General features: G+C 33.4%; 4 protein-coding genes and 1 long non-coding RNA gene across 5 annotated transcripts; 3 read left to right on the top strand and 2 right to left on the bottom strand.

Moving 5' to 3' along the window:
- The first annotated feature begins 2106 nt into the window (after positions 1-2106).
- LOC127700985 (magnesium-dependent phosphatase 1-like) lies at positions 2107-44864 on the top strand. Its single transcript, XM_052204738.1, has 6 exons — positions 2107-2430; positions 33912-33978; positions 39612-39722; positions 41509-41616; positions 42997-43088; positions 44430-44864. Exons 1-6 carry the CDS (start codon positions 2388-2390, stop codon positions 44753-44755), a joined length of 747 nt encoding a protein of 248 aa, XP_052060698.1. The 5' UTR covers positions 2107-2387; the 3' UTR covers positions 44756-44864.
- A 17538-nt stretch (positions 44865-62402) lies between these two features.
- Positions 62403-69189, top strand: LOC127700866 (uncharacterized protein C20orf85-like). Its single transcript, XM_052204563.1, has 3 exons — positions 62403-62651; positions 63899-63980; positions 68368-69189. The coding sequence occupies exons 1-3, from the start codon at positions 62569-62571 to the stop codon at positions 68617-68619; spliced, it is 417 nt and encodes a 138-aa protein (XP_052060523.1). The 5' UTR covers positions 62403-62568; the 3' UTR covers positions 68620-69189.
- A 14280-nt stretch (positions 69190-83469) lies between these two features.
- Positions 83470-85121, top strand: LOC127700724 (transcription intermediary factor 1-alpha-like). Its single transcript, XM_052204333.1, has one exon. It carries the CDS (start codon positions 83472-83474, stop codon positions 85068-85070), a length of 1599 nt encoding a protein of 532 aa, XP_052060293.1. The 5' UTR covers positions 83470-83471; the 3' UTR covers positions 85071-85121.
- Positions 85122-88033: 2912 nt separating this feature from the next.
- Positions 88034-133402, bottom strand: LOC127700203 (adenine DNA glycosylase-like). Its single transcript, XM_052203610.1, has 16 exons — positions 133332-133402; positions 122411-122517; positions 120486-120522; positions 119165-119238; positions 114833-114874; positions 114237-114308; positions 101637-101750; positions 101109-101206; positions 96475-96619; positions 95025-95103; positions 92950-93001; positions 92006-92136; positions 91442-91581; positions 90638-90805; positions 88810-88836; positions 88034-88383 (listed from the first exon to the last, which is right to left on the bottom strand). The coding sequence occupies exons 1-16, from the start codon at positions 133366-133368 to the stop codon at positions 88297-88299; spliced, it is 1410 nt and encodes a 469-aa protein (XP_052059570.1). The 5' UTR covers positions 133369-133402; the 3' UTR covers positions 88034-88296.
- Positions 126550-129083, bottom strand: LOC127700204 (uncharacterized). The gene is made up of 2 exons (XR_007981489.1): positions 128302-129083; positions 126550-127731 (listed from the first exon to the last, which is right to left on the bottom strand). It is a non-coding gene; the product is annotated as an uncharacterized LOC127700204 (long non-coding RNA).
- Positions 133403-144179: the final 10777 nt, after the last annotated feature.

The following is a 144179-nucleotide window of genomic DNA, read 5'->3' as shown; positions in this document are numbered from 1 at the left end:
TTTCCATTCTCAATTTTATTTGAGTTTCCTTACTTTCTGTCTTTTAGCTTTTAAAATAATTGATCTTGGTTGTCGAGTGAATTGGTAACAAAATCCATATTCGCCTTTGTTTACCTGTGCTGGTATATCTGTCTCCTTGCTTTGGACTTGTCCAACTCGTATATAGTCCTTTGGATTTCCCGTTTACCTCATATAGTTTGCTATTATCTGCATGTTTTTTGTTGTATATTTATGATAGTAAAACCGGGGTATTTACTTATTAATTATCTGACGTACAAAATTTCAATCCTGGTATTTATGATGAGTTTATGTACAACCACTGTGTCTATGCCACTGCTGGTGGGTATCACCAGCCCAGTAGTCAACACTTCTGGTGTATACCTGAATTATCATTGATATGGTCACAATTATAAATTGACTATTTACAAAATTTAAATTTTCGGAATACTGAGGTTTTTCTACCTCAGGAATAGATTGCCTTGGCTGTATTTGGCTAAACTTTTAGGAATTTTTGGTACTCAATGCTCTTAAACTTAGAACTTTATTTGGCCTTTTTAATTTTTTATTCGAGCGTCACTGATGAGTCCTTTGTAGACGAAACGCGTGTCTGGCGTACAGAATTTCAATCCTGGTATCTATGATGAGTTTATTTAATTTTTTTCATACTATTTGTGAGAAATCTGGATTTTCTCTTACTTTATGGAACAAACATAATTGCACATGTGAATAAAACGTTTTAGACGTAAATGACTTCAAGGTATACCTAAATTATTCTTGTTCGTATATGCTAACTATCTTTTTGTTTGGGACATCACTTCAATCAATCTTTATGGGAACAATTGGGGATTGGCTGTCGAATTCCTGATTTTGTGGCACAGGTTCTTCCGAATGAAAGTGTAGTTTGACTTGTTATAATAATGAATTACGGCGTACCTACCACTTTTCTTTCATTTACAATGATGTATCTTTGAGTCAAAATGCACAAATGACCGTGCCTCTCTAGTCGCACAGCAATACAGATGTGGCTTTGTATTGGTATATTCCACTAGCAAACCGACACCCATAGCAAGAGAAGCTTAACAGGGTGCGTCCGTCCAGAGAGTCTAATATATTCTAAAAAAATGTTTTTGCCAATCAATTTTGAGTTGGTAGCAATTGTATCCATTTCAAGCAGCCAAATAACTTCCATTTGCAAGAGTTAATGTAGTTTTAAGAGTACATCACGCCAAACAAAGTAGGATCTCCTCTTAATAAATAGTAAATTACGTTTTCCAAACAATATATTTCAATAACTGATGTATTTCACAACAAATAGGTAAAAAGCTATGAAAAAAAGAATCAATTTAAATTGCCAATATAAGACTTTCAATAGTAATTATAACAATGATGAAAATAATAAACGCATTTCCAAACACATCATCTTTAATTGGTTATATTGTCAAAAGCCATCTGTGTAAGGAGGTATTTATATATGCATTGTGATTATAGGCAATATGTAACTTACAATTAAAAAAAAGCGATATTTGAACGATAAACGTTTTCAAATATAAAATTTCGTTTGACAGTACAGGTCGATATGCGCCATAAACGTGAACTTGAAAAAAAATTAATATCTCATGTTTCTCACGATTTATGTGATTTTTTAGTATAAAATCGTACAAAAATTGCATGACTCGCTCCGCTCGGCAGTATCAATTACGTGTTCTGGAATTACACACCCCTTTCAAAAAATACTAGATTAATGCCTTTTTAAAATTTTTATTCTTATTTGACGGGATATATCTATTATGTATTTCGTGTCCAATTTATGTATTTCTTGTATTGATACCTTGTCTGTGGTTGTTTGCTTTTCTGTCAGTTTCCTGTAAACATCAGACAGTTAAATCCGTTCATCTTATCTCCACAGTTCAATTAGTGTTGATAAGTAGAATTTATTCTTAGCCTACGTTTAAGATTTATTTAGTAATATGAACCACAGGTTTTTAACGGCGAAACAGAAATTATCAAATCAATGTCTTCGGGGTGATCAAAATATATGCACATTTAATCAACGAACCAGCGTTATTTTTCACCACGTGATAATAATATCGACTGCAACGTAACAAACGTTTTCGCGCCAAATTTTCTACATATACCAGATCGACTACCACTCAATATCCATTTTCGACAGTTAAACACTTTGGTTAATAAGACTTAAATGTGGAAGATTGAGCGCTTAACAAGCATCTGCCCTCTGTGTATAGTTGATTGTGTATAGTATTGCCAATCTTACAAATTGAATTGGCGAGCTGTCAATCCATCAATATCCAGGGATGTGCGTGTGACAAAAAAATAGAAAGAATTATTCATTTATTCTTAAATTGGGACACATTTTTTTTCAATTTAAAATGGAGAGTAAGCCGAAACCAAAACTTATAGTTTTCGACTTGGGTAAGTTATCAAATTTAAATATATAACAATCCAATAGCAGTTTTACATGATTTATTTCATTATTAAGGGGAGCATGTGATTTAATTCCTGGACACTTCTTTTCAATTATGATATCATTGTTTTATGTAATTACGAAAGATACTGATACATGTAGCTATTTTTAAGTAACAGAAAGTAAAAGAAACTGAAAAATAAAGATACGACACGAGGAATGTTTCCTGGCACCGAAAATAATGAACACGAACTTAAATTCTATTTTACATTTTTTATCATTAATTAAAAAAAAAACGAGAGTTTGAGAGGTTTTATTCTAGAAATATTAAGACATTTTATATATATCAGATGATATGAATTCTACCAGAGTTGGTTCTGATATTCACACCTGGTTTTACAAAAAGAAGGTATTCGTTCTCATTAGTATTATAAGACGTTACGCCCTGTGATGATAGACTATTGACTGTTACCTCATCAAACATTACACTACAAACCAGTAAAAGTCTGAAATGGCCTATATCTGTACTCGACTGTACTGATTTTTACTCGACCAGTCTGAATTGGTCTGAATTTTACTCGACATTACTCGACCCCAGTCTTAACCATACTCGACTGTACTGATTTGTACTTGACCCTTATCTTTGCCATTAAAATAGTCTGAACTATTACTCGACCAGTCTGAAACAGTCTTAACCCATTCTCGACCTGTACTCGACCTATTTTTTTCAGTCTAAACCATACTCGACCAAAGGTCTGAACAATACTCGACCAGTCTGAACCATACTGGACCAAATAACCTCTACTTTTTCTAAATTTAAATGTTAAAATAAATTTCTTTTTAACTGACATGACAACAGCCACAATAAAATAAAGATATATATTATAAAAACAGGTTTTTACATTCTTACATGATTCTCAGATTTATCGAATAGAGATAGTTAAATCAAATTATCTTATATAATAATTTAATTATATTAATTTTAAAGTTTTAGAGTTTTGTTAAAAAAAAAAATTCTTTTACCTAAAAACCACACCTATACTGAGGGTAATTAAACCTGGTAAACAGACAGAAAGTCACAGGACAAAAAGTCACAAGACATAAAGTCACAAATTTGATAGGACAAAAAGTCACAAATAATTTGTTGACAATTGTTTGAATATATATATGAGAAAGATCTTGAAATATATTAGGTGCTTCTTGTTTGGCATGTGTTTTTTTTTTAAATTAATTTTCCTAAATTCCTAAATAAAAACTACATAGGTTTCATGGTTACACACAAAAAATGTACAATAGTAATGAGGTAACAACAGCCAACAAAATCACTGAAATTGTTTAACCTTATTTTAGAAATATATCTATTATTATAATTTTGGATATATTATATACAATATATATCAAAAAGGGATAAAAAATAAAGAAATTAATAAAATTGTTCTTCTGATTAGTGGTGAAGTATAAAGTAATACCTCCTGCTTGGGGCAAACTCATGAAAAAGATCACACCTGGTCAGAGAGCATTAAATTCTAAATAACATTCATTCAAAATTGCAACATCCTGTGAAACTTAAATCGCAAGGCCTTTTGAATTCACTAGATAAGTAATACACGAGTTTAAGAAAAATAGGGCTTTCTTTTTACCTGTAAAACACACATGTACTGAGGTAATTAAACCTTATTAAAGTGCTTCTTGTATGCCATGTCTTTAATTTTGACAAAAATTATTTTAAATTTAATTGAAATAAATTTTTACTGTTACTTTGGAACACATTTCCTTTTTTAAAAGTTTATCACAGGATTACTATGGACGTTCTATTATCATGATTATATTAAATTCTTGGTTTAACAAAACAAAGGTGTCATTTTTTAAATTTATTAAGTTGCTTTATATGCTATTTTATATATATTTTAATAAAAAAAATGTTCACTGCATTACTAACTAAACTCAACTGACACCATAAATCTATACGAGGCTTAAGTTAATGGTGAAAATTGTCCAGTAACCATAAAATATATCTGAAACATTCAAAAAATTTTGAATAACATTGAAAATATTAGTCACAATTCAGTTTTGAGATTATTTGATCAGCTTGTTTTATTTTTATTTTAAAGGTGATATATATGTATGTATATAAGTGTTGATGAATATGGTGATGAAGTTATATTATGTATATTGTGAAATTTTGGTTTCAATGCTATATTGAATACATTTTTAATTACAAATTGCTGTTCAAATTTCGAGCCAGGGGAAATAGCTGTTGTTAAAAACAGTTCCTAAATTGATGAAATACAATAGATAGATACAAAAAATAGGTCTAGGTTGGTTAAGACTTGGTCGAGTATGGTTCAGACTAGGTCGAGTATGGTTCAGACTAGGTCGAGTATGGTTCAGACTAGGTCGAGCATGGTTCAGACTAGGTCGAGCATGGTTCAGACACGTATAAAATGGTTAAGTACTGGTCGAGTACAAGTTCAGACTGTTAAGTATGGTTCAGACTACAGTCGAGTATTATTAAGTAAATTTCAGACCAATTCAGACTGGTCGAGTAAAAATCAGTACAGTCGAGTACAGATATAGGCCATTTCAGACTTTTACTGGTTTGTAGTGTTAATCTGCCAAAGAATCTGTAACTATCACGACATACACATGACTGATGACAAAAACACATTAAGTATCTTCATGATAGACAAACATGTATCATATGTTTAATGGAGTCTGATGATTCCCAAGTGATTCCGGGTAATAATCATATGTTTAAAGGAGTCTGATAAGTCCCAAGTGTTTCCGGGACGGGGTAATATCAATAATATTTGCAGTTAAAAACTATCGAGTTCAGCAACCTTGTCATCTCCACAGACCCATTCTTAAATGTCCCTGGAACTTTAAACAAAAAGAGTGCTACTCTTATTAACAGAAGGGGTGCTACTCTTATTTAACAGAAGGGGTGCTACTCTTATTTAACAGAAGGTGTGCTACTCTTATTTAACAGAAGGGGTGCTACTCTTATTTAACAGAAGGGGTGCTGCTCTTATTTAACAGAAGGGGTGCTACTCTTATTTAACAGTAGTGGTGATATTCTTATTTAACAGAAGGGTTTGCGCTCTTATCTATCAGTAGGACTTGGACACTTATTTAACAATAGGGGTGGCACTCTAATTAATTACGATTTTTTTTTCAGATTTTCGCCTTCCCTTTCTGATTGGGTTTCGTTTAAGGTTTATCTAACGCTCGCATTTTGAATTAGGCATCCACAAAGCTAGGGAGGAAAACTTTATTATTAGTACCACAGAAAAATCGCAATGCGATTTTTTTCTGTTGTTGTGACCTGTAAGCGTAGTTGAAGTAAATTAATCAGAAACGAACGTAGAATAACACTGTTTGAAAACTAAATCAGTTTACATGGAAAGCTCCTGTCGGTTTTAACATATAATATTTCGGTATAAGTAATTCAAAACCTCGTAGAGTGTTTGTTCTTGTTTTTTTGCTATCTATTATCTAATAAATAATAAGGAGTTTATTATACTTGCTCTACTATATAACTATAATGTTCGAAGGCTCTCATGACAATGGCTCAATTTATATAGATATTAACACAAACTTCTTTTCCTTTTTCCAACGACTCATTTACTATTGTCTCACGAATATTTTAATATAATTCTAATTAAAATGATACTCTTTAGTCTGTCATGGTTGGAAATCATTTTAATATAATTCTAATTAAAAAGATACTCTTCAGTCTGTCATGGTTGGAAATCATTTTAATATAATTCTAATTAAAAAGATACTCTTCAGTCTGTCATGGTTGGAAATCATTTTAATATAATTCTAATTAAAAAGATACTCTTCAGTCTGTCATGGTTGGAAATCATTTTTATAAAATTATAATTAAAACGATACTCTTTAGTCTATCATGGTTGGAAATCAAAATGTTAATACATTCATGTGAAAGAAATCTCTGTATTACTGAAAAATTATTACACCAGGGTTTTCGATATCACAAACTAGTCAAAACATTTACTAAATTTTATCATCGGTACAAGGACATCATTCGTAAATATAAATCAATATGCAGACATCTTATACGTTCAGGTATTTCACATCCAATATTTTATGGTAATATTCTGTACAAAGCACAAAAATGTCGGCATTCACCTCAAAAGCTAACCAAACCTTTAAACAGACTTATTCGGAAAGGATATGGTTACGATACTGTTGTCACGTCATTTAGGATTGCATATTTTGGTATTAATATTGATTCACTCATAGGGTCTTTGAATCGGAAATAAACACATTTATTCTAAAACCAGTTGTTGGCATGATACGGGTTATGTTCTTCTCATATATTTTATGATGGTATGATACTAAACTCCTAACGGGAGGGATTGTACTTGATTTGCATATGATGAAGACAAGTCATAATCTTTCAATCAGTTTAATTGAGGTTTGGAGCTGGCATGTCAGTAACTGCTAGTAGTCCTTTGTTCATTTATGTATCATTGTCATTTTGCTTAGTTTCTTTTGTTACCTATTCTGACATCGGACTCGGACTTCTTTTAAACTGAGTTTTACTGTGCGTATTGCTAAATACAGATGATGTGTTTCTTTTTTCTTTGCGCCTGTCCCAGGTCAGGAGCCTCTGGCCTTTGTTAGTCTTGTGTGTTTTTTAATTTTAGTTCATTTATATGTTTTGGAGTTTAGAGTGACTTCCTTTTTGACTGAACTAGCACACAATTTTATTTAGGGGCAAGCTGATGACTACCTCCGGGTGCGGGATTTTCTCGTTGCATTGAAGACCCATTGGTGGCCTTCGGCTGTTGTCTGCTCTTTGGTCAGGTTGTTGTCTCTTTGACATATTCCCCATTTCCATTCTCAATTTTATGTTAATTTGTTAGCACACCTTCACATTTATACAACAGACTTCTCTTTTATCTCGTAATCTATTTTTAAGAGATGTTAATTGTTGGTTACTGTAACTCTGTGTCCATTGAGAGTTTTCACCTGGGATTTAGCTGACAAACAAAATATCTAAACAGCACGTGCGATCAAATATCAATGTATCTCAAATTCAAAAAATAATATAAAAAAAAACAAATTTCAATCTACGCAGCCCGGAATGTATATGATTAGTGTGAGATACCATCACGAAATACCGATGTATATCTATTCACATGTTAAATAGTTCAAAATATTTTCTTTTATTTTTAAGCCGCCGTATGATAGAAACCATTCCCGCTAAAACTCAAAGACATCGATAAAGCTAAAGATGTTGAAAAGTGATTTTTTTTATGTTTCCGCTGGCGAATCAGTTGACATAACACGTGCATTACTCAGTTAATATTGTCTCTCAGTCATGGCTTTCCTTAATTATTGCAAGACGTATCTATTGCAACATTTCAGTTATCTATGACGGCTGTTACAATTTTATAGTTCTGTCATAAGTTATAATAGGTCTATAACGTCCTGTGTACGTCGGTACTAACATTTTTTATCTGATTTCTTTGCGAAAAAAAAAATAAAAAAGTACATACTTATCTTAGTACATGGTATTTCATTAGAATATTGCATAAAAAGGATAACAAGAATTATCAAACATATCGAACACAGAAGCCACCACCACAAAACAAACAACACATTGTCAATGTAGTGGGCAGTTGTACGTTAACAGATCTCCACTTTTGCTTCGCTTGACCATATTTTTGCATTTTCTTGAGATCTTTTTTTTTTATGATACACTGTGTGAGTACATCCTTCTAGAAACATTTTGTGAGTTGGAATTGGTGATTTATATTGTTTTACATCGGATGTAACCTTGAGAGGTCATACCGGTGTTATGTTGCCGCAGAAATGTCTGCACACGTCCCTTGCGCTTTTGACTGATAACCGAACGTATTTCGTATAAATACGCGGATATTATCGAGTGCAAAATAACATTCTTTATGGCATGGTATAAATTCATTTCTTCAATGAAGACTCATGAAAATGTTTTTAAGTACATAAATAAATAATATGAAAATGTTTTGTCGTGAGAAATATATATATCAGTAACAAATCATGAATACCGAAAATTTGTGTTACGCATGCTGAAGAATATCTCGAGGACGTTTTGCAACAACAGCGTGAGAAATAGGAATGCCTACTCAAATCAAACCTATTAGAAAAACGAATTATTACAGAAGAGTGTCCACCATGCACTTGCACTGCACTATCATTAGAATAGTAGAATAGAATGATGGTATAAATGGATAAAAATTAGCTGGTAGAGTTATTAAGATGATCTGCTATATATTTAACTGTTATACAAATATTAATAAAATAAATAACAACAAACCAGATTATACAGATAACAAATGATTGTCCTATGATTATCTCACTACAATATAATAAATATTACGGTGAGGTTGAATTCCATGTCATATATTCATCATCCACACAGGAACTTGTCTCAGAAAAAAAAAATATATCTATGTACCTTAATCTAACATTCATGTATAGAGTAATGATTTTTTTTCTGAGACAAGTGCCTGTGACTATCCACCAGAACTTGCGGTCATCCGATGTTGAGTACTTCAGTACTTTGATTTTAATATTGAAGATTTACTCCTTTCCATAGATTAATTAAAACGTTTCGAAATTCTTCATCGATACAAAGATTTGGTTAGGAAGTTTGACTGTACCTGTAGAATCCTGATTTAAAACTGGATATCACATCCTAATTTTTACTTTACATTCATTCTTCACAATTAAGAGGCATCAAATCCTTCAATTGGTCGAGAGCACTTTGCTATATTCTAAGTAAAATGATATTGTTTATAGAGCTCGTAAATTTAGATACGATCCAAGTTAACTCGTTGATCCTTTGAATAAACTGTTCTTAAAGAATATCAATTTAACAAGGTAGTAAAACCTTTAGAAATTGTTTTATGAGTATTTACATTGATTATGGCATTACATAAGGTCATGCGTTTCTCAGACTGTAGGGGTTAGGGGAGGGTCAAGCGTTCACAAACGTTCGTTTAACACCGCCTCCACCAAGTCAGGAGTCTGTAATTCAGTGGTTGTCGTTTGTTTACGTTTGTCATACTTTTTGTTTTTCGTAAACTGTATTGTTACATGTACCAACTGAAGACAATTCGGTGACCTATAATAATTGCTTATATCTCCGTCATTTAAACTCGGATGGATAGTTGTCTCATTGTTAATCATACTACACCACCTTTTTTTTTTTTTTTTTTTTTAATTTTAAACAACTTTAATGAATTTGTTATTCTGTGTACTTAAAGTTTAAGATATATCAATTCTGTAATATTCAGTGAAAATAATAAATCAATCTGTAAGACAAATCTTATAAATCATTACAAAGCAAACACTGGCTACAATCAAAACTAAAATGCATAACTTCAAAGTACACGTATATTGTCTGATTGTCTACGAATAAATATATTGGCTTCGTTTAAGAGGAAACTTTCAGTGAAATTCCATGAGAGTTTTTTTTTCTCCTTGTTATGTAATTTTTTTATAAAATCTGGTCAATATTAATGACAATGTTAACTAACTCTTAATTCAAAGCATAAGTATAATTGCTGTAACCACATACTATACGATTGCAGAATAATGCATGAGCTACTTATGTAACTTATTCAAAACTCGCCTGTCTTTTCTTGTATTGGAAAGTAATCAACAAGTTATTGATGGTAGGTAGAAAGGATTGACGTTACTAACTATCTTACAAAATTTTGTGGTATTTTTTTTCTGCATGCATAGATTATGTTTTTTTGTTGTTTTTTTTTTTGTGGTTTCCGTTGTTTTGATCATATAGACGTGATGTCACGATCTGCATATAAAAGGCGAAAGATATATCGATCCACAGGAAGAATCAAAACTCATTAGTCGAACAGAGAGTGGCAAAATCTTGACAAAAACGAAAAACGATGAAAAGACAAAAACAGTCATCAAACATCACGTAAAAAAGACAGAGTCGCCTGAACCTCTCCAAACCCAGGGTCTACGGTTACACAACTTTACTCAGTGCTCGGAGTATAAAATGTGTGCTCTAAACACCAAATCCAGGGTTTATGGTAACACAACTTTACTCAGTGCTCGGAGTATAAAATGTGTGCTCTAAACACCAAATCCAGGGTCTATGGTAACACAACTTTACTCAGTGCTCGGAGTATAAAATGTGTTCTCTAAACACCAAATCCAGTATTTGGATTGGTTGATTTTTGAGTCTTAGTACGATAAATGTAATCATAATGTTTGTGCTGAGACCGCGAGATCAGAGGGAATATCAGGTGGCGTAAATGCGTATCTGTTTCATTAAAATATCTTTGCTTTTGAAAACAAGATCATAAAGAAGTTGACAATTAAGAGGACTGATTTGTACCGATTATTAGTTTAAGATATAGTTCAGCATGAAAAGATGAAGACCATGAAGGTATAACTAAAATAATTTGATATTTTAAAAAATAATAGAAAAAGCTAAATCAATAAAAAAAAAACTAAATTCTTATAAAACAAAATTATAATTGACAACAACCTTATAGTAATTTATAATCTTGTTATATTAGAATCGAGGGACCCCGTCTCGTTAGAAGTGAGGTGTTCCGTGTCGTTAAAAGTGAAGTGCTCCGTCTCGTTTAAAGTGAGGTCCTCTGTCTCGTCACAAACAAGCAGATCCTGTTGTAAAAATGCCATATGTTACAATATTAAGCTGTTAATGTCTATCAAAAATATCACATTCTGAATTCATACAGTTTTATAACTTTTAGTGTTATTTTCTTAATCTCCAGTTGAAATGTTTATAAATTGCTTTCATGATAAATTAAATCACAAAAGAATTTTGAATAAACTGGTGTCGAAAGGTTCCTATAGTGACCTTATTTAAGGGCTTATAAACTGACATTTAAACTGAGAAGTACACGAGTTTTAAGTTTGATGCATGTATAACTATTATTAATTATATAAAGAGATTCATTTGTAAACGTTCCCTTAAAGATTACATGTTATCTTTAAAATAGCTTCGATTACCTTGTTTTATTCAAATGTTTTCATGACATTTGTACATCAAAGGTTTTTACTGCATGGGATTATTGCTCAGAAACAAATGTTGTTTATGATTTTAAGTTGTTTCTGCAATAATTCATAGCGCCTAGTTGCTAATTTTATAATTGCAGTATTGGCATTTTTCTGTTTCGTAACTTTGATTATGTAAAATTACACGGTAATTTCATATTACAGAAAGTTCTGTTTGAAATTCACAGACGCGTGGCATTCTTTGAAAGATGCCTTGTGTAAACAATTGACGGAGAGTTAAAAGCACTGAGAAGATAGCGAATTACACAACGTGTTAATTTCATTATGTTGTATTTCGATTTGTATACTTAACGGAACATCACCAATAACGCATCCTTGTAAGTCGATATAGGTTGAACAATCATCATTCAAACACTTCGCGATTTGTCAGATCTGGAAAAAGTTCTCAATTGTAAATCATTCAACAGAAATTTCATTCATTGCATACCGAGAGAAATTATGTCATCATACATTAAGTATGTACGATTACATACCCTTTGCAGACGATGGTCACTAAACTATACTATTCGATTTAATCAGATCTACACTCGATATAATTATGCTATACGATTAGTCAAATCTGCACTTGATATAACTATGCTATACGAGTAGATCAAATCTACACTCGATATAACTGTGCTGAACGATTTGCACAAATGCAATCTGATTAAAATACAGATATTGTGTGTCTAAGCTTTGCTTATAAGGATCTGAAAACGCTCCATTCTACTTTCTGTTTTAAAGACCTTTCGGGAACCTCTGGTTTAGTCGGATTGATACACATCTTCAAAATTTGAAGGCTGAGATTTCATTGGCTGATGTAATAATTACCTGAACAGAAAGTAAAACGGAATGTTGGCGTATAACTGTTAGCAAATATTAATTCATAAGTCAAAGGTTTCCCATTTGTCCCTTCACGACCAAGAGTACCCTTATTGGAAAGACTTATTAGTCAATACAAATACCAAACACAAGGGAGATACGCCAAGTGGAAGACTGGTAAGTCTCTAGTAATGTCAAGCACAAGGGAGGTACGCTAAGTGGAAGACTATTAAGTCAATAGTACTTAATGTCAAGCACAACCGAGGTACGATAAGTGGAAGACTGTAAGTCAATTGTAATGTCAAGTCAATAGTAATGTCAAAGGACAAGTTCAGTACGATAAGTGAAAAAGTCTGATAAGTCAATAGTAATGTCAAAGGACAAGGTCAGTACGATAAGTGAAAAAGACCGATAAGTCAATAGTAATGTCAAAGGACAAGGTCAGTACGATAAGTGATAAAGTGGTAAGTGGAGTAGTTTTATCAAACACTAGGAAGGTGCGTTAAGTGAAAAAGACTGGTAAGTCAATAGTAATGTCAAAGGACATGGTCAGTACGATAAGTGAAAAAGACTTGTAAGTCAATAGAAATGTCAAAGGACAAGGTCAGTACGATAAGTGATAAAGTGGTAAGTGAAGTAGTTATGTCAAACACCAGGGAGGTGCGTTAAGTGAAAAAGACCGGTAAGTCAATAGTAATGTCAAAGGACAAGGTCAGTACGATAAGTGAAAAAGACTGGTAAGTCAATAGTAATGTCAAAGGACAAGGTCAGTACGATAAGTGATAAAGTGGTAAGTGGAGTAGTACGTTATGTAAAACACTAGGAAGGTGCGCTTAGTGAAAAACGCTGGTAAGTCAAAAGAAATGTCAAAGGACAAGGTCAGTACGATAAGTGATAAAGTGGCAAGTGAAGTAGTTATGTCAAACACCAGGGAGGTGCGTTAAGTGAAAAAGACTGGTAAGTCAATAGTAATGTCAAAGGACAAGGTCAGTATGATAAGTGAAAAAGACTGGTAAGTGTATGTGCCTGTCCCAAGTCAGGAGCCTGTAATTCAGTGGTTGTCGTTTGTTTATGTGTTACATATTTGTTTTTCGTTCATTTTTATTTGTACATAACTTAGGCCGTTAGTTTTCTCGTTTGAATTGTTTTACATTGTCATTTTGGGGCCTTTTATAGCTGACTGTGCGATATGGGCTTTCCTCATTGTTGAAGGCCGTATTGTGATCTATAGTTGTTAATTTCTGTGTCATTTGGTCTCTTGTGGAGAGTTGTCTCATTGGCAATCATACCACATCTTCTTTTTTATATGGTAAGTCAATAGTAATGTCAAAGGACAAGGTCAGTACGATAAGTGAAAAAGTGGTAAGTGAAGTAGTTATGTCAAACACTAGGAGATGCGTTAAGTGAAAAGACTGGTAAGTCAATATAAATTTCAAAGGATAAAAGAGACGCGCTAAGTGGAAAAGACTGGTAAGTCAATAGTTATGTTAAACACTAGAGAGGTGCGGTAAGTGAAAAGACTGATTATTCAATAGTTATGTCTTATCCTAAAACAACATCTTTCTAGAAGAGTTTATGTGATGATAATCGGGTTACCGTGATAATTTTATCACTACAAACAAGTGTTGAGAACAAAATCCTCATTAAAGCCTAGAATTCTGTCAGCAGCTCCTTTTTAAACAATTCTTAGGGAATCAGACAACAGAATCATGACATCTTCATTGAAAACAGGTGAGAAAATAATCACCCATAATCACTCTCTATCAAATTCGTCAGAAAAAAAACTTAATTACTGCCACCGTTAAATATTCATTATTTTAAAGATCGCCGGAATTAATAGACTTGTATTTGACTTCTTTGTTACGTGATTAGAAAGTCTAAATCAGGAAGACTTTGATCTATTTCTAGTGTAAGTCAAGGTCAGATTCTTGATATTTTCATTAAATATTTATTTTGATGATATTTGTGTTGTTTCATGCGTTTGATTTATATGCATATCTGTCGACCACATATTTTCACTCATAAGTACATGTGGTGTTTGTATGTCTCGAAACGGGAACATAACGAAAGAATTATAAATATTCAAAGAAATTTGAAATACTTATATACTTATACTTATATTTTTCAATACATTCATTTTGAAAATTCATTTGGAATTGACATTACGTAACAAAGAGCAATGGTAAAAAATTTTATACAAATCAACGAAAATGTGTGATTTCAATGACGATTGATGGTAAAATATTGCGACTAAAAATTGTAATATTAATAATAGAACTTTTCAAATATCATGTTAAAAAGGTGTAGGTATGCGTTGACAAGACATTAACCTTTAAACTCAATATTATCAGCTAGGCATTAGAGGTCAACATACAGTCTTAAAAGGTCAACATATATCTTCTTATTTTTACATTAAATTTATGTAAAATCAACCGTACCTATTTTACTGTACTAGATGGGCATTTCGACAATAAATGTCTCTTTAGTGTTGCTTGAGATCGAAATATTTGAAAATCCAAACCTAATACAAACGTTGAAGAGCTGGTCAAACCAAAAGGATCTAAAGTATAGCCTAATCCGGACAAGGAATCAGAAATCTGCTTTAGGGAATATATTTAAGTCTTTACAATTTGTCAGACTTACAATTATTACGAGTTTATTAGGTTGTATATAACAGAAATTATTTTTGCTCGATTTACTTTTATTAAGAACGCCCGAATCCAAAGCTTTGAAAGCCAAGGATATATAAATACCGAAACACGCGAAGAGCTGGATGATCAAAAGGGACCGAAAATCTTTCTTTTTGCGCCAATACTCATGGTTTTGAGTTAAATGACCTGATATCGCAATAAAACACATAAGTAACGAGGTGAATATTGAATAAACATGAGCATCAACTAATGTTTCTGAGTATCTGCTATTTAATAGATTAAAAGCATCATTATACTCTAAAATGACAGAAACGTACTGATGTAATATGAAAGTAACTCTGCATTCTCACCTGGAGTTGTTGTGGTCTGTATTGCCTGTCCGCTGAAGATGTTCTTGAACTTTTGACTTTACACGATTAAGGTGGAACCCTGCCATGTGAACATGCTAAAATCATTATTGGTTACCAGTCAAAAAATTCAATATTTCAATCAACCTTGAATGATATAAAAATGGATAATATTTGATGAATGGCCAACACTAATAAAATGTACTATTCTGTTGGAGTTGAACCAAGGCAATAATTTGATTTTAACGTCTTCTTATGTCCTCTGATAACTATTTATCAAAGTGTGAATGGTACATATAATATTAAAAGAAATGCTGTGAAACGTAGAAACTGTTTGTTTATCTGTAATATTATTCAAAATATAATTTTAACGAGCAAATACACAATGTAAAAGGTGACAACACAATGTATTAGGTGATAACTCATTAAAGGAGGGACAAAAATGAGACAAAACACCAGAAATTAATTTCCTAATATAAGGGCATACACAAGATGAATCGAGAAAATTCAGCCTAAACTGTTAAAATGTTTACTGCCACCGCATCTTACTCATTATAGTTGTTGTCCACCAAGTCATACGACAGTTTTAAAAAAGGGGAAAAGATAGCAAGGGGAACATAAAAATCGAAGTTGGACATCAACGAAATGATAAAAAATAGTCATTACAGATAAACAACAGTCAGCAATACACAACAATGAAAGACTGATCAACACGGTACCAACCAAGTGTCTGGTACAGTCAAGTACTTCAGACGGATAAACTACGGTACCAACCAAGTGTCTGGTACAGTCAAGTACTTTAGACGCGTAAACTACGGTACCAACCAAGTGTCTGGTACAGTCAAGTACTTCAGACGGGTAAAATACGGTACCAACATAGTGTCTGGTAAAGTCAGGTACTTCAGACGGGTAAACTACGGTACCAACCAAATGTCTGGTTCAGTCAGGTACTTCAGATGGGTAAACTACGGTACCAACCAAGTGTCTGGTACAGTCAAGTACTTCAGACGGGTAAACTACGGTACCAACCAAGTGTCTGGTACAGTCAGATACTTCAGACGGGTAAACTACGGTACCAACCAAGTGTCTGGTAAAGTCAAGTACTTCAGACGGGTAAACTACGGTACCAACCAAGTGTCTGGTACAGTCAGATACTTCAGACGGGTAAACTACGGTACCAACCAAGTGTCTGGTTCAGTCAGGTACTTCAGATGGTAAACTACGGTACCAACCAAGTGTCTGGTACAGTCAAGTACTTCAGACGGGTAAACTACGGTACCAACCAAGTGTCTGGTACAGTCAGGTACTTCAGACGGGTAAACTACGGTACCAACCAAGTGTCTGGTACAGTCAGGTACTTCAGACGGGTAAACTACGGTACCAACCAAGTGTCTGGTACAGTCAAGTACTTCTGACGGGTAAACTACGGTACCAACCAAGTGTCTGGTACAGTCAGGTACTTCAGACGGGTAAACTACGGTACCAACCAAGTGTCTGGTACAGTCAGGTACTTCAGACGGGTTAACTACGGTACCAACCAAGTGTCTTCAGAAGGGTAAACTGTGATGGAAATCATCACGGTACCAACCAAGTGTCTGGTTCAGAAGGGTAATCTGTGGTGGATATAGTTGTCTAATTGGTAATCACATCACATCACCTCATTTTTATTTTAAGAAGTTCAAGATGAAGTAGTGGCATGTAAAAATCTGCTGAGACATCGAAAATGGTGCTCTCTTTTTTCTTTAACTGACCTTGTCTTACAGTCAGTGGAGCAAACAATATAAGAAAGCTAATTAAACATCATATCTTGGGCACCCTGTAACGTTTTGATATGCACATGAAATACTACAATGCTTCATTTCTAATAGATATTTACTGCAAATGATCGAATAAAGTATTTACATTATTTTCACCAAAATTTAAATTCCTCATTTGATTCTCAACATATGACATATAGGTTGTTTAACTAATAGTATATTGATATTCATTGGTTAATCGTTCAGACATCTTGAAAACTGTAAACATCCTGTCGATAATTTAACAAAACCTTTTTACAGATTAAGAAAGGCGTCGATTAACGTATGTTTTTACAGTTGTCAATGAAAGACAGAGCTTAAACTGATCAAATATTAAAGCAGAACCCCGTAGAAAGCGTGAAATAAAATGCTGTTGTTTAGTCTGTTTTCCGTTGTCTAGATCTTGTATATGTTTTTTAAGAATTGTCGCTTCGGTAATGGTGTTGATAAATTTATATTTGATTACAAAAATTTACTTGGTATTGAGGGCTTGTCTACCTTAACAGCTAAAAGATAGATCGTGCTCTGCTTAGTGCACTGATCGAAGCATGATTGGATGGGACCTTAGGTTAAACACCTGATGTTTATAGGTATTTATTTACCCCCTCGCGACAAGGTGCGGTTGACCCCGATATAAGTTGAGGTTTGCCAGTTTTCCTGCCGAGGGTCGTAGGTTCACTCTGGGGACTCCAGATTCCTCCACGAATACAAACTGGTCGCCATGATAGAGGCAAGAGTATTGAAAGTGGTGTTTAACACCAACAATCAATCAATCAAGCTTTGTTGTTCCTGTTTTTGTTTTGGTCACCAATAATCAGTTTTACTGCTTTAATTTGAAAATCACTGGTTTTTTTAAAGAAAAGATATTTTAACATAAGTATTTTTCTAATAATTCGATATGCTATATAGAAATTAAAACTTAATACGAATTTATATATAATAGATAAAAATAAAACATGTCTGTGTGATTCAAAACAAAAGGTAAAATTTCCTTGAAGGTATTTAATTACATATTGTTGTGTATATGTTAGGTTTTCGTTCCCTTTCTGAGGCTTCATTCTGAAAGCAGTAATTTAAAATGATAATATAGCTGTCTTTTCCAGCAATTTATATTTAATGATAACGGTTATAAACTTTTGAACAGAAAACTCGTATATATAGAATACTACGTATACCATTAGCACAAAGTGAAGTTTGGTGAAGCTTCTGATTGAAACTATGGCAAATATAAAAGTCATTATTTACATTTTATACATGAAGTTTCTTGGGGAAATGTCAACCAAGCCTACCATTTCAAATAGCAATAAATGGTTAGCAATTTTCTGATTATTTTTTTTTTTTTTGCTCAATGAAAGAGTTGAAAATATCAGTTTTGTTTTTTGATTATACATAATTCCCTTTGTTTATCTTAGGAACGTGTACCGTATCTTACTGTTTGGAATTTGATACAAAAAAATATAAGCATTCTGAAAATTTTGTTTACTGCATTCTGCGATAAAAAAAAATACAGTATGTATGTTAACAATTGGTTAACAATTGGTGATATGACAACATCAATAATATGTTACATTATATCGTTTTGTTGATCACCTTGTCTGTCCAATTTGCTAGGAGATCAGTATTGTGAAAACTTCAAAGAATTTCAATATAGACATTCTTTTCTATCTCTCATGTATTCTACACTTTTCCTAACTGTATTAAAGTCTTGTGGTTTCTCAGCATTGATTAATTGTCTTTGACATAAGCGGTCTGCATATCGAAACAAAGATGTCTGCCTTCCGATGGAACCGTGCTAATTACTTATTATTACAGACATGATTGAAGATAAAACACGTGTAAACAATGTTTCAACAATTACTTTAACAGTTTTATCGACATCAGACGAAATACCAGTCAGGATAATTGGGTTGACCTTTACAATGTAAGGTCATGAACAATTCATGCAGTAGATATAGGTGTTGTAAAATTTGTTCTCATCCAAATGGGAGATTTACATCTTGGTAAAAAAAAAACCTTTAAAAGAGCAAAAATATTTCGTTCGTATCAGTTTTTTTACACGTTTATACTTTTCGAAATTGCACCACACAAACTTCAATTTTGCTTGTGTGTCAGGTTTATAATGTTTGTACTGTATCGAACATATAACTGTTATAAGCGGCTATGCTTTTCTTCCGGCATTGTATTAGGGGATCTAGATAGCCGAGACTTCAAAACAGCATTAAACGATTAGCCAATTATTAATGTAACCTTATAAATGAATTAAATGTTATTCTCAGTCATTCTTCTCCATTTCTTACGTTTCTAGGTGTCAATTCATAACCTTGGAGTAGTTTTAGGTTTGAACACAATTTTTTGGCATAAAGTACTATCCGAACCAAATTATCATCAATATTTCTAATATGATTGAAGTTGTTATGTGCATTCTGCTTCCTAAACTGCAAACTGGAACCAGTCGGGCGTAGGGGTGTAAACATACCTACCTATTGTTATATCGACAGTTTTGAAATAGAAATCCACACTATTAGAAACGAACATATTTTGACAATCAAGAAAGCATATTAATCTGCAGAGAAGACCAACACACCGTCCAGTATCTGCAGAGAAAACCAACACACATCGTCCAGCATCTGCAGAGAAGACCAACACACCGTCCAGCATCTGCAGAGAAGACCAACACACCGTCCAGCATCTGCAGAGAAGACCAACACACCGTCCAGCATCTGCAGAGAAGACCAACCCACACCGTCCAGCATCTGCAGAGAAGACCAACACACCATCCAGCATCTGCAGAGAAGACCAGCCCACACGGTCCAGCATCTGCAGAGAAGACCACCACACCGTTAAGCATCCGCAGACAAGACAAACACACCGTCCACCATCTGCAGAGAAGACCAACACACCATCCAGCATCTGAAGAGAAGACCAACACACCGTCCAGCATCTGCAGAGAAGACCAAAACACCGTCCAGCATTATCAGAGAAGACCGTAGAGATATAAAATTAAATTTAGTAGACATTTCGCTCAAATTTTGTTGTGTTGAAACTAACCCTTCTTTCCGTTACAAAATATGACTCTTTTAAAAATAATTATACGTTTTTGTAGCGAAAACTCCTTTATCTACTATTAGAAATAATTACTTCATACATGCATACACCCATTGTAATCTACCATTAGAAATAATTATTTCATAGATGTGTGCACACATTGTAATCTACCATAAGAAATAATTACTTCATACATATATGCACACATTGTAATCTACCATAAGAAATAATTACTTCATACATACATGCATGCACACATTGTAATCTACCATTAGACATAATTACTTCATACATACATGCATGCACACATTGTAATCTATCATAAGAAATAATTTCTTCATACATGTATGCACACATTGTAATCTACCATAAGAAATAATTACGTCATACATGTATGCACACATTGTAATCTACCATAAAAAATAATTACTTCATACATGTATGCACACATTGTAATCTACCATAAGAAATAATTACTTCATAAATGTATGCACACATTGTAATCTACCATTAGAAATAATTACTTCATACATGTATGCACACAAGAGATGATTTTTCATTTCCTATCGTTAATTTTCCATTTTTAGATGGTGACGTTCCCTTGTCACCATCTTACGGTGTTTATATATCTCAACTTGTACGATTCGCTCGTGTATGTAACAATGTTTTAGATTTTAACGAGAGAAATTTATGTATTACTGAAAAATTATTACACCAGGGTTTTCGATATCACAAACTAGTCAAAACATTTACTAAATTTTATCATCGGTATAAGGACATCATTCGTAAATATAGCTCAACATGCAGACTTCTTATACGTTCAGGTATTTCACATCCAATTTTTTATGGAAATATTCTTTATAAAGCACAAAAATGTCAGTATTCACCTCTGAAGCTAACAAAACCTTTAAATAGACTTATTTAGAAGGGATATAGTTACGATACTGTTGTCAGGTCATTAAAGATTGCATATTTTGGCGTTAATATTGATTCACTTATAGGGTCTTTGCATCGGCACTAAACACATTTATTTAAAAACCAGTTGTTGGCATGACACGGGTTATGTTCTTCTCATATATGTTATGATGGTATGATACTAAACCCCTAACGGGAAGGATTGTGCCTGATATTCATATGATGAAGACATAATCTTTCAATCAGTTTAATTGAAGTCTGGAGCTGGCATGTCAGTTAACTGCTAGTAGGTCTGTTGTTATTTATGTATTATTGTCATTTTGTTTATTTTCTTTGGTTACATCTTCTGACATCAGACTCGGACTTCTCTTGAACTGAATTTTAATGTGCGTATTGTTATGCGTTTACTTTTCTACATTGGCTAGAGGTATAGGGGGAGGGTTGAGATCTCATAAACATGTTTAACCCCGCCGCATTTTTGCGCCTGTCCCAAGTCAGGAGCCTCTAGCCTTTGTTAGTCTTGTATTAGATTAAATTTTAGTTTCTTGTGTACAATTTGGAGTTTAGTATGGCGTTCATTATCACTGAACTAGTATATATATTTGTTTAGGGGCCAGCTGAAGGACGCCTCCGGGTGCGGGAATTTCTCGTTGCATTGAAGACCTGTTGGTGACCTTCTGCTGTTGTCTGTTCTATGGTCGGGTTGTTGTCTCTTTGACACATTCCCCATTTCCATTCTCAATTTTACACATTGTAACCTACCATTAGAAATAATTGCTTCATACATGTATGCACACATTGTAATCTACCATAATAAATAATTACTTCATACATGTATGCACACATTGTAATGTACCATAAGAGATAAATACTTCATACATGTATGCACACATTGTTATACATAAAGTACAAATGTAAGGTATTTTCTGTTCACGATGGAGCAACCAATTCTAGTAGTACACAAATTGTTGTGGTAGGAGTACATTGACAAGTTCTACTTTACTTCAAACGATTATTATGTCTTTATGGTATTCTAATTGAGTCGTCATGACAAGATATAGGGTTTTATGATTACACATGTACACTTGAACACAGCTGATATCTTTGGTATGATGCCACACAAGTACTTATATGTACTTAGTAATAACAACATTTAAAGTTATCATTATTGAATACAAACTGAATTGACCAAATCAAAACAAAGTCAAAACGCAATTCAAAAAACGGCTGTTTACATTTAAAGTAGAGACTTAACCCGGTTAGGAAATGTGGAAGATCATCCACAATCTACAAACGAAAAAATACCATAGACGACATCGAAGTAATGAAAATAACAGTTCGCAAACAGAACAAAGAAACGCACATAAAACTAAATGAAAATGTCGGTTTTGTTTGTATATGAAAGAGAATTGTTGAGAGTAAGTGGATGAGACATGAGGTATTGAATAATATTAATGACATGTTTTTCCTGTTGAGAACACGGTTAGAACAAATGATTGCCATAAAGTAGATTCTTTAAATTATCTCAGAGATCTACAGAAACTAAGGCACCATTGTTTTACCTTGAAATCTTGATAGATGTTGCCGTTGAATGAATAGATTCTGAAAAAAAACACCCCAATAATAGCACGAGAATGCTTAAATATTTGTAATTGGAAGTTGTGTAAAATTGGTTATATATATCTTGATATTTATTCTCTCAAATAAAGGGTAAAAGAGAGGCGACAGATACCAAAGGGACATTCAAACTCATAAGTCGAAAAAATAAATCATACATGAAATGGTTCAAGTCGTCAAATCACATGTGTACAGATGGGTCATACTTTGTATAAAAATGAAGCTTATATAATAGTACGGAGTAATGTACACTTCTTTAAGATTAACCTTATGATACTGGATATAATCTCAAAAGACATTTGTAAAGTTTCAAGATATTTTGTTTTTAAACAGTATCGTTAGCACTAAGAAAGTATCAAACTGTGAAGAGCAAAATACACAAAATAAGACCAATGACGCCAAAAACAGATAAGGGTACTTGTGCATGCAGAGGGACCAGATAAGGGTACTTGTGCAGAGGGACCAGATAAGGGTACTTATGCAGAGGGATCATAATCTTAGAATTTAACTTAAGTTTTGATTTTCAAAAGATTGCTGAAAGGCTGCAATAAAGAATCGATAATTATCAGTAAAGAATAAAACTAATGAAGTGAAATAAACAATATCGAAAAGAAAATGACTATGTATAAATTTCGAGTATACTAAACTTCATAGATGTCGTTCGTCCGAAGCGCTGGATTTACCTTTACCAATGGAACGATTTGAAAACAACGTATTGTCACATGACAGCGGAATAATATGTAAAACAACGTATTCTCGCATGACAGCGAAATAATATGTAAAACAACCGTATTCTCACATGACAGCGAAATAATATGTAAAACAACGTATTCTCACATGACAGCGGAATAATATGTAAAACAACGTATTCTCACATGACAGCGGAATAATATGTAAAACAACGTATTCTCACATGACAGCGGAATAATATGTAAAACAACGTATTCTCACATGACAGCGGAATAATATGCATTTATTACTGGTGTACGTTTGTTTTTTCTACATTGGTTAGAGGTATAGGGGGAGGGTTGAGATCTCAAAACACATGTTTAACCCCGCCACATTTTTGCGCCTGTCCCAATTCAGGAGCCTCTGGCCTTTGTTAGTCTTGTATCATTTTTAATTTTAGTTTCTTGTGTATAATTTGGAGTTTAGTATGACGTCCATTATCACTGAACTAGTACTAGTATACATATTTGTTTAGGGGCCAGCTGAAGGACGCCTCCGGGTGCGGGAGTTTCTCGCTGCATTGAAGACCCATTGGTGGCCTTCGGCTGTTGTCTGTTCTATGGTCGGGTTGTTGTCTCTTTGACACATTCCCCATTTCCATTCTCAATTTTATTAATCGATGCAAACTATACTGTGTGTTTACACTATAGGTATTTGTAGGATTTCCTTGCCTGTATAATAGTCTGTAGTTCATATTTATAACCCACCACCCATGCTCTTCAAAGCACAGTTTAGCAATATCAATACTCAGCAAAGGATTCTACTCAAAACGGTGATAGGGGTCGCATAGAACCTGCAGTGGATTTCTCTCAGCATTGATTGAAGACCTGCTATTGACGCAAGTCTTAAAGACGACAAACAGCAATGTAATTGCTGTTCCTTTGAATTTGTGTTGTCAAGTGCGATAGGAATTTTATGTCATGAATCAAAATACCATATCAATTGTATTCGATTACAGAATAAGAAGAAAAAAGAAAACGTGATATTTTAAATGCAATAAAAGAGCACACGTGTATCATAAACTTGCACAAAAACAAACAACATAAATGGCATTGAATGTAAAGTAATACATTTTTTGAATGACAATACAAAAGCATAATGTGCACACATCTGTTTCTTATACTGACAACTATGATGATTAATACTAACAGTATAGAAATATGGAAGCAGAAAGAAAACAAATATGTGTTACGCAACAGTTATTAAATGTTCACTTACATCACATAAAACTTTCGGATTACTCATTATGTAAAGATATGAATAATGTTCTATCTGAAATTTGAATTACGTGATGTCAGTAATATTGATCAATGCTTTTTAGCAAACTTTGTACTTTTGTAAAAAAAAAAATTCAGTGATATGAGTTATTACCAGCTTTCATCAGAATACAACATCGATGTGAGCTTAATTCCTATTTTGATGATGTATTTTATTTTATTTAAAATATTACCCCTAAAAACCACCAGACGAGTTGAATTTGTGCAGACTACGGTGATATGTCACAATGACTCACTTCAGAGTGTTATAGTCTGCTTTAAGTGGTATATCATAACAAACGGTTTGAGGTAGTTGCTCTCACTATGAGTTGTTATTATAGAGTTTGTGCTTACACTTCTGGTCTAGCTAATATTCCTTCCGGTGTTAATAGGAGATCTAATAGTCATTTTCATATTACCGACTTTTCAATCCGGAATATAGAATTTATCTACTGTGAGGTAGGAAATTCTGGTACTCAGTGAAGTAAGAGCAATTGCAAGAAGTAAAATCAAGCTTACAATCGGTGTAATTTGAGATGATTTTGTCGTTTATAGAAAACATAAAACAGTGTTTTTCTCCAAATTGCACCGATTATACGCTAAAAACGCAAAAAATGGGTAAAAATCATCATTTCAGAATAATAAATTCTGTAAAGAGCTGCATGACGATTTCTGTCTAGTTGATTAATCTGAAGATCTTGTCTTCCTCCTCATTTCATATTGAACGTTTCTCTCTTCTCTATAGTAGTTTGCAAGATAATGTCCAAAAACTGCTAAATTTTCTAAAATGTAATCGTCTTTTCAGTGTCAATAACTTCAAAATGGGTTGTTTGCTTTTTCGGAAAAGTTCAGGGGAAGATAGAGTTTGAGCAACTGATTATTTTGACCTTGTGTCAGCATTGCTCTGACTGCTTTAGTTTGTTCTTTTTGCTTGATAAATTTTTACCTGTGGTAGCCATGTTGTTGAATAAGACAGGAACAACATGGGGATCGTTTGTAGATGAAACGGAAGACATCATCACTGCTAAGTTCAAAACATTTGGCTTTAAGGTTTTAGATGAGAAGATGACAGTACTGAAAAAGGTTTATAACGGACGATGACGAAGACGATGACAACCAACGCCAAGTGATGACATAAGGTCACATGGTTCTTATAATATGGTAACTTATCAAGAAAACTACGGCCAACGAAACATTTAAAAGAATGGAAAATATTGAGCAAAACGTTCCATACCTACCTGTTGTGTACAGGTGCTCCAGAAGGATTAGCAGTTTATGTACGACTAGTGATACCATTTGTCTGATCTGTTGATCGCTATGCTAGGTATTTTCGACTCGATCATTACGATTCTTAGCTTGATATATTGTATAGACACATGTCTATTGTTGACGACTGTAAATTGCCTTCTAGGTGTTTTATTGTTATTGTTGTGTAAAAAGTAAAAAAAAAAAAAAAAAAATACCGAACTCCAAGGAAGCTTCAAATCGTGTGTTGCATAACTGTCTCATTGACGTATTATACTCTATTTCGTTTTTATTTGAATCTTAGGAATGTCTATCTTTAAACAATAAAAAAAAACACATACATATACTATATAAATCAAAACAATAGTTTTAAGTTTAGTAAATGATATATAAATCAATACTAAAACAACTATCAAAAAGATAAAATATGAAAATCATACTAAAGAATGATAAATGACTTTGTACTTTACGTTGTTAAAAAGGAAAGCTGGAATTTAGATTTATTATATCATTAAAATTCATATTTTTTATCGAAATGATTGTTACTAGTTCATGGAGGGCGTTTGGATGTAAATAATTATCAGTCAAAATCCAAAAATAACATACAAGCCTCCTAAAATATAGAAGAAACCTATTTATCTGTTTTTTTAGTTAGATTGTGTCATGTAAGATGATATTCCATACGGTGATTAACAGTTTTATCTCAATCATACTATGTTATATCTAAATTCAAAGTTTATTCGAACCTTTATGATATTTGGGGATAAAGAAAAAGAAAATCTAGCATAGTAACCGAGAAACTGTATTTCAAATACTTTACCGAAAATAGTCTTTAACTGTGTGTAAGATAATGAGCATTACCATTGCATTTGCGCGTAAAAATCATTACGTTTGCGCGCATTCTTTTTAAAAGTAAACACAGGTAAATTTAGATAAAGACAGGTATATTACACTTATTTATTTATGGGCGCATTGCATTGGCACCAATTTTACAAAATCCAATCTTGCATTTGCGCCACTAGTTTATATTTCATTTACGCCAAAACAAATAATTAAAAACTACATTTTCGACATATAACGGAAAAGTTTAAATATTCATTGCTATATCGAGAATAAGATTTTTTAAAGAGTATTCCCCCTGGTTAAGCGAGTTCACATGACTCATTTGTAATGTAAAACTGAGAGTCACTGAGGTTTGAAATTATGTAGTGTTCACATGTTTGAGGTGTCAAGATGGACATTGCTACTTCTGAGACAAACAGGCCGTTTGTTTTCTCAATTGAATTGTTTCATATTTTTCATGACAGGGCCGTGTATAGCCGACTATACGGTATGGGTTTTTCTCGTTGTTGAAGGCCCTACGGTTGCCTATAATTGCTTGCATCCCCTTCATTTGAACGTTGGTGGATAGTTGTCTAATTGGTAACCTTAATTACCACATCTCCTGATTTTTATATAGAGAAAATAAGTCTGTATTTTTTATGACCACACATATTGGTTATCTAATGTACATTGTACATGAGTATATCCGGACCGTTGCTTAATTCTTGAGTCAGAACAGACTTTTAGTTTGACTTCAGTGTAAAGTGCTTAGAACAAACTCATAATTTTACTCTAGTGTAAAGTGCTTACTTTTAGGTTTAATGATCACGTTGATTTATAACAGAACTGTGTGTTTTGATATTATTATGAAAATTTTCTTTTTAAGAACTAATCAGTGCTTTCATTATAGTTTTGATGACTGATTTCCGGCGTTTTGCATTTGCGCCGATCTGCATTTCATTCGCTCCGATTTTTTCTTGCATTTGCGCCGATTGTGTACAGGTAAATTAGAGGTGAATGTTATTTTTTATTTATAATCAATATCAAACCAATAACTGTCATAACTGTTGTTCCCTGTTCATCATTGTAATGCAAATGAAACGATTTAGGACCGTTTTTCGGCCATTTACAATTTTCAACGGGTGCAGCTGCCCACAAATGAGCTCGAGGTGAATAACGCGAAGTTGATCATCTATAAGTACTCAGTACGTAGTTTAATAATGCATGACATTTGACATCAGAAGGAGCGTCAAACATTATGTCAAACGTAAAGCAGTTCTCGATTCTATCTGGAGGAAGGAATGGTAGACCGAAAAATTACGATAACCATTTACCAGTGTCACTTGATTTGTCTTTATACTCTGTACTTAGCCCAACATACTGGATTTTCCTCCACCAGTTCTGAGCCAGATGAAAACGGCAACAATCTATTAATATATACATGTTGGATGGAGAGTTATCTCATTGGCACTCATACCACATCTTCTTATATCTGTGTTATAATTGACAATTCATAACATATATAGAACTGGCTAAAGGAAGAGGTTTATAATGATAAATAAAAAAGTAACATTCACCTGTAATTTACCTGTACACAATCGGCGCAAATGAAAGAATCAAATCGGCGCAAATGAAAGATTGAAATTTTTTTTAAATCGGCGCAAATGTCATACGCCCCTGATTTCGGATGAATATGTTTTTATCATGCAAACAAATTCTGTTGTTTAAAGTTATTATTAAAAGTCTCTTTTGAATTAATCTATTGTTTTATACTATTTACCTGTATTATTGGCGCAAAAGCAAAGCACAGTTATATATGTGTTCAAGTATTTACCCCTTCCGTTAGTCTATGTCCCCTGCTTACCAATGAGAAGGTGGAAGTGGGTTTCGAGCAGGATAAGACCTTTCTACTATGGACACGCACTGAGTCCCGGAAATAAAGATAAAGATGTGAGTTGAAAACAAATAAAATCTGAAGAGTAAAAGTACCGATTTTACATGTCGATACTAGCCGAATAATTTTAATCCCAGTGCTTTAAGAGATTGAATTTTGTCAACTTCTTCATTCTGGTATTTTAGGAATAGTCTCTGGTTTCTCTTTTTTACTTTCACGTACAACTGTTGGTGTATGAAAGCCTTATTAGTTTGGAAACAAAATGCTATTCACTCTGCAAAATTCGCACTAATAAGTTACATTTAGGCCTGATAGAGCAATTGTGGAATTTTTAATGATCACTTACTATTTTTTTTAGAATAATTCAAAATGATATATATGTTCAAAATCAATAACTATCGACATAGTTATTACGAAATATCTTTACCTGTAAAACCTGTAATACCTGTAAAGTTAATGCGCGCAAATGTTATAAAAAGCTGCTCGTAAACGTAAAAATAAAATGATAGACAAATGCGCGAAAATGTAATGCGCCCATAAAAGGCCCATTATAAAAAAAAATTTAAAAAGGATAAAGACGAACAAATAAACAGACAAACATTTTGGTCTCTGGTGGAGATTTGTCTCAATTATACCACATTTTAAAAATTTTATATATAAACAACAATCTACAGAGCACTATACGTAAAATTGAAGATTTAGTAAAATGAAGTCCGCCACAATCCTTGGAGCCAACTCGAGTACTCATGAATGGTCATCAGTGCCCGCTCCACTAATATGTACCGATTATTAGGTTGTCTGAATATTGATAATGTAAAATATCAGCTGCGAGTCACAATATGAAGCTTTTTGTCGAGTGAGCGCGGCGAACGAGTTCTAAAGGCTTCATATTGTTTCGAGCAGCTGATATTTTACAATATAAGTGTGATAAAAATCTGATAATCGATTTATCGGATTGTAATATGTATTTTGCATGATAGAAACAAGTTTTTTTTTCTTTGTTTCACCAGCAAACCGTAAGATTACTTGATAAGTTCGGGTCAAACTTATCAACTTCGGTTCATTCATTATGACGTCGGTGATATGTCCTGGTCACAGTTATTAATGCCGGGTCAACGTATTTGACTTCACAAAGGCGTGATATGCAATTATATGAAGAGCCGAGCAGAGTGACATCGACAGTGGGAACACCGAAAAAATCTGTTATGTTGCTCGTGGCAAGTTCTCATCCGGTGGAAAGTTCAATCAAATTGTTTTTCTTTCGTATATATGATATGATTAACATATCATCGTCGTTGTAAAAGAAAAATGTCGAGGTTATGAAATATGCAAATATGTGGTATTATTTTGGTAAAATTGAAAAAAAACCAACAACAACATAGAAAGTCATGTCATAAAAGATATTAAAAAAGAGATCATGGTCATACCATCGGACTGATAAAAATAATTCCGGAAAATTGAGATGCAAATTTATAATTTCATTGTTATGATGTGTATGGCTATATCAAAAACATTCTGAAAATCAATAAACGGGAAATTAAAAAAGATTCTTTCTTTGTATGATTTTTTGCAATTCTTTTTGTATGATATGCAGCAAAAATTAACAGGCTGACAGGAAATCAGATTAAAAAGCTTCAAATTGATTTTTCTCGATGAGTGATACAAATAGGCGGACATACGCATTTGTGTGAATATATACTGTAATCGTTTAAAAAAAATGGAGGCATTGATAATGAGTGTGGTTTCTGAATAATTCTAAACAAGAAGTTTCCCGAAGTAAATAAACTATTGACAATTTGTTTCTTAAATCACAAGGAGAGCGTCTTTTCTATTGATTTACCAATAAGTGTTATCCTATTGGAATGATGATAAAAAAAAACACAACTGAAAATGACACAGTTTAGCTGTTTACGTGTTAACATCCTATAACCGGCCATCAGTTTAGCTGTTTACGTGTTAACATCCTATAACCGGCCATCAGTACTGCAGATGTAAAAAGTAATACAGCTCAAAATCTGTTGTACACGATTGTAAACCCCATTCTATTATATGTACAATGACAAATAGAAACGCAGACGAAAATCAGCTGTACACGATTGTAAACCCCATTCTATTACATGTACAATGACAAATAGAAACGCAGACGAAAATCTGCTGTACACGATTGTAAACCCCATTCTATTACATGTACAATGACAAATAGAAACGCAGACGAAAATCTGCTGTACAGGAATGTAAACCCCATTCTATTACATGTACAATGACAAATAGAAACGCAGACGAAAATCTGTTGTACAGGAATGTAAACCCCATTCTATTACATGTACAATGACAAATAGAAACGCAGACGAAAATCTGCTGTACACGATTGTAAACCCAATTCTATTACATTTACGATGGCAAACAATGACAAATAGAAACGCAGACGAAAATCTGTTGTACAGGAATGTAAACCCCATTCTATTACATGTACAATGACAAATAGAAACGCAGACGAAAATCTGCTGTACACGATTGCACACCCTATTCTATTACATGTACAATGACAAATAGAAACGCAGACGAAAATCTGCTGTACACGATTGTAAACCCCATTCTATTACATGTACAATGACAAATAGAAACGCAGACGAAAATCTGTTGTACAGGAATGTAAACCCCATTCTATTACATGTACAATGGCAAATAGAAACGCAGACAAAAATCTGTTATACAGGATTGTAAACCCAATTCTATTACATGTACAATGACAAACAGAAACGCAGACGAAAATCTGCTGTACACGATTGTAAACCCCATTCTATTACATGTACAATGACAAATAGAAACGCAGACGAAAATCTGCTGTACAGGATTGTAAACCCCATTCTATAACATGTACAATGACAAATAGAAACGCAGACGAAAATCTGCTGTACACGATTGTAAACCCCATTCTATTACACGTACAATGGCAAATAGAAACGCAGACGAAAATCTGTTGTACAGGATTGCAAACCCCCATTCTATTACATGTACAATGACAAATAGAAACGCAGACGAAAATCTGCTGTACACGATTGTAAACCCCATTCTATTACATGTACAATGGCAAATAGAAACGCAGACGAAACTCTGTTGTACAGGATTGCAAACCCCATTCTATTACATGTACAATGACAAATAGAAACGCAGACGAAAATCTGCTGTACACGATTGCAAACCCCATTCTATTACATGTACAATGACAAATAGAAACGCAGACGAAATTCTGCTTTATACGATTGCAAACCCCATTCTATTACATGTACAATGGCAAATAGAAACGCAGACGAAAATCTGCTGTACACTCTAGCCAAAACAATTGTTTAAAATTGTAATTTGGGAAAACATAGTTCAAGAGGCGGATCCAGCCATTTTAAAGGGGTCCAACACATGCAAGTCATATAAAAAGGAGGGGTTCCAATCATATGTCCCCATACAAAAGCAGTAGTTTTCACCATACTCTAGTGCATCAGATAGTCGAAAATAAGGAGTGGTGTTCGCATGTCTAAATTGTTATGGAAATAAATTAAACTAAATGTTCGTTAAAATTAAAAGTGAATATGCCCTTATCTTTGACAATAACTGTACCACGTAAGACACTCAAAAGAACGGTCAAGGATACTTCGGTAATTACCAGATATTTTGGGTATTTCATTAACCAAGAAGGAGAGACAGAGATCAGAACTAATTGTTGTTCATATTCAATTGCCAGATACCATGACTTGCCACTAAATTCCTCTGTTGATCTATATGCACAGGTAAACCATGTCGATTACATAACAAAAACTAATTAAAGTTCCACACAAAAACAATAATTAAAAGAAACAGATGAAAATTCAATCAGCGTCATACATGCTTCACAGCTGTTTGATCATGTGACATCAGTTTTAATTATCTTAATGATTATTACCTAACGAAAGGCATGATGTATTTGTTTGTCTGTAGAGTGATTTTATGAATGAAAAGAGATTTCTTTTGCCATGTAATTCAAATTACCGTTCCTGTAAATAAAAAAATGTAAGCTTGAAGGAGAAACCCATTTGGTCTATAAAAGATGATTACACTTGCATAACTTGGGATGAACTCTAGTTTACATATTGTTTATGTAAAGCAAATGTGTTGAGATAGTTTAAAGCTTTTGAAGGTTTGATTCTTAAAGAAGGCTGGATATCCTGTGTCTCGTTATATTAAGTTATAGCGGTAATTAGCTGATTTTATTAACAGATTATTTGTAGTATAGGTCTGCATCAGATTCCTATTTCACCAGACAATAATCGATCTACAATTAATCGTACTTTACAAAATGTCGAAAAGCCATACATTTCTGTAGGTCACGTATGGAAATCTTAAGCGTAGTTTGTGAACGTTGTTACCCAATTTAGATTATTATTTTGAGTTTTAAATAACTTTGTTTTAATTCTGTATACTGAAATGTATAAATATGCCCACAGTTACATTAATTTACGAATGGAACTGATAGTTTTCCTAAAAAATCTGCAATACTTGTGGTTCTAAACCTTTTAGTTGTAACCATCCTTCCAATCAGCAGCACTAATTATAAATTGCTAGTACCCTCTCCCGTGAACTATATTTTACTCTCGGCATAACTATAGCACTACGTCTACAGACAAGTTAAATTAATATCTGATACATTGAATCGTGTCGACCATTTATGTAGAAATTAAAACCTTTTTGTCAGTCGAATTAAATATGTTAGTGAGAAATACACACAAAATACGTCTTGTAAGGCATACCGTAAATGAACCATATATAAGATAAAGCAAATATATCTTGAGTCCCCTTTTTTAACTCGCAGTAAGGGCACTAGGTTATTGATAATAGAACTACGCTTCAACCTTCTTAGGCTATGTTTTAGCCATACGATTTCTGTTTGACTTTTTCTGAATTCATACAGTAATTCGAACGGACGTAAAGAACGAACATATTAGTTTGTGTAGAAACTATAGTATCGAATCGAGATATCGCGCTAGAGTCATGGACTAACTTATATATAAGCAACAATCCATTATTGACCGATCAAAAATTCGCCCGTAACTCGAGATTGTCCTCAAAGAAACTGTGTGTCCAGAACTAGATAGTTAGATAACAATACATTGTCCAGAACTAGATAGTTAGATAACAATACATTGTCCAGAACTAGATAGTTAGATAACAATACATTGAATCCTTGCAATTCTACATCTTTATTAACTGATATATCATCTTTACCTGACATAGATCCTTTCCATTTCAGATTACACATTGTGGCCATTTAGGGTAGACAGAAAAAATAATGTAGAGCCTCCATTCAACAGAACACCGTAAGTAATAACAGTCCCTTCTCAGTATTATCAAACACTGACCTCTAAAATAACAGCTATTATGAAACATTGACCTCTTAAATCACAGCTATTATGAAACACTGAACTTCAAAATCACAGCTATTATGAAACACTGACCTTCAAAATTACAGCTATTATGAAACACTGACCTCTAAAATCACAGCTATTATGAAACACTGACCTCTAAAATCACAGCTATTATGAAACACTGACCTCTAAAATAACAAACCAAATTGCAAAGGTTTAGATATAATTATACATATTACAATACAATTACATAAATAACGTACGAAAGTAGATGGAGACATTTACAATTATTCAACCAGAAGAGTTCAATCTGTTGTTGATCTCCTTAATGACAACATAACTATTTAGATTCGCTTGCATGGAAGTGATATATACCTATTCACAACTGTTGTATACTCTCTTCTGTTTCCGTTTTGTTAGAGGTTTTGACAATGATGAACTGTTAAAGGCTGTTCTGTTTCTTTCTTAATTTGAGTCCAAGCCTTTGAATTATTTGGTGTTAGCTGATTATATGAAGTATTTCATTATGGAAAAGTTCAATGCGTTTCGTATATCGTTACTAGAAACAAGTGTTAACATATCGAGAGTCTCGTTTTGTCGTACCAGTAAAGTGTTCCCTTTATTCCCTGACCATTGCTATTAGAGTGTTCTATACTATTTTCCTATTTCTTTAATAAAAAAATCTTTCTTTATTCACACATCGATAATAAGTTTTTTTTTCATTTCTATGATGGTAAAATGTTCTGTATTTCCATGTGTTTCGTTATAAATCGACAGCAACAGTTTGGTATCTCTCTTTCGCGAATGTATGGATTCCTAATGTTTCCTCTATTACACAAATAATATAGTTTGTTTTATGGATGGTTCTTTATTCCCCATTTTAAGGGACGATTAAGTGTAGTCTTTATTTAGGGTACAGTAAAGTAAAAATAAAATTGAGAATGGAAACGGGGAATGCGTCAAAGAGACAACAACCCGACCAAAGAGCAGAAAACAGTCCAAGGCCACCAATGGGTCTTCAACACAGCGAGAAAATCCCGCACCCGGAGGCGGGCTTCAGCTGACTCCTTAACAATAAGAGTTCAGCGAAAATGGACGTCACACAAAACTCCGAAACACATAAATGAAACAAAATTAAAAAAAACCATACAAGACTAACAAAGGCCAGAGGTTCCTGACTTGGGACAGGCGCAAAAATGCAGCGGGGTTAAACATGTTTTATGAGATCTCAACCCTCCCCCTATACCTCTATGTGGAATAAACAAACAGACAGTAAAACTCACAGCAAAATTCAGTTCAAAAGAAGTCCGAGTCCGATGTTAGAATAAAGCAAAATGACAAGTGTTTTATGGTTAAGCGTGTTCTCCAGTTCGAAGTTATTGTAGAGTGTTGTCTTAATTATAAAGATGGTAAAGTGTGTTCTCTAGTTAGAAAAGGAAGAAGTGTCTGTTTTACGAAGTTATTGTAGAGTGTTGTTGGTTTTTTTCCTTCAAATTTCAATGATATTATATATGTTCAATTTTTCAGTGACTATGTACTATTTCTATAGTTCAAGGGGGAATTTTTCCTCAGGAAAAGCGTTTTCCCTTTATCAGGGACAGTTAAGGAATTAATATTATTCATATATTCAGTGATTGAAAAGTGTTTTTTTTTTTAAACCATAAAATGTTTTCATTTAAAAATAATAACATTGTCGATACCAATTTTACTGCACAGTCTTAGGTCCGAGTACACAGTTATTTCGTAGTGCATTTCTTTTAGAGAATAAATGAAAATTAAAAAAATCCCACCTGCGCTTTCTCAATAATATTTTTACAGTGTGTTGTACTACTTTTGGGACAAATTATATCAAAATTATAGAAAACTTCATCGGCTCTAACTCAAAATATGGACAATTCTATGTTAAGGGGGTCTTGAAATCTTTTGACAGCTTCCGAAGTGCTAATTTTTAACCTTTTTCAGCTGGACCAAATCACTACTTTACTTTAAAATTCATGACCCAAATTTTTTTACAGTGTCATTTCACCCCACTACTTACTATTTGAGTCATAAAACATGGAGAAATAAATTTGGAAGGGGTATAAAAAAAATCGACAAGTAACACACTGTCCACACTAGGGACTATATTCGTGGACAACGAAAATCAAAGGACGATAACTGTGTACCCGGACCTATTAGGGTAAAAAAAGTTGACCAATCTTAATGAAACTTGGTATGACCAAAGCTTATTAAATTATAAGACTGCTTACAAAGTTTCATGGCAATAGGATATATATTATAGACAATATGACTAATTCTATATTCAACTTTGCGTGTTAAATTTAGACGTTAAAATTGAAAATTTTCAACTATCAACATTTGGGGCTTAAAAAAATAAAATATTGCAAAAAAATACTTTTGAAATGCCTTAATATATAATATATTATATATTAAAAGCAATAGAGTACTCATTTGATTTATCAGACTTATCATAATTATTAAAAAGTTAAATTTATAAGAGCCTGTGGCTAAAAATGGAGGTTTTCCAATGAAGGGGGGCCTTACTTGAAGATGTAATATTTTCCAGCAATTTTAAATTTGTAAAGCTTTTTGGTTATAAATAATCCTTACATATGTATTTAATGTACTATAAATGGAAAGAAAACTTACAAATAACATATCACATTAGTTTAAAAGGGTCTTAGGCCAAGTAAGACTGAAAATAATTTAGGGTCAATTTAGGCCGTATCACATATTTACATTTAAAAATGCATATTGAAGCTATAGGAAATAAAATTTTGTGTCTTTTCTATCATTTTTATACTCAGGTGACATGATACAATAAATCTGAGCACAAAAAGACTCTTGCATTCAACTTTTTTTGCAGACAGTATGGTCTGATACAAAGATTTTTCACTTTTTAGTGAAAAACATGCATGCAATTTTAGTCTCAACAGGCTTATATTTGAACCACTTGCTATCCTACAGAAGAAAAGAAAGATATTATGTGACATAAAACAGGTACAAAAGACATTGTTAAGTGCTTTTTATACAAATTTAGTGAGGTCTTTATAAAGGACTTCAACTTTTATGTTCCAAGCTCCTCACATTTAACATGATCCAAACAGGGCGTTAGACGAGGATCATATATACAACACATTTTGAACATATTGTCCGAGATAATCTTCTTTTCTGTAGATTCAGAGTTCACAAATGAGTAATACAACTGGATTGAAGCATAGAAACACAAATATTGACACATAAAAACCTGTCAGATAGAAAGTCAGAATGCCACTTATGCATCAAAATTGAAAAAGCTATGAAATGCTTATTTTGACCATAAAATGCCAAAATTGGTCATTTTTGCAGAAATTCTATCAAATAAAAGTTTAAATCCTTTAGTTTTATGCTATTTGATAAATTGACACCATCAAATCATTCAGGGAAGTTGCCAAAGTACAGATTCTATATTTCCTGATTTCACCTCTTAGGTCCGAGTACACAGTTATTTCGTAGTGCATTTCTTTTAGAGAATAAATGAAAATTAAAAAAATCCCACCTGCGCTTTCTCAATAATATTTTTACAGTGTGTTGTACTACTTTTGGGACAAATTATATCAAAATTATAGAAAACTTCATCGGCTCTAACTCAAAATATGGACAATTCTATGTTAAGGGGGTCTTGAAATCTTTTGACAGCTTCCGAAGTGCTAATTTTTAACCTTTTTCAGCTGGACCAAATCACTACTTTACTTTAAAATTCATGACCCAAATTTTTTTACAGTGTCATTTCACCCCACTACTTACTATTTGAGTCATAAAACATGGAGAAATAAATTTGGAAGGGGTATAAAAAAAATCGACAAGTAACACACTGTCCACACTAGGGACTATATTCGTGGACAACGAAAATCAAAGGACGATAACTGTGTACCCGGACCTATTATGTATTTCGACGTTTAATGTTTCTTCAGTGATAATCGGGGCCAAACTATTTGAAAATCCAAGATCTAAAACAAATGTTGAAATGCTGATAAAACTGAAAAAGACCCAAAGTTAAAAGTAAAATAACAAAAATACCGAACTCTAAGGAAAATTCAAAACGGAACTGAGTCCCTTATCAAATGGCAAAACCAAAAGCTCAAACACATCAAACGAAAGGAAAACAACTGTCATATTCCTGACTTGGTACAGGCACAGTAAAGTAATGTGTCTAATTTACAAACAATAAATTTCACTTTTCTACATTGGCTAGAGGTATAGGGGGAGGGTTGAGATCTCATAAACATGTTTAACCCCGCCGCATTTTTGCGCCTGTCCCAAGTCAGGAGTCTCTAGCCTTTGTTAGTCTTGTATTATTTTTAATTTTAGTTTCTTGTGTACAATTTGGAGTTTAGTATGGCGTTCATTATCACTGAACTAGTATATATATTTGTTTAGGGGCCAGCTGAAGGACGCCTCCGGGTGCGGGAATTTCTCGCTGCATTGAAGACCTGTTGGTGACCTTCTGCTGTTGTCTGTTCTATGGTCGGGTTGTTGTCTCTTTGACACATTCCCCATTTCCATTCTCAATTTTACATCCGAAAAATTGATTGGTTCTTATATTCTATTCCTAGAAATAAGTGTTATTGGCAATGAAGAGCTTTCTCCGTTTTTGTAGCGAAAATGGGTTTTTGTATTGCAGTGACGATAAAATATTTTCTCTAAGATGTAATTTTTCTCTTCACAAAAGTGTTTTCTCTATTTCATTGACGATAAAGTGTTTATTTTATTTCATTCTTTACTCTATGGATTTTTTTCTCTCTATTTCAGTGACGATAAGGCGTTGTTTTGTTTCAGTGTTTACTCTATGACAAGGGTATTATTTCTCTCTTTTCCAGTGACAATAAAGTGTTTGTTTACTCTATGACAAGGGTGTTTTCTCTCTATTTCAGCGACGATAAAGAGTTTTCAATAAGATAAAGTGTTTTCTCTCTATTTCAGCGACGATAAAGTGTTTTCAGTTTTCAGTAAGATCAAGTGTTTTCTCTACGAAATTCTTTCCTCTAAAATGTTTTTCTTCGCAAGTGTTTTCTGTATTTCAGTGAAAATAAGTGTTTATTTTATCTCAGTTTTCACGCTGTGAAAGTGTGTTTTCTCTATACATTTATATGTCAATAACGATACAGTATTTTCTCTACGACGACATTTTTCTCTGCGCTAAAGCGTTTATCTTCATTCAGTGTGTACCCTATAAAAGTGTTTTTACTATATTTCAGTGACGATTTATATTAATTGTTCTCTACGATAAACGTTTTTCTCTATTTCAGTGACAATAAAGCGTTTATCTAATTTCAGTGTTTACTTTATGAAAGTGTGTTTTCTCCTTATTTCAGTGACGGTTAAGTGTTTTCTCTACAATAAAGTGTTTTCTCTATTTTAGTGACGGTAAAGTGTTTATCTAATTTCAGTGTTTACTTTATGAAAGTGTGTTTTCTCCTTCAGTTATTTCAGTGACGGTTTAGTGTTTTCTCTACAATAAAGTGTTTTCTCTATTTTAGTGACGATAAAGTGTTTATTTAATTACAGTGTTTACTCTATGAAAGTGTGTTTTCTCTATATTTCAGTGACGGTAAAGTGTTTGACGCCAACAGTAGGGAGATCAAATCCTTTCCAGATATAGATCATATTATATTGAAATTACACGGTGATGGTTACAAATTAGCAATCGCCTCAGAGTAAGTTTTTAAGAAAAATAAAAAAAGCAAAACCAGAAATTTATTACAAAATAATCAAAAATATTACATAACTAATGTTATTTCAATAAAGACTTGACATAGGTAATTTTAAAATGATGTCGAACATTGATTAATTTCCGAGATTAATTTCCTGTTACTAGGATTTCAATGCTATAAATTATTGTTGAAAGTCATTTTAGAGCTAGGATACCAGTACAATCACATATTTTATCCCACTTTATTGCACAGCAATTTGGCAGGGCACGGTACATCAGCGTTATTTTATTGTCATATGCATTATTGTATTATGCAATGTGTTTGTCTAACATACCAAAAACATTAGGCTAAAATGGATTTTTGAATAAGAAACAGATTTGAGGTGCAAAAAAGATTCGATATAAAATCCCAGATTAATACATTTAAGTATATACTTATTTACAAAGGCATTTGAATTATCGCATACATCGAACATTAATACGTCATAGATACTTACAATATACCGTTAACAATGAAAGACATTGTACTAACGTTAAAACATTTAATAAAAACACTACTTTAACCCCGCCAAACCTCGTCAGTGGTTATCCTGTTTTTTTTTTTTTTTTTTTTTTTTTTTTTTTTTTTTTTTTTCTTGTACGTGTATGGTGATTTGTTTGTGTTTGTTTGTTTGTTGTTTATGGTGGGAAAAGGAGAAGGTGAACAGGGGATATGAAACGGATACTGTTTTTCGATGGAAAAACTTTTAGATTTTTCTGTTAATTTACTCGTTTTCGGACAATTTGCATTTATGTAAAAAACAAATCGGAAAACTAACTATGATACTGACTTTAAGTATAAGTTAAATATTTCATGTAACTTTAATAACTGACCATTTTATTGCCCGAAAAGTGAAATGGATTGTGTCTTATTTTAAGCTAAAACAAGTTTTGTACTGTATATCATGGTAGTTCAAATCCAGGGAATCAAATTTTCAGACAAATTGCTTTGTTTTAAATCTGACACTTATATAAAGTTGGCGCCTTAGGTTATATATTTGAATGCTTGGGGATTACTAGCATTATATTTAACATATTTAACATACAGATGGATTTAGATAAGACCACCTATTTTCATATATTCATGTTTTGACTAACATTCCTTTGATAAAATACTAAAACAACACATTAGTGTTTAAAGATGAAGTTTGTATTGATTTAATACTATAATATCTTTGAAAATGATCACTAGCCTTCCATTTTTTTACTGCAGATAAATCTTGATTGCGGATGATTTAGATTTTATTATGATAGAAAAAGATGCTCTCTTAACTTCTTTCATATAACTTTATCATTTTGACAGTTTCTTTTATATACAAATACGTTAGAACATGTTTGATTGCTTCTCTGAAGAATGCCCAGGTGTAGGTTTACATGGTAGATATCTGCTGATACTAAATAAACAATAACAAAGCGCTTCCTTTTTCATTTTTATTTTAACGAAGCTCAAGAAGAATAACATTGTTTTTCAAGAATATTTGTAGATTGTTTCTATATGATTTCTCATGTTTCGTAGATAAAAAGAGAATGGGAACAATTTGCCGTTCCTTGTATATTTCAAGTGTATAAGATTATGTTTTGAATTTGAATTCTTTCAAATCGATATGATTTTTTTAAGTAGCATTTATGAATTCTTTCAATTCGATATGATTTTTTTAAGTAGCATTTATGAATCTTTTCATGAAAATACAATATTCTTTAATGCCGTTATGATAAAAGTGTTTGTACATACAGGTATGTTACTTTTGTAGGGCTTTCTATAAAGACGAAACAAGACGACTTGTATCTTACTTTGGTTGGGATGAATATTTTGACTACATAGAAATCTACCCGGGATCAAAAATTACTCATTTCTTACAGTAAGTCAAATCTGATTTGATCAACAGTAATTTTGTTAATCTTAGTGTAATGAGATACATCTATATATCCTGTTTAAATCGTTTTAAATTGATTGATTGCTTGACTACTTGTTGCGTGCTTGCTTAACGTCCAATGACAAATATTTCATGCCTTTTCATGACGAGAACAAATTGATTAACTAATCCTGCAAAAGGAAGGTCCTACAAAGTAGAATGAAAGGCGGAAATTTGTACTGCGCGTGTTGTACTGCCACTGGAATATGAGAGTATGTTGGATAGGGACCGACATTTTGCATTGCCACAGGCTACCTATAGAAATACAGTTCCAGTTCCCAGTTTTCATGTTTTATTTGTGAAACTAAATATTATTTTGACTGCGAAGAATTTTAGGACAAATCGTACTATATTCTTTGCAATCGATGCTGAAGTGTAAATTATTGGAAAACGATGTTAGCCTACTTTGTAGGACCTTCCTTTTCCCGAGGGAGTTGCTACCTTATTTTTTTGAAAAATGTATCTGCTAAGAATCTTTAAGATGTATGTAATATTCAAATCCTTGCCAATGTCAAAACAGTGTTTATCGTATTTTGAGTGTTTGAAGTGACGATAAGCATATCTTCCACAATTGCACGAAAATTCATCTTTAAACAAAATAGGACACAGAGTAATACATTAGATGATTTCTAGTAAAAGTACGTATGTCATCAATAAAACTAAGATATTCTAAATCTAAACATTTAGAAGTAAAGATATATGGTCATAAATTACCTGTTTACACAACTTTGAATTTTTCGAAATACAAAGAATTTTCAACCCCTGGGATAGATAACCTAAGCTGTATTTGGAAAATCCTTTCGGAATTTTGGGTCCTCAATACTCTTCAACTTCTTGGATTATTTGGCCTTTTTAACTTTTTTGATCCGAGCGTCACTGACGAGTCTTTTGTGGACGAAACGAGGATGCCCGGTATCTATGATGAATGTATATAGAAAACTGTATATGAACTAAGTATTATGGTGCTTAATTGAAGACCTGTTCTGCATACAGATGTCTGATTTGACAAAGATCGGGACATGTCTTATTGCCAATGGTTCATCTCTCTTACTGAACACAGACATTTATATGGACGAGCGTTTGCCCATATTTTTTTTTAAATTGATGAAATCGGAAATAAACCTTTCTAACGGACATGAAAACCACAAGAAAAAATAAACAGAAAAGAATTTCAAGTTAATGAACCTACGTATTTTGATACACAATATACTGACCTTAAATCTAAACAACGTGTACATTAAGATAATAACTGATATAAGAAGATCTTACTGATTTGATAGTTATTACTTATTCTCTTTTAACGAACAGATTTAATGTTTTTTCCAGAATTAAAAAAGAAAGTGGGATTGAGTTTCCAGATATGATGTTCTTTGACGATGAGAGAGATCATCTCTCTGAAGTAGCACATACGTGTTTAGGTAACATATTTGTACTCATTTATTTCAAAAGAAGAATTTAATTTCAGTTTTCAGACCAACACAAAAAATAAAAATACTCTATTTTTCTGAACTTGTGGAGAGTTGATCTTTTACTAAATGGTTTCTAATATTTGGTATAAGTGTTTGCACAAGCTAAGTTTAACGACATCTGTCAAGTTTTCAACTGAAGCAGGTTAAGAAGGGGAATAGTAAAACATCATAAAGATCGCCATCGTGTAATAAGATAAAGCTTAACAAAACCAACGATTCACTTTGTCATAATTCTTCTTCAATGCATGTCAACGTTTGTACAAAATCAATACTACATAAAAAGGACAATAGACACACCCAAAATATTGTACAGTACAACCATACCATATCAACACCAATATCATGACAAAAAATATATACATACCAAAATATTGTACAGTACAACCAAAACATATCATGCAACACCTACATTCTAAAAAATATATACAAACCAAAATATTGTACAGTACAACCAAAACATATCATGCAACACCAACATTCTAAAAAAATACAAATAAACCAAAATATTGTACAGTACAACCAAACCATATCATGCAACACCAACATTCTAATAAAATATATACAAACCAAACTATTGTACAGTACAACCAAAACATATCATGCAACACCAACATTCTAAAAAAATATATACAAACCAAAATATTGTACAGTACAACCAAACCATATCATGCAACACCAACATTCTAAAAAATATATACACACCAACATATTGTACAGTACAACCAAAACATATCATGCAACACCAACATTCTAAAAAAATATATACAAACCAAAATATTGTACAGTACAACCAAACCATATCATGCAACACCAACATTCTAAAAAATATATACACACCAACATATTGTACAGTACAACCAAACCATATCAACACCAATATCCTAAAAAATATATACACACCAACATATTGTACAGTACAACCAAACCATATCAACACCAATATCCTAAAAAATATATACAAGCCAAAATATTGTACAGTACAACCAAACCATATCAACACCAACATTCTAAAAAACATATACAAACAAAGACAAACAACAACGGACAACACATGGTCCAGATACTAGCCTTACTTGGTACAGGCACACAATTTGGCGGGGATAACCATTTTTATCGTAAATAGATATTACAGAAAAAAAAAGAAATTCAAACATTGAAGCAAACCAAATTGTAGTTTTGTGCCAGTTTAAAAAAAAATGATTAGTGGTGCAAGATTTTCCGATTTTCCGTTTTCTAAGAAATTTAGATTTTGTTTTGCCGAAAATTTTGTAAAGTTTAAATCTATTTCAGGAGTGACCTGTATCTGGGCCAATCGTGGAGTGTCAGAAGAAATTCTAGATGAAGCTTTTCAAGCTTTCGTTAACAACCACACAGACAACATAAATACAAGTACTCTATCTATAAACAGTGTAGATTCTGATGAATCACAAAGTGAAACAACTGTGATTTACTGTCACAGACGCAGAGGATCACGTGCATCTATACAATATGATGTCCCTCCTGTCATCGACCGTGCTATACGACTGCGCGGACGAAGAATGTCAGCGCCTGCTTTAAGTATAAACTTGAAAAACGACAAGAAGATGTTCGCCTGTCCCGAAATTATTGAAAACTAAAGTTATTAATAAGAACAACACATAAGAAACTAGATTAGAAAAGTCTTGAAAAATAGTTGAAAAATAGTTGATGAAACCAGTGCTGACGACACTTTAGACGTCGACAATTGAATCTTTCAAGCGTTTTAAGTAATATTTGACGACTATATATTCATAGAAATCTGAGGTAACCTTGACTCCTTGAAGAATTGAGGAATGTGTTGATAAATATTGGTGCATTAATTGTTAGACTTGTTTGTCGATATTGATGTTAAACTTGGTGGATAGTATATCATTCTCTCATCTCTTCACTTAATGATCAAGGCAAACTAGAGAACATTCATACAACACCTAATTGAAATGACCATCTGTTTACTATCAAGACGCCATTAGATAATCACTTGGGAGATTGTCCAAATAAGAAAAGGACATCTAACTATTCAATCATTCATCTTCTATCCCATCCTTCGTTCATGATATGTTAGGTATCTGGTCATGTTGCCAACATATTCTTTTTCTGCTTTAAGTTTGGATTGTATATAAAATTCCGAGATGCTGTACAAAATGCAAGGAATCTATGTTTAAAAATTTAGTAAGCTGATAAAATTGTAATTGTCAACTCTCTAGAAACATGTATCATGACAAACATTTTTTTGTATAAATGTAAAGAAGCATGAACTGCTATCAGAAAGTTTTGATTCATACTTTAATAGTTACTTTTGTATTTTCAAATTACACATAAGTCCCATTTTACGTTTTTTTTTATATTTTTTATTAAATGTTTCGTTTTTGTACCGAAAGAGGCTGTCTTGCTCACTGGGAACAAATATCTTTATTATCTTATCTTTTTCGTGAAGAAAAGTAGTCGAGAATTTGAGATTTAAGTGAACCATGAATAGAAAAAAAAGAATATATATGAAAACCAAAAACCATTTGCGCCACCAAGAAACACCTACGGATATACAAATTGATTAAGACATTATCAGTGTATATATTAGAATGAATATAACGACCAGCTGAACATTATTTCTTGTTAATAGGTATTCATATAGAATAAATAATATATTAATTGTTTATAGTTTTAGTTAATCATTTCAAAACACCAGTTAACTAGTACATACAACATTATATGTAAGATACACAAACATAAGAAATAAGTTTTGGTTACATGTAGTAGCTTTATTGGTTTCTATCAGTTAAGTGATTCTGTCCTATACATGTATATACAAGTCACATGTACATGAAAACCGAAATAAATGAACAACAATCCTACGCAAACTTTTAAAAGTATATAATAGATAGGAGAGTACACTATATGGATCAATACAGCAAACAGTGTTGATCAGTCTTTAGCTTTCTCAGTAGTGTTTAGTGGAGCTTTGAACTAGCTTTTAGTAACTGCGAGTACTCTCATATCTGTGCTTTGTGTCTTTTATGTTTTGTTAGGGTTTTTATGTGTTTTGTATCGATCTGACGAGTCAAACCCTTTTCGACTGATTTTTATAGTTTGTTCTTATGTTGTACTGTTACACCACTGCCCCAGGTGATGAGGAGGGTTTGGCGCCAACAAACATGTTAAACCCCGCCACATTCTGTATGTGCCTGTCCCAAGTCGCGTGCCTGTAATTCAGCGTTTGTTTGTTGTTGTATATCACATTTGTTTTACGTATTGAAAACAGGGATTCAAGGAAATGCGAGCACTGCCTCAAATACATTAACACATCAAGCTAAAGCAGAAACGTCGTCTCGAGGTCAATTTACGGCCCTTAAAACAGACAAGTATGTATACCATAAATGCAAAAAACCTAATCAATCCAACTCTAGACTATAATTCTGTTTCATTTAAAGCAAAAGTATGTCTGGATGAATTTGTATTGCAGATTTAAGTAACGTGGTAGTGTTCTCCTGGATAACAGATACACAAGGACTATTATTATACAATTTAGATATAGTCCTTTCACATGAAGGGGTATTTAATATAGTTTAACGTAGGACTGTTACATTACTGAAGGTCAATTTTAACATGAATGACTTTTTTTAATTCATTTTAACGTTGTACTAGTGCTGTCATGTGCATTTTTTTTATATAATAGAACTTACACAAGATGGATTATTCTAATACAAATTGACATAGAACTTTCACATTAAGGACTTTTTTATTTAAATTTGACGGAGTATTTTCACACGAATGGCTAGTTGAATATATTCTGACGTAATACTTTCACATGAAATTTTTTTTTTATACAATTTGTTATATGACTTTTTCCATTCAAGCTGACATAGTGCGTTCACATCGAGGACTATTTTTTAACTAGTTTGACATACTTGTAATTATTTGGCATCTGGTGGAAAATAGTCTCATTCGCAATCATACCACATCTTCTTATTTTAGCTCAACTGGTCCAGAGGGCCAAATGAGCTTTTCCTATCACTTGACGTCCGTCGTCAGTCGTCGTTAGCTTTTACAAAGATCTTCTCCTCAGAAACTACTGGGCCAAATTCAACCAAACTTGGCCACAATCATCACTAGGGTATGTAGTTTAAATAACATGTGTCCAATGACCTTGCCTGCTAACCAACATGGCCGACATGGCTATAAATAGAACATAGGGATAAAAAAGTTTTGTCTGTTATCTTGAAAACTGACTTATTATAGTTGTTGTCCTTTATGAAGAGTTTTACCATTTTTTGTCCCATTTTTGCCTAGTATCCTGAAAATTGTAATAGATAGAAACTTCAATAAGCAAAAAATATCAGCAAGACAAGATCTATAAATAAGTGAACATGTCAATTTTTTGCCTTTTAGGCTTTTATTTGAAAAACTATAATAGATAGGTAGAAACTTAAATAAGCAAAAATTATCAGCAAGACAAAATCTATAAATAAGTTGGCATTGTTGAAATTGTCAGTGGACCCTTTATTGGAGTTACTGTCCTTTAGTGACGATTTTGACCATTTATTTTTTGCTTTTTTGCCTATTATCTGAAAGTCTATAATAGATAGAAAGATAAAAACCTTGAAAGGTAAAAATGATCCGCAAAACGGAATCTAAATATAAGTCTACCTGCCGACTGCCGAAATCGTCAATTCACTCCTTATTGGAGTTATTGCTCCTTTATGACAATTTCTATCCAATTCTAGTGTTCTGCCTCTTATCTTGAAAATTATTAAAGATAGATAGCCACTTTAAATATCAAAAATAATCAGCAAGACAATATCTACAAATAAGTCAAATGACTGAAATCGTCAGTCGACTTCTTATTGAAGCTATTGCTCTTTAATTACAATTTTTACCAATATTTTACGTGTTTGCCTATTATCTTGAAAACTATAAAAGAAAAATAGCAAAAATGATCAGCAAGACAAGATCTGCCGAAATCTTTAGTAGAATCTTTAGATTGGTTATTTTAGCCTTTTTTGTGTTTTGGGCAAACACTAAAGAAGCTAGAGAGAAAGTGTAAACATGACAAATAGAAAAATAATGATCAGCAATACAAGATCGACAAAAAAGATATTTTCGTCATGAACTTCATTCTAGTCCACAAAGTTGGAAGGTGTCCATTGTTTAATATGAATATATACCTAGGTAAGCGACACTGGCTCTTTAGAGCATGACACTTTTTATGCAGTTTGTCGTAGGTTATTTAAGCGCAATATTGTCAGTTTCTCTTTTACTCGTGTAAACATGTCATGAACGATAGATACTTCTACTTCTACCATTACACGGTCACCATCAATAAACTGATTATTCTGCTACTTTTGGATGCGCAGGTAAATAATTTATACGGAAAAAGAAAGGATTGTGGTATAATACATTCTATATACAGTGAGGTCAATAACATCATAGACGGTGGTCTAGATCGTCATGTAGGTGAGTCTTGAAACATTCAAGACTACCATGACTGGTGACGGCATGCGGTTTGGCGTTCCAGTCTCATATTGTTCTTGGATAAAAAGATTTTTCCTCACTTCTGTTCTCCACGATGGTACTTGGAAACCGCTGATGTTTATGTTACGGGATAGTATGTGTGGTAGTGTGAGAATGTTTTCGATGTCAACATTGACCATACCGTTGGCAAGTTTGTACATTGTGAGTCTGGATATTTTCCTTCGATCTTCAAGGGTTTTCGATACAAGTTGCTTAAGCATGTCACTAACAGATGAGGTGTTGTGATATCTGCTAGTGACATATCTTGCTGCTCTTTTTTGTACCATTTCCAGCCGGTGTTTGTTGGTATGCTGGAAAGTGTTCCAAGACTGTTATGCATACTCTAATGTTGGTCTAATTAGAGATTTGTGTGCAGTTTCCTTTATGGTGGTGTTGTTCACATTAAGACACCGTTTCAGAAATCCTATTGTCTTGTTTGCTTTTTTACATATGTTTTTGATATGTTCGTTTATTTTCCTATCTGAACTGATGGTACTACCTAGATATATAGAAGACTTTACAGACTGAAGGATGTGGCCATGCTGTGTTTAATCTCTCACAATAGGTTTGCGTTTTCTAGATATTGTTAGTACATTCCTTTATCGGAATAAAAGGCCATTTTCATGTTTGTTCCCCAGATTGCGAGTTTAATGAGATCCGCCCATTAGTGGTCACTGTCTGTGTCTGATAATATGGTACCGTCGAAAAATTGATATTAAAAAAAAATTCGTCCATTAATTTTGCACAATTAACAAAGATCGTTAATTTGAATGCAATAGAATATTATTGTGTAAGTCATATCGATATTGACAATGCTTGAAACAGTAATTAACAATCTGTAAGGTCATAAACGCCTCTACTTTCTACTTCTAACAGTACATTTAAATTCCCTGATAAGTGGTTTCGAGAGCAGAGATTACATCAATACTTAAATTACCCTCAAGATATGCATTTTCAATTTTGTTTAGGTTATCAGTCTAACTTAATATACGTTTGTCTCCAGAGAAGTCGGTATCCTTATTATGTAGATTAGTGCCATGTACTATATAGTTGTTTAAAGAATTATCCTGGCTCCATATAGATCATAGTAATATAATACCAGATACTTCACCGGTCATGAATTCACTGCTCATTTTATTTCAAAATAATGTTTAAATGGGATGTGGGTGACACAGCAACCCCAGCATTGCCATAAATTACACAAAACACATCCTGGATGTGGTTGACACAGCAACTCCAGCATTGTCATAAAGTACACAATACACATCCTGGATGTGGGTGACACAGCAACTCCAGCATTGCCATAAAATACACAATACAAATCCTTGATGTGAGTGACACAGCAACCCAAGCATTGCCATAAAGTACACAATACACATCCTGGATGTGGGTGACACAGCAACCCAGCATTGCCATAAAGTACACAATACACATCATGGATGTGGTTGACACAGCAACCCCAACATTGCCATAAAGTACACAATACACATCATGGATGTGGTTGACACAGCAACCCCAACATTGCCATAAAGTACAAAATACACATCCTTGATGTGGTCGACACTGCAACTCCAGCATAGACATAAAGTACACAATACACATCCTGGATGTGGGTGACACAGCAACTCCAGCATTGCCATAAAGTACACATTACACATCCTGATGTTGGTGAGACAGCAACTCATGCATTGCCATAAAGTACACAATACACATCCTTGATGTGGGTGACACAGCAACCCAGCATTGTCATAAAGTACACAATACACATCATGGATGCGGTTGACACAGCAACCCAAGAATTGCCATAAAGTATACAATACACATCCTGGATGTGGTTGACGCAGCAACCCCAGCATTGCCATAAAGTACACAATACACATCCTGGATGTGGTTGACACAGCAGCCCCACCATTGCCATAACGTACACAATACACATCCTGGATGTGGTTGACACAGCAACCCAAGCATTGCCATAAAGTACACAATACACATCCTGGATGTGGTTGACACAGCAACCCCAGCATTGCCATAAAGTACACAATACACATCCTGGATGTGGGTGATACAGCAACTCCAGCATTGCCATAAAGTACACAATACACATCCTGGATGCGGTTGACACAGCAACCCAAGAATTGCCATAAAGTATACAATACACATCCTGGATGTGGTTGACGCAGCAACCCCAGCATTGCCATAAAGTACACAATACACATCCTGGATGTGGTTGACACAGCAGCCCCAGCATTGCCATAACGTACACAATACACATCCTGGATGTGGTTGACACAGCAACCCCAGCATTGCCATAAAGTACACAATACACATCCTGGATGTGGGTGACACAGCAACTCCAGCATTGCCACAAAGTACACAATACACTTCCTGGATGTGGGTGACAAAGCAACCCCAGCATTGCCATAAAGTACACAATACACATCCTGGATGTGGGTGACACAGCAACCCCAGCACTGCCATAAAGTACACAATACACATCCTGGATGTGGGTGACACAGCAACTCCAGCATTGCCATAAAGTACACAATACACATCCTGATAACAATATACAGCTAGTCTTAAATCAAATACATACGTTCATACAACCAGCTTTATATCAATGTACCTGTCCCAAGTCGTTAAACCCGCTTTATATCAATGTACCTGTCCCTAGTCGTTAAACCCGCTTTATATCAATGTACCTGTCCCTAGTCGTTAAACCCGCTTTATATCAAAGTACCTGTCCCAAGTTGTTACCCTCAAGATATGCATTTTCAATTTTGTTTAGGTTATCAGTCTAACTTAATATACGTTTGTCTCCAGAGAAGTCGGTATTCTTATTATGTAGATTAGTGCCATGTACTATATTGTTATTTAAAGAATTATCCTGGCTCCATATAGATCATAGTAATATAATACCAGATACTTCACCGGTCATGAATTCACTGCTCATTTTATTTTAAAAATAATTTTTAAATGGGATGTGGTTGACACAGCACCTCCAGCATTGCCATAAAGTACACAATATACATCCTGGATGTGGGTGATACAGCAACTCCAGCATTGACACAAAGTACACGATACACATCCTGGATGTGGTTGACACAGCAACTCCAGTATTGCCATAAAGTACACAATACACTTCCTGGATGTGGGTGACAAAGCAACCCAAGCATTGCCATAAAGTACACAATACACATCCTGGATGTGGGTGACACAGCAACTTCAGCATTTCCATCAAGTACACAATACAAATCCTGGATGTGGTCGACACAGCAACCCCACCATGCCATAAAGTACACAATACACATCCTGGATGTGGGTGACACATCAGCTCCAGCATTGCCATAAAGTACACAATACACATCCTGATAACAATATACAGCTAGTCTTAAATCAAATACATAACGTTCATACAACCAGCTTTATATCAATGTACCTGTCCCAAGTCGTTAAACCCGCTTTATATCAAGGTACCTGTCCCTAGTCGTTAAACCCGCTTTATATCAAAGTACCTGTCCCAAGTTGTTACCCTCAAGATATGCATTTTCAATTTTGTTTAGGTTATCAGTCTAACTTAATATACGTTTGTCTCCAGAGTAGTCGGTATCCTTATTATGTAGATTAGTGCCATGTACTATATAGTTGTTTAAAGAATTATCCTGGCTCCATATAGATCATAGTAATATAATACCAGATACTTCACCGGTCATGAATTCACTGCTCATTTTATTTCAAAATAATTTTTAAATGGGATGTTGGTGACACAGCAAGCCCAGCATTGCCATAAAGTACACAATACACATACTGGATGTGGTTGACACAGCAACTCCAGCATTGCCATAAAGTACATAATACACATCCTGGATGTGGGTGACACAGCAACTCCAGCATTGCCATAAAATACACAATACAAATCCTTGATGTGAGTGACACAGCAACCCACGCATTGCCATAAAGTACACAATACACATCCTGGATGTGGGTGACACAGCAACTCCAGCATTGCCATAAAGAACACAATACACATCCTTGATTTGCCATAAAGTACACAATACACATCCTGGATGTGGGTGACACAGCAACTCCAGCATTGCCATAAAGTACAAAATACACATCCTGGATGTGGGTGACACAGCAACTCCAGCATTGCCTTAAAGTACACAATACACATCCTGGATGTGGGTGACACAGCAACTCCAGCATTGCCATAAAGTACACAATACACATCCTTGATGTGAGTCACACAGCAACTCCAGCATTGCCATAAAGTACACAATACACATCCTGGATGTGGGTGACACAGCAACTGCAGCATTGCCATAAAGTACACAATACACATCCTGGATGTGGGTGACACAGCAACTCCCGCATTGCCATAAAGTACACAATACACATCCTTGATGTGAGTGACACAGCAACTCCAGAATTGCCATAAAGTACACAATACTCATTCTTGATGTGAGTGACACAGCAACCCCAGCATTGCCATAAAGAACACAATACACATCCTTGATGTGAGTGACACAGCAACTCCAGCATTGCCATAAAGTACACAATACACATCCTTGATGTGAGTGACACAGCAACTCCAGCATTGCCATAAAGTACACAATACACATCCTTGATGTGAGTGACACAGCAACTCCAGCATTGCCTTAAAGTACACAATACACATCCTTGATGTGAGTGACACAGCAACTCCAGCATTGCCATAAAGTACACAATACACATCCTGGATGTGGGTGACACAACTTTATATCAAAGTACCTGTCCCAAGTTGTTAATCCAGCTTTATATCAAAGTACCTGTCCCAAGTCAGGAATTCATTCGATAATTGTTTTTATTTCATCCTAGTTTTATGTCCTTTACAGAAAATGAATGTTAAAGGCATATCTTTGGTTGTTCCTGTTTGATTTATATAGAACTTGGGCTTATAGTAGACAATTTCTGTTTTTACTATTTTATTATTATTATCATTGTCTATTTTTTAAACAGCATGTTGAACCATTAAAAGTCTTTTAAGTTTTGTTTTTTTGATGGCTTGGTGTCTCATTGACGTATACTTCAAATTTTATTTTGTACATATTTACTTTTGGGCTATAAAAACATCTTTAATACATAGCAAAATCTAAAGCGGTTTAACATTTCCGTTCTTTCAAAGAAAGACGATTGAAGTCAACTTTTATTTATACTAATGCATTCAATTAAGATCTAAATTTATTTACATACACCATTATAATTACATAAAGTGCATATCTTTACCACAATGTATTTTACATGTTGAAAGACATTATATGAAAAAATGCCAAAGATAAAAGTAAAGTGTTATCATCAATGTAAAAAATGTGTAACTCATGCACTTAATCTGAATAACTGTTTGTCTAATCAAAAGATTAAGATCTAGAAATAAGATCAAATATTGAATATTGCTTCTTTTGAGATGAAACTAATTGAATCTGCTTGTCTGTGTGTCTGTTTTTTCTTGTGTTTGTGTGTCTGTCAGTGTGTCTTTCTGTATGTTTGTGTTTCTGTTTGTCTGTCTGTGTACCTGTGTGTCTGCTTGTTTGTGAGTCTGTTTGTATTTATGTCTGTTTGTCTGTGTCTCTGCTAGTCTGTTCGTCTGTTTGATTGTTTGTATCTTTGTCTGTGTGTCAGTGGCTCTGTTTGTCTGCTTATCTGGTTGTCTGCTAGTCTGCTTGTCTGCTTGTCTGTGTGTCTGTTGGTCAGACAGTCCACCTGTCCCACATTTCTCTCTGATTTATTTTTCATTTCGCTACTTCATAACTTACAGGGAGATAGGAACTGCATACCTTACTATAGCATTTGAGCTTACAAAAAACGAAATTGGATTCGTGTTGATTTTCTGTGTATTGTTTTGTGGACTGTCGTTTATCTATTGGCGATGGTGTTGTCTTTTTTTCTTCAACTTATTGTTTTTGATTATCTCCTTGGTGCCTACTACCTCTTTTTTATGATTATTTTACATTTATGCTAGATTTTTTCCCCTTGTGTCTGTATTTCGTACTTTATAATTTATCAGCTAAAAGGTTTTAACTTTCATTCGATTAATGACTATAAATAAGGATAATTGTCATTGAGATAAATATTCACAAATGACATACAAAAGACGGTAAATTTCAGCACATTTACCGGGCCATCTTACGGCTTCTAGAAAAGGGTAAAGGCAGGGTTCCAGTTCATATGAGACATAACACGGGAAACGCATATTACAGAAAGTCAAAGACAATCAATGGACAACACGATTCTGCGCAAAAGACTATAGTTTAGAATGAGCGTGGGGTTAAATAATGTTATGATGCAACCTTGGACATAGGTTTGAACTAAGTCGAGGATGAAAATAGCACTTTATAATTTTTGCTGCGTTCTAGGCGCTTTCTTAATTAACCGTCATTAAGTAAGCTTTAAATCTATACATTCGAAAGCCAGGGATGTATGGATAATAGATGAGATATTGCTCTATATAGTCCTTAAATGAAAAACCAAAGCCCTGCAAGGTCAACTTTACCTGTGGGAGATTGAACCTTACTTTTTAATAATTTCCTATTTTATAACGGAAAATTTAAAATTAGATCAGTTATCACATAAAATGAAGTAACAAAAGATAAGAAATATATCGGCTTTAAAGTACAGAAAGGTTTACATTTATTGCGTCCTTAATTTCAGCTGTTCCTAAGATTACAGAAAGGGTAATTGTGCCCTTGCAGCTGCTCCTGAAAGTAGAAGACCGTTTGTCGGATTGGAACGTATATAGAAATGCGTTGCCACGTTTGATTCATTAGGAACGTTATATTATATGCATAAGTTAGAGTATGTCATGCTCTCTAGGCGCACGATTGACTTTCAGCATTTTCGTTTGGTTGTGCAGGCATACACAGCCAAGCCTAATTGGTACTGCGGTTACAAATGTGCCGTTGTGCCGTCGAAAGGTTTTAGTTCTCTCTGAATCCTGATCAAGTCTAGCACTTGTGTTTGAAGTTCTGTGCCGGATCTGGACTGTGATTTTCGATCGTCAACTTTTCACATGACGCTTTTAGAGATTTTCCAGGAGGTTGGCCAGTTTATAAGTATAGAGCGATTTTGTCTATGGAATATACTTTCAGGTTTGGTAAATAGTTATTTACTATTTACAGATTCCAGTGGTATTTCAAAACAAACATATTCCTAACCGTAAGACGGTGTGTTATGTTATACTGAAATAATATTCATCTTTGTACTTCTAACAGGATTTACATCGACCATTCATCGTTTGAAGCAGGGGGATGAGGCATCATTGTTGTTTTCATAAATTGTTCGATTCTAAATTTCTTGAAAACCTAAAAAAAAAAAAAAAAAAGAGCAAAAGAATGGGAATTACAAATGTAGTTTAAATATTGTTTAATTAAACAAATCAGAAAAAATAATAAACTTTGAGTTTCAAAAAGAGTGTGTACCTGTATTTTATGAAATTTTTGTTTTTAAAAAGTTTGAAAAAAAGTCTGTCCCGAAAGAAAAAAAACAATTACCCCTCCCCAAAAAATAAGAACAATCGTTGTCAAAGTTGGATAATAGAACACTATACAATATCCCTCCCAACAAAAGAGGAATGATCATTGCTAAAGTTGGATATATATGTAGGACTTTAAAGTGCGGTAGTACTCTAAAGTGCGATGGTGGCAAACGCTAAAGTGCGACGGTTGTTTGTTTTTTTTACGTGTGATTATATGACACGCTAAGGTGCAATGGTTGTTTGTTTTTTTGAAGTGCGATTATATGATACGCTAAAGTGCGATGGTGTAACGGAAATGGGGCTCAGGCAATGTTTTTTTGTTTTTTGCTGTGTTCCTGTTAGTTTTTCGTTTATCGTTTTGTGTTAGTAATCATGCCGTTGTCTTTCTCTTTTGAAATGTTTTACACTGGTCATTGTGTGGCCCTATATAACTGCATATGCGGCGTGGGCCATGACTCCACGTTGAAGCCCGTATTGTTATTAGTTTCAAACAACAACAGCATTTGGTGTTGGGTGGATAGTTGTCTCATTGACAATTATACTACATCTTCTTATTTTTATTTAATGTACGATATATATATATATATTCTAGTATATACTGTAGTTGTTTAAAAAGTGAAATGGTTACATTGCATTAGCTAGTATATACTTTAATAACCTGTTTCAAGCCAGGAACCTGTAATTCAGTGGTAGCCGGTAGTTGCTGTATTTCATATTTGTTTTTTGTTTATTGTTTTATATATAAATCAGGTCGTTAGTTTTCTCGTTTGAATTGTTTTACACTGGTCGTTTTGAGGCTCTTTTGTAAACATAAATTAGCCAAATCAAGTTAACCTCTTCCAGCACCAACCAAAAATGTTCCGGATTGGGATCATTTTCTTTTTCTTTTTCTTTAATAAAAACCCTGAACAAATATTCTGGTTATCCGGTATGTTCATTTTTGTTTGTACAAACGGCTTATAATGCCAGAATGCTGTTTCTTCCTTACTTTCGCGAACAAACGCACTTTCGCGGAAAAACGCACTTTCGCGGAAAAACGCACTTTAGTGTATTGAGGTATCGACTTTAGCGTGTTCCATTGAACAGCACAGACCATCGCACTTTAGCGTACCAAACCATCGCACGTTAGCGTAGACCATCGTACTTTAGCGTGACCATCGCGTTTTAGCGTCCCCGTCGCACTTTAGAGTCCTACATATATACAACACAACACATACAAAGGGAGGTAACTACAGCTGCTTTATTTCTTTATGTTACAAAATTCATTCCTAGCTTCGGTGTTAACAAAGTTATCGAATGCAATGCTCTGGTTCGGTGTCAACAAAGTTACCGAATAGAATGCTCAGGTTCGTGTTTGAAACTTATATCATCGAGAAAATCAGAAGGCATAAACACTCTCCAATCAACTTTCAAGGACCGATTCAGGATCCAAAAAATTAGTTAAAAGGTAAAATAACAAAAATACCGAACTCCAAGGGAAATCCAAAAATACCGAACTCCAAGGGAAATCTAAAAATACCGAACTCCAAGGGAAATCTAAAAATACCGAACTCCAAGGGAAATCTAAAAATACCGAACTCCAAGGGAAATCTAAAAATACCGAACTCCAAGGGAAATCCAAAAATACCGAACTCCAAGGAAAATCCAAAACGAAAAGTCCTTTATCAAATGTCAAAATAAAATGACCAAACACATCAAACGAATGGAAAACAATTGTCATTTTCCTGACTTGGTACATGCATTTCCTTATGTAGAAAATGGTGGATTAAACCTGGGTTTATAGCTAGCTAAACCTCTCACTTGTATGACAGTCGCATAGAATTCCATTTTATTGACAACAATGTGTGAGCAAGAAAAACAAACATAATAGGTAAAAATGTCAAAAAGTGGGGAACAGCAGTCAACATTGTGCTATAATCTTAATCACTATAAAAACAAATAACTATTTTAACAAAGGAAAACAGTTGCTAAAAAGAGGGTATCGGTCTAACATCTCTATCTCAATTTTACCGGTAATAGTCAAAACCTATCTTTGCTACATGCGAAACATAAAACCAGAACATCATTAAACCTACATGTATGTCTAACTCAGCAGCTAAATAATAAATTACAAAAACATAACATGGAATCGTTTGTTAAAATGACACTGGGCATGGCTGTTGATGTAGCTTCCCAATTATTGTTTAACCATTGTGAATGAACAGACAATTAAAGAATGCTTCGTTAATTACAGCACTCACATTTCAAAAGAAGACAGTTTACATCTAACCAAGTATGTTATTTATGTTCTAGGTAAACTATGGAATCTTAATTTTTCTCTTTCGTAAGATGTTTTTTAATTAAGCGTAAATAGTTAGAACATTTTGTAGCTTAAAATATCACTTCAAACTGATTTTGCCAGTACTGAATGCTAATTTAAGAATTTTGGGTGTAATTTGTAAATATGTACTTCACAGTACAAAAGTTTAGTATTCATAAATCAGTACATTCCGAGTCAATTATAGAGGTTATTTTTTCGCAGTATTTTTAAACACTAGGTTTGAAAAGATTACCTAAGTTCAATTATATTACAGCATCTATATCATCAGAAACAAATTGAATCATAAATACTCTTTAACTAAAACGTAAGTATTTAACACCACAGGAAGACGACATGGTTCACATGGGTGAATCCAGGACTTTCAGAAAAAGGGTGGAGGGGTCCATTTTAAAAACAGTGGGAGACGACACCATTTATAAATCCGAAAATGCACTAATACAAATTTTCGGCCAAAAAAGAAACTGGAAAATTCGCCTCCCCCTTGTGATCCGCCCGTGATGCCAAAAATTTTTAAAAGGGGAGATGATATAAAGAATACATTAACCGAGGGTTGTTTCATGTGACCAGAAAGAAAACAATAATGCGCTTCACAAGTGCCATTATTCTTATTGCCTAATGTTCAAAATGAATAATGAGTTAAATTCGCAAAGGGCAAAGTTGGTAAAAAAGGATCTAGAAAAAGGTATGATAGTTATTTGATGGCGATCGAAGAGTGGTTATAAATAAATGGAGTGGTACGCTCGAGACAAAATAATTGAACGCCAAATGTATTATACTACGTTCAGAAGCGTCAACTATCTAAAACAAATAACATGTCTTAACAGAAAAAAATAATCCCTTTATGGTCAACTTTGTTTCAAGAACACCATTAATACCATTCAAGAAATAAATGTTATCTGTTAAGCAGTGGCAGATGACAGGTCCACATGTGTAAATTCTAAATAATCATGCATTAAATTATTGATAATATCTTATTGTTACACTGTTAAAGATATTATTGAGAGACCATACCGATTAGTAAACATAACCTGTGGTATTAATATGTGCTGGATGTGCTTGTAATATTTGCCGCTGGATGTAAAACAGCCTTAAATCAATCTATACAAATATCAATTTATGTCAAAAGATAACCTAACGGATAAGATTATTTTCCAGATAAATACTTTTCAAAACATAATGCTTGATTTACAAATCAGTAGAACATATACCAATAGGGAAGACCAAAATCATTATTAAAAAAACATATAATACCATGGCTAAAAAAAACGGACAGACGTACAACATTCCACAAAACACTACATAGAAAACTAAAGATTGACCATCATAAACAAACATTGAAACACGGAGCTGATCTCAGGTGGTCAGAAAAGGTAACATTGAAACACGGAGCTGATCTCAGGTGGTCAGAAAAGGTAACATTGAAACACGGAGCTGATCTCAGGTGGTCAGAAAAGGTAAACATTGAAACACGGAGCTGATCTCAGGTGGTCAGAAAAGGTAAACATTGAAACACGGAGCTGATCTCAGGTGGTCAGAAAAGGTACACATTGAAATACGGAGATGATCTCAGGTGGTCAGAAAAGGTAAACATTGAAACATGGAACTGATCTCAGGTGTACAGAAAAGGTAAACATTGAAACACGGAGCTAAACTCAGGTGGTCAGAAAAGGTTAACATTGATACATGGAACTGATCTCGGGTGTTCAGAAAAAGTAAACATTGAAACACGGAACTGATCTCAGGTGGTCAGAAAAGGTACGCAGTTCTTGCTTCACTAGTGGTACCTTCGTTTGTCATGGCGGGAACAATCTTGTGATAAATAAGTCGCCGTGGTCTATTTGTTAACCGTCTTACTAAACGAGTATTAGATGCGACTTATCGCTGGATTCATGAGAATGATAAAATTGAGAATGGAAATGGAACATTGATAATGATATTTTAGATTTAGCTACATATTTTATTTATTAGTTGTTATTGGCTTTGAACTAGCTGTCAGTAACCGTGATTACTCTCATATCTGTCACTTTGTGTCTGTTTTGTTGTGGGGATGTATAAATTTCCTGCTACGTCCGGTCTGTGTATTTTTGGTTGTTTTTCTGCTTTGTATCGATCTGATGAGATAGCCCTTTTCAACTGATTTTTATAGTTCTTATGTTGTACTGTTACACCACTGCCCTAGTTAAGTGGGGGGGGGGGGGGGAGTTGGCGCCGGAAAAGATGTTTAACCCCGTCACATTCTGTATGTGTCTGTCCCAAGTCAGGAGCCTGTAATTCAGTGGTGGTCGTTTGTTGCTGTATATCATATTTGTTTTTAGTTTATTGTTTTGTACAGAAATCAGACCGTTTGTTTCTCGTTATAATTGTCTTACATTTGTCATTTCGGGCCTTTTATGATAGAGGATTGCTGCTCACAAGGAAGCTTTTAAACCAAGAGTTCCAAATGGTGAAGTTGAAATCATCCCTTCGTTAATTTTACGGACGCCATCACGAGTTGGTTGACCGTTATGGAATAACCGTTTCACAGATGATATCGGATATGTTCCTTATGTCGTAACTACAATACCCTCCCTTTTCACGAATGTGACTTACCGAATTAGACTATTTACCAGATTTGTAATAACATAAGCAACACGACGGATGCCACATGTGGAGCAGGATCTGCTTACCCTTCCGGAGCACCTGAGATCACCCCCAGTTTTTGGTGGGTTTCGTGTTGCTTAGTCTTTGGTTTTCTATGTTGTGTCATCTGTACTATTATTTGTCTGTTTGTCTTTTTATTTTTGGCTATGGCGTTGTCAATTTGTTTTCGATCTATGAGTTTGACTGTCCCTCTGGTATCTTTCGTCCCTCTTTTATAGCTTACTATGCAGTATGGATTGTTCTTATTGTTGAAGGTGTGACCTATAGTTGTTAACTTCTACGTCAATTGGTCTCTGGTGGGGAGTTGTCTCATTGCCAATCATACCATACCTTCCTATTTTGTATTATCTATCTATGTAAAGTGTCGTTCATAGTTTCTCTCTTTTTAATATTTTTTCATACATCAACTTATTTCTCCTATCTTTCTTTCTTTTTCTTTTTTCTCTCTCTCTTTTTCTTTCTTTCTTTCTTATCGTTACCAAAACAAATATTCTGTATCTTTAAAATTAGTGAATATAATAATAGCTTCACATGCATTACATAGATGTGATGTTTTTGTGAGATGGTTTGCGTAAAATGAAATTATTTTCGCATAGATATCTGTAGTGCACTGTTTTTCTGCAGAAATAATTCAATCATGTCTTGTTTATTTCTAACTAGACAAACACGATATATTAAAGAAGTATGTGCTGCAGAAAATGTCAAGTATTTCACGTGTTGAATGTTATTGTAGTGCACACCAGTTGTGTCTAAAAAAATGTCAATGTTATTCAATATTTGTTTTTTTTTTGTCATATAACGTTGTTTGACATAAAATTGGATGGAAATTGAATATCCTGACTTTTTTACCACAAGTTTGGACATATACTAGTATAATAGTCCCAGTTTGGACCTAGGAAAATTTAATATTTACTGTTCAAAATTCAAGTACTTAAAAGATAATTTTTACGCCAATTAATCATGATTCTTCTGGTTTTTAACTCAATTTTAAATATTCCAAAAATAAATCCGTTAGGATAGTTAATCGCCGATCTTTTTTCCATTACACCCAGTAAGAATTGTATAACTGTTTGTTCAACAGAGACAATGACGTCGATCAATGAATTTGATAAGCTGACACAAAGTCCTAATCAAACATTATTGAACGTACCAAGTACTGTTGTTTTATGCAAAGTAGATTATAGATTATTGGTGTAAAAAGCGAGAGTATTTAAACTGATAAAGACTTTTTATACCCAACCGGGTTTACTTATTTATCACACACCTGAATGACACGTCTCCAAGGTGCGATACACAATTACCATATAATATGCATTCAAGTCGTCATGGCGCTTCTCACTCAGCCGGAATGAAACATTACTTCCGTTAAAACGTATTGTCAAATATTATTTAATTCTAATATTTTAAAGGTTTATTTGTAGTAGTGGTTTAAAGGAATTATGGCCGCAGCGGCCAAGACTAACCAGCCACCCACGGGACGTGCGGTAGCTAATTGTAATTTTGTAGCACAAGATCAGATTTGGTGAGTAAATTGTTAATTGATTAATTTCTTTAATTAAAACGTTTTATGTTTGATTAAAACAATAAAACGTACACGAGTCTTTTCCTGCCTCCATTGATTTACGTAAGATTAGGTAATTTTATCTTTTAAAGATCTTAATTTGTAACGGATAATATTTCCTGAATAAGCAGAACGTGTGATAATTTGTATAAATGATGAATTTAAGAACCTGAGCGATCTGATAAGATACTTGTATCAGTTTACACACTACTAATTGTGTTATTTAAACGTATAAATAGTATAACTAGTGTGTTGTTAAAAAAAAAAATTTTGCATCACTGCGATATGAATTGTTTTTAACTGACATACAATCAAATTTCAGCTGCATGTAAAGTTTTAATCTTTTTTTGAATCTGAAAAATCTCAATCTGTATACATGTAAATTCAATTGTTTTTTTTTTTTTATCTACCAATTAACTTTTGATTTGATTATTATGATATAGATACAGGCATTCAATTCATAATTACGTGGGGTATCACCTAACGCTGTCTGAAACATTTATGATGATAAAAATTTCTTTGATTTTTCAACAAGTATTTGCAGCTGATAAATTCAATCTATATTGTTTAATAAAGATCTTTTGTGAAAAAGTACTTATAAACATGTATGTTATAAGATTATTGTACTCTATTTTTGCATTAAAGGATTATCTCGTAGCTAATCAATACAATATGCGTGTGGTATCTACCCAATTTTACATTGGAATAAATAAATGATATATTTTTCTCTCTGTAACTAGGTTGTAATAACCTTCTGTTCTATTGTATAACTTGAATGAGAAGATATTTTATGAACAAATTGAAGTCATTTAAAAAAAAGTCGGAATCCTGTCGTTAGATTTGTTTTCAGAATTTTCACTGATTTCAAGTTAAATCTTTATTATAGCAAAACGAAGGCTTTGACAAATCTATGAACCTGCTGCATTGGCTATACACGTTAGGGTTATATTAGTGCGTGGAGTCAATGTTATTTTATCAAATTTTGTTGGTTGTTTTAGTCTTTAGTTTGTATTTCTATTTTCTTTTGGAGTTGGTTGTTGGTTTTTGGTATGAGCTGTTGTATTGTCCAATATTTTTGGGTAATTCCTGTAATCTTGTTTATGAATTTTTGTAGATTATTTTAGTTCTATTTAAAAAGTTATTATCCAGAATTTAAGATCTCTATGACAATTCATTACTGTGTTTAATATAACTAATTTTTTTTACAGGAAAGACCATGTTCACCATGAAATGACAGCCTCCAAAACGTGGCCGAATAGCTGGGGTTTCTTAACGACACCATACGGAGAAGTGAGTTTGAACAATAGAGTTAATTGGTGTTAAATTAACAATTGACGTAATTAACTTAAGCATTGGTTTACTAGAAGTGTTACATACTATGTAACTGACACACAATGTTACTTATTGTTCTGGCTTACCCTACAAGATATGATTTCTTTTATGTAAACGAAGAGAATTTACGATGATAGATGAATCTTTAAGAGCTGTTGCTTGACTGTGGATCTTAGAGATCACCTATCAATGAGAATTGATATGATATGAGTTCGTTTGTTTTGACCATTATCAACTAACACTCAAGACCCCCCCCCCCACTCGAAGTTGCCTATAGGTTCATACAAATGTTTAAATGCCAAAATGTTCCGAATATTTTGCCTCTATTCTACTTGAGTACTATTAGAAATACTGCCTTGTCTGTGGAGGTACATATACGTTGGTAAAGTTCTAGTTTATCTATTTTTCGAGCCTTACAATGGCCAACATGACGGTTGTCACATGTAAAGCAGGATCTGCTTACCCTTCTGGAGCACCTAAGATCATCCCCGGTGTTATGATCGGTCTCCTATTGTTCAGCCTTTAGTTTTGTATGTAGTGTTTTTATAGGCTTTTGTTTGTACTTTCGTCGTTTTTCATGTTTTTACCATGATTTTGTCTCTCTCTCTTCAACAACTACTATGTTTTTTGTATCTTTGACTTTAAAGTGTAATTTCAATTTAATAGAATATACTTGTTTGAGACATAGTGACTACAATCATGTAGTTATAATATATAAAATAATTAAGACGTATAGCTACTTTTTGTGGGAATTTACATGAAAAAGAAAATAACATGGCTTTGACATTGTTAGAACACAGCATGATAAGGGATTAACCAAATTCACTAAACAGTTAAATCAAATGTAATACGAAACTGATTATTATTCTAGTAATCGGCTTAAAATATAACAAATCGAAATGAAACTGTGCAACACGGTGAAAGTGAAAACTAAAACTCGTTTGAATTGGAAAGAGACTTACATTTTAATATAGTTACAAAAAGGGGGAATGTGGGATAATTGGTTACCCAACGTGAGAAATGACATCCAATTTGATTTAAAATTTCATTTTGAAAATGTAATTGAGCTAGTTTTTTTTTTCATTTTTCTTTGTTAGTATATTTAATTTAAATCTATGTATGTAGGTTCGTCAGTGTTGATTTTATTGGGTATTTAAATATGAAAATTTCGAGTACTAATCTAACAATGTATGTACACAAATTAAAAGTTCTCCCACCTTTTATTCAAACAAAAGATTGAGAATATTTTGAAGTTAAACTACAATTTAGATCGTATGTTATTTATGACCGTCAATAAAATGTACTAAACAAATTTAAAGTGGGCGTTTAGGATATGTATATAAATATGGCTTTAATAATTTGAGTTTCGTAACTTCAATATCTTTTTTGATACACTATGTGTTTGTTTGTTTTCTTGTACTGTGAGTTGCTTTCTCAACGACGTGTAATATCTGTACCAAGTCAGGACTAGGACATGTTTTCCAGTCGTTCAGTTGGTTGATAAAATCGAGTGTTTGGTTCTGTTAAGTTTTATAGACTTCCCCCCGTTTTCAATTTACAATGGAGTTCAGTATTTTTGTTTATTCATGTTTTACCGTATATTTACTCTAGGTCATATAAGATTTGTAATATAAGCAACATTGAAAAATCTAACCATAATTATCATTCTCTTAGGGAGGAGAGACCAACTATACTACTATTTGAATACCTTATTTCACCTTTTACTGAACGTAACAAAATACCAGATGACATATTTGTTATCAATAAACAATCCCGTTTTTACTTTCTAAAACGATATTTTGGTCGGTATGTTTGGGTCGGTGTGTTTTTTGGGTTATTTTTGGGGTGGTATGTAGGGGTGGTATGTTTCGAAAAAAAATTATGCTAGTTGTTCATGAAACAATCCAAAGGAAACGCCAAAAATTCCAGTGGAATTGAATTAAAAATTCTTGAAAATATAATGATAGTATTCGGTTAGAAAATATTGATACTATACTGCAAATTTAAGGCGGCCATTAGCAACATTCATATCATCTTAAAATATTTGGTCAATAACGCAATGAATAAGAGCAAATCACAAATAGGAAAAGCACGTGATATTATTAATAACTGTTAACGCAGCCATTAATAACAGTTAGCGACACCATTAATAACTGTTAATGGTACCATTAATAACAGTTGACGACATCATTAATAACAGTTAACGACACCATTAATAACTGTTAACGGCACCAATAATAACAGTTGACGACACCATTAATAACTGTTATTTCATATCGGTTAAGAATTAGCTTCTCTTATTGGATAACAAGGGGCCACATGACATTCTTTATTCTTTAGTTAAAAGTTCCATCGGTCTTTAACAGAAAAAAACGGATCAGAAAACCGGCCTTTTACATGTTAATGACCAGTGGGGCGTGGTTTCTCTGTTTAGAGTGATGTCACTTTTAAATTGAAGTTGTTGAATTGTTTATCATATGTTTTCGTTAATTATAAAATTATAGAAAAGTTTATTTTTGTATTCATATTCTGAAAAATTCCACTTAAATGAATAGCAGTGACTTATAGTTATCACTATGACTGGTCTTCACCCTTTCCTATAGAAATCTTACAATAACTCGAGTTTGCTTTGAACAATTTGAATTTATGAGAACTTTAAAAAACATGGTTCCTCAATGAAATAAACATAATAGTTATTGAAGAACTGGTCATTATCGTGATACATGTACTGCCCGTATGACAGTCTATGTATCACGATAATGACCAGTTTTTCCATAACTATTATATAACGGTACTAATTGTACTGCATCAGATGCGCATTACGACAATTCCTTCTCTTAAAATTACTTTGATTCCCATTACGTGATGAGTTGAATGTTTTCGCTGCATTAACTGCAGACCGTCATATTTAAACAAAAAGTGAAATCCTGTTCAATATTTTTGTCAGCTTTATTATTATTCAGCCCATATTATTTATTATTCAATTTATTGTAACCCATATAATATAACATTCTTTAATAATATGAACTTGTAATATCTTTCAAGTAGCAATGTTTTTGTTGTCAATAAAACCATGTTCCTTCGTTTTTATTATACACACAATTTTAAAGAAGATTTTGATAAAAAGTCATTATCATGCGTATACAACACAATAATTCTATACTGGTAATTAACATTTATAGATATAGGTATGTCTGTTGAAATAAGTTATGGACCACTTCATTTCAAATTATTTTAGTCAGATTAAAGATAACTTTTAAAAATACTTTACCAGTTTATTGTCATTCAAATTTAAGATTCAATCAAAATACTGCGCCAAGTTAGAGACATTTATAAGTATATAAATGTACTAATCTAACTTTCCAATGTTCATTATGTACTATATATGACCCGGAACTCAGTTTGGCAAAGTGTAACGAAAGAAAATATATCGATTATCAGTTAACAAGTTACATAGTTCATACTTTGTATTATATTGCTATTTTCATTCATATTTTTAGATACGTGCACTCCTGGATTGAATAACATGTACTTGTTTGCCTTGCCAATACTTAACAGTACATGTACTATATAATTATATTTATTCATTTCCAGCTATATATAATTTCAACGTTTTAAGGTTAAACTTAATTATTCATAAACGCTCCTGAAACATTTCAGGAGAGGCTGTTAGTGTTGGCTTTCATTGAATAGAGCCATTTTACTCTCCGCTATCCAATCTTTTTTTTACACTGAATTATAAGCATTAGTGTGTCTCTTATCTTTGGCCATTATCGGTGTTATCTTTTTGTAGGCTCTCCGAAAATATTCAAGAGCATAACATTATAATGTAGTTTCTCCTTGCGTTTGTCAAAAGGTCAAATGTTAAGGTCAAGTTAGTAAAAATAGAAAAAAAAGTGAACAATGGTTTCCGGATGGTAACTAAGGTGTTCCTTTGCCTGATTATAATGAAACTCATACAGATGAAAGATATAAGGGAGTCGATGAGTCCTAGTGATTATGAGTCCAAAAGGTTAAAGGTCATGGTTACAGCAATTAAAAATAGAAAAAAATGAGCAATGGTTTCTGGATGTCAATCGTTGACAATATTTTCAAATGTTAACTAAATTGGGCAGCACAACAAAGACATTACACACGACTCATATAAAAAGCAAATATTTGCTTTGTCTGGCCAAGCGTACTATTTGCACCATTTAAATTTAGGTATATCCCAGTTTTCCCCTTTTCTATGAATACATGTGGTTTTCAACTTGTTATTTTGTTGTTGCTTTATTGGTTTGTTTGTTTACAGTGTAGGCATTTTTTTCAAGATTTTTTGTTACTGATTTTGTTTTTATTTTCACAGCTTGTAAAAGATGACATTCCCAAGAAAGAGAAAAGAGAACCAGTAGATGTTTTACAAATCCGACCTGTTACCCCTATAGAGGAATATATCAAGGTGGAACCATCACCACATCCGTTTCCCAAGACAACATCACAAACAGTTGGATGGCGATCCACATCTAAAATACATGCGCTAGAAAAATATGGCAAATATGCAAAACCGAAAGGAGGACTTGTTAGACAGCTCAACTGGCCAACAGAGGCAATTGATTAATTCTAAACGGTGCTATTTGTTAATTATTTTTATGTAAATTTTTATTCACAAGTCTTTTGAAAGAGTAATTTATGTTTAAAATCAGTATTACATGTCTGTTTTGAAGGCACTAGTCTGATTTTGTTTAAGACAGACGTGGTTGTAATTTTTTTTATTGAATCCTGTGCTTAATTGTTTTCAGTTTTACCACGTGGAATATTTTTCCTCGAAATCTGATACAAACCATCTAAGCAGACCAAGAAAAAGGTGCATAAATCTGAATTTCTGCTGTTATACCATGCAATTGCTAATTAACAGTTCGACATGTTGCTGTGAATATTGTTATACAATGTGCAATAATTTTGTAAACATGTAAGAAATGCATTTTTAGAATTATATTTTTGTAATTATTAATACTTTCTAATATATACTTATGTAAGGAGTAATATTACATAATTTCTGCTCAATATTTGTATATTTCCACTAACAGTATTGGATCTATAGTCAGTATTTTACTTTGTAAGGCATTTTAGATATGATGTTTCAGTTATGCACATTATTGATTCGTTGGTAATAAAGTATGATGATCAATATGCCTGTAATGTTCTTTATCAAACACAAAATGTACTACAACAAATTACCCAAACAAAAAAGAAATAATCGAAATTGAAAAACTAATGGAAATAAAATTCGTATTGAGGAAACAAATACTGGTAATTAATTAGAAAGAAAATCATACGTAATAACATGGTTGTTTGCTGTTCCTGTAATCAGATGAAACAGCGGAAGAATTAAATGGTGTAATTGTTCATGGTGCAGTGGTATTATTCCGATATTTGGTCTCGTTTATGATCATTATTATTATATGGGCTTTTGAAGCCGTTTAATGGTTCGGTATATTTTACATCATATTGCCATTAAATATATATCAAAAGACCAGATTTAAAAGACAAATATGGGAGTGAAAACAAATGGAATCGCTAAAACTACAGTTGCAGTGAGTCCAGGTGTGTCTTTTTATCCCCTACAGACAAAAATAACAGTTAAAAATGAAGGGAAAACCAACTGGATATTGTATAGTTTTCAACACTGAGAGCTCGCATGTGTCTTCCCCAAGTCAGGACCCTGTAATTCAGTGGCTGGCGTTGGTAGCTGGCAGTCATTGTGTTTTCTGGTTTTGTCATGTCGGGCCTTCTTTAGATACACCATCCTATATATACATATCCACAGATAAGACAATGATTTGACAGCAATGACAAAGAATATTAGTACATGTAACTTACAAATTAAGAAATGGTTAAGAAACGTTGGTTCCAACTCAGTCAGGTAAAGTTGACCTTGTGTGCATTTGGCCATACTTTTTTTATTTCCTTTATGGTCATATAGTACGAAAGCCTATTAGGGTCACAAAAAAAAATATTTATCGCGTAAAATTATCGCGTAATTACGAGATAATTATCGCGTAATTACGAGATAATTATCGCGTAATTACGAGAAAACTATCGCGTAATTACGAGATAATCATTTTTTTATCTCGTAATTACGAGATAATCATTTTTATACGCCCGTTTACGGGACGTATTATGGTATACCGTTGTCCGTCTGTCTGTCTGTCCGTCCGTCGTCAACATGTCGGACATTAACTCAAAAAACGCTTTAACTAATTTGCATAAAACTTTGGTGAATTGCTTATGTCTATTGGTGTGAGCTCCCTTTCGTTTTTTATAAATTTTAGATTTTACGTTTCCGAGTTATGGGGTTTTATTCATAAAAAGGGGGATTTTCGGACAAAAAATAAAAAAATGCTTTCAGCAGTTCTTATAAAACTTTGGTGAATTGTTTATATCTATTGATATAAGCTCTGTTTAGAATTTAAAAAAATTTTCATTTATCATTTCTGAGTTATTGGGTTTTATTCATTAAAAAAAGGGAGATTTTCCAGTTTTCGGACAATAACTCAAGAATGCTTTTACCAACTTGCAAGAAATTGTGGTGAATTGTTTATATCTATTGACATGAGCTCCCTTTCGATTTTTATATATTTTAGATTTTACGTTTCCGAGTTACAGGGTTTATTCATAAAAAAAGGGGGATTTTCCAGTTTTCGGACAATAACTCAAAAATGCTGTAAGGAATTCTCATGAAACTTTGGTGAATAGTTTATATCTATTGATGTAAGCTCCCTTTACATTTTCATAAATTTTCTAATATGACATTGAGAATTAATTGAACTTTATTTGTTTATAGTCTGACAACAGATTTACTAAGTATTGCGCAACAGCACAGTGTATTGCACAACAGCTTGAAATCTTTAATTGAATATAAATTCAATTCATATAACCAATTTCAAGTTCTTTGACTACATTTATTCAGAAACCTATAATATGTCAAATATTTAATTACAATCCAAATTCAGACCTGTATCAAGCTTGAATATTGTGTCCATTTTTGCCCCAACTGTTCAGGGTTGCACCTCTGCGGGCGTATCCAGCTGCGCTCAGCGAAGCAGTTTATTTTATCTCGTAATTACGCGATAGTTTTCTCGTAATTACGCGATACTTTTCTCGTAATAACGCGATGATTATCTCGTAATTACGAGTTAAAAATGATTATCCCGTAATTACGCGATAGTTTTCTCGTAATTACGCGATAATTATCTCGTAATTACGAGATAAAAAACTTCTTATCTCGTAATTACGCGATAGTTTTCTCGTAATTACGCGATGATTATGTCGTTTTCTCGTAATTACGCGATAATTATCTTAAAAAATGATTATTTCGTAATTACGCGATAGTTTTCTCATAATTACGCGATAATTATCTCGTAATTACGCGATAAATATTTTTTTTTTTGTGACCCTAATAGGCTTTCGTAATATAGCGCCCCAGATATTCATTTTTTTTTTCATCTTGTCGTTCAATATTATGAGTTTGAGCATTTTCAAAGAAGGCAAACACAGAAAAGCGATCGGTCGCATCAAATTCAAAAATTGTTATTTTCATATAACAAAGTATTGAAATCATTTACAGTATATACTCTTTCTGAGACGACATCGTTCAAGTAAACTATATGTTTAACTGTGTATAAACTGTATAGTGGCTATATAAACATAATATAATGTGGAATAATCTGAAGTGGCAGTTGTTCGTTAAGTTAAAATAGTATTATATTGTCATTATATATACATCACATGCATTGTGGGTATTAGTTTACCGAAGTAGATGTTTGTGTTTTGTATTGACAACCACTGAGCACTTGCCTTCATGATACTTTATCATCAAGTGTCTATATTATTTACCTTACTAGACGAGTATACCAGATCGAATATATGATTTGACATCCAAAATTTAACACGTTCAATAACTCTGAATATTAACAGACTTTCATCCTCCTACTTCTAGTTTTAAAATCTCGTAGGACTACTTGAAAGTAGACCAGAAACAAAGCTTAAGCAACACGTAACATCAAAGAGTAAAACTTTTTTTGAATAAAAAACACTAGCTGTTAACAAATTTTGACGACCGCTTATGATAGCAAATCGATCCCTAAATAACAATATTAATTCGTATCAACGTTTATAGTACGGATGTGACTTTTAACTCGTAGGATTCCCCTTTATTTTAGACGAACTGTCTGCGTTGGATAACATGTTACTGCGGACTGTCTGCGTTGGATAACATGTGTTACTGCAAACTGTCTGCGTTGGATAACGTGTGTTACTGCGAACTGTCTGCGTTAGATAAAATGTGTTACTGCGGACTGTTTGCGTTGGATAACATGTGTTACTGCGGACTGTCTGCGTTGGATATCACGTGTTACTGTGGACTGTCTGCTTTGGATAACATGTGTTACTGGTGACTGTTACATTGTAATTCCCACTGGAAATCACAGCTCATCGTTAAGTTCTATCTAGTAGAAAGCAGGGTCCTGTGGTTCATATCATAAATGGTTATTTTTCTGTTATGATCGAAATTTTACCCGCTACATGGACATAAAACATTAAATCATCCAGGGATCCAAACCGTTCCGTTATCATAGAAGTAACATGGATGTTTTGCAGTCATTAAAAGTAGAAAAAGCCAGGAGATACCACGGACACAATCATAATAACATTAACGATACCAATTCTACCGCACCAGATGCGCATTTCGACAATCAATGTCTCTTCAGTGATGCTCGAGGCCAAATTATTTTCTAAAGATAGATGGACAACACCATGACAAAAACTATTGAAAAACGAAAGCAAAGTTTTACAATAGCCAATGACCGAACCCCACATGTTTTCAACCATTTAAAAAATAAATGTCAGTGCTATCAGTAGACACAATCAAATAAGTCAACCTTTAGTTTGTCAAACAATTATCTTGTAATCAAGCAAAGACCACGAGACTATTGTTCAATCTACCCCAATAATCAAAAGATAACATTATATTCTATATACTAGAAGTATTCGCAAAATATTCGCACAATTAAAGGTACACCAAAAATAGTGTCTGTTAAATAATAAATCTCAATAATAATAACTGATAACATTATATATATACGGGTTGTTAAGTAGGTAATCTATTATCATATATTGAATTTTCTTATGACAATCTCTGAGGTAAATTTAAAAATGATTACTAAATTATTCGGTCAGCAAAATTGACAAATATCAGTTTTTTCAGTCCATACACTTATATTGGTCACATGTTCAGTATAGTAATATGTTGTGAATCATTGTCTAGTTTTAGCAACCGTGGTTATATTTTCACTGATAATTGAACGTCATTATTATATCGTCACTTCGTGCATTCAAAATGTATGCACAATTGTAGTGGTGCTCCGTAAATTTAAGTGAAAATTACTTCTATCAAATTCGGTTATTTTATGTATCAATTTGCAATTGGTACATCATAACAGTCTAATGATCATTCAATCGTAAAATCTGTCAAAATGAGTCGATCTTTATACTTTGGATTGAAATATGCCTGGGTGGCCCAAAATGTTCTCGCCTTCTAAAATGTGCACCCTCTCCAAAATACTCTAGGTACGGACGGCTTTACACCTTACTTTGCATATTAGTCTAAAATTATCAACTCAACACAATCACATACAGTTTTTTGTGAAACCACCAACGAACATAATTCAACATTTATGAAAGAGTAGTTATACTGTAAATAGAATATATCTGTAATTATATCAAGTGTCACGACTTTAAATAGGTACTCTAAAATGGATTATCACTGGTTAAATTGTTATCGACCAACACATATCAAATACTACCCTTTAACGACTTTGGCTAATGCGTTAAATCTAAAGTCTTTTACGACCTGTCCTTCAATAATTCTGTATAACAGTTGTGTATTTACCTATAGATATAGAAAAATGAATTGAATTGTTCCATTGAGTATGGGCACGTGATTGGTAGATTTTATTCTAACGAACGTTATATCTTTTACTGTGTTTCATTTTATTGAAAATATAGGAAGACTAGGTTGCATCTACAAAAACTCATGAAAGTTACCATGGAAAGGGGGGGAGGTTTAGCTAGCTATAAAACCAGGTTTTACCCTTCATTTTCTTCGGAAAATGCCTGAACCAAGTCAGAAATATGAGTTGTTTTTCATTCGTTCCTTTGGTTGATAACGTTTGATTTTTTTCAGTTTATGGACTTCCCCTTTTTGAATTTACCTTGGAATATTTTTGCTAAACTTTTTTTTTTATACCAGACTGATACTTTTGTACGCTAGACTAGCGTTTCTCCTACGAAAAACTTACCAGTGACGCTCGAATCAAAAACGTCAAAAAGCAAAATAAAGTGCGAAATTGAAAAGCCTTGAGGAAGTTAGAAAATGATCGACTTAAAACATAAGGGTATCTAAAAATCATACAACAGACAAAAAATATCACAAATAACTTACATAATGATATGTTGTAACAGACTAAAAGGAATACAAACTGATAGATTAATGCTACCTAACGAATTTCGTTTTTTTTCGGGTTATATTTTTACACAAGAATGTAGGCGTATAAAAGTATTTATTCCCTGTTACACTGTGTTAGCAGGTACAAATCAAATATACGCAATCATTAGCAAATTTTACAACAACAATTTTTTTCAATTATTAACATTTATCACTAGGCACAATCTCATGTTTTTTCTTCAATTCAACCTTCTTTATGTTAGAGCATTATCTTGTTATCCACTAAATACGACGCGAATATTGTTTGATATACCCTTCTGTTCAACAGATAATACACCAGGTCTCACACAATCCAACTATATACCAAGACTCGCACAATTAAACTACACAGACTCTTTGAATCTTTATATTCAAGTACTAATAATTATTCGGATATTATTTATATCTGGTGTAATAAGTCGATAATATATATTATCAGATATCAGTTAATTACCAGTTAAATATTAATTTAATAATATACTGTTCAGTGGGTACACTAGACGGATATATGGTTTTCATTCCTAGACCGAGTATAAGTACTTGTGGTAAAAACATTAACGGCACAAGATGCGCATGTCCACAATATATGTCTCTTCAGAGATGTTCGAGGCCAACATATTTGAAAGTCCTAACTTTATACAAACGTTGAAGGGGATTCTAAAACGAAACGAAATTCAAATGAAGCTGACATGTCATTATAATAATTTTTTTATCTAAAAGAAATGGAATAACACTTTTTACATTTTGTGCGTCAGAAGCTCTTTTCTGGACATTACTTTCATCAGGACGTCCAAAGCCAAACATTTGAAAACCTACGATTTATAAGTACCGACAAATGTGACCAAAAGGCACTTACACATAATAGCCAAATCCCTGTAAGGTCAAATTGGCATGAGGAATTTAGAACCTCTGTTAACTGTTTACCTTCAATGATCAAAGTAAACGCAAAATAATTTATTTGATGAACTTTTAACGAATTTCGTCACAACTCCGGCCGATTCCATACCCCCAGATGGAGAAAAGTGGAGTCACCCGAGGTAAGCCGATTGCTTTTAACGACATTCGGACAGAATATATGTATTTCATTTAAAGTGAGACATCAATAAATAGATCAATTTAACAAAACTTTAAATGGGTACAGTAAAGTGATTTATGGCTTGCTTAATTGTTATCGATCAACAAGTATGAAAATATTATCCTTGGATGACTTAAGGCTAATGGGTTTCAGTTCTATAGTTGATTCCATTACGACTTGCCCTTTAACTATCACATAATAGTTACACATTCAACTTAAAATGAAGGAATTCATAATTTAATCAATGCAATTGGCTTGGGACATTTTATTTCAAGGGAATCTAATGCATTCATGAATAGTTACTGATATTGGGAAACGGTTTGTGAGACAACAATTCAACAACACAGCTGGAAAAGGAATATATAGAACAAGATCTCAGAAGGGATGAAAAGTTTAGAACAAGAACGTTGTCTATAGGTTCTACTAAGTTAAAAAGATAACATTCGAACAGTAAACAAGAGCTTAGAGTTAGAATCTTCATGGAATGTACGAAAAGCCATAGATTCAACTCCCTTTTCTGGAAGTTGATATCAAAGACGGAACCAGAGTTCTCTGTCGTGATATGTTCTTACTGACATTCTGGAAAAAAATTAAAAAAAATAAACTTAAATGTTTGAAATCTTACCAACCAAAAGTACTTATAGTTCTTAAAATAGCTCCAAAACCTTTCGTGTGTCGCAGTCTTTTGTCTTTTTTGTGGACTTGTTTGTTTTTTCTTCGTTTTACGTTTTTTTTTGCTATAATGTTGTCAGTAATTCTTCGACTTATGAGATGTAAATGTCTCTTTGGTATTTTCCGCCTCTTCATGTATAGTAGACGTACAACACATTTAGACTAAATAAATTCATCAAATATACAAGGATTAAGATTTTGTACGCCAGACGCGCGTTACGTCTACACAAGACTCATCAGTGATGATCGAATCAAAAAAGTTGAAAAGGCAAAATGAAGTACAAAGTTGAAGAGCAACCAAAACTTTGAATATTATTAATCAAACTTCTAATGAATCAACATGGTCCCATTTTCGGTCAGTGCACAAGTCTGTTTAGCATTATAGCTGATATTCATGGGGTCTCGGTACTCATTCAGTCTGAAATATATCTCGGATCATTTAAACTATGCTTGCTTTGGCGAAACTGGGACATTTACTATGATCTTGCAGTTTTTTACTGTTACATTTAAAAAAAAGAGAAACATGAAAGAGTGAATAAGGGAATACGTATTCATATAACCCATCCAGTATATGCTCATTGCATCTTCTGCAATCATTGATGAATCCAAAGTTTTAGACAAAAACATTGGAAGTATGTAATTCAAACTGTTTGGAAACAAGACAATGCTTGTAAAACAATAACGTAGAATCGCTGCTACGAACACTGACTGATGCCCTTTACTCTGTCCAAAGCAAAGTTGAAAGTATCTGCCGGAAATGTGCATTAAAACTATTAGTACAGAAAGTTTTCCAGTGGGAGGGAAGCACTAGCACCAGAGAGGTGAGAAATGTTTTTCTTAAATAAAAATATTTTTTTTTAGAATGAATGATCTCTGATTTTTTCCAGGAAATGAGAAAACATAAGAACTGGTCCCCAGGAAGAGTTTTATGACCTATTGAGTCAAGGCTTTTGGGGTTTATATAGCATAACTTCTTTATAGGCAATCGCAGAATTGTAGAAAAAAAAAACAATTGGATGTTGAAAGCATGAGAATGAAAATGTTGGCAGGTCTAACACAAGTGCTTTGACTTGAAACACCGTGTTGTTAAAGATAAAACGAAGGTAGTTCCTGGTGGTGTGGGAAATAAGAATGTGTAAATAAACAAAGCATGCAAAGGGTCTGATGAATGTGGATGAATTATTATACATATATTAACTGAAATGAGAAAAGGAGGCTTCATGACTTGAGTTAACTTCGATCAAATTATTTACATCACCCTTCATTCGGTGTGTTTTCTTTTCATGTTTTAAAATTGATATATTCTTAACTAACATATAGTGTAGATTTGTAAGCGGTAGTTCAATTTAGACTGCTAATAACGACCTGTTTTCCCTGCAAGAAAAATGTTCATTTCACAAAAAAGAGGTAAGTGACCTCTAATCAATATGAATCTGAACGGCAAACTTTTTGGCAAAGGCAACCAAACAATGTTGTCAGTCAGATAGGACTTTTTAGGGAATTTTGAAATTCTAAAAATCTAGATTTCAATAACATATTCCATCGCTCAGAACCATGATAAAAATGAGAAGCAGATCTCAGCTTTAACTAAAACCTATGAAGTACTACGAAGAAGTCGCTTATGCCTAGCCCAAAACTGATGGAGAGAGCACAAGAACATCAAAAGATATAGATCCGAACAGATAAGAAATAGACTTATAACAGGTAGGGAATAACCTTTCAATCTTAAAAAATAAGATATCTTTAGTTTCAAAATGGATAAAAAAAAAGACTTGCTAGACTTATTCCTCAAGTACAGTTACTGATACCACGACAGAAGGATCAGTATTAATTTCAGGACCTCTCTAAGATCCGTTATAAAGACATTATTGAATTGAAGAAGGATCAGTGACTTCAGTTGTCGATGCCTTGAAAGTAGAAGGATCTTCAATTTCCTTGTGCAACAGAAAAGCATCTTCTCAACTCTCCGGAGGAACAGACACTCTTCTTTCTTCTCTTTCGTTTCATCCACAAAGCAAGTCATAGAAACAAAAAAAGTTGCCCTTTCTTCTAGGAGAGAAAAAAACAGCTAGATAGATAACTGAAATGTTAAAAAAGAGGTGCCAAAACTATTAGGATCACAGAAGAATAACCTTGTAACCGTTTATGTATATGAATTTAGAGCTTATGAAAAAAGATTGAAGATACCAAATGGACATTAAAAACACATACTAGTAATCCAAAGAGAAACTGACCACACCCTGGCAAAATACGTAAATCAACCAAAAGGAAAACAACAGTTACTTTTCACAAGATATATCCACAGCACACTTTAGGAGTTGTAAGTGTACTGTCAATATTTTGGGTCATATACATATTTAGGAACTTTTCCAAGAGGTCCGTGCAAATATATTTTGGATTTTGTTTTGCCAAAAGATCTGCGCATACATGTAGTTGAATAGTCTTCTAAAATGATGGCTACACATTCAAAGCGGTTGGACTTATTGTAAATGGATTTGACTCGAAAGTTTAGAATATAATATTGCATATATCTTAATCTCGGTTTACTCTTTGGTAGACGATGTCTTAAATGTTTGCCATGAATAGTCTGCAATAGCAATTTGAATCATTGAAATTTTACGTGATGTGCTTATGGACATATGGGGAAATTATTGCAAAAATTCCGTAAGCAATATTCCACTGGATTTCAAACATTTTCTGTATTTAATCCCGTGACTAGATGGAATAAATTCAGGAGCAATAGTCATGCCGTTTAATAATAAAACTCCTTGTTAAAAACAAGAATTGCCATAATGAAATTAAATGTTCACATGGTTTTCTTAACGAAAATACGGTGATCAATTCTGGGAATAACGACGATACAGCGGACTGGGTATCGTTAGGGACAAGCTTTTTCTGCTTTATTTATATGATGTTTTTGTTATTTTACTCTTATAGCTTGAGAACTGTTCGACATTGTTTTTCAAAATTCAATATTGGACAAATGGATTACCAATGTCAAATTTGAGTTTGACGATTTATCCGAGTTTGCTGTAGTTTGGCAGTCTCGTGGTTTAAAAGAATTGATAAAAAAATGTAATCATGAGTGATCATTGTTAAATTCCGTAAATCGAAGAAAAGTGAGAAAAAAATGTATGTTTTCAAACATATGTATGTTCGATTCATAATGTTTATTTTTAAATTATTTTATTTGAAGGTGACCGATGTTCAGAAAAGAGATTTAATCGAATGAATTTGTACATATGGCATATAACTTCGTCTTTTTTTTTCATTGAGAAGCGCTTTTGGCGAACTAATAACTTCCCGTACTGTAATTTCCAAAAAAAATGAAAGTTATTGTACGTTATGACGACACTGAATAGAAGCTGTAGTACATGCTGGCTCCTTAACACACATCTTTACAATTTTTAGAACAGATGCTGTCATAGGCAAACACATGAAACCATGGCACAACACACTACATATAAAACTAAAGACTGAGCAAAACGAAACATACTAAAATTCTGGGGAGATCCAGAAGAGCAATATTTGGGTCAAGTCAGATATGTACGTCCTTGGTCAGATATTTGGATCAGCAATGATTTGGTCTTTGTTCTCGGATTGTGGAAATTGTAGGTAATTACGGCCACTGAATCGATACCTCTGCTTGTGGACTGTAAGTCTCGAGGGTGTCATCAGCTCAGTAGTCAGTACTTTGCAATTTGCTGCCTTAAATTTTTTGAAATTATTTTAAATGAAAGGAATATATACCCTTCATTCAAAGCTCTGATTCCTTGTCCAGATCTGGTTATACCATTGGTCCTTTTTGAATGTGTCAACTCTTAAAATGTACCGTTCATGTTATATAAACAATTGATATGATATAATATGAATCTCCATTTTAGGGTCAAGTACAACAGATCAATGATAGAAATAATTACGGTTGACATACTTGGGGAGGCCTGCTACGAATGATTCTGACAACAAAGGTAGGCGTGTTATACACCATCGTGTAGATAAATCAATTTAGATTTACGACATAAACAAGTTTCAGTGGGATTTACAACCGTCAAATCGAAATATAACGAAAGTTCGCGACCGGGTGACATTTTAAAAAATGCGAGTTAAGTACCTTGTGTTATATTAAGGTTTATAGGGGAAAAAATTCTGAGACAAGTGCCTGTGGTCTTTGGCCAGATATTTAAATCCTCAATAATTCGGCCTTTGTTCTCCGATTGTAGAAATTATAAATTATTCATGTGAAAGCTATCTTCTCGATGAGCAACAACAAAAGGCCATACATTTACTTGGAGATGAATTTTACATTATTAATATATTATCTTCATTATTATCGTCATTCTGTAAAGCTTGGAGGAAAACGAATCGCTACAATGAAAACCAAAGATTAAGCAAAATCAACCAACAGCAAAAATCCTCAATAGGCTAAAAGATTAAAAAAGGATAAGAAGTTACTACGGTATTCCATTACATCAGATAAGGTGTTTCGGCTTACTTTCATTGCCTCTCCGAAATTATTATACTAGAAAACATTTTCTTAATGCATTATACATGTTACGGACTTCAGTAATTTCGATATAAATTAATCCAGTGCATTTCTTGGTTTTAATTTATTTTGTGGTTAACTGTATATAATTAAAGATTATAACATGTCCTTTTCCATATCGGCCCTAGTATCATCCCGAGACTCACATATCAGTCCAAGGCGCTAGCCGAGGGCTCATATGGGTCGAGGGATGATACCAAGGCTCATATGGAAAAGGACATGTTATAATCTATTTATCACATATTATACAAATGCTTAAATAAGTAGAATACATTTTTGTAATTCCAACTGGCAAGATAATACATTTTTGTCCGCCACTAAAATAAGTTTATTATCAAGAAGCTTAAAACTATTGTCCTTGAATATTATTATGCCAATGTCAGATTTTTTTTTTTATTTAATGTCTACAATTGTTTGGTGTGTTTGAGATTTTCATTTTGCCATTTGATAATGAGCTTTCCGTTTCCACATTACAGAGTGAAAATGTTCCATAAAAACCAAGCCAATACCAAAGCCCTTTGTAACACAGATCCTTACCTTTGTCATAATGATATATACGGGATTGAATAGAGAATGGAAATGGGGAATGTATCATAGAGACGACAACTCGACAAAAGAACAGAAAACAGCCCAAAACCACCAATAAGTCTTCAATGCAGCAAGAAAATCCCGCACCCGGAAGCGGGCTTCAGCTGGCCCCTTAGCAATGATGTCTACTAGTTCAGCGAAATGGACGCCACACTATCTTTGGTTAAATACAGGAATTAGGGAGGCAACATAATTGTTGTATAAAATAGGAAAAAGAGGCACAACAGACGGATCTGATTTATCAGATATGATACATCGAAAGTGGTAGAACCAGTTTCCTCTAAAAGAGGGACGAAAGATACCAGAGGGACAGTCAAACTCATAGATCGAAAACAAACTGACAACGCCATGGCCAAAAATAAAAAGACAAACAGACAAATAATAGTACAGATGACACAACATAGAAAACCAAAGACTAAGCAACACGAACACCACCAAAAACTGGGGGTGATCTCAGGTGCTCCGGAAGGGCTAACTTTATTTCAAACCAGGTCCATTTTTATTGTCCTTCATTCTTTACTATGATGAGTTAATTTGCTAAAGTTCACAGTATCAAATACTAGTATTCATTCGTTTAAAGGTATTCACAACATTTTGTACCTTTCAAACCATTTAAACAAATTATAAATTTCTAAAGATGTGAACTCTAATTTCTATATTTTTTTGCCAAATTAAAGAAATTATAAAATTTTCAAGAAGACATTATTACCAAAAGTAAATTTTTTTATATACTGTTTACATCTATATGTCTTAGTTATTTACGTCATTTTGATGCTGTCTCATTTACATGCATCCCATATCTAATTTAATTCAAATACAAATTATTTCATATTGGTGAAAGTACAATTGGCAATTTTGTGCACAATGGCAATACGTAGCCCTAAATAACATAGTTTTATGGAAATAATTGTAACATGAGACTTCAGTATGTTGTATCATATTCTGATTTTGACCTAGTGGCTTCAAAGGCCATATCACTCTGTGAACTCTCAAAGGGTTAACTAGGGAAAAGCTCTTGCAAGGACTGCAACACCTTAACCATATCAGGATAAAAATTATAGCAAATGTCATATACAGACAATATATACTATGTAATGGATGTTGCAATGACAAAACGGCTTCTAATTCAATACTACAATCTAGTAGCGACAACATTTTAGATAACTTGGAAGATTATATGATATTGCTTGCATAGTAAGTTTTATAAAATGCAAATGTTAGGTAGAATGGAAAAAAATCGGTTTCTAGACAATAAAGACACAGGAAAGCCAAAGGGACATAATTCGACTCAAATAGAAAAACACCAACATTATCATTGGAAATGGCTTTTTTTCATTACAATGACTGAGCAACTGACATATTGCTCACATTTAATAATCAAATGAGTAAAGAGACCCATTAGAAAGGGAAAAAAACTTATTCATAAATCTAATTACCATAGAACTTTAAATTATACACAAACTTTAACGGGCCAAATTTCAACATTTAAATGTGAATAACTGAACCACAGTCATGATGACAATGACCATTACAGAAAGTAATATAGAATCAAAGATCTTTATAGCTCTTAATGAGGAATGAAGATACACCAAAAGGATAACACGAATAGCGAAAAATATTTGACAGTCAACTTAATCACACCTACCTGGACTACTCCGATCAAGTAAATCGTGAAAACATACTTTAGTTATTTTGAGACATATAAAACTACATATATAAAATATTGCCTATAAATTTTGACAATTAAAAATTACATTACTCTGGAATAGCAAATATAAACATATTTGAAACTTATTCAGACCCCAAGACTACTATGACTTACAATTTGGTGAAGTTTGAATTAAATATATCGGTCACTTTAATAGGCAAACTTGATTATCGACATTTGAAATATTGTTTTCTTTTGAAGAAATGTCAAATGAAAAGTAAATCAAACAGTAGATATCAAGTTATAAATAAGTAAAGTTGGGTGCTTATCGATTAATACAAACAGTAATCTGTACACATGTACTGTATTCCTTCCTTGTATCACGTGTATAGGGGACGATGATGGCGTCATCCATTAAGAGTCATATCGTTGATATAACTACATGTGCTATCTGTCTAGAGAAACTTAACATTCCGAAGTATTTACCTTGTTTACACACATTTTGTGAAAGTTGTCTAAATACCTATATTTCTTCTGGAATTGAAAAAGGACAAAAACAAAGTATTGAATGTCCGGTTTGTAGGACAAGTGTAACTGCACCGATTGAAAATTGTTCACCAGCGGAATGGATAAGAGGACTGCCTCTAAATTTTCTCATTGTTGGACTTTTGGAAAAGGAAAAAGTACAAAATCCGCAAAAACAATGTATGGTATGTGAACGAATGGAAGCAAAATCAGACGCCAGTTTTGTTTGTATTGAGTGTTCTGATCTGCTATGCTCTAGCTGTGTAAAACACCATACAGCTAGTAAACTTTTATGTGATCACGAAATCAGACCTGTGGAAGAAGTCGTTTCTGACTTGAAATCCTTGAAAACATTCAAAAACAAGTGTACCGAACATAAAAGTAAAGAACTTGAGCTTTTTTGTATTGACCACGAAACTCCGTGTTGTTCCATGTGTGTAAGTATTTATCATCGTAAATGTGAGAAAGTCATAGCAATTGAAGATGCTGCCAAGAAATTTTTAACTTCAAATAAAGTCGAAAATTTGAGAAACGAGTTGAAAAAAGTTGATTGCGATGTGAAAGATATTATTTCAAATCTCGATATGCAAGTTGGAAAACTGCAATCACAGTTTAATAACAAACAAAAGGAACTTGAAGATAGTTTCAATAATCTTGTGACCATGATTTGTAACCTGAAAGATAAACGAAAATCAGAAATGTTAAAACATTATAATGAAGCAAAACAAGATATTGATTTTTTGAAATTGGGCTTCGAAAATATTGATAAAAAAATTGAAAACGAACAGCAGATACTTGAGACATGTGTGACAGAGGCTTCAGAGACCCAAATTATGCTAGAGGTACAAAAGGTATACAAAAATTTAAATGGACATAAATCTTTTATATCAAGTCAGTTGGCAGATATTAAGGAATACAATCTTTCTTTTAAGAAAATTCCAGACATCAGCCTAAATTTAGAGAAGGCATTTGAGGTAGTCTTTGAATACTCAAAATCAAAAATAACTGTGAAATCTTGTAATACCGATATTTTAGCTGTAAATCGATTTAGAACGATACATCCTTTTTGGGCATCAAAGGGAGTTGATGCAATATGCTTTTCCGTATCAAAAAACATACTACTACACGGATTACTATCTTATGGATGTGCAGATGGGAAGTCGATTTGCAAAGTTACCGCTACTTTGAAAGAAAATACGAGTGAACTTATTGTAGTTTCAAAGAATTTAGATAGTAAAGAAGCTGAAAATGGTTTGCTTAGAATTATTTTTCCTGATCCAGTAAAACTTTCAACCAATACAAAGTATCATGTAGTGGTAGATATGGAAGGACCTAAGTACCAATATGGCATGCAAGGAAAGTCAACAATAACTCAAAACGAAATTGTGTTCAACTTTGAGAATTCGCAATATTCGAACCTTGATACAAACACAACCAGAGGACAGATTCCAGGATTTTTATTTAGTGTTACATAGTGTGATGATCCGTACTTTCATTGAAATTTACACGTACACATACATTTCTAATTGTGGGTCCTTAATTATGATTTCGTTGCTTGTATATACATCTGTACCAGACTTATCAGTAAGATACATAAAACAAAAGATTAAGGAAACACACGTAGTCCTTGCTGAAAACATGCGTTTCCTAAATATTTTGGTTTTATGCATCTTAAAAAGTTTACTTACAAGTCTAGTAAACACTATCAAAAAACATATTTCATCATTTTGCATTGGTAATTTTGTACCAGTATTATCCAGATATGTTACGATTTGAATATCTTAATTATAAAAGGGTTATATTATTCCTTCAATCTTGTTGGCTTCTGTGAAAATATGACTGGTGATTGTTCATGTTAAGTGATGTTTTTTGGTAGGTTTGAGAGTTTCTGGTGAAGGTACTCTTCGGACGCAACAAATCTATAAAGTATCATTTTCATTCGTGAATAGCCCAGACTTGCTACATCGGTACAGGCATGACAACATGTGAATTTATCTAAATCAAGCAATATATCTCCCTCATGCAAAGCTCGGATTCTTTTACAAATTTTGTTATACTTAAGGTTCTTTTTGGTTTTATCAGCTCTTCACTGTTTGTATATTTTTTCATTTTTCAATTATTTTGGCCTTATGCATCACTGAAGAGACATTTATTGTCGGAATGCGCATCTAGTACAGTAAAATGGTACTGTTAGTGTTATTATTTTCATTTGTCAGACATTAATTTATTAGGGACTTGATTTTAATGAAGCTTTAAAAATAAAAATATTGAAAAATAAAGGATTTCCTGGCTTTACATGTACCTTCATGCCCATGAAAAACCCAAAAGTATTATATAGCTTTGTGCTCAGATTTACAAATAATTATTGTAAAAAATAAGAAGATGTGGTATGATTGGCAACTCTCCACCAGAGACCAAATGACGTATAAGTTAGCAACTACATGTCACTGTACGTCCTTCAACAATGAGCAACACCAATACTGCTTAGCCAGCTATAAAAGGCCCCGAAATAAGAAATATAAAAAAATTCAAACTAGATAACTAAAAGCCTGATTTTTGTACAAATCAATAAACAAAAACAAATATTATATACATCAACAAACGACAACCACTATGCTTGCAGTCAATTCAGTACTGTTCAGTAGTTTTTCAGGCAATTCAGTATGACGTTAATGTGAACAGGTAAATAACAAATATTGAACAGTGTGAAGATAGACTGAACAGATCTTAATTGACTGTAATGGAATTGTCTTAACAGTACTGACTTTACCACAGTGGATATGTTGGACATTTGAATGAAATACTGAAAATTACTTAAGGTTTTATTGTGCAGTCTTTCAAGAGTTGTTCAGACAAAAAAATACCATTTCAGATCAAAACATGTTTATAATAGTGATAATTTTACATTTGTTGCTGGAAAAACCCATTCAGAACAAATACCTGCAACGAATCATATGCACGATTTTGAGTACAATGAAATCAACTATTAATAGTTTATATACTCCATTAACAAGTACTAACTAAATGTTTTGATTCTTTTAAACACACAAAATAAAAATATAATTGTCAATGCAAGTAGAAAACGATGGGTGAAATCTGCCTATATTTTTTAAATTTTTTACATAAAAAACAACCCATTGGTTCCTTCTTTAATTTTTTGACAGAGGTATGCTGCAGTTGAAGAGGGTATGTACCAATCAGTTGTAAAATTGTTTTTTTGTCATTTCCATTTCAACAACCAATCAATAAAGTGGTTAATAGATATAATTGACTTGTCACAAACTCCATTCAAATGTTCCAAAGTTTTAGTATTGGATTTCATCGATTGCAATAAAATGAACATTACATGTCATGAACGCACATCATTTTCTGATCGAAGAGGTATTTGGTGTTGAATTTCTGTGTTATTAGAGGAAAACACACAAGTGACATAATAATATATGCATTGCATTAGAATTAAATTAGCATATAATGTACATGTAAGGAAATGCAATTTGTCTGTCCTACTCTTAGTCAAGGTATTGGTTGTTTCAAAGAACCATCAGGAATTGTGTTTTTAAAACTGAAGGAACACTGTATCTTAACTCCAATTGCTGCTGCCAATGTAAAAGTGTAATGTTCACTGCCAAAAGTCCATTCATCAATCCATCTAACAGTAAATTATGAAAAATGTGAAAAATAAAACTTTTTTCTTCAGTATGCTTCGAACTAAAAATAAAATTTTATAAATTTGGTGCACCTGAAGTAGTATTCTAGATTTATCTTGATCAGGAACTTTCAAATCTAATAATTTGAAAGCTAAGGGTGTATCAGTACTTGAAAGCGATAGGAGCTATAAGACCAAAAAGGGACCTAAAAATAAAACCATATCCATCCATGGTCAAATTTGCGTGAGGTTGTTGAAACATTAGTTCCTAGTAAATAAACTGAGATTTTAAGAAGTTTTGTTTAACTGAATGGAAATCACACACCTTTGAGATCCTATTGAAGTTGTGAAGAATTTTGACAATATACTAAATATACAGAGATGAATAGATTGGATTTTTATAATGTTCAGTGGCAAATATATCAAGCATTTTAGCATGAGAACATATTAATTTGATATCATTGTTGATCCTGCTTTGTAGAATGACTCTCTAAACCAGACTTTTAAGGTACTGATTAACAAGGTAAGTCACCCTGTACAAACACATTATTCAGAATCTGAGCTGATCAGTGATTGTTGTACTCCTACATGATATGTGAAGAGTGGCAATTACTAATTCTCAAGTCTTAATTATGACCTGGTTAGGGATCAAACCCACAACCTCCTGCAATTGAGGTGAGCATGCTACCAGAAGAACACCAAGGTGGTTAAAGTTATCGAAATACCACCATATCTTATATACTGTAAAATCAAAATGTTTGCAATGTTTTTACTACTTTAAATGGGTACAGGACAGGTTTCTCAAAAATAAAAACTCATTTTGAATTTGTATTGTATTATTGTACACAATACTTCCTGAAATTGCAATAATTAATCTCACATTTTTGTCAATTGTTCGACAATCATAATAATAACTGCATGCAAATATTTCAGAATTTACCTTAGCAAAAATGATTATATCAAATAAAAAATAGATCAAATATAGATTTAACATTGTTTTATATAAAAATATACAAAAAATATATATAAAAATGTACAATATATGGTATCTAGCATCAAGATTTTGATTTGGAGAAACTGTTGATAGCTGGTTGTTTTTTATCCACTTTCTGTTTCTTTGTCTTGGCTGGAGTTTTAGAGTTCTGAAAAAATATCCACATTTTCCATTAAATGTGAAAGGCAAAATATGTTTTGGAGTTCACAAGAAAGTACTTGCTAATTTACATTTAGATCTTAATGAATATGGGGTCTCTCACACATTGCCATTCTATACATACTACAGACCATAGCATTCCTTACATGCAAAAATAGAAACGGTGAACTTCTATATATTTTTTATCACATAATACCACAGAGCATGACCTATTTTAATTTTTGTAAATAACCAAAATAAAGCCCTTATTTTTTTTTTAAGGAGAAGAAAGTGCTCATGGGAAAGATATAATTAAAGTTTGAAACTTCTGCTCTGATCATCACTAATCTCATCTCATGCACTTTTTGTTGGAATCAAACTTACAATCTTAAAAAATATTAGTCTTAATGATTCTTACTTGTAGAAAAATACTAACCATCTTTTCTGTATATGCCTTGAAAACCTGAAATAGAAAAAATATATAAATAATTTGAATAGAATAAAATAATAAAATAATAAAATGCTCTGCTGGGCGCAGCTTGATACGACCGCAGAGGTCGAACCCTGAACAGTTGGGGCAAGTATGGACACAACATTCAAGCTTGATACAGCACTGAATTTGGATTGTAATTAAATATTTGACACAGCATAGGTTTCTGACACAGAATGAATGTGGTCTAAGAATTAAAAATTTTTAATTTACCTATTCAAACCATATCATTATCATTTGCTTTTATATATAAATCATAAATAACCAATTTAAAATGGAAAATTTTAAAGAAAAAAAAAGGAACCCCCCCCCCCCCCCCCCCCAAATTTTTTGAACCCTCTTATGATTTATCACCCCAAAACTCAATCCCAGCCTTCCCTTTGTGGTATGGTACCTTTCAGTACAATTTCAGAGAGATCCATACACTTGAACACAAGTTATTGTCTGGAAACAAGAAAAATGCTTGTTTTTTTCCCCCTTTTTGGCCCCAAATTCCTAAACGTTTAGGGCAATTACCCCCAAACTCAAACCCAGCTTTCCCTTTGTGATATGGAACCTTGAAGTACAATTTCATAAAGATCCATACACTTACACACAAGTTATTGTCATGAAACTAGAAAAATGCTTGTTTTTTGCCCCTTTTTTGCCCCTAATTCCTAAAATTTTGAGGCAATTACCCCAAAAATCAGTCCCAGCCTTCCCTTTGTGGTATGGTACCTTGCAGTACAATTTCAGAGAGATCCATACACTTGAACACAAGTTATTGTCTGGAAACTAGAAAAATGCTTATTTTTGGCCCCTTATTCCTAAACGTTTTGGGAAATTACCCCCAAACTCAATTCCAGCTTTCCCTTTGTGATATGGAAGCTTGTAGAACAATTTCAGAAGGATCCATACACGAAAACACAAGTTATTGTCATGAAACTAGAAAACTGCTTGTTTTTTGGCCCCTAATTCCTAAAATTTTGAGGCACTTACCCCCAAAATCAATCCCAGCATTCCCTTTGTGATATGGAACCTTGTGGTACAATGTCAGAGAGATCCATACACTAACACACAAGTTATGTCTGGAAGTTACAAAAATGCTTATTTTTGGCCCCTTATTCCTTAACTGTTGGTACCATAACCCCCAAAATCAATCCCAACCTTCCTTTTGTGGTATTGAACCTTATGGTAAAATTTTATAAAGATCCATTCACTTAAACTAAAGTTTGAGTGTGAAAACCAATGTGTCTTCGGACGACGATGACGACGCCAATGTCATACAAATATACGACAGCAAAAATTTTTTGCGGTCGTATAAAAATTATATATAATTAGAATAGAATAAAATAAAAATTATCTATAATTTGAATAAAATAAAATAAAAATTATATATAACTTGAAAGAAACATAATTTTCTCAGAATATGATATTTCTATTTTGAGTGCAAAAATGTAACTATCAAAGTTTGAAACATAATTTAAGTGTTGTTACAGTTTGTCAAAATCAACAATCTAAGTTTTTAAAATATATGTACCTGTGCAACTTTTTTTTTCTTTTCAATCAATTATATAGGTAAAAAAATTTCTGTTGGTAAGGTAATTTTATAAGGAATTAAAACCAACTTAATATTCAAAACCTAATATAAGGTAATTCTAAATTATCTCTTGGTTTTCAGGCCTTTTGTTTTTAGCTCAAGAAATTAATGGTAGAGGAATCATTATCTTTATCCATCATTTTAATGTTCTAATAGTAAATCAGAATAATCAATATGTAGCAATGCTTTTGAAACCTTTTTCATAGCTGTAGATACGGCTGATTCTTGTAGTTCTTCCTCCGTCACCCATCGTAGAGGTCTGGTACTAGAGGGATCTTTAACGACTGTGTCGCTGCCATCCTCCTCCACTGTAAGACTGTCTATTATGTAGGTCTGGTGGATGTGTGAGAACAAGTGGACTACCTTTAATCATATATGCTATTAAATCTTTTACAATGATATTGCCCTAAGTGCTAGTCTAGTCATCATTCTATAACACTGTCTTTTGTTTGGTGGATGGGTGTTGGAAAACAAATGGACAACTTAGAATTGTATAACTTTATCTTTAATTATGATATTCAGAACTAAATTGTAATTTTATTAAAATTGCTTTAGACCAAGACTGTGGTGTTTTTTAAAACAATATGTAGAAAAGATTTCAATAACTTAAGCTCAAGAATCAATTGTGGACAGGTAAAATTATTTTTAGCAATTCCTAGATGAATTTGAATCCTCAGATTTTCCATAAAAAAATCAGTAACAAGCAACAAAAGTCCTATTCTAGCAATTTTGTATGCAAAGATTTTTCTACATTACAGCAGTTCTGTAGTAATCTTGATAAATTGCTATACATGAATTGTAAATTTTTGGGAAAGCAACATACATTTTACTCTGAATATCTCAAATGAAGGTTTAGGATATAGTTTCATTTTCAATTTTCACAACTGAATGCCAATAAAAAACTAGAAAATATCTGGTATTAAGTGTAGACCCTAATGTCACCTACTTTCAACAATTGAACTGCTGTTATCAATTTTGACCTTTAAACAAGTGGATTACCTCTCCAACATGGCATGTGGATGCAACAGTATCCACATGTAATCCACAGCTGTCTACCAGTAACTGTTGAGGTGATGCTTCTTTAGGATGGTCTTTATCTATCTTTACTGATGGGAATTCCCATAGACCTGCTAACAATCCTACAAAATATATAAATAATGTTCAACACTACGTCTTAATCGATCAGTAAAGGGATGGACTGTTGCTGCAGAGAGAAAAAAAAATAAAATTGTTTTAAAACTTCCTTGTTCACTGTAACTTATATGCAAGTCTTTAATGAAGGGAAGTGTTGCCTGTACAGCTTATTTTTTCTTCCTTTCATGTGTACACATTGTAGAGTATTTCAATTCCATACATTGGTTTACGAGATAAGATACATATACATATAGGTAGAATTTAATATATTTTTACTGTAAATATTTGGGAACTTATTTGAAAGGTGAACTTTCAAATCAATTGATTTAATTTAATCATATTTTTGGCAAATCCCTGTATACCCAATAATAGGAAGTTAACCCCCCCCCCCCCCCCCCCCCCCCGCCCCCTCCCGTGGTTTTATCTCACCTTTTTGTGGTCTCTGTACAATACAATATAATGCCTCTGACTTATTCTTCTTACACAGTATACACACTTTAGTCTGTTCTTCTCTAGCTGCTTTCTTCTTCCCCTTTCTGGGATAGTTCTGTACACCTAAACTATCAACACACAAATACTGAAGAAATCAGCAATATTTTTTTGTTGTATTGTTTGAAATATGGTTGACATATACTACACCTCTTCTTAATTCATTTATCTAAATGAAGGATTGTACATTTCAAGATTTTGTAGAACTAACACATTTTAAGAATTTGTTCTTCAACAAATTCTAAAACACAGGAAGTTGTACTTTCTAACATGCTTCTTTTGTGGAAAAAACTCTTGTTCAGTTACATCAAATACAGGCCTTAAAGTTTGACCCTTTCCAAGCACCTGAGTGGACCCTTGGTTTATGGTGGTGTTCGTGTTGCTCAACCCTAATTTTCTGTGTATTGTTTTATTAATGTGATTTTGTCTAATCCTCAGTTTTCTTTTGGTCATGGTGGTGTCTGATTTTATTGGACTTAATTTTGTTAATGGTCCGCCTTGTATTTTCTCTTTTCATTATAACAAGGCCAAATTTCCCCCAAAGTCGAATGGACAAGAAAATGAATATTTATACTACACATCCATATGTATAATAAGAGCTGCTAAATTCGTTTATGTAAAAATATGCTAGCTTCTTCCATTAATCTTAAAACTACTTCATCTGCATGTTATGGTAAATGCCTAAGTTTTCTTATAAGACAATATCAGACAGGCCAAAATATCAATTCCAAAAAATATATACTTCTAAAAAATCAGTTTGTTGCCAAATTTTTTATTTAAAACACAAATAAAAGTATACAAATCAATCAAAATTAGAAAATAAACATTGAAATGACACTTATAAAAGTGTCTTAATTTCATTCAGACAATTACTGTGTATTTACCTGCTATCCCATACCTCATTACTCTGAATGCATAATGGACAACTGTCAACACCTGAAATATAATAAATATGTATAGATAGCAGACATCAAATATATTTAAAATTAATTTCTACAAAACGAAGATGAAATTGAATTAAATGGTTCAAGGAAATCTTTTTAAATCTATACTTGTAATAAAACATATTTACTTTCAATTTCAATGATATAGTAGATAAGTGTAAACTAATGTACATTTATGTGTAAAATACTTTTTTATTATTCTTTTTAAATCAAAAAGCTGATAGCTCTGAGGTTGAAGAAGATACATAAAAGGATAACTTGAATTACCATGAAAGCAGACCACACCAACCCAGCCTGCTCTGTGTCATTATTTCTTTAGATGTTTTTTTTTCTTCCAAAAATAATAGACTTTAATTAATACTCATGTCTCCACCAAATCAGACTACACTGAACATAATAATCTACAAATTCTGTTGATTCAAATTAAATTTTCTATAATTCCATACATTTGTCTCAGCATGGTCAACTTATGGAGTTGATTAGGATTTCCTTGAAAGTTTTTCTGTCAAAGGTAGATAGTTTACTTTTGGTATTCTGACTTCCTTCGTATAAAAAAAATGACAGAACACAAACAGTCGTCATCAATGGCATTTCTTCCACCTCAGAACCCGTAACATCTGGTGTACCCCAAGGAACAGTATTAGGCCAACTTGAAGCCTTGTTGAACCAAAGAAGAAGAAACCAGGGCTTCCAAAATAAAATTGAGCCAACCCGCAGAACTATTTTTTTTAAATCCTGTTCTTAATCTCTGAAAACTTTGTAATTTAAGGCACTTAAGGTACGTGATGGACCTGAAACAATTACACTCAATCGCAGAGTCTTTTTCGTAAACGAAAAGAAGAAGAAAGTAATCATTGGGGACATTCCGACAATGTCTGACATGAAAAACTTCGTACTTTCGATATGGATCCCGTGAACTGACATTAGTTCGTACATTGATAGTTCTGTCAACTGACAGTGCATTGTTTGAAGTGTAAAGCACCAGCAAATTTACATATGCACTTGACTCTTTATTATCGCAATAACACACTGAAATATTCTGACTTACGTTTTAAAACGCATGTTTTCAAAAACCAGATGTTGACTTGATAGCGGTAAAGATCAGAACACAGATGGAAAAACTAAATCCGTGTATTTTTGTCAAGCATAATTGAGTTGTAGTCATCGTCACAACTCGGCTGATTCCGTACCTTTATCCAACTAAATTAACACATGCGTTCTACCAAATCCATTTTAAAAACATCCGGTTACAAAGTAAATGAATAACTTTAGATTGAAGATTAGTAAGATGGAATCTAAAAATTAACATAAACTAGACATCATTGAGATTGGTTTTTTAAAGCCTAACTGTACAATTGATTTATAAAATGATGCAGACACTATTTTACAAACTTGTAACCGATCATGTGTACAAATCGGTGTCGAGATGAGGCATGGAAGTTATAAAATTGTATAGCACCTAAATGGATACATCAACACTTCTGGTAACGGTTCAATGATTTCAGATTTTGAAACAGCCGGCAGTATAGGATTTCAGAAGACTTCAAAGTCTTCTTCCACCAAAAACTAACTAGAGAGACATTTATTGTCCTTTTTAAAAAACTAACCAAAGAGACATTTATCGTTCGAAATGCACATCTGGTGGAGAAAAATTGGTACAGTTTATGTTATAAAAGCAACCAAATATTTCATGATCAAAACACTGCAGATGGGATAGCTTTTCATAGTATGCATGTTTACGTTCTCTTTGCATATGGTAATTTCGGGTTGTCTGACTTAATGTTATGTGAATCTAGCACCATCGAAAAACACACATCAAGGAAAAAACACGTCGATAGTTCACTGAGAAAAATATTTAAGTTTTAGCGTGTATTTGTCTTTGCTGACTTAAAAAAAATGAATTATTATTATGTAATAGTATAGTCATAAAACTTATAGTAAGACAACATTAATTAATAGTGTGCATTATGAATTATCATGAGAGAGAACATGTTTATTAATGATATCAAACTTACAACATTCTATATCAGTGATGATAGGCTTGGTCCTATCCTTTGTCAGTTCTTTTGTTTTCTCCTGTTTATCAAATTCTACCTGAAATCAAATAATAGAACACTAGACTGTATAAAATGTTTTAATTTGAAATATTCAACTATATTTCATAATTTAGTGTTACAAAAAAAATCTTCTGGAAAAATATTCAAAGCATACATACATGGGTCAATTTTTTTGTTTATCTTTTTCCATGACAATATATATAGAATACTCATTTCAAAACATAAACATTGTACATAGATCTAAGGTATATGAACATATATAAAGAATCAATCCTTCAACTCTAATGTTACTTTTAAAAATATTAACTTCCCATTTTTGCCAATACAAGGAAATAAAGATGATACCAAGAGGCAATCAAAGTCAAAGGCAACACCAGGGAAAAAAAATAACTCGACAAAACATCACACAGAAAACTTAACATTGAGCAACGTGATTGATTGATTGGTGTTTAATGCCACTTTCAGCACGATTGGCTATTCAGTGGGGGTCAGTTTTTATTGATGGAGGAAGCTGGAGTGCCCAGGAAGAACCACGGCCTATGGTAGGAAAGCTGACAATCCTAAGTCAATTAAGACTGGAGTCGAATGCACCTGCAATGTGCAGTGTCCGAACTCACAACCTCAGTGTTGACATGCTAGTGATAAAGTAGTTGAACTAATTGGACCACTCTTCAACCGAGACCCTTTGAGCAACAAGAACACCACCAAAAATCAGGTGCTCTAGAATGTTAAGTAGTTCCTACTGAATTAAATTGCATCAGTTTTTATTGTTCATTGAAAATAATATACAATTATTGTCTTTTGATGAGGTAAATGTGTGGTTTTATTGACTTTTGAAAAACTGATATTCACTGAGGCCAACGGCCGAATTGAATGTCACTAGGTTTTTCAAAAGTCAATTAAACCACATATTTACCGAAACAAAAGACAGTAATTGTTTTATTCAATGTTCCGAGAGAGAAAAATATGTTGGAAATAACAGTTATTTACCAAAACCAACTAAACTTCAAACATTGTATCGTTATTATACACGTAAAAGCACGCGACGTTTTGCGTGGTGAATATACTTTTTCCGCAGGTGAATATGCTTATTTATTCAAAATCCCATTCATATAGAAAAACCTACTAAAGTTCTTTCAATATGGAATAAAATACTATTATTTGTTCCATTCTATTATGTCATTAATACCATCTAAGAGATGACACTTTAACATCACAATTTAAACCCTAGGTTAAATACCTTCCTTGTTAGCAGGAAATCATGATAGGAAACACAAGCCAAAGAATATACTATCAACTAGGAGGTATCTGCTAGATAAACTACTGCTGCTGGACAAAAAATAAAGACATATTAAAAAGACCTAAAATTTCATGATTTTAGAATCTGGAAATGTGACAATATTATTACCTCTTTGTTTGCTAAACATAAGCTTCTCACAGGACATGTGTTACAACTTGGTGTCTTTGGTGTACAAATAGTAGCTCCTAACTCCATCATTCCTTGATTGAAATCACCTGCCTTGTCTGGGTCTACAAGTGAATTAGCATGCTGCCTAAAGAATAAAAAACAAAAGACTTTCTTATTGATTTTCAGGAGATACCAGTTAAACAGGTTTTGTGGATCTTTAAAACGCAAAATAAACTGTTCAGACCAAGGCTTCCAAAACGGTCATATATTCCGGACATTTGTATAATGTCCGGTAAAAGTCAGGCTGGGCAAAGCATGAAACGGACATCTACTTCTTAGTTTTCAAGGCTTAAGAGACGGTCATTTAAACATATTTCGCGATCTTTTTGACCCAACCTTTTGCCTTTAACAACCACACATTTCCGGTCATAAAAGTGACATGATCATTAAGTACTATCAAAACAACCCCTACTTTAATACCTTCTCATTTTAATCAAGGCTAATTAGTTGTCGAACAGCTGAAATTTACCTGTTCAGGTGACAGGTAAACTATTTTGAACCGGACATTGATCGGTCTATTCAAAGTTATTTTCTTACATTTCAGCGGTTTGCATCTAATTAATTAAGTTAAAAAGATTTAAATTATCAGAAATATGATTTGATGAAAAAATTAACTAGAGGCTCTCAAGAGCCTGTGTCGCTCACCTGACTCTACTTTGGTTTTAGAAATCATGTAAAGATAGATAAAAATCATAACAGATACCCAAATAATGATTGAGGCCAAATTTTGATTAATATTGGTCCCGTTATTTAATAAAATATCCTGGTGGCCATCTTGAACAGTAAATCGACTGCAAAGTAACAACACTTGGTCAGCAACTCATAAGGAACATTCATGCCATGTTTGGTTCCATTCCATTCAGTGGTTCTCTAAAAGAAGACAAATGTATGTATTTCCCATAGGGTCCTATGTTAAACTAAGTCCCCCGCTGGCGGCCATCTTGGATGATGGACCGACTGCAAAGTAACAACACTTGGTCAGCACCTCATTAGGAACATTCATGCCATGTTTGGTTTCATTCCATTCAGTGGTTCTCTAAAAGAAGACATTTGTATGTATTTCCCATAGGGTCCTATGTTAAACTAAGTCCCTCGCTGGCGGCCATCTTGGATGATGGATTGGCTGCAAAGAAACATCACTTGGTCAACACCTCATAAGGAACATTCATGCCATGTTTGGTTCCATTCCATTCATAGGTTCTCTAAAAGAAGACATTTTGTATGTATTTCCAGTAGGGTCCTATGTTAAACTAAGTCACCCACTGGCAGCCATCTTGGATGATGGATCGGCTGCAAAGTAACAACACTTGGTCAGCACCTTATAAGGAACATTCATGCCATGTTTGGTTTCATTCCATTCACTGGTTCTCTAAGAGAAGACATTTGTATGTATTTCCCATAGGGTCCAATGTTAAACTAAGTAACCCGCTGTCGGCCATCCTGGATGATGGAGTGACTGCAAAGTTACAACACTTGGTCAGCACCTTATAAGGAACATTCATGCCATGTTTTGTTTCATTCCATTCAGTTGTTCTCTAAAAGAAGACATTTCTATGTATTTCCCATAGGGTCCTATGTTAAACTAAGTCCCCCGCTGGCGGCCATCTTGGATGATGGATCGACTGCAAAGTAACAACACTTGGTCAACATCTCATAAGGAACATTCATGCCATGTTTGGTTCCATTCAATTTATTGGTTCTCTAAAAGAAGACATTTTTATGTATTTCCCAAAGGGTCCTATGTAAAACTAAGTCCCCCGCTGGCGGCCATCTTGGATGATGGATTGGCTACAAAGTAACAACACTTGGTCAGCATCTCATAAGGAACATTCATGCCATGTTTGGTTTCATTCCATTCAGTGGTTCTTTAAAAGAAGACATTTGTATGTATTTCCCATAGGTCCTATGTTAAACTAAGTCCCCTGCTGTCGGCCATCTTGGATGATGGACCGACTGCAAAGTAACAACACTTGGTCAGCACCTCATAAGGAACATTCATGCCATGTTTGGTTTCATTCCATTCAGTGGTTCTCTAAAAGAAGACATTTGTATGTATTTCCCATAGGGTCCTATGTTAAACTAAGTCCCCCGCTGGCGGCCATCTTGGATGATGGATCGGCTACAAAGTAACAACACTTGGTCAGAACCTCATAAGAAACATTCATGCCATGTTTGGTTTCATTCCATTCAGTGGTTCTCTAAAAGAAGACATTTGTATGTATTTCCCATAGGGTCCTATGTTAAACTAAGTCCCCCGCTGGCGGCCATCTTGGATAATGGATCGGCTACAAAGTAACAACACTTGGTCAGCACCTCATAAGGAACATTCATGCCATGTTTGGTTTCATTCCATTCAGTGGTTTTCTAAAAGAAGACATTTGTATGTATTTCCCATAGGGTCCTATGTTAAACTAAGTTCCCCGATGGCGGCCATCTTGGATGATGGATCGGCTACAAAGTAACAACACATGGTCAGCACCTCATAAGGAACACTTATGCCATGTTTGGTTTTATTCCATTCAGTGGTTCTCTAAAAGAAGTCATTTGTATGCATTTCCCATAGGGTCGGTTGTTAAACTAAGTCCCCCGCTGGCGGCCATCTTGGATGATGGATCGGCTACAAAGTAACAACACTTGGTGAGCACCTCATAAGGAACATTCATGCCATGTTTGGTTTCATTCCATTCAGTGGTTCTCTAAAAGAAGACATTTGTATGTATTTCCCATAGGGTCCTATGTTAAACTAAGTCCCCCGCTGGCAGCCATCTTGGATGATGGATCGGCTACAAAGTAACAACACTTGGTGAGCACCTCATAAGGAACATTCATGCCATGTTTGGTTTCATTCCATTCAGTGGTTCTCTAAAAGAAGTCATTTGTATGCATTTCCCATAGGGTCCTATGTTAAACTAAGTTCCCCGCTGGCGGCCATCTTGGATGATGGATCGGCTACAAAGTAACAACACTTGGTCAGCACCTCATAAGGAACATTCATTCCATGTTTGGTTTCATTCCATTCAGTGGTTCTCTAGAAGAAGTTCAAAATGTAAAAAGTTTACGCCGACGACGGACGACGCCGGACGACGGACGACGGACGCCAAGTGATGAGAAAAGCTCACTTGGCCCTTTGGGCCAGGTGAGCTAAAAAGGTGAAAATGAAAAATCGTCATAACCACGTTGTTTGAACCAGAGACATGTCTCTGTTTGAACTAGTACACGTGTGCGCATGTGCGCAGGTGTGAAATTTAATTATGCATCCTAATTTCTTCAAAAAAATGCTTAAATTGTCATTGATACCTTTATCTCACGTTTATTTCGAATATTTTCTTGAAGAAATAATGTAGAAAGAGCTACTTGCACTCATTCATGCTTTGCAAACGTACACGGAATTTCCGTATCCGTCTCTGGTATATGTTTTACCATTGTCAAGATAACATCCGGTTTACGAAAGTAAAGTTTTTGACAACGTTATTTTGCACAAATAAAGAGTCTAAGCAGATATAAGTACGCTGATGTTGCACTGCCAATTTAACAGCTTACGTCAGAACTTCGAATTTGAATCAAAGAAAGTTTAATATCGTTTTTTTTAATGTCAATCATTGGGATGGCCAACTCGGCAACTGATTACCTTAATTGCCTTTTATTTATTTAGTCTTAAGGGATTAAAATCGGGATAATATATAAAATGTCCGGCTGGCTAAAAATAATTTTGGAAGCCCTGGTTCAGACAGAGGTTATTCGTCTCACTTGTGTGTATTTTCGATTGTTTTATGCAAATGTTCAAATCTAACTGGGTACACTTTAACATTTAAACTATGCAAAAGCTTCAAAAGTAATATTCCACCAAACAGGAGGCGGGGCTAAATTATCTCCATGGAAGTGAGATGTGCCAATGCTTATAAAACTGCATAACAAATACAATTGACCTACCATAATGGTTTCCCTTAAACTTATCTAATCAAAAACTGTTATATGAAAACCATGCTAATGTTTTAAAGTCAATGGACGATGACTGAGGAGGTAAGACCAAATAATCTCCATCAAAATGATATAAATGTATATCAATGCTTATACAACTGCATACCAAATATAACTGATGTACCATATTAAAGTGGTTTCCCTTAAACTGACCTAATCACTATCTTTAACAAGTAATCCACACATAAGTTTCACAGTCGCATAACTGTGACTGATGGGCAGGGTCAAATAAGCCCATGGAAATGATGCTTCTACAACTGCATACCAAATATTTTAGACTTATCATAAGGGGTTCACCTTAAACTGACCTAATCACAAATATAAACAAATTGTTGACCCCATGGAAATCCTAATGAATGAAAGAAACAACACTCCTACGTCTCGAGTCCGTAGCTTTGAGACAATACAATAAAATGAAATGATTTACTCATTTTCACTAAACCAATCTTTACAAATTACAAAAGGTAGAATATTTCAAATTTTATACTTTATCTTAACCTAATTATAAAAATGTTGTGGATATTACAGATATATATATATATATTTGTACCAGAGTTTATATTTGTCAGGTTTATCTAGCTAACATATAAATATACCATAGTTTATCTTGGACTGGTTGACTTGTACTATCTCCACCCATCTTTCTCATTCTACATAAAACTCTGATAACATTACCATCTACTATCCCTGTTGCCTGAAGAAAAAAACATATACAACAATGTAAATTAAAATTATATTTTAATAATTTCTTTTGAAAAATTGCATATATTTTAATGAATAAATACAAATTAGATTAAATTTCTTTACTTAATTGTCAAGATTAAGCTTTTACCTTACTGACTGATACTTTTTTGTTAGCACAGACTTGATATGTGAATTCTTTCTAAGTAGTGGCTTTTTCCAAACCTTTTAATTCTATATGCTTTGAAGTCATTTTCCACTATATATATCCCCAACAAAGACCTTAATTTTTAGACCTTTAGCATCATATTGGTAAAGCAAATACTATTATTCTTTCGTCTTTTATTTTGTGAGGGGAGCAGTTGTATGATGATTTTCTATTCAAATTTATATTTATGGTTATAAAACTACAACTCCCAATAGTCCTATATATGATAACTGACCTGCCCATAAGCTATAGAAGCAATCGCCCCAGCTGTGTATTTCCCCACTCCTGGAAGCTGTTTTAATAATTCATCAGCTGTTTTTGGCATTTTTCCCTTCATTTCATTTACAACCTACAAATGTATGTTTTACACTGTTAAAAATTGTTGTAATTATAATCATATATAAACAGTATGGCTCAGACTTCAGAATTCTTCTAAAATAATTTTTTTAATTAATCCTTCTAAATGGTCATTGCATCATTTATATATAGATTTCACCACTGCAATAAGTGTGTTACGTTATTTCTCAACTCCAGACAGTAAAATTTTAATATTCAAAGCGCAATGCTTGCCAAGCTTTTTAAATGATTAAAATTTAACTGTTGAGAGTGGAGAAATATCGTAACAAATGAGTTAAAGTGGTGGAATCTGTTTCTCTAATGATTTTTCCCTTCCTTTTCAAAGATTTGCAGAAAGTTGTGTTCTTTATATGTGACGTCATCAGACATGGTCGCCTTTTTCCATGATGCCACAATAGGAAAATTCAGAAAAAAACCAAGAAACTTTGACGTCATAATTAAATTTCGACCAAACTAGGAAACTTGCTCTTGCCACACCGGTCACATTTCAAAAGGTGAACAGCTACATCTTCTTTCATTTCATACCAGTAGAATTCAAGCCTAATCCTGGCAAGGGTTTTCTTTCGTCCATAATGGCCGGATAAAGGGGAATCATGAGCTAACGTTAGCACCTCTTGTATTAAACGGGATGGGGGTCAACAACTGAATTGTAATAACTGGCCTGACAGGTGTCTCTTTAACTATGCTGCCACCACCTACGTTTACAGGTACACAGGGGACCTTAATAGACTATTTTTTATTAAGATGTAATTATCTCATGGGGAGGGATTTTTAACTAGGTCAAAGGGGTCAAAACACACGGAAATATTTAATCTCAATATTAAAACAAATGAATAACTCAAATAGAGGGCGAACGAAAAGGGTTAGGAATATTCAAATACGCTCTATTCTGTGGAAATGAACACACTCCTGTCGTGTAGTTTATAGAACAGATTGTCTCTGTAAGGTAGAGGATGAACCTCTAAATTGTCAACATATAAACTATCAATCAAGAAGTGGAAACGCAAGGAACGGTACCAACAGACTAGCACACAAATAAATATCTTCTGTCTGACAATCAAATAGTTTCTTGTCTAGGTGTAGCAAGAGGGTCTATTCTCCCATGAGACAGTGTTATGACACCAACAACCAGAGACCAAGTTGGACTACTATTATGTAAGTTTAATGATTAATAAATAAGATATTTAAGAGCATAATTTTGTATTATTAGTAAAGCATTTCATACAGATATCACAGTGAACCAAATTACAGTTTTAACAACTTTTGGAAGTATAAATATATTTCTAACTATTAATGTATCCAGTTATTTGCCACAGTGTTCAACCAACTACCCAATAATTTATATATCATATCTTTGTTTACATATAGATTCTACCACTGCATCGAGTGTGATACGATATTCATCCACTCGAGACAGTTAAATTTTCAAATTTAAAACGTGAGGCTTGCCGAGCGTTTTAAATATTTAAAATTTAACTGTCGAGAGTGGATAAATATCGTATTACACGAGATTTGGTGGTGGAATCTGTTTCTCTAATGATTTTCAAACAATACGCAGGCAAATTTATTCCTTCTTTTCGAATGATCTGCAAAAAGATGTGTTCTTTCTATGTGACGTCATCAGGCATGGTAGCCTTTTTTCATGCCGTCACAATAGGAAATTCAGAGGAAAGCAAGAAAATTTGACGTCATAATCGGATTTTAACCAATGAAGAACTGAGATCAAACGAACCACACGTTGATTAAATTTTTTTTATACAATGGGTGCAGAAAGGGATAAATTGACGAAGAATTAGAGAAATATATATATATATCATCTCCTAATAAATTATATAATTGAAATAACTGTACTTTGTTATTATTTAATTAACCTCAGCCTCCTTGAGTAAGCACAGGAAGGCAGACTTCAATCACATTTGAGATTGAGAGTATTTAAAAGTGAAATTTAATTGTCCTAGCTTCTTACTATTCCTATCTTAGAAAGTATACAGAAATTATTTATGTTCTCTCTGATTACTGGAGCAACTCAGCAAACAGGATACTTAACAATATGTCTTAACCAAAAATGGAGAGAAAATGGGGGATGGGAAGGCATGTAACTTTATTCCGTTTTGTCTCAAAGAAAACAGGTTAGCAAATGAAAACTAGCCTGAATAAATAGACCCGCTATTTATATTTACAATTGAATTAAATCCATTTTTGATTCTGATCTAAGTCCAAAATACTAGACTTATAGTGAACAGAAAATGTCCAAATATTTGGTAATTTAGAAAAATCAACTGCACTAAACAATTGAAAAACTACACAAATGTGTATTTAAAAAGCCAAATATTCTAAACTGCAATGAAACTGCTTAAAATCTCATGAAATTCATGATAAAAATATGAAGAACTTCAGCGAATGTGAAATATACGACAGTCAGGGGTACTACTTGTACAAGTAATTTTTATTTACTTCAAGAAGTAATTATAATATACTTATATAAGTAAATTTGTAGGATACTTATACAAGTGTATTTTATTTACTTGTATAAGTAAATTATTTTTTGGCCTAGTTATGTCCCTTAGGCATTCAGATTTTTTTACTTATACAAGTAAAAAAGTCATCCTATCTTCTTTTCTTGAATTCTTAGAACTTCTTTGCTCTAACAGAATTTTGAATTGTCTGTCCTTTGCAGATGTCTTTACTATTCATTTAAGTGTAATTTCATGGACAATGAAAATCTCATTTGTCTTTTATCTTTAGAACACTGCTCATTTACAAGCCCCCAAGGAGCAATTTTTGAAGGCCTTGCGCAAATACTTAAGATCTTTGCTCAATCAGTTTCTTTGTTGAATTAATGAGATGAAACATTGAACTCTTATCAAAAATTATGAGCTAACCTGAGAAAAATTGTTAAAGGCATGATTTTACATCTCAAAACTTGAGAATTTTTGTGGGATTGTAAAAAAAATTTACTTATACAAGTAAATTTTTTAGAAAATTAAGGGGAGATTATTCAAACAATATAATTAACTTGTATAAGTATATTTTATTTACTTCTTCAATTAAATAAAAATTACTTGTACAAGTAGTACCCCTGACTGTACGACAGTAAAAACTGACAGAAAATCTGGCAACGTATCTGTAGGTCTGACTGAGCCCCTGGCAAACGGGTGCAAGCTTTTTATACTCTGATGGACTTAACAGGGCAACGAACGGTTTAAATGGGGAAACGAACGGGAAACTGGAAACGTGCCTGATAAGTACGAAAAAGAATCCCCGATTGCTAGAAATAAGTACAATAAAACGTAAACGATATGTTAACGGAACATAAAAATAATCTTAGTACAATTAACAATCATAATTAATACTGTTTTAATACAATAATCATGTAAAAACCGATCTACAATCGCTATAGTATTCATACACTGTTTTGCGGTTGTGGTACATAATGTTCACCTGAGGTTACACACAGACAACCTAATTTGTATAATCAATACACAAAAATCACTGTGCTGGAAATGGCAGTTGATGTACGAAGGTGAAAGTTAGCTACATAAGTTATCTCGATTATACATAAATAAAAATGGTTGAACACTGGGAAAACAGAATGAATAGAACACTGAAAGCATAATGAATTGAATTTGAAAGGTAAGAACCGGTGTCAAACTTTAAAATAGCCAAAAAATCGACTCATAGCCGAAAGCAGGTGCTTGAAAGTACAAACACATGTTTCTCAAAGGAATTTCGCCTGGCCAAGTCATTACATTGGCTCAGTGTCCTCACGAAAACATACAATCATTATAAATAATTATGCTCATATTGTATAGAAAAATATAACTTCAACAAGAAATGATTGTAACAGGATGCTGTTACGAAGTCTCCCAAACGAAGCTCCCATAATTCGTAATTCCCAGGGTTGCCTGACATTGGGCAACGTCCAGTGAAAATTGGTTTGGTCCAGTAAAGTTATATGCATTAGTGATGCCTGGGGACTAACCTTGTATATCATTCAAATCATCTTGGCATGACAAACCAGAATATATATGGTTTAGGGGTGGGGATCTCGACCATTTACAAGATACTAGAACATTGGGGGTGGGGAGGAACCCCTGGGGACTGGCCCTATACGTCATTCAAATGTTCATTACATGACGAACAGGAATATATATGGTTTAGGGGTGGGGATCTCAACCATTTACAAGATATTAGAACATTGGGGGTGGGGGGAACCCCTGGGGACTGACCGTATACGTCATTCAAATGTTCGAGACATGACAAATAGGAATATATATGGTTTAGGGGTGGGGATCTCAACCATTTACAAGATATTAGAACTTTCTCAAATGGCAGGGGGTCAGGATGACCCCTGGGGACTAACCCTGTATATCATTCAAACCATCTTAGCATGACAAACCAGAATATATATGGTTTAGGGGTGGGGATCTTGACCACTTAGAAGATATTAGAACTTTCTTAAATGGCAGGGGTGGGGGTGACCCCTGGGGACTAACCCTGTATTTCATTTGATGTGCTTTATCATGACAAACCAGAATATATATGGTTTAGGGGTGGGGATCTCGACCATTTACAAGATATTAGAACTTTTTCAAATGGCAGGGGGTTGGGATGACCCCTGGGGACTAACCCTGTATATCATTCAAACCATCTTAGCATGACAAACCAGAATATATATGGTTTAGGGGTGGGGATCTTGACCACTTACAAGATATTAAAACTTTCTTAAATGGCAGGGGGTGGGGGTGACCCATGGGGACTAACCCTGTATTTCATTTGATGTGCTTTATCATGACAAACCAGAATATATATGGTTTAGGGGTGGGGATCTCAACCATTTACAAGATATTAGAAACTTTCTCAAATGGCAGGGGGTCAGGATGACCCCTGGGGACTAACCCTGTATATCATTCAAACCATCTTAGCATGACAAACCAGAATATATATGGTTTAGGGGTGGGGATCTTGACCACTTACAAGATATTAGAACTTTCTTAAATGGCAGGGGGTGGGGGTGACACCTGGGGACTAACCCTGTATAACATTTGATGTGCTTTATCATGACAAACCAGAATATATATGGTTTAGGGGTGGGGATCTCAACCATTTACAAGATATTAGAACTTTCTCAAATGGCAGGGGGTGGGGATGACCCCTGGGGACTAACCCTGTATATCATTCAAACCATCTTAGCAAGACAAACCAGAATATATATGGTTTAGGGGTGGGGATCTTGACCACTTACAAGATATTAGAACTTTCTTAAATGGCAGGGGCTGGGGGTGATCCCTGGGGACTAACCCTGTATTTCATTTGATGTGCTTTATCATGACAAACCAGAATATATATGGTTTAGGGGTGGGGATCTCGCCCATTTACAAGATATTAGAACTTTCTCAAATGGCAGGGGGTCGGAATGACCCCTGGGGACTAACCCTGTATATCATTCAAACCATCTTAGCATGACAAACCAGAATATATATGGTTTAGGGGTGGGGATCTTGACCACTTACAAGATATTAAAACTTTCTTAAATGGCAGGGGGTGGGGGTGACCCCTGGGGACTAACCCTGTATTTCATTTGATGTGCTTTATCATGACAAACCAGAATATATATGGTTTAGGGGTGGGGATCTCAACCATTTACAAGATATTAGAAACTTTCTCAAATGGCAGGGGGTCAGGATGACCCCTGGGGACTAACCCTGTATATCATTCAAACCATCTTAGCATGACAAACCAGAATATATATGGTTTAGGGGTGGGGATCTTGACCACTTACAAGATATTAGAACTTTCTTAAATGGCAGGGGGTGGGGGTGACACCTGGGGACTAACCCTGTATAACATTTGATGTGCTTTATCATGACAAACCAGAATATATATGGTTTAGGGGTGGGGATCTCAACCGTTTACAAGATATTAGAACTTTCTCAAATGGCAGGGGGTGGGGATGACCCCTTGGGACTAACCCTGTATATCATTCAAACCATCTTAGCAAGACAAACCAGAATATATATGGTTTAGGGGTGGGGATCTTGACCACTTAGAAGATATTAGAACTTTCTTAAATGGCAGGGGGTGGGGGTGACCCCTGGGGACTAACCCTGTATTACATTTGATGTGCTTTATCATGACAAACCAGAATATATATGGTTTAGGGGTGGGGATCTCGACCATTTACAAGATATTAGAACTTTCTCAAATGGCAGGGGGTCGGGATGACCCCTGGGGACTAACCCTGTATATCATTCAAACCATCTTAGCATGACAAACCAGAATATATATGGTTTAGGGGTGGGGATCTTTACCACTTACAAGGTATTAGAACTTTCTTAAATGGCAGGGGGTGGGGGTGACCCCTGGGGACTAACCCTGTATTTCATTAAATGGGCTTTATCATTTAGAACATTTTCAATTAAAAAGATTGTGTCTATCACAAACGGTTTTCAATTTATAATCATTTGAAAATTTAAAAAAATAAAATCCCATAGGGTTCTATAGTAAAACCCTCTTTTCTTTTTGCCCCCCAAAGTACCTCTTTATAAACCCCATTGCACAAACAAAACCCTGATTGCACCACTAGACATGTTAGTCTAACATATTGTGAAACCCTAAGTTAATCTGACAAGCGGTTTTGGAGAACGGGTGCGGACAAGTTCAAATTTAAAAGCAGCGGAAGAAGAAGAAGAAGAAGAAGAAGAAGAAGAAGAAGAAGAAGAAGAAGAAGAAGAAGAAGAAGAAGAAGAAGAATAATAATAATAATAAGAACTGAGCAAAAACAATAAGTCTTCCCAAACTTCGTTTGGGAGACTTAATAATAACAAACTTTAAACTTTAAAAACTCAATAACCTTGACTAGAATTTAATCTCTATTTCTACTAGCACATGGTAACTACATGTACATCCACAATCACTCACTTTTTCATGCTATACAATATTAGTATGAATACATACTGCACATTCATCAAAATTACTCAATATATATCTCATTCTTACTGTACAAATGCATTTTCTTTTCTAAACATGCATATAAACTAACATTTTGCAGCATGGCAAGGTAATTACCAAGGGTCATTGAGGGTTAATGTCTACTTTAAAAAAAAATTCTTCATCAAACTTTTCCAATAAATTAAAAATAATTTAATATGAACAGATTTCTAAATATAAGCTGTTTAAAGACTTAGCCTGAAAATTTACTTTTATTTTAGGTAACAGACATTATTTACTGTAACGAAACAAATGTTACTTCCAAGGCTGAGAAAAATGTACAGGTAATTATCGTATATCAGTATGGTCTGAAATAAACTTATCAATTTATCTAACTGCCAATACAAAAATAATCATTCTCTCAAAACATTCAATTTCTAGAGTACTTTCACAAAGTACAATGAGAATTACAAGATACAACTTGCAAAAATATAGCAACACATTAATGTCACTAAAAAGACTCACTATCAACATAAATATAACAATATCAATTCAAAATCTACCCATCTGAGGACTTACATTTTCAGAATGTCTCATCCTGCAAAAATTAACCATCAAATTGTAATTTAGCCACTACAATACTGGATTTAAGGTATAAGGCCAAGGATTCCTTATACCTCATAAAAATTTGATTCACAACTATTAGCAATAAACATATTGCTAATAAAAAGCAACAATGACTGTCACTTAAAGACTAAATACACCAATGTCTAAATTAAAAAACCACCCGGGGCAGGACTTACATTTTCAGAATGTCTCATCCTGTAAAAGTTAACCAATAAAATTCTTAATATTAACATTTGGGAATTAGAATATAAGGTCAAAGATTCCATATATTCCATAAAAATTTTGAAAAGTTTAAATTTTGACCTTTAAACTACATAGTACTAGATATATGCTAGTGCTAAAATTGTAAACATTACTGGAAGACCTCAGTAATTATACCATTGCAACTTTATTATAACATTTACCTGTATATAAATAACTACAATTTAAAAGGAAAAATCGTAACAATTTACATTACATATAAAGGGTATTAATGTCTACCACTTTCTGTTACCACTGGTCTTCTTCTTTAGGGGACTTCTTATGCACGACTTCACTTTTTTGGACGGGGAAACGGTTCTCTCGGGGATGAACTTCCTCTTCAGAGGCAAACGGGGACGTCTAAAGGTATTGGCTGGAAAACGGGTTCTTACGGGCGACCTAGGTTTTACAATGTTACTTCTCCTTACTGCAATTTCCACTTTTTCTAACATGTCGTGGTTTTTGAACAGTTGTTTGTTCATTGTCTCAAGATATTTATTACCTTTATTTACAGCAGTGATCAGTTGCTTGAAAGCCGACTGTAGAGAATGAGTATAATCTTGTACGGACGAAATCTTTTCAACAGGAGGTTCAGGTGGAGATAGAACCCGACTTAAACCAAGTAACTGGGGCATCAAGTTTTCCTCCTCATCATCAGGAGACGGCAGGACAAAATCTGGTAGTGATGGTCTCGGGACTGAGCTTATTGCACATTTAAGCGGCGATGGCATGGCTGGAGGGTCGGAGAGATGTATGATCTGGTCGGCTAGGTCAGACTCCTCAGCCACCACCACTCTCGTATCCACAAGCTCAGTGGAGATCTCAGTTTCAGTAAACATGGCACCAGTTGGTTGTAGTTCAGTTGTGGATGGTACAGATGGCAAGTTCAAAGGTGAAGTATTGTAGACAGGGTTAGTTTCAAAATAGGATGTAAGAGCAGACTGCAAAACGGGAAAATTGATTGAAGAGATAAGTTGCTGTGCAGATCCAGCTGCGGCTGAGGGCTTGGGTTTTTTCTTTGTGTTCCAGAACAACACAGAGGCCTCCTGTTCCCACTTGGAAAGGTGTAATTCAGGATCAACCTGCTTTGGATTGGGATTAACTTTTAAATAGACCTCGTCACTGCCCTGGTATATTACTTGCTCAGTGGCAAAAAGTCTTGCCGTACTATGTGGAGCGTAAAAGGATGGATGCCTCTTCATCAGTTGTTTATTGTCTGTTGAAAAATTACATTGCTCGCAAGAGAACATATGTTCATCCACACCAAAATGTTAACAAGTGTAATGCTAAATGGCTGCCCTCTTCTCCACGGCAAAACAGCATTTAGTACATTGATATACCCTTCCTCTGTCATAATCCATGGTGCTGAAAGATAGGAGAGAGAATGATAAGACAAATGTCAAATAAAACTTTTAAGTTCTGGTTGAACACAGCTGGCAGTTACTGGATTATTAACTATAGGACGATGGTTGGCCAAGGAATATGAGAGGTGAAGAACCACTATCTGTGACTAACATCAAGGAGATCTTAAATTTGGAAGACTGGCTTAGATAGGTAATCTTGTTCACTGTGTAACAATTAGCTGGATACATATATTTAATGTAAAACTTGGTTACAATCAATCTTTATAGCATCAAAATGACAATTATTTATTCTGGCGTTTGTAAATTCTGACAGCATTGGTGCACCATTCTGGATACTGGTTCCCCTGGTAGGGTTTCAACTTATCATGGTTAACCACTTTGACTGGTCCTTCTTTGTCAAGCTGAATACAGTAATTTAAACTGTTCATTTTCTTAAAAATAATACCGGGCCCAATATAGACACTGAGGTTTCAATTTCTGGCAAATTCCTTCTTTCCTTATTTCATTGAGTAGCCAAACTGGATCTATAGGTTTATAACAGTTTAGGGACAATCTAATATCATAATGGTCTTTTCTTCTTTTGGCAGTTTTCAACATGAAACGTCTACAAATTTCATGTGCTAACTGGATTCTGTGCCTTAATTTGGAAACATAGTCTCCAAAAGAGGCACTTATCTCCTCAGGTTGGTTATATCCAAAAATTAGATTTAAGGGGGTCTTGACTTCACGTCCAAGCATCATCATGTTAGGGGTAAGACCTGTAGATTCATTTGCACTTGATCTGTAAGCAGCCATTTAACAACCAATATGTTTATCCCAGTCTGACTGGTTCCCTTTTAAATATGCACGCAACATCTGCAGTATGGTTCTGTGTACACGTTCACATTGACCATTTCCTTTGGGGTTACGAGAACTAGTACAGGTTTTCTTGACCTCTAGCATTTGACATAATTGTTGAAAAATTTCGCTTTCCGAAAATCTGGCAACGTATCTGTAGGTCTAACTTAGGAGGAAGAGGCCCTGGCAAACGGGTGCAAGCTTTTTATACTCTGATGGACTTAACAGGGCAACGAACAGTTTAAACAGGGAAACGAACGGGGAACTGGAAACGGGCCTGACAAGTAAGAAAAAGAATCCCCGATTGCTAGAAATAAGTACAATAAAACGTAAACAATATGTTTACTGAACATAAAAATCATCTTAGTACAATTAACAATCATAATTAATACTGTTTTAATACAATAATCATGTAAAAACCGATCTACAATCGCTATAGTATTCATACACTGTTTTGCGGTTGTGGTACATAAAGTTCACCTGAGGTTACACACAGTCAACCTAATTTGAATAATGAAGGGTTACACTAAAGACCTGAATGTGGATCTGAAAAGACCTGAATAGACCTGAAGCTATACTACTCGATTTTTTCAAAATACGATTACTTTTTTATTTTTCAAAGGATTGTCTTCAAGACGCGTGTTCTTTAATTGGAACGTTTTAATTACAGGAACGTGTGCCGGCTGTAATTCACACCTTGTATTGATATTAGGTGATAATTGTATCATTAGTCTGAATAATAATTTACGAAGAAAATTGATGAAATTAAAGGATTAAACTTTTTAGATTGAAATTATCATTTTGTATATATGCGTGATTACATGATAATTAATTAGCTTAATTGTTCTATAATATAATTGTTTGGTGTTTTCATTGTTAAGTGTAATGTGTTTTAATATTGTATAATTATGTAATAATGTGTAAATGACTTACTTTTGACTCTTCTTGAATGAAAATGCTAATGTTTTAAAAGCTATGTTGAATTAACTATATATATCCAGGTCCATTCAGGTCTTTTCATTTTCCATTCAGGTCCAAGTTTTGTCACAAACATACAATATGAATATAAAAATAAGAATATGTGGTATGATTGCCAATGAGACAATGAGCAAAACCCATACTGCATAGTCAGCTATCAAATGCCCCGAAATGACAAATGAAATTCAAACGAGAAAACTAACGGCCTGATTTATGTAAAAATAATGAATGAAAAAAAATAAGATATACAAAGATGATATTCAGCAACAAACGACAACTACTGAATTACAGGCTCCTGGCTTGGGACAGGCACATACAGAATGTGGAGGGGTTATCCTAGTTTGAAGGTGTCAACCCTTTTTTAGGTTTATTCATGTCTATGGTATCCTTTGGCATCTCCTGTCTCTTTGACTTATAAGTTTTGACATGGGAGTTTTGATTATCCTATTGGTATCTCCCGTCAGTTTTGATATTTGTTTTTCTTTTGATAAAATATTAGTAAAAAAAGAAGATGTGGTTTGATCCCAATGGAACAAATCTCCACAAGAGACCAAATGACATAGAACCTCTTAGAAGTTAACAACTATTATATAGGTCACCGTACGGCCTTCAAAAATCTATTTTCAGGTTTATTCAGGTCCAAGACTTTTCACCAAAATAATATTTTTCGTTAATTTTTTTTTTTTTTTTTCATTTTGAAAAACAATATATTAGTGGAATTTCAGGACCATTCAGATTTTTAATTCTCCGTTCAGGTCCGAGTTTTGGCACGCAAAACATATTTCTTATTATTTAATTTTTAATTTTAATAAAATGTTATATATTTTTATTTTACAAAATCTAAAGTTGAAGGAAATTCATTGAATATTTGACATGTTTAAAAAGTTATTGAAGTTTGAATAAGTCTGAGCATAGATTTTCAGGTCCGTTCAGGTCTTTTCATTTCTCGTTCAGGTCCAGGTTTTGGCATCAACAATTTGTTTTTTTTTAAAACATTTTATTTCTAGTAAAGTGTGGTTCTTTACCTTTAACAAAATTCTAACTTGAAGAAAATCCATTGAAAAATAAAGAAGTTATTGTAATTTGAATAATTTGAGTCGTATATCTTCAGGTCTATTCAGGTCTTTTCAGGTCCACTTTCAGGTCTTTAGTGTAACCCCATAATCAATACACAAAAATCACTGTGCCGGAAATAGGGGTTGATGTATGAAAGTGAAAGTTAGCTACATAAGTTATCTCGATTATACATAAATAAAAATGGTTGAACACTGGGAAAACGGAATGAATAGAACACTGAAAGCATAATGAATTGAATTTGAAAGGTGAGAACCTGTGTCAAACTTTAAAATAACCGAAAAATCGACTCGTAGCCGAAAGCAGGTGCTTGAAAGTACAAACACATGTTTTTCAAAGGAATTTATCCTGGCCAAGTCATTACAGTACTACACTTTATATTCCTGATATATGTTCATATAGTGTTAATGGTGATTATTAAGTCTTACCTTTTGAGCACCTTCATGCAATCTCCTTCCTCGTGAGTAGTACCCTAAACCTGACCAGGCTTCATTGACTTCCTAAAAATACACAACAAAGAGTAATAAATGAAAACCATGCAAAAAAAGTAAAACCTTAGATGACCAAAGGTATGACGTATGTCTCCCAACCAGTCTTGTTGAAATCAATGATGTTTGATATCATTGCAGAGATTTCACGTCTTTATAAACTTTAAAAAGTGTTTTATTCTTCTTTCATTATGGATGCATTAAAACATAAAGAAACATATAGGACTGATATTTTATTTATGCAAAAATATTGATGAATACCTTCAAATGTTTGAAATGAAAGGAATGTACATTTTTTGTAAATCTGATTTTTTTTAAACTTCACTTTTTCATTTTCTTTTTAGATTTACTTCTTATAATAATTTTTTTTTCTTTATTTTTTTTTTACATGTTGCAAATAAAAAATCTTTTCAAATTTAAAGCCTCTTTCCTTTTTTAAATAAATAAAACAATTTGCTAACCATGCTAGTATATTATAAGTTAACTACCTCACATAACAAAAAATATGACAGTTCTACCTTCATAATAAGACATACCTCTAAACTTGCTTTGGATAAATCTTGAAGTGTTGGCCATTTCTGAAAAAAATAGATAACAAGAGTGCACACGCTGTAATGTCTTGCCTTCTTTACTAACCATTGATTTTATGTTGATAGTCCTAAATATAAAGCTTTACTACAAGTAACACATAAACTTAACATGATCCAAGAAAATGAGGTCAAGGTCATATATACCAAACGAGAAATACATGTACACCTTACAATCATTCAAACATAGTTGACCTATTGCTTATAGTTTCTAAGAAACAGTCTTAACCAAGAAAACTTAACATTGACCAATGAACCATGAAAATGAGGTCAAGGTCAGATGAACCATGCCAGACAGACATGTACACCTTACAATCAATTTATGCATTAAATATAGTTGACCTATTGCTTATAGTATCTTAGAAACAAACTTAATCATGAAAACTTAGCATGACCAATGAACCATGAAAATGAGGTCAAGGTCAGATGATACCTGCCAGACAGACCTATTCACCTTACAATCCTTCCATACAACAAATATAGTTGATCTATTGCTTATAGTTGAAAAACAGACCAAAACACAAAACTTAACACTGAGAAATGAACCATGAAAATGAGGTCAAGGTCAACTAAAACCTGCGAGACTGACATGTACATCATAAAATATTTCCATACACCAAATATAGTTGACCTATTGCATATAGTATTAGAAAACAAGAGGCTCTCAAGAGCCTGAATCGCTCACCTGTATTTCAGAGAAGATTTTTAAATGTTAGCAAACTTGATGAACAAATTGTGTAAAATTGTCTTAAAGGGCAATAACTCCTTAAGGGGTCAATTGACAATTATGGTCATATTAACTTTTTAGTAGATCTTACTTTGCTGAACATTATTGCTGCTTACAGTTTATATATATCTATAATAATATTCAAAATAATAACAAAAAACTGCAAAATTTTGTTAAAACTACCAATTCGGTGGCAGCAACCCAATAATGGGTTGTTCGATTCGTCTGAAAATTTGAGGGCAGATAGATCTTGACCAATTAAAAAAATTTTACCCCATGTCAGATTTGCTCTAAAAGCTTTAGTTTTTGAGATATAAGCCAAAAACTGCTTTTGACCCCTATGTTCTATTTTTAGCCATGGCGGCATTGTTTGTCGATGGATCAAAACTTCGGATACAATTTATAAACAAGATACCCTAAGGAACATTTACTTAAAGTTTGAAGGTATTTGGCCCAGTAGTTTCAGAGGAGAAGATTTTTGAAATAGTTTACGACGACAGACGACGGACGCCAAGTGATGGCATAAGCTCACATGGGGCCCATCAGGCCCCGGTGAGCAAAAAAGACCAAAACTCAAAAAATTAACTTTGACCACTGAACCATGAAAATGAGGTCAAGGTCAGATGACACCTACCAGTTGGACATGTACACCTTACAATCATTCCATATACCAAATATAGTAGACCTACTGATTATAGTATCTGATATATGGACTTGACCATGAAAACTTAACCTTGTTCAATGATCCATGAAATGAGGTCGAGGTCAAATAAAAATTGTCTGACGGGCATGAGGACCTTGCAAGGTACGCATATCAGTGTTCCAGCTAGGATTTGAAAATAGAGGGGCGCGTTTTTAAAAAAGGGCACTTTAGCGCGTTCTCACTGAAAAAATTCAAATACTTAATATTACCACATAATGACCTATTTTTAGCAAGCATGTAGCTAAGTTAAATACTCTATACTATTATATACCAGTTTAAAAATCATTTATTTAAAACATATAAGTTAAAATCAAACTGAGAGCACTAATAGTCATTACTATATTCATTTCTCTTTCAGAACTACAGATTTTTTCAAATAAGAGTTCAAATGCAAATAAATATTAAACAACATTGACAAGTCTTCTGTTTTTCTTTTTGAAGAAGGTTGTCACACATTGATCAAGAATTTTTTCAAATTTAGTTTCATCACAGTTTAATTTTACAGTTAATATTTTTGTTAATGTCTGTGTTTTCAAGTTTGCCCTGTGACTTGTCTTTATCAATTTGACCTGAGAGAATATTCTCTCCACCTCTGCTGTACTGAGTGGTTGTATTATTGCAACACTGAATAGTTTTGCAACAAGATAATAGGTTTTTATCCTTATGACAAGGTGAATGAAATAGCTCTAGCAGACTAGGTAAGGAACGATCTGTAAGTTCTGCTGATGACACAAGAGCTATAAATTCCTGCCATTGAATAAGGAGAGTTTCAGGGTCCATGTCAAATGTATTTGCCAGAGCTTCTATCTCTGTAAAACCATACATTGTTTCAATGTTGTCTGTTCCTGTAAGGTCTAAAATGGCCAACTGATCGATTGTGTCAGCATCCATAAATCTAACTGTTATATTTTCAATTAATCCATTGAGAAAGCACTCTCTGACTTTAGTGTCGAAATCTACTGGGGGTGGGTCAGTAATGTTACATGTGCTTCTTAAATGTTCCTCTTTTTGAAGCCATGGGCCATTCTGGGTCTTTCTTGTTGTCAACAAATTGACAGTTTTCTCCACACAAGCATCTCCGTATATTTCATGTTGAGCGTATCTAATAATATCAATAAGTTTGTCAAAACGGATTTCAATAAGAAAATTGATACAAAAATCGGACTTTCGAGAGCTCCGTAATCGGCACAATAATAAATTAATTCAACTTTGAAAGTTTATTATCAATTCAACAAGCATCTCCGTATATTTCATGTTGAGCGTATCTAATAATATCAATATTAAGTTAGTCAAAACGGATTTCAATTTAAGAAAAATGATATAAAAATCGGACTTTCGAGTGCTCCGTAATCGGCGGAATTTACAATAGAAGAACAATTGCGATATCTGATAGAAACCTTTCTTCTTCTCGATTTTTCATAAAAGTAAAGAATTAAATTATTTTTTTACCTTTGATGGTCATTATTCTTGAAAAAAGATGTAATAGACTGGCAAGTCTTTGCTTATTTTCATTTTCGAGTCGGTCAATTTTTCATTTTTTCGTCGGCATTTTGCGTGTTGATGATTTACGATATACTATTGGAATGATTCTTTTTTAATGAACGTTATTTTATAAATAACAAATACGATAGAAATGAACATCGTTCACATTTATTTTATAAATTCTATATTGCATCTTCAGGTGTTAAAAAATCAATTCATTTAACTTGGATGTTTGGTACTTCAGGGCAAAGGGATTAGACAGGGTCGTAAATTTCACCTGATTAAGTAATTGACTCTAATCAAATAGGTGATTATATACAGGTAACAAGTGTCAACAATTTTAATCTGTTGTCTTAATGAAGTGTGTGTATAAAGAACTCAACAAAATGGCGACGATATGAGGAAAAAAGATCGTTTTTTAAACTTTTTTCAAAAGGGCACAGAGGGGCGCATCAGAAGGGCAGAGGGGCGCTTAAAAAGGCAGAGGGCGCAAAATTTCGGGGGAGGGGCGCGGCGCCCCTCCATTTCATGCTAGCTGGAACACTGCATATACTAAATATAGTTATCCTATTACTCATCATAAGAAAGAAATTAACATTACAAAAAATGTTGACTTTTTTTTCAAGTAGTCACTGAACCATGAAAATGAGGTCAAGGACAATGGACATATGACAGACCGAAACTTCGTAACATAAGGCATCTATATACAAAGTATGAAGCATCCAAGTCTTTTAGCTTCTAAAATATAAAGCTTTTAAGAAGTTAGCTAACGCCGCCGGATCACTATCCCTATGTCGAGCTTTCTGCGACAAAAGTTGTAGGCTCGACAAAAAATAAAATATAAATCTCTGGTTGTAGTTTTCGATGAAATTCATGTGCAATAGTTCTTGTGTTAGCTTACCATGAACACAGCTTAATATTGTGCTTGTATGATGAACCGGCTCTGCCTTCAAGATTACCTTAGGGCCTTCAACAATAAGCCAAAAACCCATACCATATATGGTAGGCAATATAAGTCCCTGTATCATATGGTATGGTTTTTTCTCATTGTTGAAGGCATTGCAATGACCTAATATTGAACAAATCTTTGGTCAATAGTCTTCTCATCTGCAATCATACCACAACTCCTTTTTTTATCTATATGCAATTAAATGTTTGCCTTTGTCTTTAGCTTCAGATCAACAATGATGTAATTTTCATAGAATATAGCTCAGATATAAGTTGAACTTTAGGTGGTATGACCATATATACAAGCTTAATATTTAAAATTTTAACATATGACTCAAGGGGCAATGAATAAGTCGTTATATTCTGGACAGAAATAAGTACCAAATGTTAATCCTTATTTATATGGATAACATTAACAAACCTGCATCCATTTGTTGTAATAACTTATCACCGTGGCAACTTGTGTCTGCTGTAACATCACCTCAGATACCCAAACTGAAATACATAATAAACAGTCTTACAAAATTACTATCATTGTGATAACATAATTAAAGGGGCATTAGCTGTCAAATTCATGTTCAGTGATTTGACTCAGATTCTCATATTTGATTTATAACATACTTAAACGTATATCCAAATTATAAAAAGTCTAAAATAAACAATTTACAATGCATTGACTCGATAATATGTATCTGCATTTCGTGTGTATTTTAGTTTAGACGCCATCTAATTAACCATTGAGGTGACCTCCTCCGAAGACTGCAGATGAACATATAACCAGATATAAACATAAATATAGATATAGATAGATAGCGAACACATGCAATTGGACTTTTCTAGGTTTGTTTGATTTCATATCGTATGTTAATAAAATATGTTTATCATCATTTTTACTTGTACAAGAATGAGTTTTTATGGATCAAATCAGTCAACCAAATGGTTTACATTTGTTTCACTTTCAATGTTGACATTATTTAACTTTTAATAGCTGAACAAGCCTAGTTTAAGCATAACCCATCTCTAGCTAAGGGGCTAAATTGAAGGTCACATGAATACGGTGTCAATGAGGTCAAATTATTCATGATCAATTGCAACGAATAATTCATCAGCGATGTTTCTTAGCTTATTTTGACAAAATTCAACCAAACTGGCTGCTAAAAGCGGATTATTATTTATTTTATTAACTATTTCACTTGCATTAATGATTGAACAAAAAAATCATATTTCATTTTTTTTCATATCTTGTAGCTAATGCCCTTTTAAGTGTTAAGTGAAAGACCATTATGCATTTATAAATCAAATGAGTTAGTCTTAAAATAGTACACACAAAACAACATGATAAATTATTTATACTACCAATAATAACACAATTGTTCATAACGACTTTCAGCTGTTGTACAACAACGATGATAGAAAACAACTTAATATATGGTTTAGATTTACATTTGTACCATGAAGCAATTTACAAATATGTTGTGTTGTCCCCTCCTGCTTCTTGGTAACTTTTATTGTACCCACTTAAAATGGCATTTTTGTCAATGTCTTAAACAAGTGGGGTATACTTTGCACAACATCGTCTACAAATTCTAGCTGATATTTTGAGTGCAATTAGTTTTGGTTGAATTAACAAAAACTGTTAATATCAATCATTGTTGTCAATCAATATTCATTCAGGAAGACTTCATGCAGTTACCAACTAATGCAATCAATCATTTAAGATTCAAGATCACCTTAAAAATTACCTGCATATGCTCTCTGGTTAACATCAGGATTGGTAATCTAAAAAATAAATAACTTAAAATAATTGAAATCAATGCAGCTTCATACAATTTTGGATTCAGCATTATCTACCAAAATGCAACTGCATGTTAAAGTTCACAGAGAAGGTCAGAAAAGATGTTGTTGCAATTTTGTCAAAGGAAATAAGTTTCTGTTAGAAATTAACTTCATGTGTGATGCAATAACTTTTATTTCGGAAATCCCACTATACATTTAATATTCAAAGTAAACAACTATCCTTTAAAATTTGAAATTCCCTGTAACTCGATATATTGGCTTGGAACTAGCTTTCAGTAACTGATAGTACGCTCAGTTCTGTACTTTGTATTTTTGGTGTTTTTGTTAGTTGTTTATTTTGCTTTGTATCTTTCTGATGAGTCAAGCCCTTTCAACAGATTTTTATAGTTTTTTCTTATTGTGTGCTGTTACACCAATGTCCCAGGTTATGGGAGGGTTGGGCACCCACAAACATGTTGAACCCTGCCACAGTCTATATGTTTAAGCACCAAGTCAGGAGCCTGTGTTTGAGTGGTTATTTTTCATTTTATTGTTTATTGTTTTGTATAGTTTGTTCATGTTTTATGCTGTTGCACCGAGGTTCCAGGTAAGAGGGTGGGTCTAATATCTGTAACCCTGCCCGTTATGTATGTGCATGTCCCAAGTCAAGAGCCTGTAATTCAGTGGTTGTTTGTTACTGTATGTCATATATGTATTTTGTTTGTTGTTTTGTACATAAATCAGCCAGTTTTTTTTCTCTTTCGAATTGTTTTACATGTTATTGGTTATGTCAGGACCTTTTGTGGCTTGCTATGTGTTATGCAGGGGTTCAAATTTACTTAGGGCAATGGAAGGTCCAGGACCTTTGACCAAAAATACTTAAAGGTCCTCCTTTATTCTTAGAAGGTCCAATTTTTATTGAAAATTCAATTTATAAAAACAGAAAATGCTTACCATTCCAGAGCACTCACCATATCTTACCACATTAACCTCATCTTTTTTTTTCAGAATTTCTTAAATAAATTCAGACAGAAAAAGGCTTCTCCTTTTCCCCCAACACTATAAGCTATGTTAAATAACACTTTGTACCTTTTTAATTGTTTTGGTTTCAATTGCTGCGTAAGAACACACTGGACTAAATTTGTGTCAAATAACAGCTGGACTACATTTTCAAACTTGGGGTCAGTTTCTTTTAACCACTTTTTTAAGCAAGATATATAGATGCTGAGGGGTAATTTTACATCATGACTTTTTAAGGGCTCAAGTTTTAAGTTTTTTGTCAAACGGACCAGGGCACTTTCCTTTTACATTCTTGATTTTCTCTTTCATATTTTTGGTCTTTAGTCAGATCCCGTCTTTCGGGCTGTGTTAAACCGTTTCATCAATCACCCCGCTGTATCACCCATTTTATTAGGTTTTTTTAGGAAGAGGAAATCTCAAAACCAAACAGACTCATATCGTTTACTATTTATGTTTTAATACATGTATTACATTCATGAGTTTCCCAGTGTCTTGTACGACGACCGGTCAAATGAATATACATTAAATCAATTGTTAAGAAATTAAGCAAACACGTAAGTTTCCTTTTAATAAAGTTGCTTATTTCAAAAATCATTTTTATACTAGATTTATATTTTTTTTCAAAATGCTTTTGTAACCTGCAAAAATTTGAAAGTCCGCCGGGTGTAACTATTTACCGTTGGGAAGGTCCAAACCTGTAAATCGAAGGTCACGAACCTCAGACCACTGCTTATTTGAACCCCTGGTTATGGGTTTTGGTCATTTTTGAATGCTGTACCATTGCAATCATACCACATCTCCTTATTTTAAATAGAACAGTTTCAATTTGATTATTTATCACAATTTAAAAGCTTAAAACAATTCCTAATACCTGTCTTCTCCATGGTAAATCTCTTTTATTTTCACTGTACCATTTCACCAATAGTTCTCGGAATTCTTTAACTTCTTGAGAAGAGAAATCATGTATAGATTCTGTTCCTGTGAAATAAATAATATTACAAAAGGAAATAAATTATCAGATCAACAAATTTATAAAAACAAATATTCTGTATTGAAAATCAATTTTTAAAGGATACCTTAATTCATGATGTCATTAGTTCTACATTTAATCCTATCAAATATCAATATGTAACTGGAAAGTCTGACACATTTGATAAAATAACTGGTTCCTCATTTCAGTTTTTTATGATTATCGAATCGAACTCAGGAAACAATAATGTGTGTCCAATTTTTGGTGCCAAAGAAACATTAATAGGACAAGTAATAGTTAACATATTACACTTGTCTGAAGGGAAGTGGCTTATGTCCCTAATAACTTTTTACTTGTGTTCAAACACCTAACAGGAGAATGGAGTGATCATGCTCAGAACTAATATGCTAATATTATAACAAAGTTCTATTCAAAGACAAGATATTTCATCATTTAATAACTTTTCAGCAAAAACTTTCAACAATTCTGTTTGAAAAATCAAGTTATATTCATTTGAGACTTGTGCTTTATTACCTATGTAATATGCATGCCTGCAAGTGTACTCACTAGATTAGTCACTTAATAGTATAATGCAAAATAATTTCATGCCAGATTAAACTAGTGAAAAATTATTATCAGTCATATTCAAACACTTTTACGGATATATCGTAATAAAATAAAAATCAAAGCGCGAAAGCGCTGTAAAGGCAGTTAATTACAGGTTGTGTGTATTTTTAGTCCAGTTATATCATTATCTTGCATAGTACTGTGTACTTATCAGAGGTGGCTTTCAGTATTTAAGATTTAGAGTTCTCTAATGATATTGAACAAGTTATATGAATGTCATAATCTGAGCACTATATGAAGGTGATTGTTCTCACTTGTTTATGAACTAGTGCATTATGTCCAGTTTGTACCTTTTTTATCTATGTTTATAGTCAAATTAGTTATCAAAGGTACCAGGATTATAATTTAATACGCCAGACGCACGTTTCGTCTACATAAGACTCATCAGTGACGCTCAGATCAAAATAGTTATAAAGCCAAACAAGTACAAAGTTGAAGAGCATTGAGGACCCAAAATTCCAAAAAGTTGTGCCAAATACGGCTAAGGTTATCTATTCCTTGGATAAGAAAATCCTTAGTTTTTCGAAAAATTCAAAGTTTTGTAACAGGAAGTTTATAAAAATGACCATATAATTGATATTCAAATACTGTTTAAAATAGTTAGGCATTTTCTTTTTAGTAATAAGTAAATGTTATCAACTGTATTTTATTCAACTCTGCAAATGTGGTTTGTTACTGTTAAGTATGGATGATAGTTGTTTCATTGGCAATCATAACACATCTCCTTATTTTTATAATGATCTATATTCAACGACCTCAGGTACAAAAAAAATGTATGTAACTTAACTATGATGGGAAACCTTTGACTTCTTTCTTTTATATAAACTTTTGATTTGGTACCATAGAACTATGTAGAATAAATGTACATTGCAACATGTCAACTCTTTCAATGACAATACTTTTTTAAGAAACTATAACTCCAAGCAAAATTATATTTCCAAGTTTAAAGTAATTTATGAATGAAAAAAGGAGTTCTTAATTAAGAAATAAACTGATTCGCTGAGCGCAGCTGGATACACCCGCAGAGGTCCAACCCTGAACAGTTGGGGCAAAAATGGACACAATATTCAAGCTTGATACAGGTCTGAATTTGGATTGTAATTAAATATTTGACATATTATAGTTTCTGAATAAATGTAGTCAAAGAACTTGAAATCGGTTATATGAATTGAATTTATATTCAATTAAAGATTTCTTGCTGTTGTGCAATACACTGTGCTGTTGCGCAATACTTAATAAATCTGTTGCCAGACTATAAACAAATAAAGTTCAATTTCTTCTCAATGTCATATTTGAAATTTATGAAAATCTATAGGGAGATTACATCAATAGCTATAAATAATTCACCAAAGTTTCATGCGAACTGCTTAAAGCATTTTTGAGTTGTTGTCCAACAAGAGTGAACACGCTGAAATGTCTCGCCTTCTTTAGTAATCACTGATATTATGTTGATAGTCCTTAATATAAAGCTTTATTACAACTGTCACATAAACTTAACATTAACCAAGAAAACTAAACATTGACCAATGAACCACGAAAATGAGGTCAAGGTCAGATGAACCATGCCAGGCAGGCATGTACAGCTAACAATTCTTCCATACAACAAATATAGTTGACCTATTGCTTATAGTTTAAGAAAAACAGACCAAAACACAAAAACTTAACACTGAGCAATGAACTGTGAAAATGAGGTCAAGGTCAAATAAAACCTGCGCAACTGACATATAGATCATTAAATATTTCCATACACCAAATATAGTTGACCTATTGCATATAGTAATAGAAAAAAAGACCAAAGCTCAAAATCTTAACTTTGACCACTGAACCATGAAAATGAGGTCAAGGTCAAATGAGACCTGCCAGCTAGACATGTACACCTTACAATCATTCCATACACCAAATATAGTAGACCTATTGCATACAGTATAAGAAAAACAGACCAAAACACAAAAACTGTACTATAACCACTGAACCATGATAATGAGGTCAAGGTCAGATGACACCTGCCAGTTGGACATGTACGCCTTACAGTCCTTCCATACACCGAATATACTTGACCTATTGCTTATAGTATCTGAGATATGGACTTGACCACCAAAACTTAACCTTGTTCACTGATCCATGAAATGAGGTCGAGGTCAAGTGAAAACTGTCTGACAGGCATGAGGACCTTGCAAGGTACGCACATACCAAATATAGTTATCCTATTACTTATAATAAGAGAGAATTTAACATTACAAAAAATGTTAACTTTTTTTTCAAGTAGTCACTGAACCATGAAAATGAGGTCAAGGACATTGGACATGTGGCTGACGGAAACTTCGTAACATGAGGCATCCATATACAAAGTATGAAGCATCCAGGTCTTCCACCTTCTAAAATATAAAGCTTTTAAGAAGTTAGCTAACGCCGCCGCCACATCCCTATCCCTATGTCGAGCTTTCTGCGACAAAAGTCGCAGGCTCGACAAAAACTGGAAAATCCCCCCTTTTTTAATGAATAAAACCCCATAACTCAGAAATGTAAAATCTAAAATTTATAAAATTCTTAAGGGAGCTTACGGATTGATAATTTAGTCTTAGATGCAAGATTTTTTTATCAGTTGTTAGTGGCTTTGAACTAGCTGTCAGTAACTTTGAGTACTCTCAGATCTGTACTTAGTGTCTTTTTGTTGTTTGGATGTACAACTACCCGACCACGTCCACTTGTATTTATCCATCTGATGAGTTAAGCCTCTTTCAACTGATTTTTATAGTTCGTTCTTATATTGTACTGTTACACCACTGTCCCAGGTTAGGGGGAGGGTTGGTATCCCCCTTACATGTTTAACCCCGACACATTCTGTATGTACATGTATGTGCCTGTCCCACGTCAGGAGCCTGTAATTCAGTGGTTGTTGTTTGTTTATGTGTTGCATATTTGTTATATTCGTTCATTTTTTGTACATAAATTAGGCCGTTAGTTTTCTTGTTTAAATTGTTTTACATTGTCATTTCGGGGCCTTTTATAGAGCTCTGACTGTGCAGTATGGGCTTTGTTCATTGTTGAAGGCCGTACTGTGACCTATAGCTGTTAATTTCTGTGTCATTTGGTCTCTTGTGGAGAGTTGTCTCATTGGCAATCATACCACATCTTCTTTTTTATATTTACATCAACAGATATAAACAATTCACCAAAGTCAAGGTGAGACAACAAAACTTAGTGGTAAGATCTCTGAAATGTTTTACACGGTACAAGTTTTTCTCATTGTTGGAGATTGTACGGTGACAGTAACACCTGTAACTGCTTAAACCCATTTCTTATGCACTTTAGTTCGATAAACTCACTGAATATCATACCACATCTCCTTATTTTTATATGCATTACAATCTACATGTGCATGTAATTATAAATATATATATATCAGAACAAAATTCATTGCGTCACTTTTATTTATGCATCCTTTGGCACAATACAAGTTCTAAAATTACACAACATAGTACAACTAAATGTTATTTCAGATGAAAGTTTTGTTTCAGTTCCATTCATAGGATTTATTAGAATTTTGTATGTTTTGCCAAGTCCAATAATTCGCTCTATGTGCACATGTTAATTGGAGACTTTTCTATCCCGTATAAGAGTTTTGGAACTAATTCTGTTTCTTTTTTTTTTAAAAGTTAGCAAACAAATCTTGCACATTTAAACCTTTGTCTGCCATCACACTGTCACCTGGATCACATAATTGAACTATTCTACATCTTTCAACTTTTTCATAGTCACTGGTAGAACCAACATATGCATTAGAGACATAGTTGACTAAACCACCAGGTGTCGAACATACAAGTATTTTCAATGTTTCTGTTTTTATATGATGAAAAGGTTGCCTGAGCTCTAGGAGCTTTAGGTTTTATCACGGGATATTCTGTGCTGTCAATAATAATCCAAGTCGTAGGAAACTTTAATTTGAAGTTGGATGGTGAAAAATACCTGACTAAACCACTAGATGGCCAAGTGTTAGCCTCACACCACTGTTTAGACATAAAAACAATCCATGTATACACAATATTCTTAACACTAGATTCAATCTAGAATCTAGAAAGTTCAAAGTTGGTTGTATAATGCCTCAATTTCATCAAAGTCATAAAAAAACTGATTTTCAACTGACACCCTATCAATTTGAAAATATATGTATCTCAAACAATGTGCTGCTGGACCAAGTGTGGTCAAAACAAATAAAAATTTAGTATACAACTCTAAACCGGTATAAAAATGCATGGCTGTGTCACGTGTCTTCATTTCAAAATTCTCTGCTGAAAACATAGGCATTGATGGTGTTTGCATAATTCCATCTGTGAAGCTCAACATTAGCTCGGCAGTTGGTGGTGGACAGTCATAAATCCTTTCTGCAGTATGAATGACTTCTTCAGGAAAACCAACTTTACAATCAAAACTTTCCTCTAGATTTCTACTACAATATTCATCAAGTTTAGTTCTTTTGTTTTCACAGGAAACTGTCCTGATTTTTCTTTTTGCGGACAATTCAGTCTCTTGCTTGGTCCAGGAAAATAGGCTGGGAATGGCAGTAGACTTAAGTCTGTGAATGGTGGGTTTGCGCCCTGAAAAAGGTTATAAAACATTAGTTTTTTGATAATTAAATGAACTTCCATTAGCAATGCATACTTTGTATTACCTGGCGAAATATTAACTAGATTTATTCATTACAATCTGGATAAAACTATGTTTGCCTGATTCAATGTATGTTATGTAAATCCAAAGGACAAACAATGAGAGACTTATGCAACAAACGTACATTGTTTGTACCTAAATAACTATAATATAGATGAGAGCATGTCATTGTTTTGTTCCTGTTAACATTGTCATTGATATTTTTCAAGAAAGTCTATGAGGCATAGCTTATGCATTCCTGTCATTACTACATTAGCATAATTACTGCTAAAATAATTCTCAGTATGATATACCTCTTGTAAGAAATCATTTTAATTGTAGCAATCACCAAAAAATCTCAAACAGATCACATTGAATCGTAATCCAAAAAATTATGACGTCTTGAATTAACCACCCCCTTTTATTCTAAAACGATAATTGCGGTTGTAAACAGACTTTGGTTTATTCGCATGGCGATTACATATATAACTATATATTTCAAAAAGAAAATAGAGTTTTACCATGAATAGTTTCCTGCACGTAGTCTTTTTCAGTAAAATGTGCCTTGCAAACAACAGCTGATTGAGATGGACTCCACGATTTCATCGTGTTCTCGTCCAATCTGCGTATGGGCCATGGCGTTGATCCAACTTTTCCTTCTTTTTAAGTCATTTGGAAATGCATGTCCTCCTCTAAAATGACATCCAGGTACACAACAACAAGTACTTGGCATCGTTAATTAAAAATGTAACTGAAATAGTTGCACAGTGCAGAAACCGGAAGTTGAGGAACAGGATCGGCTACCACGGCGCCACCTATTCAGGAACGATAATTTGCTACTTTATATAACTGCGAAATAACAATAACGTTAGACGGGTTCACGTGCATAAACAGAAATGCGCTTTAAATTGTATAATATAATTCATGTTCAGTCGACCTTTAATTATTATATCAACGACTGAAATGATTTATAAACATATAGATTGCAGATAACACTCGAAATTAACCCGAGCTCTTTCCACACGGAATTCAAATAATTCTAGTTTGTCAATCGGTTGACTGCTTATAATGCAAAATACAAATATATCAAAAGTTTTTAAAACTAACAAAACACAATGATCGTTTCTCAATTTCCCAATGTAAATGAAATGAAACAAAAAACATTTTATATCACAATAAGAAGAGGAGAGAATTCAACATTTCCGGATCTACTTGGAGCCTAACGACCCCCCACGTAGATAAGTTGGATATCGCGGAAGGAAGGATTAACCCGGCAACTAGAAAGGCATTAAAGCACTGCCTTTAAAAATATGATAATTTTCTGCCATTTGACATGTTTGATAAACAGAAACAGCCCTGTACATGTAGACAGGGTCGGTCTTTTCACCACTGAACACTCCAAAAGACCACAAACCTAAGGAAAACACTAATATTTCACAATAAAACAATAAAACATATAAAAATTACGTAAAATTTAATCATATTATCATTTTGTTTATATATTATACATGTTATATGCATAATAGTTGAGAATTAAAATTGACAAAAAACGTTTTCGTTTAGGATTCAGCAAAAATACTTTCACATGACTTACATTAAATATATTATTTTTATGTCTACTTTTCTGTTTTCAATTATATAAAATCATGATAGTGAAAACATTAAATTTAATTTGAGATTATCACAATCATTATTTAAAAAAAAATGTTGTTAAGACTGAATGTGTACTGTTCTGGCCCTTGTAAGACCAGTCGAGAAGACTGTTCGTTTTGATTCTCTGGTTATTATTTCTTTTTAATCTATTATGTACAAAGTATTCATCATTCATGTCATTGTTCAGAAAGTAAGTCAAATATATACATGTAAATACATGAAATAAAGATGAAAACAATATAGTTAAGTGTTAGATGGTATTTTAATGTGTTTGGCTGTGTGCAGTGGTGTTAGGTGGTGAAAAGACCTACCGCATGTAGATGAATCTGGAGTCAATCATTATTTATGATTAACTTGAGACTTCGTTTTTATGCCAGTTCTCAAGATCAAAAGAAGAGTGGTTGATTGCTGATTACAGTTTTAAGTCATTTAAAATGTTTAATAAACCATTTTGATTTTAAAGTGTTGCTTTCCATAAATCCTTAATACTAGTTTGTTTATGCTGTGACGGCTAGTGTGAATTTGACAGTTTGAAAAAAGGACACGTTTTCAGGTCTTCTTAAAACAACTGGAATTGTGTGATGAAATTTTTGGATCCTTGGTTTAAAGATCCTATTCCCTTCCAAATTTTCAGTCATGTTTTTGTTTACTGTACACAAGGTAACTCAATCTTACTAAGCTAAGACAAGAGGTGGACAGGCCAGGACAGAAATCTGTATTCATATGAAAAAATACAAAAGACACATCAACTGACAAAGGACCGGTACCTCGAATGACCAAATAACTCCGTTATTATCCAAATAACACTTGAAATTTTAATATTTCCTGTACGAACTGTGACGCCCGTATATGACACGGAAACCAGGCGTAAAAATCATACTTTATCCAGGCGTCATTGCAGTGTTTAAGGAATGCATGTCCAGGCGTCAACCAGGCGGAAACCAAGCGTAACTGAGGCGGAAACCAGGCGTAAAATTAGGCGTAATATTTAAATGAGTACGCCTGGTCCAGAGAAAACCAGGCGTAATATGCAAATGAGTACGCCTGGTCAATAAATAAACCAGGCGTAATATCCTTACATAATACTACACTTATTTCAAATCAGTGTATTACCCTAGCTGTGTATTTAAGACAAACTTCTGTACTGTTGCTTTAATTTCTCATTGTTTGACATAAAACTGGAAATATTAACCATTGAAGAAGCTAATATATAAATAAACACATTTTAGACAGACACTGCCACTGGCTCAAATAAGTTTAAAGTTTAAATAAGAATTATGACAATTAATTTTTCTTGAAATAAAACTTAAGCATTTTAATTAACTAAGTTTTTTATAAATTAATGTCCTTTAAAATATAATGATAACACTGCAATTTAACTTCATGTAAAAGATTTTAATGTTATTATCCAAGGTTAAAGGTTTTGGGATTTCAAAATTACTGTTTGAACTTAAAACTTAATAATTTAGGTTACACTCACATAATAATTATTTACCATGTTTTACTTTCCATTTTTTCACAATTTTTATTAATCAATTTGATTCCACATTTCCAATTTCCAATTCTTTCAAAAAGCACAAAACAAGCTAATTATCCCTGAACATATGAAGCTGCCATAAGTCCAACTCTTGCAAACTAAAACCAAAGAGCCAAATTTTGAAAAAAATTCCCATGATCCTTTAAACAAAGCATTATGGGTATTATGATTACTCCATACCAACAGTTTTACGCCCGTAAGAAAATTTACGCCTTGCTTATTTCAATTTACGCCAGGTTTACCACTTTTTTCTAAGCCCGTAAGGACTACAAATTTACGTTTCCTGCTCCCTTACGCCTGGATCTAGACACGTAAGTACCACTTACGCCTGGTTTACGCCTTATTTCCAGGCGTAATACGCCTTATAATTTCATACGGGTAGCACATATTGGTGACATTTAAACATTGATTATTAAATAATATCATATTATAAGTGTATTTTATAACTAAAAAATGATTTACAGAAAGCAGGTAAGTTCATAAAGATCCTTATAAATATAGTGTGTACATCAAACATGGCGAACAAGGAAAACACAATGGGAAGAATAAAAGAATGATTGCATATGCATTCAAAGGGAAATGCTATGAAAATAAAGTATTTAATAATGTACTGTATATACAGAGTATTGTCCAATAATTGTTTTTCAGTAAGGTTTTGAAAAGTTAACAAGTACATCAAAGCCATGCAATTACACCAATCACCTATTAGTTTTGTTAATGATTTACTCAACATATGCTTTCTGTAAATCATTTTTGAGTTATAAAATACACATATGATATCATATTATTTAATAATCAATGTTTAAATGTCACAAATACCTGCTAATATTAAAATTTCAAGTGTTATTGGGTCATAACAAGCATGACAAGTGTTATTTGGATAATAACGGCGGTCTCACTAATTAGCGACAAGAAGCGACAAGAAGACTATTTAGCAACAAGAAAACTTAATAAAAATATTATTAAAATAAATATATTAAAAAAATATGCATAGACATTTTTATTTTGATATACGGAAAGTGAAGAGATTTTCATTTTTTTTTTTAAATATATTGATAAATATAGAAATTTCCCTGTCATAGTATGATATTAATTTTTACATGTTCTTGTGTTTTAGAACAATAATATATTTATTTTATAAATTTTTTAACACTCTCTTTGTCTAAAATATAATAAACTGACTGCATGCAAAATGCATTATAAGTGAATCAGTGTCCAGAAAAGATAATGTTACTAAAACGTGAATATTTTATTTGGGTATTGACTTATCAAACGATATGTATGATATTTATGCATAGTTTAAAGTTGATTGAAGATTAAAGGTAATTAAAGACAATGTTGAGTGTTCAACAGTTGCTCACTATTTACAATTATTGTATATTCTGGCGCGTGTAGTTGTATAGTCTGACGCGTGTACAAAGTTATAGGTGTTAATTGAATGTTATTGTTGCAATACAATAAGGGACACACGTCCTTTACTCCAACCATGATTCTAATTTGTTCATCCTTAAGCGTCATTATGCTTCTATGAAAAGAAGTAATTCTTACAAGAAAATAATCAGCTGGTTCGAATAAAAAGCCTGGCCATTCTCTTGAAACCACGAATAAAGCAATAGCAGAATACATAAGTAACTATCCCATTAAACAAACAAAATATTGCTGATGATATATGCAAGCTGTCATCAATATTAATTCTTTGAAAGAAAATGTTCAGATCACAGGCAAACCTCCAAATGTTATCTTGACTCATTAATTTCTTCATCTATCAATATAATAAAAAAAATGAAAATCTCTTTATTGCTGTCAATGCATATTTTTTTAATATATTTATTCTAATAAATTTTTTTTAAGTTTTCTTGTTGCTAAATTTATTCTTCTTGTCGCTTCTTGACGCTTCTTGTCGCTTCTGGACGCTTCTTGTCGCTAATTAGTGAGACCCTAATAATGGTGTTATTCGGTCATTCGTGTTACCCACAAAGGACTGATCTAACATAAGAATCACTAGTTGAACATGCTGACAAATAAAAAGATCTTTTGGTCATATTTGTCCACAAATCATACCTTCTCATTTTCTTAATTATGATTTAGAATGTTTTTTTCCAGTATGGCAGTAATTAGTACAAACATTATTTAAACAACGTTGTATTAAAGTCAGTATTGGTATCAACAACATACTCATACAGATACAGAACGTGAAAGGGATATTTATGCTTATGAACAATCGTGGTACCGAGTTATGTAAGCAAGCTCAAACTTCACAAAAACATCCCCGAAAAGAAAAACAATAAAACATGAACCGGCGATCCTATATTCATTTCACTATTATTTGTTTCTGAGGTTTCTTTAGGTAAATGTTCTAACCTGATGTACCATTTTGATTTATTTTCCTTTTAACCATAATCACACAAAATTTTTGAAGTCGGCGGGAAAGGAGGGGAATCATTTACATGGGGGAAAGAAACGTTATCATTGTGCGTAGAAACGATGAACGTAATTTGTAACTTTCTTTCTCCTATGTGGGAGAACCAGAGACCTATAATACATTTAGTATATATGTCTCTAGGGACGGTCTCACTAATTAGCGACAAGAAGCGACAAGAAGCGCCAAGAAGCGACAAGAAGAAAAATATTAGCGACAAGAAGAAAAAAAATAGCGACAAGAAATTTCATTTACTATTAAAACGATAGATTAGTAAATAAATTATCTGATTATACTAAGGATCCATAAAATATAGAGAAAAATGGCAATTAAAATTTTTTAAACATTAAAAAATTACCCCCCTTTTCTCCAAACATTCATTTATACCTTCTTTTTGTTTTATTAATAATGTAAATATTTGAACCTTTTATCCTGTTAAGACAGAAAAATTTGTGTCATGTATTTATATATATGTATTGCCCTTTTGAGTCTGAAATAAATAATTTGGTTTGAATCTTAAGTTTGATACACCATAGATATAATAGCCATCTATGGATACACCAACCATGCCGACTGTACATAAATATTGATTCATTCATCTATACGCTATGCTGTAAACTGAAGGTACCCCTTACTGAAAAATCAGCCTCCTGCAAACATTTGCTGCAAGTCTGCAGCGAACTTGCTGCAGACTTGCAGCGAACTCAGAGTCTGTATTTGCGGCATGTTTGCTGCAAATACGCTGCAGGTCTGCCGCAAACAATTTACCATGTAAATGAGTGTTTGCTGCAGACTTGCTGCAAACATTTATATGCAAATGAGTGTTTGCTGCAGACCTGCTGCAAAACATTTTAATGCAAATTAATATTTCTCCTGCGTGTTTGCTGCAGACCTGTGGCAAACATTTATATTCAAATTAATCTTTCTCTTGAGTGTTTGCTGCAAACTTGCAGGAACTACATATGTTATACAATCAACCAATGCCATGTTGTGTACACATTACATTATCTATATTACACAGCAATTCTGAAAAAGTCATGTTACATACATACATACAATAGTTCAAATACTTTATCATTTGAAAAATTATCATAGCATAAGTTAATACCTTTTAAAATTTAATTTAAAGTGGTTTTTTTTTGTCGTTCAAGTACGTGCTCAAATGAATTGCATGCATGAATATCTAAAATTCAAAAAAAGGGTTTCTTTGAAATTTAGTTTGTGCATGTATACAGCTTTTTAATTTAGAATAGTCACAAAATTCAACTTATTACGAGAAAATATTTAATAAGTTACAATCTCCAAATATATTAGAGAGTACTGTATGGTTACATATTTGAAAATGTTCTTCAAACCTTCATGCATGCAGATATTTGTGAAGGAGACGAATTTCATAAGTTTACACTTCTATGAATAATTTGTACTTACAAAATTAATAATGACTTTGAAAACTAAAATTTTAATTTCCAAACTAAAATGCCTCCCTGAACACCAATATATATCATGACTCAAACACCATCAACATTTTCAAATTTCAAATCTTTATCTTCCAGGAAGTTACCAATAGGCATGCTCAGTCATTTTTTTGTAGTTCTTGCAATGCTCTTGCAAACATTTAGAATTGTCAAATATTTCTGCAATCTAGCTGCGAACATCCCTTATATTCTAGTTTTTCCTGCAATCCTACTGCAAACATATTTGTTTCTGCAAACTTGCCGCAAGCTTGCAGCAAAAAGCTGCAATGTTTGCAGGAGGTTTGCAGCTAGCTGCAAACATCTGCAAACATAATTCAAAGGGTTCCTGCAAGCTTTTTGTTTGCAGCAGACCTGCAGATCTGCTGCAAACATTTCAGTTCTGTAAGGGACATTATCTTAAGCATATCCTTGATAATGAAAAAAAAAACAAAGTTTATCTCTTGGTTCTCGTATATTAAAAAAAAAGACAATTTTACTATGCTTCAAAAGTTATTTATTTAGAATAATTGATATTTATTTTTTTTACGCTAAATAAGTTTTCTTGTAATTAAATTATACTTCTTGTCGCTAAATTATTCTTCTTGTAGCTAATTTGTTTATTCTTGTCGCTTCTTAATTGCCGCTTCTTGCCGCTTCTTGTCGCTTCTTGTCGCTTCTTGACGCTTCTTGTCGCTAATTAGTGAGACCCCTCTGGGGAGAACTAACAATAAAACGATGAAAAGGTGTTAGGGTTCCGTTTTGTACATGGTTCACTTCGTCTAAATTCTTTACAGCATTGCACCTCTGGGTAGTGCCGACGATTTGGAATAAGAATCCATCACAACTCGCCCCACTGCCAAATCGCCGCACTTTTTCACCAACTCGCCCAACTTTATACCTACTCTCCCCACTCTGGTTTACCAACTCGCCCCACTTATGAAAAAGGGTAAAATCCCGTTGAATTTAGTCCTGCCAACTCGCCCCACTTATGATAAGGGAAAAATTCCGTTGAATTTAGTCCTGCCAACTCGCCACACTGATGAAAAAGGGTAACTGAAAATCCCGATGAATAAAAGTCTATTAAATCGCCCCACTAATGAAAAAAGAATCAAACCATACTGCATTAAAGACTACCAACTCGCTCCACTTATGAAAAGGAGTTTAATCCCGATGAATAAAGGTCTTCCAACTCGCCCCATTTAAAAAATAATTGAAAACTGATGAAGACCTTAGAAATGCACTTTGTTGTTTTTTTACTTCTTTTCTTTTGGTTGAAACAAAGCAGAAAGAAGTAAGTATCAGCATTTCTGTGACGTACGATAAAAAGTAAAATATATTAACAAAAATACAAAGGATTTGTATAATACTATACAAATCCTTGAAAATACCGAACTCCAAGGAAAATTCAAAACGGAATTAAAGTCCCTTATCAAATGGCAAAATCAAAAGCTCAAATACATCAAACGAATGGAAAACAACTGTCATATTCCTGACTTGGTACAGACATTTCCTTTTGTAGAAAATGGTGGATTAAACCTGGTTTTATAGCTAGCTAAACCCCTCACTTGTATAACAGTCGCATACAATTCATTATATTGACAACAATGTGTGAACGGAAAAAAACCCAGACATAATAGGTAGAAATGTCAAAATAGGGGTACAGCAGTCAACATTGTGTTATAATCTTAATCACTATAAAAACAAACAAATATATCAACACAGAAAAACGATGTTATTGAGCATTGTAACTGTTTATGACATTTAGTTTTCTGGTAAATATAAAACACTGTTTTACAAGAGAAGCAATTATAATGCAAATAAGTAAGCTTGCAATAATAAAGTTATTCTCCGCAAATAAATACTACAATTACATGTAATGATAAATAATGTATCTACACTTTGATTTCAATCAGAATCATATATTAAATTTTCTAATGTTTTCACCTTAGTGGTTCACGGTTACAACATGTTCTGGAAAGCTGTTCCATGTGTCTAATACTCTGTTGGTAAAGAAGTGTTTACGCACATCTAATTTGCATCTTTGTTTGTTGATTATAAATTTATGTCCTCTGGTTGTACTGGTGTATATATTAAACAGATCGTTAGTCGCTTTACTGTCTTATATTTCGGCTAATATTTTGAAATTTTCTATCATGTTCTCACGCATTCGTCTAAATTTTAATGTTGGCAATTTCAAAATTTGTAGTCGTTCTTGTTGAAGGCCGTGCGGTGACCAATGGTTGTTAATTTCTGTGTTATGCTGTAGTAGTCTAACCTCATTTTCGGATTTAATCTCTCTGAACAACTTAGTATCATCAGCAAATAGGAACACCTCTGATATCACACTTTCTGGTAAGTCCGTGATAAAAATTACAAATAGTATGGGACCCAGGACTGATCATTGAGGGATCCCACTGGTTACGTTGTGCCAGCTGGAATAATTTTCACAAATGTTTACACGTTATTTCCTATCACTTAGGAAGCTCTGGATCCAATTACAGGTTCTCTCGCTTATACCATACTGCTTTATTTTTGGTAAAGGGCGCTTATGAGGGACCTTATCAAAGGCCTTCATAAAGTCCATATAGATTGAGTGTAGTATTCCTCAATTGTATAAGACTTCAGTCCATCTATCAAGAACCTTAATATGTTGTAGTGATGTTGTTCTCCCACTTATAAAACCAAACTGTTTGTTACTAAATAAATTATGGCTATTCATGTGCTGAACTATGTACAATTCACTGTAAATTTAAAGCATTGGAAGTTTTGTTTGTCTCCTTGCCGTGCTCATTCTGAAACTTATGGCTTCACTGATTTTTAATGAACAACCTAGGTGTTCAAATCCATTGGCTCATTTTTCAATTTAGTTATCAACGGAGTCCATCAACAGATTGAAATTCTTCTTAAATTTGATGGGCTCCGATTTACGATACTTTTAGCCTTTCGCCAACCTTTTACGCTACTTACCAGGTCGATACCGCTGCTGGTGGACTTTCAGTCTCCGCGGGTATCATCAGCTCAGTAGTTAATACTTCGGTACTGACATGATTTATAACAAACTTCTGAAATTGTCCGTTTATAAATTTAGAAATTATTAACAAACTAAGGTTTCAACTCCTCAGGCAAAGATAGATTTGGGTAATATGTAAGGTCCATTTTGTTCATATAGATCTTCAACTGTTTCTATTCTTATACATCATTGGCTTTCAAATATTCGGCTTTAAGCGTTTTTGAGGAAGGTAAATCCAGAAAAGCACTTCGAACGCATGCATGATATGATAACGGTTTACCTGTCAAATTCTAAATCAGCGGGAAGTTCTTTTCCCTCCTTGGTAAAATACATATATGAATAAATATACTAGTAAACTAATTAAAAGATGTGAGGCAATGTATAGTTTTTATATACAATGAAATTGGATAAACGATACAGCTTAGTGATTGTCAAATTGGTCTCATATTTAAAAGTGTGTTTTCTCATCAAAACCATTGATTGAAACCTGTACGAACTGTGACGCCCGTATATGACACGGAAACCAGGCGTCAAAATCATACTTTTTCCGGGCGTCATTGCAGTGTTTAAGGAATGCATGTCCAGGCGGAAACCAGGCGTCAACCAAGCGTAACTGAGGCGGAAACCAGGCGTAAAATTAGGCGTAATATTTAAATGAGTACGCCTGGTCCAGAGAAAACCAGGCGTAATATGCAAATGAGTACGCCTGGTCAATAAATAAACCAGGCGTAATATCCTTACATAATACTACACTTATTTCAAATCAGTGTATTACCCTAAGCTGTGTACTTTTGTGTATTTAATACAAACTTCTGTACTGTTGCTTTAATTTCTCATTGTTTGACATAAAACTGGAAATATTAACCATTGAAGAAGCTAATATATTAATAAATACATTTTAGACAGACACTGGCTCAAATAAGTTTAAAGTTGAGATAAGAATTATGACAATTAATTTTTCTTGAAATAAAACTTAAGCATTTTAATTAACTAAGTTTTTTATAAATTAATGTCCTTTAAAATATAAATGATAATACTGCAATTTAACTTCATGTAAAAGATTTTAATGTTATTATCCAAGGATAAAGGTTTTGTGATTTGAAAATTACTGTTAGAACTTAAAACTTAATAACTTAGGTAATATACTCACATAATTATTATTTAAAATGTTTTACTTTCCATTTTTTCACAATTTTTATTAATCAATTTGATTCCATATTTCCAATTTCAAATTCTTCCAAAAAGCACAAAACAAGCTAATTATCCCTGAACATATGAAGCTGCCATAAGTCCAACTCTTGCAAACTAAAACCAAAGAGCCAAATTTTGAAAAAAATTCCCATGATCCTTTAAACAAAGCATTATGGGTATTATGATTTACGCCATACCAACAGTTTTACGCCCGCAAGAAAATTTACGCCTTGCTTATTTCAATTTACGCCAGGTTTACCACTTTTTTCTACGCCTGTAAGGACTACAAATTTACGTTTCCTGCTCCCTTACGCCTGGATCTAGACACGTTACTACCACTTACGCCTGGTTTACGCCTTATTTCCAGGCGTAATACGCCTTATTATTTCATACGGGAGACAAAAAAACGCTAAATATTTCTTTTGCAATTTTAATTATTTCTTAAAGGGAAACTTCGCAAAAAAATGAAAAATTGATATTATGTTCATTCTGTATAAAAAAGCACAAATTCATAAATATTAAAGTTTTATTCTGCTATATAAGAGATCACCATCGATTTTAAATTTAGAGTATCAATTCTCTGCATGCGGCCGTTTTGACATCTTCTCGGTTTAGAAACCACAATATATCTATAAACCACAAAGGACCAAAACCAGCAGTAACCTAACGTAGTCGTAATTGCGTGTCGATATCTTGTCAAGCGTACAGTTGTTTTATCCGACAAGAAAAGCATAAACAGTTTCCCGGGTAACAAAAATGATTATAATAGACATGGTTGTGCAACCTTTCCTAACTAACATGATACGGAAAATGTAATTATTTTTTTTAAATAACTATGGTCTGTCGTATTTAAACTTGTTTTTTTTACCAAGGAGTTGTATTTGTTACTATACAAATCCTTGTTTTTACTAAGTTTTGAAACAAGAAATGTATATGGGAATTAGTTAAAAAGTCAAAGTTCAAAGTCATAAATAAGTGTCCCGTGTATAATTGTTTTCGAAAATCTAATTTGTTCATAATTCTTTTATGTAATAAACCAAGTGTTGAAGACCGTACTTTGACCTATAATGGTTTACTTTTATAAATTGACAATTTGTGACTTGGATGGAGAGTTGTCTCATTAGCACTCATACCACATTTTCTTATATCTAATTATTTAAATAAATTCAGACCTTCCCTTATCTGATCACCAGCATGGCTAAAGGAATTATTCCCAGAGGTATTGTGAGGTGACACGTCCAGGTATTCATGCGATTTCCTGTCAGGCTTAAAAACTCTTATTACACAATTAAATAAAGCAAGTTCATGCATCCCTTCATTTCTAAGGGTATTGATCAGTGTACACGGCCGATAACTTGTAACTTTCCATTTTGAAACTATCAGGTGTAATATACATCTTTGTCTTGCGTGTCCGATAGTGATATACTAGTCATTACTAAACACATACGCTTGTTTATAAATAACATTTCTGGTGTAAAGATTGATATTTATGAAAATCTAAATAATTCCAAAAAAAGATTTGATAAAATTTTTCCAAGGGTAAATTGTGGAAATGTCAGTATATACTCGTTGTCAATAATGATGGACATTTTGAAACATACAAATATTGATTTAACAAAAATGTACGCACTTGTCGATCATTGGTTAATACGCCTAGATAGAAAGTTACGGAACTATAGATAGTCGCAATTAAAAATATATACATGTTTTTGAATATAACAGAGAAACATCCAGAACCAATTTGATTTAAATACAGGTTGATATCTTACTTGCTTTGGTTCATCGAAGTTATGGACATAGTAAAATCACAGATTAATATTTCATTTAGATTGTTCTCGAACAGTTAAAGAAATTCGTCATCACCACAATTGATGAGTATAATGTATAATGATGTGAACATGGTTCTAAAAGTACATTATGTTAACTTTCCTGTTCCGACATGCATGTAATATATATGCCACTTGACGTACACTAATGATCCCCAAAAAAATCTATTTGAAGAAATAAAGAAACTTCACTCCGGATAGACTGATAGTATTTGTATTAACGTCTGATTAGCTAGATGGTTGATTAATTTATTTAGTTGGCTTGTGGGGGGAATAAACTATTCCCAAATATTGCACTTATGCATAAAATATTAAATGAGAGTATTATGAGAGAAAATATAAATACGAAAAGTCGCATATCTGGTAAAAGAAAGTCTCACTGGCAACTATAGAATTTCACGTACAATTGTCATTCTTAATCGAAATAACGGACAGTCATTAAAATACATGCATGTACACTTTGACAAAAAGAGGTGCCGCAGTTGCATATTATTCATCATAAATCTATTTCAAGTATATACTTTCCTGTCATTCTTATAAGTTAACGCAGAGACATGTATTTATACATCTCTAGTTAACGACAATCAACCATATAAATATTTGAATCTGATGTGACATACCGTTCATCTCTTTCTTTTTTCTTCTTTTTTTTTTTTTTTTTTATTTGGGCAGGTACACAAACATTGTAATGTTAGATATACTGTTCCCAGGTTGGGAGGGGGGCGGTGGTTGGAGGTAAAGTATATTGAAAGTTACAAAATAAGAACGTTGTATTTATGAATTTACATGAATAATTCTGATCTTGGACGTAGGTTTCTTTTTTTTTTAGTTCAGTGATTTAAATTGAGAGAAAAAAATCTAGTCAGAATTTAAATCGTACCGGCAATTTCCACCTAAGACTCCTCTAAAATCATGAATGGTCACGCTTCACAATCATCAGAATTTTCTTTGCATTGGTACATTCTGTATCGGTAGTGATTTACCTTGACATTTCCGGGTATAACAGAGCTACTTGTATATTACCTGTATGTGGTTAGGTGACGTCCCATGAGGTCTTACGTATACAGGTTCACATTGGTTTCTGATAACAAGGTTTTATGACATTCACACATCTGCATGTTCTGTATACCAAATTCTTATCTTATTTTCAGACCAAACGAGGATGTGACTATTTTCCAGGAAAAATATGGAGTATCAAAGTATCAAATTAAATTCGGGATTTTTTTCTTTCTTCGTATCAAATCACAGAAATTTAAAGAATATACTGCTTGTCCGCTTGAGGTGTATTCTTGTCAGTTAAGACTGACATATATGTATCTGGTATAGAGTGGGTTTATGAATGAATGATAAGTCTTTCAAAGGTACAAGATATAAAGCACATTGAAAATTGATTCCGCCGGTCTGTCTCCATTCAAAAAAGGAAAATTGACGTTATATTGATTCTGTTATTTTTTTTAAACATCGTTGGTCAAATAGCTAAAGTATGTATACGTTGTGAGATTTTAAATATTTTAATAAGGGCATTCCCGATTAGGTAAATGTAGATCGCTGTGGACGGACCAAGCTATATTAATCATGTAACCACAATAATTTTCGCTAAACATTGAAATATTCAAGCTTAATACCCATGATAATTTGAAAAAAGTAAGTACAGTGTTTGGGTTTATACGCTCGTTTTCGTGGGCCATTTTTATTTATAAAATTATTTAATTGAAAGTAATACAGAATTTCGATGTTACAACAAAATACTCACCTATCTATTATAAAATTAAGCTTACGCAAAATATAAAAGATATATATAACGGCGATTCAGGTATTTTGCCACCATATTCCTCCCCAAATAATTAATGTTTTTATCATTCATACGAAATGTTGTTCACACCTGTAACGGTGAACCGTGTTGGCTAAAATTCACTGAGTGAAGATCAAAAGAATAGAATTACAGAATGCTAATCTTTTAATTACCTTGAATTTAACCACGCATTCAACAGGTAGTCACTAAGTGTCACAGTACAATACACATTGTATTTACACAGTACTAGTGTGAAATGTTTGATAGACTGAAGTAAAAGCCTTCAGGTGAGAATACAAACATGCATTTGTAAAACAATATCAGTTATATATGTTTGTTCAAAATATCCGTCGGAAAAAAATTCATAAAAAAATATATTCTATTGTATGATTTACTTTTATTACTATAATCATATCAGAAATCCTTTAAATATAAATCGTACATTTTAATTTTGAAAGTTGCACGGCTGATCACTTTACTTTCTCAATTATTAGTTGGTTAATAGCTACACCAAAAGTCGTCGATGCGCTTTAAATCGCGTTATTAGATGATTAACGAACAAGACTTACAATGAGATTTATTCACTCCCGGCATGCAAAAAGACTTAAACTACGTCACATAAGTCAGGAAGTTCGAATAAATTAAATTATTAATTCCCAATTTTCTTCTTTATTAGTGTTCATATCCAGATAAAACTTGGTGAATATGTTTTTTATTGTATTATGAACATAATAAGATGAAAAGTAAAAAATCGCGAATTTTCCCTTTAAAAGAGAGGCGAAAGATACCAAAGGAATATTCAAACTCATAAGTCGAAAATAAACAGAAAACGCCATGGCTAAAAAAGAAAAAGACAAACCAACAGACAAACAATATTGCACAAAACACAACATAGAAAACTAATATAAAGACTAAGCCACACGAACCCCACCAAAAACTGGGGGTGATCTCATGTATAAGCCCACAATTGAAGCTAAATTCATGTAACAGTATTTAACCCGTTGTAAAATTTGATAAAGGTTAATAAAAGCCTTAAAAAAACCCGAGGAAATCACATGATCTTCTAAAAGAGAGAGACGATTTGCTTCGACAGGACAAGCGCCTCCTGCTATGCATGCATCTACCGCCATGCGAACCTACACTCAGTCAAATGTCACACTCGGGAATAGGGCACGATCGGTAAAATATCTCTATTTGGATAATTTGATATTTTCCCTATCTATTATATTTTATGATGAATTCGAGTTCATATTTGTGTATCAGTCAGTACCTTTTTAAAAGTATAAACTCAAGCCTAAAACTGAATAAACATGAACAACATTTTATTAAATCATATTACAAACATCTAGATCAATTTTTCCTTACTTTCAGAAAAAAATTCCTACAATTCCATCCTCGATTTTATTTTACCAAAACATTTCTGAAATGTCAGAAATTTTATTAAGTAAATTTCGATACTTCAAAATTTTTAAATGTCATTTTGTAATCTTTGGTGCCGACATTTTAGAATTTTTCGA

The sequence above is a fragment of the Mytilus californianus genome, unplaced genomic scaffold (genome assembly GCF_021869535.1).
Source record: "Mytilus californianus isolate M0D057914Y unplaced genomic scaffold, xbMytCali1.0.p SCAF_5, whole genome shotgun sequence".
NCBI classification, from domain to species: Eukaryota; Metazoa; Mollusca; class Bivalvia; order Mytilida; family Mytilidae; genus Mytilus; species Mytilus californianus.
Note: the sequence above shows the minus strand (reverse complement) of the source record. Positions and strands in the feature narration are given on the sequence as shown.

Excerpts from the sequence above, each read along its gene's own strand:
- LOC127700866 (XM_052204563.1), top strand. The coding sequence starts at position 62,569 with ATGGCCGCAGCGGCCAAGACTAACCAGCCACCCACGGGACGTGCGGTA. Across the intron at positions 62,652-63,898 it reads GTAGCACAAGATCAGATTTG|GAAAGACCATGTTCACCATG; the intron begins GTGAGTAAATTG and ends TTTTTTTTACAG. Across the intron at positions 63,981-68,367 it reads TAACGACACCATACGGAGAA|CTTGTAAAAGATGACATTCC; the intron begins GTGAGTTTGAAC and ends TTATTTTCACAG.
- LOC127700203 (XM_052203610.1), bottom strand. The coding sequence starts at position 133,368 with ATGGTTAAAAGGAAAATAAATCAAAATGGTACATCAG. Across the intron at positions 101,207-101,636 it reads CTTCTATAGCTTATGGGCAG|GCAACAGGGATAGTAGATGG; the intron begins GTCAGTTATCAT and ends TTTTTTCTTCAG. Across the intron at positions 91,582-92,005 it reads TGTACAGAGACCACAAAAAG|GATTGTTAGCAGGTCTATGG; the intron begins GTGAGATAAAAC and ends TATATTTTGTAG.
- LOC127700985 (XM_052204738.1), top strand. The coding sequence starts at position 2,388 with ATGGAGAGTAAGCCGAAACCAAAACTTATAGTTTTCGACTTGG. Across the intron at positions 39,723-41,508 it reads AAATTAGCAATCGCCTCAGA|GGCTTTCTATAAAGACGAAA; the intron begins GTAAGTTTTTAA and ends TTACTTTTGTAG. Across the intron at positions 41,617-42,996 it reads AAAATTACTCATTTCTTACA|AATTAAAAAAGAAAGTGGGA; the intron begins GTAAGTCAAATC and ends TGTTTTTTCCAG.
- LOC127700724 (XM_052204333.1), top strand. The coding sequence starts at position 83,472 with ATGGCGTCATCCATTAAGAGTCATATCGTTGATATAACTACATGTGCT.